Here is a 106,707-nt window from a genome sequence, read left to right as displayed (position 1 = left end):
CACTTTCCGGTAACATATTACTCTGCATTCTAGCTTCCTTTGCAATTTCTCCGTAACTGTAACATAAAGTTTGTTCTACATTCCGTTTACCTCTGCGTGACTTCAGTGTATAGAACGGTCTTCCTGGATGACACGTACCAAAAAAAAAACGCGTTTCACTGGACCTCAGTACATATAACAATAATCAATACCAAATCAAAATAATCCAAGAATTATCCACGATCCCCCATCACCTGGTTCAGGAACAGTTATTACCTTTCAATCAGGCTCCCGAACCAGCGTGGATAACTTCATTCACCTCAGCACTGAACTGATTCTACAACCTTGACTCCCTCCCAACGTCTCCTCAACTCGTGTTCTCACTATTATTTACTACAGTTCGGATTTTTTGTATTTACTTAATTGTCTTCTTTTGCACATCAGCTGATTATCCGTTTGGCGTGTGTGCTGTTTTTCATTGAAACTATCGTGGTTCTTTGTATCTACTATGAATGCCCGTAAAAAATGTCGCATGATGGCATATGGTGACATGAATGTAATTCGCTAATAAATTTAGTTTGAACTTTGAACATATCTACCCTATCCATCTCTATATGACCGCTGGACACGGCATGATACAATACAAGCCCTAGACAGAAGTTAGTGTGGAACAGGCAATCAGGGTCACTAGTGAACTCATGGGCAGGAATCCAAAAAACTCCGACAGTTCACACAATAAACTTTAATTGCAGAATTACTATTTAAATGGACATTAAATCCGTGTAAACCACCTCACTTTTTAAAATATTTATTACTCCTGTTTTTGCACGATTTTTAATCTATTCAATATACATATACCGTAACTTATTTATTATTAGGGTTTTTTCCTATATTACGTATTGCATTGAACTGCTGCTGTCAGGCTAACAAATTTCACGATACGTGCCGATGATAATAAATCTGATTCTGAAATTAACCAACGAAACTAACACGAACTCAGGCAAACCATACACAATATTGAAGAGCTAAAATCTCTCACGATACACTGCAGAACCTGGTCAAAGTCTCACCCCACAATGACTAAGCAAAGAGGGGTTAGCAAGCTCCCGTGAAGTACATCCTGGAATATGTAGGAATTCAGGGTAAATTAGACAGCCCCGGTGTCCAATAACCCCCAAAGACAACAACTACAATACAAGACATTGAAAATCCCGTGCTAATTCAAATACCCTACATTGAACAAAAGTGATCAATACAAAGAGAGTTTAACAATTCCCGTGATCCTAAATGAGACACCTGTAACACAAAGTGAAAACCCAGAGCTGGTACAAAGACAAACAATCAGACTTAAGAGCAATCGTAGGATACCCACGAGGGTTTTCCAAGAGAATAAAATCTTTTTTATTATTTTTCTAAACGACACCTGGTTGTGACACAGACCATGTTAAAGTATGCTTCACTTTGATAAAGTTCGAGGGATATTGATAAATAGACCCTTTGTTTCAACTAATTGTCTTTCGCAAGGTGCTTAAGTAAAATGATAAGTGTCCCAGGACAGATGTTCTGGCTGAAACAAATTTATTATACTACCTGCCTTCTTCATAATTAGATTCGGTATCTATATGAGCAGCGGCGTCAGTGATTACTTACGCTGGTCCCTAAAACAATTATAAATGCGGACAGCAAACAGCAGAATTCAGTGGAAGAGGAGGAATGGAGATACAAGTCTTTGCTTAAAGCGTTGACCAACTTGAGAAACTGGCTATCCCCATGGGGATGAATAAAGTATCTATCTATCTATCTAAGACCACCACTCTGAGCTCTCATGACCGTCCTGCCCTGTTGCTCATTAGTCACGTCATCCCTCTGTTCTGAGTCACGTGTCTGATTTATGTATTGATGTTCTGTTATTTGGGACCAATTCTTCTCCGAGGATCATCATCTTATCATGGTGGAGAGGAATCTGAGTTCAGAATCAGGTTTGCTATCACTGGCATACGTCGTGAAGTTTGTTGTTCTACGGAATAAGAACTGCGAATGACAGCGGTCAACCGTGAGGGTAAATTCGAGGCGGAGGTGTCAGACAAAGAGCAATCTTAATAAGACCTCATCGATGGAGCTGACAGAACACAACGGCAGTAAAGGCCAAGGAAGGCGGCAGCTGTGAAGAGTCGCAAGTCATCTTCCACTCATTGGCACCGGACCCTGACCCCGATCTGTCAAGGACCGTGTGGCAGCTGCCCAAAGTTGATCAATGTCACGCACAGGCGTTCCGCATTAAGCGAATCCACACTAACGAGGTGATCGGCTCGTGGTGAAGGGGTCAGGATTGCCACTCTGCACCAGAGTATGTGGATCCCGGATCAGCCTCTACAGCCACCAGAAAACCCTCCAAGAGACGACACTTGAGGACAGCATCGTACTCAACTCGAGTGTTCGCACTACTGCTACGAGAACTCACTCTACGCCAATAAAAGGCACGGTCCTGGAATTCAAATCAGAATTTTTATCACTGATATTTGACATGAAATTTGTAGTTTTGCAGAAGTACGGTACTGTGCAAAAGTCTTCGACACATGAGTATAGCTAGGGTGCCTACGACTTTGAGCGGAGAGCGAGTTTGTAAATCCGGTGGGAGCAAAGGACAACACACACAAAATGCTGGTGGAACACAGCAGGCCAGGCAACATCTATAGGGAGCAGTGCTGTCAGCTGCAGACACACCCAGCCTTGGAGACACCAGGCAAGAACATTGGATTCCAATCAACTGCTTTATTGATCATTACAGAATGTCTCTCTGATGCTTCCCGCTCCCTCCCCTCACCCTGCCCCCTTCTCACTCTCGGCCCAGGTTATATACATGTGTCTCAGACTTTTGCACGGTACTGTAGTAATTTTATGTATTGCACTAAACTGCCACCGCAAAAAAAGACACATTTCATGACAAATGTGAGTGATGATAAACCTGATTCTGATATATACTGCATAGCTCCAAGACATGAAATCAATACAATACAAAATAAATAACCAGTGTAAAGTAGCCACTGTCATTATCACTTCTATTAAGAGAAAATCAAAATATTAGTTTCCGTTTGACTGTCCCCTTCATTCCCGCTTTCTACAGTAACGTAGGAAATAAAGCAGGCGATTTCCACCATACATGCAGCAAACTCTCTCGAGCATAAAGCATGAATGGGATTTATTGAGGGGAAAATATTGCCCATGACACCTGAAATAATCTGTTATCCTTTAAAAGACCAACTGTGATAGAAGTGGGGGGGAAGGGGGTGATCTCATTTAACCTTTCACCTGTGATTTCTTCCCACGCCTCGTGGCGCGGCGAGCGGAAACTTTGCAGCCTCGTTAGCATTTTGTCTGCTTTGCTGGTTGGACACTCAACCAGCCAGCCGGATTCGAACCCGGCCTCGAACTCCGGTGCTGATGCCACCGGGTCACCGGCTGGCCAACCTCCCACCTAGGAGGGGGCATATCCGACAATCACTTCCACTGCTGTGAAGTGAACTTGGAACGTTCTGTCTCAGTCAGCATGCTGTCCCCCCCGGCCATGGGTGACATTGAAAAACACGACTACACCGTTGCGACATTTTTGGAGGGAAATGCAAATATACAGTAGGTGACCTATTTACATAAATTAAGGAGATAGTCAGACACACATAAATACGCCCGTGGTTTATATCATTCAAATATATCCTCCAGTTCACTTTTACAGTCGCCATTATTCAAACACACCATTACTGGGAGCATTCCGATGGCATTGATGTGGGGAAAAAAATACATGTGCTCTTCATGACATTGTAACACTTCGTCATTTGATTTTTAATTTCGTAACAGCGGAGGAAAAACAGGACTTCTTGACAAAAATCATGTTAGCCATTGAGTTGGAGAATGGGTGGGATAGCGCTGACACCTAATCCGAGTATGTTGTTGTCTGTTGGTGGATCCAGTTCCACATATTCGTGTGCAGTGTGGGCAAGAGTAAACCGTGGTTCAGGTGAGAGAATGGGTGGGGTAAGTGACTCACAGTCATCTATTTAACTAAGCCAATTTGCTCAGCGTCTATAGAAAAGAACATCATGTCCTAATAAAAGATAATTTCTTCACGAAATGCAATGTTTGGTAAGTAGTATGTGCATAAAAACCAATCTCCGTTAAGCTTGATTGACGATGCAATTATGTCAAACACGTTGCAGCGGAACCACTGATTCCATTTCTCACCTGGCCAGAACATTTCTACATGTAGTCAGTAGGAAATAGGCTCTAAAGCAAACTATGGTAGGAGCAAAGTGGTAGTTATCCCCAGGGATAGAGAGAAAACCAGCAAACTAGGTCATCCCCTCTGTCCACAGGTGCAGCCTAATGAGCTGAGTCTTTCCACAGCATTTCTGTTTTAGTAGTCAGAAAACATGAAAAGTTAAAAGATACAGGTTGTCTACGGGTGCAAAAAATACTTATTTATTCAAAGTCAACCAGAACCCACTTGATAAAGTTCCATTCCTGTTTAAAGCAAAGGAATTGAAGAATAATATTAGAGGTACTGTTTACAGCCGCCCGGGAGAAAGGCGTCGAGTCGGAGGTCTCCGCCGGAGTGCCGGGGGCGAAGTGACGCGGTATCTAAGGTGGGGTCAGTGCTGCCCCCTGGTGTCCGCTCTGCAGAAGACAAGCGTATTGCGTTCAACTGCAGACTGCTGCAACATTCATGGACTCAAGATCTTGGACTTTTTGAGTGACAATATTATACAGATATCTCATACAGAATGTGCTCGGTATCATGTACTATATGTGCCTTGTGCTGTGTATAGCTGTTGGTACTGTGTTTTGCACCTTGGCCCTGGTGTAATGCTGTTTCGTTTGGCTGTATTCATGGGTATTCACTTATGGACGAATGACAATTAAACTTGAACTTGAATTAACTAATTAAAATGCAAATAATTATTTAAATAGCCATACTGGAAGAAAGTAATGTCTGATCGTTTTCTACAATGGAGCCTTGAATATTCTCTGCACAGTTTTATGAGGGGTGATTGATAACTTTGTGGTCTAAAGTAGGAGTCAATTTTAGAAAACCAAGCACATTTATTTTTCAACATAGTCTCCTCCTACACTTACACACTTAGTCCAGCGGTCATGGAGCATACGGATCTTGGACCTCCAGCAAGTGTCCACAGCAGGGGTGATTGATAAGTTTGTGGCCTAAGGTGGAAGGAGATGAGTCATACAGCTCTTGCTACATGCACATGCAGTTCAACTCTTCCAGTGATTATGCAGAAAGTTTGAAGTTAATAACTCAGCAGGGGTGATTGATAAGTTCGTGGCCTATGTATCTCCTTCTACCTTAGGCCACGAACTTATCAATCACCCCTCGTATGACCTAGAGTGAATTACAGAGTGACATATGGTTAAGTTTGTGGAAGATACAAGGAACTGAAGACATTGGAATGTGGAACAATGAACAACCTGCTGGAGGAATTTAGTAGATTAAGTAACATCTGTAGAGGTGAAGTTTCATGTCATAACCCTACATTAGAACTGAGAGCACAGAGGGAAGATGTATAAAGGGATGAGGGGAAGGGATTGTGTAATAGGCTGGTAGGTGATAGGAGAAACTGGTGAGGTGGGGAATAAAAGACAGATGGATCTAAATGGGAGAGGTGGAGGGCTAGTTTGTAGGCAGGCGATGGTGGGAAAAGGGCAGGTGGAGGCAGAGGAGAGGGAAGGCAGAGACAGAGATTGTAAGGTGATGGGAGGAACTGGATAAGGGAGTGATTGTAAGCACCTGGAACCAGATGTAGAAGGGGATAGGTAAAAGATGGATAGGTGTGTGGGTGGTGGGCATATGGCAACAGAACGAGAGAGAACTTAAGTGGCACACACAAAATGCTGGTGGAACACAGCAGGCCAGGCAGCATCTATAGGGAGAAGTGCAGTCGACATTTCGGGCCCAGACCCTTCGTCAGGAGGGTCCTGACAAAGGGTCTCAGCCCGAAACGTCAACAGTGCTTCTCCTTATAGATGCTGCCTGGCCTGCTGTGTTCCACCAGCATTTTGTGTGTGTTGTTTGAATTTCCAGCATCTGCAGATTTCCTCGTGAGAACTTAGGTGGACTATGAGCACAGGGGCCCGAAATTGGAACATTCAAGTCCAAGTTCCAAGCTTCTCTAGTCTACGTTCAAGGCCTTTTCCGGGTCTCAAGCCTACAACTCAATGGTTCGTACCATTGGATTGTAGGCTACCCAAGTAGAATATGAGGGGTTGCTCTTCCAGTTTGCATGTGTCCGCACCAAGGTGGAGGTTACATCGGGAATGGGAAGAGGAGTTGAAGTGGCATGACCAGAAGGAAATCAAGTATTCAGAAACAATAACATTGCAGGAAGATTAGGTGGTACAGGAAAGAGACATAATGCAGTTTTGGTCACCAAATTACAGGAAGGATATTAATAAGGTTGAAAGTGTGCAGAGAAGGTTTACAAGGATGTTGCCAGGACTTGAGAAACTGAGTTACAGAGAAGGTCGAATAGGTTAGGACTTTATTCCCTGGAGCGTAGAAGAATGAGGGGATATTTGATAGAGGTATATAAAATTATGATGGGTATAGATAGAGTGAATGCAAGCAGGCTTTTTCCACTGAGGCTAAGGGAGAAAAAAGAAGAGGACATGGGTTAAGGGTGAAGGGGGAAAAGTTTAAAGGGAACATTAGGAGTGCTTCACACAGAGAGTGGTGGGAGTGTGGAATGAGCTGCCAGATTAAGTGGTAAATGCGGGCTCACTTTTAACATTTAAGAAAAACTTGGACAGGTATATGGATGAGAGGTGTATGGAGGGATACGGTCCAGGTGCAGGTCAGTGGGACTAGGCAGAAAAATGGTTCGGCACAGCCAAGAAGGGCCAAAAGGCCTGTTTTTGTGCTGTAATGTTCTATGGTTCTTCCGAGATTCCGAACACCCGATTTACTTGACACCCCGTATATGTGAACAAGCATTCGGGAGACCAGCGGCATGGATGTGGCCGGATTTGCTGGCTGCAGTGGGGCTTCGAAAACTTCTGTCGGGTGGAGATGGGGCAATTCCACGTGTGTTTCCTTCCTTCCTCTCCAACCCTCCCTTGAGCCCAATATTGAGGATCGAGAGGAGGTGAATTGGGAGAGCTGGGAAGTCTGTGTAACCAACTGGCGGCCGCGCCTGCACACTCCCCCCATTACCGTTTTTCTGCCACCCACCCCCACACCCTGTTGTTCACTTCTAGCTTACCAACTGCCCGTGTTTTGAACAGCTTTCGAGAACAGAATCGCCAGAGTAGCTAAAATAGCCCGAATGAGTGAGTCAAACCGTGGCAGGTACATTTCAACACAGTATGAAGACATCCATTCTGGCAATAGGTCAACTGTGATTTCAACTGGAAAAAGATTAGCACAGTAGATCTGCAGAGTTTAGGAACTTTTATATATTGACAGTAAAATACATTTATGCAAACATTGTTATATACTTATACACAGTTTAACATCTACTCTGGATCGTGCTTTCGCATGTTTCATTGCAGAAATAATTTAAAATGATAAGGCACTATTCTTGTTCAAAATACTTTTGTGTATTGGTCCTTCGGACATATTCCTTAAATAATGACCAAAAGTATAATACAGAACCCCGTTTTAAGAGATGTCACGTTTCCTTTGCTCACAATTGTTCTAAAACTCCAGTCAGCCCTGCGTTCTCATTTGGTTGACAGTCCCACACCAGCTGCGGCGCTCTTTCCCATGGCCTGGAGCCGACAATGCACTCCGCCTGCCAGAGCCTCGGCGCCACGCCTCCGTGCTGGGAATTTCTTCCCGAGGAACTGTCCGGGGGTTGACGATCCTGACCCTTCGCAACAGCCCGAGGCCAGCGCACAGGCGCATTTGTATGTGTGCAGAATGGAGGCATATTCTACAACACGCTCGTAAACAGGGCTCGGTGGTTGGGGAAGGAATGAACAGGGAGGGAGACATGCTTTAATTAGAGAGGGTGTGCTTCATAAGCACAAAGGAAGGAAACCTGCGCCCCGCCAATAATATCCTTGGACAGCGTCCAGAATAGTTCTGGACCCTATCCAAGTGTAAGTAATAGATTACATAATTTATGTTGGATCCCTCGAATATGTATTTTAAGTGACTTGTTCGGGGCTATTAAGAATTGACAAGACAAAGAGAAACATTTTCTCTGTACGTGGACAGAACCGTGGGTGACACAGTAGCACAATAGTTAGCATTACCCTTTACCACAGAACACTACAGCACAGTACAGGACCTTCAGCCCTCCATGTTGTGCTGACCCATATAATCCTTTAAAAAAGTATTAAACCCACACTACCCCATAACCCTCTATTTCTCTTTCATCCATGTGCCTGTCCAAGAGGCTCTTAAATACCCCTAATGTTTTAGCCTCCACCACCGTCCATGGCAAGTCATTCCAGGCACTCACAACCCTCTGTGTAAAAACTTACCCCTGATGTCTCCCCTAAATTTCCCTCCCTTAATTTTGTACATATGCCCTCCGGTGTTTGCTATGGGTGCCCTGGGAAACAGGTACTGACTATCCACCCTATCTTTGCCTCTCATAATCTTGTAGACCTCTATCAAGTCCCCTCTCATTCTTCTACCCTCTAAAGAGAAAAGTCCCAGCTCTGCTAACCTTGCTTCATATGACTTGTTCCTGGTAAATCTCCTCTGCACCCTCTCCATAGCTTCCACATCCTTCCTATAATGAGTTGACCAGAATCGAAGACAATTACAGCGACGGCAATCACGGTAAGGGTTCAAATCCCGCTGCTGTCCGTAGGGACTTTGCACAGGTTACCTCCAGGTGATCCTCTCACATTTCAAAAGCCTTAAGTTAGTCAGTTGTGGTTATGCTATGCGCTGTAAATTTAATATTTCTGTAATATTGTAAATACGTTGTTTAATGATTCGTGCTAATATGTAAATATACGTCCACGTATGCGTCATCACGCTGTATGTCATGTGTGCGCGCCTCACTTAAAAGTGGAACTAAAATACGTTATTCCCGGCTCCGAGGTGTTTTGTTTTCCTTTCAATTAGGTAAGTTTTGGAGTTACAAGACAAAACACTCTGCTGTTGCCGAAAGCCCAGCGATACCTGTGGGCACAATCCTTGGACTGTGTTGGCCGGTGAATCAGGTTTCCAATCACTGGTACATGGCACGAAATTTGTTGTTACGCGGCAGCTGTACATAATAAAAACAGTGAATTAGTTAAATAAAAAGTGCAAAAATGTAAATAAAAAGTCATGAGGTGGTGTCCTTTCAGAAATCGAATGGGAGAGGGGAAGAAGCTGTTCCTGATTCATTGAGTGAGTGCCTTCAGGATTCTGTAGTCCCTGATAGCATCAGTGAGAACAAGGCATGGGTGATGGGGGTCTTTGATGATGGTGGCATCACTCCTTGAAGATGTCCTGGATAACTACAGAGGTTACTGTCAATGATTGAGTTGGCCAGTTTACAATCCTGCAGCTTATTTAGATCCTGTGCAGTTGCCCCCCCCCCCCCCAACATTCCAGACAGAATGTAGCCAGTTCAAAGGCTCTGCATAGCACATCTGTAGAAAACTGTTAAGTTTCGCTATTTCAAACGGGAGAAAATCTGCGGTTGCTGGAAATCCCAAGCCACGCGCAGAAAATGCTGGATTAACTCAGCAGGCCAGACAGCATCTATGGATAAGGGTACTGTACTGCCGAATGGTGTCGGCCCGAAACGTCGACTGTAGTCTCTTCCATTGATGCTGCCTGGCCTGCTGAGTTCCTCCAGAATTTTGTGTGTGTTTTGATATTTCGAAGTATTTATGACAAGTATGCCAAGTTTTCTTGTATTCTTTATACAAGACAATCTCAATCTCTGTATCTTTCGCAAAAGTGGAACCAGAATATTTTGGAAAAGTGAGGTAAAAAAAAAATGTTTGCAAGGCAAATATTTAGGAGTTATGGAGAAGGCAGCGAAATGAAGATGGGCAGTAATCTCAGTGAATCACTCCACAGATTTGAACTGAATAGCTTTCTATTGCCCTGTGTTTCCCCAATTCTTTTCTTCCTTTAATTCAATGTTGTTGTTTGTGTCAGGAATATTATTTGCTACTTAGGAGTAGTGCTGCTTTTGCACAAGGGTTGGATCCTGATTTTGGGTACAGACGGTGCAGTTTGCACATTCTCCCTGTCACCACGGTTCCTCCCATCTTCCAAAGCTGTGCTTGTTGGTTGGTAGAAAGGTCCGATTGTAGTTTAGATGGCAGGGTAATCATGGGAGGTACACTTGCTCCTTAATGCAAATTTCTAATCAGCCAATCACGTGGCAGCAACTCAATGCATACAAGCATGCAGACATGGTCAAGAGGTTCAGTTGTTGTTCAGACCAAACATCAAAATGGGGCAGTGTGACCGTTGGTGCCAGACAGGGTAGTTTGAGTATCTCAGAATCTGCTGATCTCCTGGGATTTTTATGCACAAGAGTTAACAAGAGAATGGTGCGGAAAAAAAATAATTTTTAATCCAGTAAGCTGCAGTTTTGTGGGCAAACAATGTGCGAGGTCAGAGAAGAATGGCTAGACTTGTTAAAGCTGATAGAAGGCGCCAGCAACTCAAATAAATAACGTTACAACAGTGGTGTATGGAAATGCATCTCTGAATACACATTTCAAACCTTGAAGTGGATGGGCAGCAGCAGCAAAAGACCACAAACATACTTTATTAGGCAGAGGTGGGGTTACTATTAAAGTGACCACTGAGTGTACTTGGGCAGGTGAGAAGGAATACTTTACAGGGGAAAAAAGTGAGGGAACGGAGAGGAAAGAACATGTAACAGTACAGTACCTTCAGCCCATGATGTTGCACCAAGCTTTTAACCTACTCCAAGTTCAGTCTAACCCTTCCTTCCCACATGGCCCTCCATTGTTTTCATCCATGTGTCCAATTAGTTTTCAGTAACAGGATTCCAGTCTAACAAGCTTGCGCCATCCAATTATACCCTTGTGCCCAATGAACCTACTAACCCATATTTGTTTGGAATATGGAAAAAGAAAGGATCACCCGGAGAACGTACAAACTCCTTACAGGCAGTGGCGGGAATTGAACTTACGATTGCTGGTGCTGTAATGGCACTACACTAACCACTAGGCTCCTGTGCTGCCATTTAAATGTCCCTAATGTATCTGCCTCTAGCACCACCCGAAGGCAGCGTGTTCCACACACATTCCATTCCATACAATACACCCAACTCTTACATCCCCTCATACCTTCCTGCAATCATCTTAAATTTGTTCCCTCTGATATTATGTATTTCCACCCTGGGGAAAAGGCACTGGTTGTCTACTCTATCAATGCCTCTTATTATCTTCTGCATCCCTGATGGGAATGATTGGATCAATCAGACAGCCCAGACACTTGAGTAGCACAACTGTTACCTGCCTCTCATTAGCCTTTGGCTGAACGTTGTCTTCTGTCTTGCTGCAAACAGGAATGGCCTGGTACGTTATCTCAGCAGCTGTAACTGGACTTCTGCCGTCAAAGGGGATCATGGCCACTTCTGACTTTACAATGGAGGACATGTTACTGACGTAACAGCTCGTAAGCCATGAAGATGGCCAGGAGGAACTCTTACGGCAATATTCTGGAGATGATAAAACTAGTCTCAAGCAAGCTCAGCCATCCTCCTTTGAGTTAGATAATACATCAACCCGTGGAGAGTTTCCTCTCAATTCCAGCTGATTTCAATTTTATTGGGTGTCATGGAACACACAGTACAGCATAGGATCATCACCTTGTGGAGAGGCTTGTGAGTTCTGAGATCCTGAGAACGACGTTGTCTGGTGCTCAGCTCCAGGTAGGGTCAACCATTGCAGAAAAGTCGAGGGGGAGGTACCAGACAAAGAGCCATCCAACCAAGGTTCAAAGCTTCATTTGTAATCGCACTCTGAGATTTGTCTTCTCCAAATAGCCACAAAACAAAGAAAAACCATCAGACCCGCCTCCCTCGCACAAAAAACGGCAACACAAAAATGGGGGTGGGGTGGGGCTTGATGCTTTTCCTTGAACGGGTTCCAAGATTCTCTTTGTTTCATGGCAGTCCACGAGGAGGCGAATCTCAGGGTTGTAAACTGCATGAATTCTTTGATAATGTACTTTGAACGTTGCATGTGTCTCTGGATTCTGGTTGCCCTTTCTTTTTGCTGTCTTTGAGCGGAAGATCAACGTGGACAGGGGTGCTTTGGCGAGGAACAGCCCTACAGCCTGCCCTGGGCAGCGCAGTGTAGTGCTGAACGCTGCTGAACTCTGATTAGATGTCTGATATCCTGTGTGTTGTTCACTCGCCTTTTGATATTTATACAATTAGTTCCTTTTTTATGTATTGAGTGTTCAATGTTTTATTGAACATGATGTTTATTTTGAGGCTGCCTGTGGGGGGTGGGGGTGGGGAGAGTCTTACTCTGCATACATACTTTGAAAATGAATGCACTCTGAATATAAAACCTTGGGGTTCATCTTCTTGCAGGGAGCAGCAGAAGAAACACAACGGAACCCACTAAAATCCATCAAACATCCAATGTGCGAAAGAAAAGAACAAATTGTGCAAACAATAAGAAATGAACAAACAATACCCAGAAGGCAAATCACCGAGACCACGAAAGTGAGTCCACAGTCACAGGGACAGCCCACCGCTCAGGTGGGTGCAGCCGGTCAAGACTCCTGCAACTTAGCAGTAGTGAGGGGAAAGGGAGACGGGTCAGATGCAAGCAGACAGGCCTGGCTCAGGTGAGGGGTCCTGGCTGACACAAGAGTAGTGAGCCGAATACCAGTGGTTAATTGGCTTAGCGTCGGTTTGTTCTTCTCTCTCGAGCCCAGGCCCCACCTCCTCATTCTGACCTGAGTTTCAATCCGGCCGGAAGTCTGCTCCGGAATCGGCCGACGCAGCCGTAACTGCATTCTCGAGACTCCAGTCGCCGCATCCTTCAGGATACCCCAAAAGCGCCAGATCCTTCGGACGGTTCAAAAGCACAGCTCCCAAAGGGAAATTACAGGCTGCAGATTGCAGTGATCGTAGTCCAGAAAAAGTATATTTAGCAGAATAGGTTGGTTAGTTGCCCGCAAAATGTTACCGTATATCACCAGCACCAGCTTGGGAGGGACTCACCACTACCAAGACTTCTGTTTAACCCCTCAGTGTTTGTTTGGCTTGAGGTCAATTTTTCTGTTTGATCTGAGCTCCACCAATCTAGGAGATATTGCTATGTTAAAAGTCCAAATTAAATATTTGTTGGTACTATTATAGTGCAGGAAAACTGTTATTACACAATAAGATAACATTTTAATTAGAACCAATCATGATATTTTTGGACTGGACATTAGAAAACAAATTCCGTAGCTTGATTCTCTGAATACATGGCAGGTAATTGAATTTCATCATATCAATACATGATGGGCAACTGAGGTAGCAGCATTCAGCTAAGCTCATTGCAAGCAGCATCAACACTCCTTCCTTAAGTACTTTCCAGTTTTGTGACCTTAAAAAAGAAAATAAATGACATTAGAAATAGCAATTACTGAATATATGATTCATATTAAAATTAATTTCTACAAAAGATCCTGTTTAAAAAGACCTTGGATGTATCAGCAACAAACTTCATTTCTCTTCCATGCTGCAGCTTCAAGTGAAGCAAGATTAAGGAGGAATTTTCTTCAAGTATTGGTGAGTACACCAAATTTAGATGTTTAGGTCTGTAGGTAGTAGGTGCTTTTGTGTAGAGAATGCAAGCACTTTAAAGCAGAGGGTGTCAAAATCTCTAGTGGCTGTGCTCCCAATCTGCATTGTCCCAGATCACCCACCACTCACTGTTACTGATCAACTGAGCGACAACCTCATTTGCAATCCTCATTAAATTTCTCTTTCGTATCAAACCTCCTCATCTCTGTAACTTCCTCTGACTTTTAACAGATCGGCAAGCCTCCAATTCTCATCTCTTGGCCTTCCTTAAAGTTAACCAGTCAACTTGCCTGCGAAGACCCTGAGCTCCAGAACGGCCTCCATAACTCATCCTGCCTCCCACCACCCAGAGACACAAACAGATACAAGTGAGGCAGCAATTCACTTGATTTTCTTTCCGTTTTGTGCATTATATTCAACGTGGTCTCCGCTGTACCAGAGCAGAACAAAACAAATACAGAATGGCGTGCATGTTTCATTTGTGCTAAATTTGTTTTTTTTTTCTCGTGCCTGAGGCTTATGTGAATCCATGCGCCAGTGATGCTGCTGCGAGTTGGCTTTTCAATGCACCTGTCAAACGCGTACTTGCACGCATGAAAATAAACTTGACTTTGACTGTATCTGTTCTGCAGAACACAAGAAAAATAGGAAGAGGCAGCCACTCCGCCTCTCAAGCCTGCCCCGTCATTCAATGTGATCATGGCTAGTCGATGCTGGTCTCAACCGTTCCCCATAACCTTCAATTCCTCAATCTTTCAAATATTCATCAATCTCCACATTAATTATAATCTCATCATCTGGCCTACGCCACCCTCAGCTGAAATTCCTCCGCTCTCAACACAGCCTTAGTTGGTAATGATAATAGAAAATGTCAGAAATACTTTGCAGATAAAGCAGCTTCTGTGGAGTCAGAAACCAAGTCATCAAGTGAAATATTGCTTGTTTGTCTCTTCGCAAATGCTGTCCGACTTGCTGAAGATTTCTGGCATTTTTGTTCTTAATTTTGGTTTTCCGGCATCTGCAGCACTTTGCTTTTGCCTCACCAGTAAACGCAGCAAGCCATATCATTAAAATATTCTCGGAAGAAATTCCCACCTTCCCTCAGTCCAATCACACCCGCCCCCTTCAGTTATGTTACCACTGGTTAATACAAGTCAACTTGAACACCCAAGTAGGCTCCAGGGCCAGCTTTATCCGAAAGCCTTACCTGGTTATCTATACACTTGAACTGCCAAGACCAGCTGCTATTGTACAGGAATGGTCGGAGGTCAAAGCGATTATCATCAGGATTATAGTCTTCGGCATGGTATGAAGGTGTCAGCGTGGTCATTTTGTGCCGGTTAATAGAATACATGCGGAAGAAATGTTTCACCTTCTCAGCCACCTTGAGACAAATTAACATTTCAAATTTACTTCAAAAGCCATGACTCAAATGCTCTTTCATGTTCCAATTTGAAGGTGTGCGTGCGCCCTGAGCTCCTGGTGGAGCCGTCGGGGAGCCGTCATGACAAGCTTTTTGCACCGATTTTTTTGGTGATTGCTCATCGTACGGCGTGTATTGGGCATCTGAAACCCGGCAGAGCCCATCCCTCTCCAGGTTTTTTTTTCCCCACGGGAAAAAACCGTGCTAGCTCGACACTCAACCCTGGCACGGATGGAGAGCGTGTAAGGGAGCCAGCTGGAATCGAACTCGGGAGATCAGGATTCAATCTCGCCCAGAAGTCCAGTGCTGATGCCACTATGCCACCAGCCCGTACAACTTGAAGGTAATAATTGCTAATTTTACATTATGAGATTAGTAAGATCTTAGTTAACCTAAAACAAGAAAAGATATGAATGAAAGGAAGGAATATAACATTAATTACAAACCCACCTTGGTCATTAAGTGACTCAAGAGAGTGAATGCCCTACATCTGTTCCCACGTTCAGCTCAGTAATTTAATTACTGAGCACCTCTCCTCAAGAAATGTGTTTGCTTTGGATCAAGCCCTCTGCTAACACAACTACTTTGGTTCACAATCAACTTTTCTGCACTAAATTACACAGTAGACTGAAGCAAGCCTAAAAAGATACATTTATACATCCCTTTTTGAAAAATTCTGGATATTCTGTGAAAAATAACAACACAAGTTTGGCAAACCTAGTGATTTTAACAGAACTGGGTTTATTATCACTGATGTAAGCTATGAAATTTGTTTTGTGGCAGCAGAGCAGTGCAGACATAAATTATTAAAAGTTACAATTAAAAAAGTATTGCCAAAGAGGAATGGCGATGTGGTGTTCACGGACCATTGAGAAATCTGATGGTAGAGGAGAAGAAGCTGCTCCTAGAACACTGACTGTGGGCCTTCCGTACCTCCTCTCTTTGATGGTAGTAATGAGAAGAACATATACGTATCTTGTATCTAAATCTGAAACTGAATCTAAAGATTGGTCGCCAATGTCTTCTCACACCGTTCAGTTCTAATATTAAACAGTACTAACAAATATATCCTGAAAGTTTTAGTGGAATTTCTTCTCTCAATTTTAAAATAACATTTTCCGTGTACTTACTTGGTACTTGAAACTTTGTAAAATTAGTGCAACGTTAGGCTCACCTGCCGAGGAGTACAGATGGTTTTCCATATGTGTATCAGCTTGCAGAACATGCTGTAAGGGCCACACTTTGCAATTTTCCTTAGTTTCCCGAACACTGAGAGTTCCCCGTACGTCATTCCCATATCGGCCTATGTGGAAGTGATGGATTGAAACATTTACTTTATGTTGGAATGGAAATCCCCGTCAACATAATGACTGTTGACATTGGTTTAAGATGGCACTGGTGAAACACACTGATGACTTACAAGCAGCAAATAAATCTACTACCTACTCTATTAATCACAATTTTTCTCAACAACGATCACTGCAATCAATAGCTTGTAACTTTCCTTTCTGAGATGAGGCTTTGATCCACCAGTAAAACCTGGCATTTTCGTGGTGCGAACGGAAGTCTTGAAGGTGCAGGACAGTAGTGGGGTGGCACGTACGAGCCAAATTGAGGCAGCAGAGCCCTGAACCGAGAGAGTATCGAAGTGGCAGGGCCCAGGTCTGAAATCGAGCAACAAGTGCTGGTCCAGATTGAAAGAGTCATGGCGATGGGCCCAGAGACGAGGAACGGGCTGGTGTTCAGCCTGCTGCTTGGCAAGGTTCACTCATTTCTGCACTGAACTGAGGCTGTGGCCTGCAACTCACAGGCTCCTGGACCAGCTGCAGTAATGACCAAATTTGTGGCTATGGACTTACTTTTGTTCTGAATTACTTGCTTACTTTTTTATTGTTCGTATTTTATTTTTGCACATTGGTTGTTTGACAATCTTTTTAAATGAGTTCGATCGGGTTTCTTTGTTTTGTGGCTGCCTGTAATGGGGAGGAATTTTAAGGTTGTATTTCATGCACAGTATACAGTCGGCCCTCCTTATCCACGGGGGATTGGTTCTGGGACCCCTCGCGGATACCAAAATTCATGAATGCTCAAGTCCCTTATTCAACCTGTCTCAATGCAGTGGACATTAAGACCTGAATCCGAACATGATTGAAAATAAAGTGGAATTAATAAAGCGATCGGAAAGAGGTGAAACACCATCAGTCATTGGAAAAAGCGTTAGGCTACGTCGGTCAACGATCAGAACAATTTTAAAGGAGAAAGTGAGAAAGGATCTGCCCCAATGAAAGCTACAATTATTACTAAGCAATGCAGTGGTTTAATTATTGGATTTTGGGTGTTTGATCCTCCACATCAACCCGACACGGTGGAGAGCGCGCTCGGGGACAATCTGTCCCGAGCCCCGAGAATTTCCATTCTCGAGTTTGGCGCTGAAACATACATTCTTAAGTGTTTTATATGCATAGAAAGGTAAAATATATACTATACACTAAGGCAAATGTTTGACTAACTGACACTAAATAATACCGGATGTACCTGTTCCGACTTACTTAGTAAGAGAAGTTATGATTTTTTTCGATCCTGATCCATGATAACCCACGCACATCTTCCCGTATACTTTAAATCATCTCTAGATTACTTATAATACCTAATACAATGTAAATGCTATGTTAAATGGTTATTATACTGCATTGTTTAGGGAATAATGATAAGAAAAAAAGTCTGTACGTGCTCGAACAACAAGTGCTGGAAGAACACTTCCAGGTTTTCTCGATTCGCGGTTGGTTGAATTCGCGCATGCGGAATCCACGGATAAGGAGGGCCGACTGTACACCGTAAAAAAATGGTCTATACCATCCACCAGGTGGAACTTCACTCTTGCAAACAATAAACACATTACAGTATAGACAATAGGTGCAGGAGTAGGCCATTCGGCCCTTCAAGCCAGCACCACCATTCAATGTGATTGTGGCTGATCATCTACAATCAGTACCCTGTTCCTGCCCTCTCCCCATATCCCTTGACTCCGCTATCTTTAAGAGCTCTATCTAACATGCCAAAGAAAAAAATGTAAAAATATATTCAAAACATGTAACAGTATATGCTGACTGGTGTGATATCGCTGCAGGATGTACTTCACCAGGGTGAAACTCTGGTTAGGCCAACCTGGATTCATTTCTGATCACGTTATAGACATGCAGGCTTTGGCGAGCATGCAGAACGGGTTTACAAGGAATTAGAGGGCATGTCCTATAAGGAGAGGTTGGACAAACTTGGATTGTTTTCTCTGGAGAGGCAGAGGCTAACAGGAGACCTGACAGAAGCTTGCGATTATGGGAAGCACCAATAGAAAAATCTGCTTGTACCCTTTTCCAAGAGTTGAAATGTCTAACATGAGAGGGTATGCATTTTAATAATAGAGGACTCTGCGAGTGAGGGGGATTTGATGTTTTTGTCATTTTTTTTTCTCTGCAAGGGAGGTGCTTTTCAGGGTTTGCGAGTTTTGTTACTTTTCTTTCTCATGCAGGGTGGGGGAGTTATGTCTTTTCTTTCAACAGTTCCTGGAACAAGGGATCACCTTAGTTCGGTATTTAATTACTAGTTTAATTCATTTGCCAAAAGGGGCTGTTCCTGTGCTGCACTGTTCAATGTTTTACGTGTGCGTCACAGGGTGCAGCTGTAGAAACCTGACGTGTCTTCAGAGCTCTCTGCTTTTCCCACGTATAAAACTGCGCACACCGAACATTACACCGCATCAAAGCAGTCGAGTAGTTAAGTGTGATCACTTGTTAAATTTAATGCCCGGGGTGAACCTACACAGAGCATACTGTAAATTCCAGTGTATAAGCCAAGAATTTGCCCTAAATTTTGGTCCTAAAATTAGAGGGTCAGCTTATACAGAGGGTGCCAACCTTGGAAAAACGAATACACGGAAGACAGGTCGTATTTATTGGCTGTTTTTGAGTCAAATTGGTTCCACTGTCGACGCATGAATTCTTTGGTTTGTTTAAACTCACATCTAGTGGCTGGAGCACAGACATCAAACCACCAGGGATGACTACAATGTCCGTATTTTCAGCTTTCAGTGCTGTTTTTGTCTTACCTGACAAGTGCGCTTTGAACACGTCCCAGACAAGTAGCGGCTTTTCCTTCCTGACACCTTCGGGATGTCGACACCACACCTCTTTAACCCAATTCAAGCAACCCGCTTCATCCACCCAGTAGCGTTCTTAAACGTAAGCAGCACCCCGCGGGAATTTTCTGAGCAATCTTTGTTTTTTGTCTCAACACAAGATCACGTCTATTCATAAATCGGGTGCACCGACTTTGCGTAGCTTGGAAATTTTGGCTGACCTCACGGTGTTTTTCGTCCCATTTCAGCGCTTGAACTCGAATCATTTCTCTGGTAACAATGTATCCAGACGATCGTTGGTGATTCACCCACTCTAAAACTTTTTCTTCCAGTTCTGGCCACTGGCATGTTTTCCTGCGGTTTGCACATTTCGTCTTTGGCATTTCCCTCAGCGTGCTCTCTGCCTTTCTCCACTCTCTCTCGTTTACACTAAACTTCTTAGCAGCTGCAGAATTATTTGTTCCTTTAGCAAAATCAACAACCTTCAGCTTGAAGCCAGCATCATATCGCATTTGTTTTAATCTTTTGTACATGGTGGTCGCAAACTCAATACTGAGTACGCACACTGATCCCGCCATCCCATGTTATGTTTTATGTTTTAACGAGATTATGATGGGCGCTAAATGGTTTCATGGGGGTTACATTTCAGAGGATTCTTTTCCATTGGAAACCTAATCCAAAATTTCTCTCCCTGATTTATTTATTAAGAATTCACCTATAACGCTCTACAATGTGTAGGCCTGTTTTCTTAGCAGGTACTGGTTCACAAAATTTCTAGGGTCCGGATCTGGCAAAGCTGAGTACCGGCATGTGGGATCTTGTGATCTTTTCTGGTTAAATCAAAAACCTCTACAAAAGGGGTTGGCTTATACAAAGGCAGCATGAAAAATTCACTTTTTTAACCTTGTAAATAGGGGGTCAGCTTATACTCCGGAATATACGGTATAATGAAGGCTATTATAAAGGTCTACAGAAACCAGGCCAAGATTAATAAAGACGTTAGATAAAAAGCAAGGAAGTTATAACTGAACTCTTACAAAACACTATCTCTGGGCATCACATTTCAGGAAGAATATCTGAATGAAATGGAGGAACACGTTTACCAGAATGATAAAAAGGCAATAAAGATGTCCATAAGATGGAAGTGAGATTTACGAGAAGATCAAATCATTTACTCAAAATTATGTGGTGTTTTGTTAAGTAAAGAAATTGCTTCCAATTCAGTGCAATGACCAATGAATCAGGTGATGAGAATACTGACGTGGAACTTTGAGTACGTGCAAAATTGGGAACCCTTTGAAGAGTTTCCAGGAATCCTTGTATGAAGATAAATAGCAACTGAAACCAGACTGAATACTTGTCTTCAACAGGAAGCTGGCCAAGTATAAATGTTCGTGTTAAAGGCAAGAAGTATAAAGGACACAGGCAAAGAGTAGTTGTATGGCACTTGTAAAAACTTGACCTCCTCAGCTATACCGTTCCATACATCTAAATTTCCATTATGCTTAATAACATCTGGCTCTAATATTTTCAATGCTGAGCCTTCTATTTAAAACGGCAAGTACCAATGCATATTGTAGACAAACAGAAGTTACACTGCATTCAGCAGGTAGGAAATAAGTACCTCGTCCGTCTGTGCTATCTGGCCCTCTGCCAGTGGCTCCAGTTCAGCTGTCGGTGGCGCAGACATAATACTGTAACAGAACAACACCATAAACCTCAACACCAGCAGACAATGAAAGGCTCAAAGTATTCAGATTTATTTGTCATCTGTACATCGAAAATAAAGCAGTGAAATGCATTGCTTGTGTTAACAACCAACACAACTTAGGGATCTGCTGGGGGCAGCCCTAAATATCACACTTTCTGACACCAACATAGTTTGCCCATAATGCTTGGCAGAACACAGAGACAACAAATGACAAAACAACAGGTAAACAAGCCCCGTTCCTCCCTTCTGCCCACCCACACACTGACAGTATCTCCAAGCTTAAGACCATAAAACAAAGGAGCAGAATTAGAATGTTCAGCCCATTGAGATTATTCCACCATTTAATCATGGCTGATTAACCATCTCTCTCAACCCCATTCTCCTGCCTTCTCCCCATAATCTTTGAGGCCCTTATCAATCTCGAACTTATCAATCTCCATGTTAAATATGCTCAATGACTTGACCTGCACAGCTGTTTGTGCCAATGAATTCCACAGATTCACCACCCTCTGGCTAAAGAAATTTCTCCTCATCTTTGTTCTAAAGGGACACCCTTGTATTCCGAGTATGACCTCTAGTCCTAAACTCCCCCACTATAGGAACATCCTCTCCACATCCATTCTACCTAGGCCTTTCAATATTTGACAGGTTTCAATTAGATCCACCCCTCATTCCTCTAAACTACAATGAGTACAGGCCCAGAGCCATCAAAAGCAACTCATACGTTAAACCTTTTCATTCCCAGGATCATTCTCATGAACCTCCTCTGGAACATCTCCAATGCTTTCTCATCCTTTGTTAGATCAGAGGCCCAAAACTGCTCACAATACTCCAGGTGTAGTCTGATCAATGCATTATAAAGCCTTGGCATTACATCCCTGTCCTCTAGTCCTCTCAAAATTACTGTGAACGTTGAATTTCCTTTCTTCACCACCATCCCAACCTAAAAGTTAACCTTCAGGGAATCTTGCAGGAGCGGCCCCATGTTTCTTTGCACTTCTGGCTCCTGAATTTGCTCCCCATTGAACCCAAAGGAAGCTCAAATTGCATTTTGGATACCAAATTAAAATAAAAGATAACACTACACACTTACTTTCGGAGAGCTGTGATCTGGAAGTTTTCAATACAGTACTGGATGAAGTTTCTGAGATCCGTCTTACTAATGCCGCCAATTGGATTGATATCTGCACTGGAGCAGTCGTACTTGGTCAGGTATCCTCTGAGACTGTGAAAGATCAGCGTGGTAAGGCTAGGGAACCAATTACTGTTCAACACCACCCCCCTAATCTTGCACTCCATTTCATATCCATGATTGGCTAATTTCAAGGCTGCACCAAGAAGGCATGTTTTCACATGGACTGGAACACCAATTCCATTCTTTCATTCATTTGTTAATGCCACGTTATTTGACGCAGGTGATCATGCTCTGCTGAAGTGGTTTGCCATTGCCTTCTTCTGGGCAGTGTCTTCACAAGACGGGTGACACAAGCCGTTATCAATACTCTTCAGAGATTGTCTGCCTGGCGTCCGTGATTGCAGGACTTATGATATGCACCGGCTACTCATATGACCATCTACCCCTTGTCCCCCCCCCCCGAATGCTGCAAGAAATGCATCTCTCCTGGAGCGGAACTGGATCGGTCGAAAAGGAAGCATGCATTGTTGCTGCAGCCTTGATACTTAAACCCACGAGCACGATGTGCATTAACCGTCAGGAACAACACAGCAGCATGAGAATAGGACTGCTGGACGGACTCCGTGGGTCAGGAGGAGGAACTGTCAGTGCTCGGAGTCGAAACCCTGCACCAGGACCAAGTTTGGGAGGGCACCCAGTACGGAACTTCTTTTAGTCATTTGGCTCACAGTCAAGCAGTCCAACGAAATACAGTACTTTTCAAACCGGGCAGGGAAAGCTCATCCCTCATCCATTGGGAAAGGTAGAACAAAACACCAGCGAAGCCGAATCTCAGAAACAGAAGCAGAAGATTCAAGAGATTCTCAGCATGTCAGAGGGAGAAACAAAGCGAATGCCTCAGGTTAAAAAAACTCCCATCATATATTTGATTTCACAGCTTCTGCTTGACCCACTGAATATTACGCATTCCATCTTCCACCGGTGTGGCAGAGGGCTGACCTGGTGAGTAGTTAAGGGTTACGGGATAAAGACGGAAGAGTAAGAATGAGCCACGACTGAATGATGGAGCAGACTCGATGAGCTGAATGCTCCTATACTTTACAGTTTATTCCTCCACAGAGGATGCCTGATCAGATGCGGTTTCCATTGGCTCTAATCTCACCTCTCATCCACGTTGGCGGATCCCAGAACCAACAATCCTCCAGGTTTCCCAAGCGTCCATAAGCTCAACTGAGCAAAGAGATAGGCAAGGACCATTCGGATTCTAGCCTTAAATGGACAAAAGGTTATTCTATCATGTTCATACCTTCACAAAAGACTCTTACCAAGTACCGCATCTAGGATTTCAAACCAAAGCAGCAAATTTTGCATTAAGGAATGCTATTAATTATAATGACTGTTTCCTCCTGATAACAGGACTGTGAACAATGTTACAACAATAAAGCTCCCGCAATGGGCATAAAACCATTAGAAACACATTAATCTATCAAACATGTTTCCACTGCCAAGGCAGAAGTTACAGGTATAACTCAAAAGTACAGTACAGTGCAGAAGATTTTCCAAGTCAGTGGCACATTACTATATTTGTCAACATGGAGTGGTGAGCGGGTTTGGAGGAGGAAAGGATGTTGGGAATGGGAAGGGTGGAGCACTGTGGAAGGGGCATAGGACAGGTGGCAGAGAAGGAGTCCCAAGGGCAGGGAGTGGCGTGGGGGCAGACACACACAGCCCTGAGACTCCAGGCAAGATAATCTGATTCCAAACAACTGGTCTATTAATCACTACAGAAAGTCTCTCTGGTGTTTTTCACTAACACCCCCCCCCCCCCCACTTTCCCTTTTCCCAACCATGATTCCCCTCCCCATGACCCCTTCCCACTCTCAACCTGCAGTAGAGACCCAAATCAGAATCAGGGTCTTCACCACCCGCATGTCATGATTTATTTTTCCAGCAGTACAACGCGATACTTAAAATTAATACAGTGCTGTGCTGAGGTCTTGGGCACCTCAGCTATATATGTCTAAAAGTTTTGTACTCTCATATGAGGTTAGTGCACTGAAAAGAAACCACCTTGTGTTTCAGCAGATCAAGAATCTGCACAGAGAAGCACAGAAAAAAGGAACTCATAAAGTAAATTCAAAACATCTGGTCTAAGACCAGGCCCAAGGACTAAGATGTTCTGTGAGTGAATATTGCAATCGAACATGTATCTAAACTTCTGCAAAATAATCACATGCATTTTTAACAAGTTGCTTTGCCGAGAGGATGCCTTGGAAATATTAACTACTTTAAAAAGGCAATCTTGGATGCCTTCTGCTGCATGTATTACGATAGTTCTACAAAACGTCTAAGGTGAGAGGTCACAATCCAGGACAGGCTGCTGAAGAACCAAACAAAAGTTACCAGGTATTCATTAACTTGGGGAAGGTTACTGCCCCAGAGAGCTGTGGAAGCTACTACACTCAATAAATTCAAAACGGAGATAGACATTTTCCTGGATAAAAATGGCATCAGGGGATACGGTGAGCGAGCAGGTAAGTGGACATGAGGTTAGGTTTAGATCAGCCATGTGATCTCCTGGACCAGTTTTCGATAGCCTGGATGGGTCGGAGAGGAATTTTCCAGATTTTTTCTCCTCAATTGACAAATCGGTTTTTTTCCCCCCGGGTGATCACATGGGTTTGGGCGGGATGAATAATAAAATAAAATGGGCGGCATGGTGCCCTGTTGGTTGGCACTGTTGCCTTGTGGGATTCGGTGAAAACTAGAGTTAAGATTGGATCAGCCATGATCTTGTTGAATGGCAGAGCAGGCTTGAGGGGCCGATTGGCCTACTCCTGCTCCTATCTCTTATGTTCTTATGTTCTTATGTATTATCACATGAGGAGTGTTTGATGACTCTAGGCCTATATTCGCTGAAATCTAGATAAATGAAAGGGGGGTATCTCGTTGAAACCTATTGAATATTGAAAGGCTTTTACGTGGAGAAGATGATTCCAATAGCAGAGAGAGTCTAGGACCAGAGGCATGGTCTCAGAATACAAGGACATCTCATTAGAACAGAGATAAGGAGGAATTTGTTCAGATAGAGAGTGGTCAATTTGTGGAATTGATTGCTACAGAGAGTTATGGAGGCCAAGTCAATGAGCATACTTAACATCGAGGTTGACAAGTTCCGTACCTCCTAATATTATTAATGCACTTTAGTTTGTTATTTATGTGCACATGCATTTTATCTCAGTTCATCGATCCTGCACTGCAGGTCGCCCCCACGTGTCCTGTGGCTGACAAGACTGATTAAAAACGTTTAGTCCTACTACACCATTGCTGTTCTTGCTCCGCACACACATAACAGTAACTAGAAACAGGGGTGTATTATGTCCCATCTTCATCTATCGCGTACACCATGCACGTGACATTGGCAAAAAAAACAGTTAGTTATCTGTACCTGCAAATTCTGAAGAGCTATGTTCTCCCGGCGACAGCCACCATGCACAGTAAATTGTGGTAATTTGCCAGTTACCAGCTTGAAAATCATAATCACAGCCTTCACAGCAGGGTCGATGTTCAGGTTTATATGATGACTGCAATAAAACCATAAGAGTACGGGGGTTAAATGCAAACTAACATACACCCAATGGCCACTTTCTTAGATACACCTGCTCATTAATGCAAATATCTAATCAGTCAATCATTTGGCAACAACTCAATGTATAAAAGAATGCAGACATGGTCCAGGAGGTTCAGTTATTGTTCAGATCAAACATAATGGGGAAGAGATGTGACCTAGGTGACTTTGACCATAGAATGATTACTGGTGCCAGATGGGGGTGGTTTGAGTATCTCAGAAACTGCTGATCTCCTGGGATTTCCACAAACAATAGTCTCCAAAGTTTATGGTGCAAAAAACACAGAAAAATCCACTGAGCTGTAGTTCTGCGGGTGAAAATACCTTGTTAATGAGAGAAGTCAGAGCAGAATGGCCAAGACTGGGTGAAACTGAAAGGAAGGAGACAGCAACTCAAATAATTACGCGTTACAATAGAGGTGTGCAGAAGAGCATCTCTGAACACACAACACCTCAAATCTTGGTGTGAATGAGCTACAGTAGCATAAGACCATTATCATACATTCTGTTGTCTCTTTATCAGGTACCAAATACAACGGCCACTGAGTGTAGAGTGGAATTTTACAACAAAGGTCCTCTCAAAGCTACATGTTTATGATCTCCGTTGATACCTATGCTAATGACTGCCATGCAATCTCTTCATATTTTATATTTTCTTACATGTAGGAGCTCATCCAGCCAGCTCAGAGCAACATGTTCAAACCCAGTCTCCCATGTTTCCTGGAAACCAACACTCCCGATTAATAACCCCCCCCCCCCCCGATTCTCCTGTCCCACCCACCCCACGGACAATTAATCAACAACCAACAGCTTATTGGGATGAGAGGGGAAACTAGGGTGCACATCCACAGGGAAAGCATGCCAACTCCACACAGACAGCGCAAGCGGTCAGAGATAAATTTGGGTCATGGGAGCTGTGATACAGCTGTACTACCTACATGGTTACCATGTGCTGTGGTATTTCTACAGGACCTGCTCGCTTCTCGCTACCATCAGAGAGAAAGTACAGGAGCCTGAAGACACACACTCAACATTTTAGAAAAAGCTTCTTCCCCTCTGCCATCAGATTTCTGAATAGACAGTGAACTCATGAACGATATCTCATTATTTCTGCTCTACTTATATATGTTCAGGTGTATGATAGCCTTAAGAAATGCAGATAAGTGTTCCTACTAGATTAAGTAGAACAGAATGTCAAGCTGAAAGACAGAACTTTGCTTTTGAAATGAAAATACTGAAAGGCAGGCCAAAAATCATAGGTAAGTAAGTTCCTTGAAAGATAATGAAAAATGTTTATACAAATTAAAATTAATCAATGTTTTGTCTTCGAAACAGATTCTGCACTGCAGGCAGAACTCAACAAGCCTGAAAAACACCAGCTCATTAGTTTTCAGCATTATAAATCATTGTTCAAGGTTCAGAACGTTGGACAAGTGAGTAAACCAATTCTGCACACTCAGTGTTTTCACTCATGCCTCACCTGCCTATTTGCTCAGCTACCTCTTTGGCCCGGTTACAGGTATCTTGAGACGAGTTCTCGCTGGCCATGTAACAAGTGGTAAAGATGTGTCGACAGAATTCCCGTGGGTCTTTGGGTGTGTAATTAGGATCATTGACAATTCTCCGGGCATCTTCCAGCACCTGCTGATCTGAATGGACATTACAGTAACTTTCAGAGCTAATTCACAGATAATGATTTCTATAGATGTATGGCAGAGAGTATATTGACTGACTGCATCACAGCCTGGTATGGAAACACCAATGTCTTTGAATGGAAAATCCTACAGAGAGTAGTGTATTCAGCCCAGTACCACATGGGTAAAGCCCTCTCGACTATTGAGCCCATCCACGTGAAACACTGTCGTAGGAAAGCAGCATCCATCATCAGAGATGCCCACCACCCAGGTCATAGTCCCTTCTCACTGCTGTCATCAGGTAGATGGTACAAGTTCCTCAGGACCCGCACCACCAGGTTCAAGAACAGTTACTACCCCTCAACCATCAGGCTCTTGAATAAAATGGGCTAACTACACAACTTCACTTGCCCATCATTGAAATGTTCACATAACCAATGATCTCGCTTTCAAGGACTCTTCATCTCATTATCTCATGTTGTCTATTTATTGCTATTTATTAATATTTGCATTTGCAGTTTGTCATCTTCTGTACTCTTACTGATCTTTCATTGATCTTCTCACAGTTACTATTCTATAGATTTGCTGAGCACGTCCAAAGAAAATGAATCTCAGGGTTGTATATGGTAACAAATGGGACTTTGATAGTCTGCAATAAGCAGTATTTTGATCCAAAACCTGGTGAAATTTGTTAAATTGCTTACTCTAAATATTTCCACTTAAAAGCAAAATTGCTGTGTTGCTTATTGTTAATCATCTTGGACTAATAATCTAAACATGATAGTTCAAAGCACACCATGTCAGAAGAGGGATTTACATTTAACAAACTAATTTAAAATATCTAGTGTGTACCCTGAGTAGTGGTAATAATTTCAATTGGTATAGGTTTCAATAGGTACATTTAATGTCAGAGAAATGTATACAATATACATCCTGAAATTCTTTTTCTTTGAAACAGAGGTATGCCCCAAAGAATGAATGATGGTTAGTTAAACGTTAGAACCCCAAAGCCCCCCCCAACTCCCCTTCTCATGCATAAGCAGTAGCAATGACCCCCCTCCCCATCAGCACACCCCACCAAGCACTCAAGTGTGCAGCAAAGCATCATAGTGGCTACGAAAGTAAGTATCTTCATACAAATCCAAGTTGTTCAACAATCCCCTTCTGCAAATCAAAATGGCTGAACGTGTTTCTATTATGTGGATGACATTGAAATGCAGAAAAGCCTTTCATTTCAAGGACTTTAGCCTTCCCGGCAACATCCCACCATTTGTAGTTGTTTTTTTTCCTTTTAATATTTAAAAATAAACTTTGGATACCACAGGAAACTAGGCAGGAAAGACATATAATGTATTGGGTACAACTCCAGTGAGTTCACCTCACACTTTAACCTCGGCAAAAAGGCTCTATCACAGCCTGCCAGCACTAGTCAGCAGATGGATGTTTTATTTATTTGTTTAGAGATTCAGCCCTTCAGCCCAATGAGCCACACTGCCCAGCAACCCAACTATTTAACACCAACCTAATCATAAGACCATTTACAATGACCAATTAACCTACTAACCAGTACATCTTTGGACTGTGGGAGGAAACCGGAGCACCCGGAGGAAACCTATGCAGTCATGGGGAGAACATACAAACTCCTTACAGAGGGCACTGGAATTGAACTCTGAACTCCAGAACACCCCTGGCTGTAATAGCGTCATGCTAATGGCTACGCTACCCATGTCTGAGATTCGGGGCACAAACACAAGAAAATCTGCAGATGCTGGAGATCGAAAGCAACACACACAAAACACTGGAGGGACTCAGCAGGCCGGGCAGCATCTATGGAAAAGAGTGAACGGTTGATGTTTCGGGTCTCGGGCCTTCCTCAGGACTGAAGAAGGGTCTCAGCACGAAACATTGAACGTTTACTCTTTTCCTCAGATGCTGCCCGGCCTGCTGAGTTCCTCCAGCATTTTGTCTGTGTTGCTCTGAGATTTGGGGAATGGCTGGAACAACTCAATTCACTTCCCTCTGTGAGGAGAATGAACTTGGCTACCCATCCAGAGTCCAGTGGGTCCTGATGAAATACATCAGGATCGTGTCAACTCAGCGGATAATCTGATTAAACATTTTGGATTGGTTTTGCCAGGTCACCCCAAACGATCAATGCATGGTGTTTTGGTATCAAGCCAGCCAAATGCCTTTTGCAGATTAATTATTCATGATTAATCAGATGTGGCAACAAAACTGAACCCTGGGGCTCAAGACCAGGTTTATATTGACGATGGTTGGGGTTTGGATCTACCCGAGTAGATCTCTAAATGTTGGGAACCATGAGAATTTACTCAGCATCACTGCCAAGTTAGTTGCAATTTGGTCTGAAACACAAGCTACCCCAATGCAAAACATAAACATGAAAACATCCCATAATGTAACACGAGCTGGCCAGTGGCACAGTGGCATCTGCACCACACTTCGAGGCCAGTGGTCCCAGGTTCAAATCTGGCCGGTTCCCCGCACGCTTTCCATCTGTGCCGTGTTGAGAGTCGAGCTAGCAACTCAGCCTCATAAAGAACAAACAAAATGCTAAAGAACCAGCCCGGTGTGCCACCAGGAACAACAGCATTAATGCAACCACTGGTTGTTACTAAGCAAGGACAGGCACCAAGGGTCAAAGTCTTTGCACACTTGAACCCAAACAGACCAGATTGAATGGGAGAGTCAGGTTCACGCACAGTATCAGCTGCAATATTACTAAATGACGGGGAAGATTTGACAACAGTATGGACAACCTCTACCTCTTTCTTAAGAGAAATGGGATTAGGAGTGTAAATGAGACAAAATGGATCCGCACAGTTACTTACTTCCATTTGACACAGCACAGCACACTTGACAACACATGGAATAGACAATGCAGGCTGAGGCCGAACTATCAATGCCCCCACTGAGAGGTAGAAAAAAGCCAGCCTGTGGACACAGAAAGAACAGGGTGAAATGGCAGGAATGACAAGCAAGGAGCCTGCTAAACCCAGAACATCTCCCACACATTTCCTTCCTGCCGGTTCACCAGTGCAAGGACAGATATATAGTGGAGAGTATCCTGACTGGTTGTATCATGCCTGTTGTGGAAACACCAGTGCCTAAAAGTCTACACAAAGGGGGTGGATTAAGCCCAGTTCATCATGGATAAAGCCCTCCCCACCATCGAGCGCATCTACAAGGCGCACTGCCGCAAGAAAGCAGTGTCCATTATCAAGGACCCTGCCATCCTCTCTTCCAGCTGCTGCTATTGGGAAGGAGATACCAGGGCCCTAGGTCCCACTTCATCAGGTTCAGGAAGTTATACTTCAACCATGAGGCTCCTGAACTGACACGGATAACTTCATTTAGCTGTGCACTGAACTTTCAACGACTCTACAAATTATGTCGTCTGTTATTTCTTTCTTTCTGTTTTTGTATTTGCAGTGTCTTTTGCACATTGGAGGCCATGGGCCGACATGTCAGAATGGGGATGGGAAGTCAAACTGAAATGGGTGGCCACCGGGAAACCTTGTCTTTCATGGGGTCAGAGCAAAGGAGCTCGCCGAAACTGTTCATTAATGAAAAAGTGTAAGGGGATGCAACCACAATCAATGTATCTGTGACAATCTAGAATCTTCCTCAGATGCTGCCCCCCCCCCACCACACTGCTTCTCATTTCTAGCACACACTGTTTTGATTTCATATTTCCATCATCTGCAGCTTTCAATGAGGAAATCTACACAAAGTGGCCACTTTATTTGATACACCTGCTCATTAATGCAATTATCTAATCAGCCAATCATGTGTCAACAATTCAATACATAAAAAACATGTAGACATGGTCAAGAGATTCAGTTGTTGTCCAGACCAAACATCAGAGTGGGGAAGAAATGTGATCTGAGTGACTTTCCACTGTGGAATGATCCAGACGGGGTGGTTTGAGAATCTCAGAGACTGCTGATCTCCTGGGATTTTCACACACAACAATCTCTAGAGTTACAGAGAGTGGTGCAAAAGACAAAAAATCATTCAGTGAGTGACAGTTCTCTGAGTGAGAACACCTTGTTAATGAGAGAGGTCAGAGGAGAATGGCCAGATGGGTTCAAGCTGACAGGAAGGCGAATGCAACTCAGATAATCACTGGTTGAGATTAATATCAGTAAGGCCAAAGAGTTGATTGTGGAAATGGAAGTCGGGGATTCAACAGTGGAAAGGCTGAGCGGTTTCAAGTTCCTGAATGTCAACATCTCTCAGCTCAACATATAGATGCAATTACAAAGAAGGCACAATAGTGGGTATATTTCATTAGGAGTTTGGGGAGACTAGGTTTGTCATCAAAGTCTCTCACAAATTTCTACAAATGTACTATGGAGAGCATTCTAACTGGTTGTACCACCGTCTGGTACGGAGCAGCTTCTGCATAGAATTGGAAAAAGCTGCAGAAAGTTGTAACTCAGCCAGATCTGTCATGGATGCTTGCCTCCCCAGCATCCAGGACACCTCAAAAAATGCGGCATCCATCATTAAGGACACCCATCATCTGGGACGTGCCCTCTTCTCATTGCTACCAACAAGCTGGTGGTACAGGGGCCTGAAGACACACACTCAACAGATTCTTCCCCTCTGACCGGACCATGAACCCATGTACATTACCTCACTATATTTTGCACTGCTTATTGAATTTAATTTTATACATATTTCTTTCTGTAATTTATATTTTTAGTGTTATGCATTGCCATGTACTGCTGCAAAACAACAAATATGTCGTTACATGCCAGTGATATTAAACCTGATTCTGAACTACACTTTACAACAGTGGGGTGTAGAAGAGCATGTCTGAACGCACATGTCACACCCTGAAGTTACAGCAGAAGACCACAAACACACACTCAGTGGCCCCTTTATTAGGCAGCCCCTGTACCTAAAAAAAGTGGCCACTGAGTGTAGAGGGGGGTATTTTACAACAAAGATCCTCGCAGAGAAGCTTCATAAAGTGTATGATGCGCATAAACTAACATTTGAAAATCTCAGGGTGCAGTTAAACACACACAACACAAGGAGGAGCTGTGGTACTAAATATTCATGTACATGGCACCAAGGAATTCAATCACATCAGCTCACACACCCAGTCGTTCTATCCTGACGGAAAAAACAGGAACGCACTCCCAATGGAGGATCAAGATTCAAGATTCAAATTTATTTATCACATCTACAGTACTGTGCAAAAATCTTAGGCACATATATATAGTTAGGGTGCCTAAGACTTTTGCATAGTTCTATATATTATGTCTTTCCAGTTACCAAATAACACTTAATGCTGCTGAGCTAATACAAAGCTCAGAGTCATAGAGAAGTACAGACAGAAATAGGCCCTTCGCCCCATTTAGTCTATGCTGAAACCATTTAAACTGCCTACTCCCATCAACATACCCCTACCATCAACGTACCTATCGAAACTTCTCTTAAACATTGAAATCAAACTTGCATGCACCACTTTTGCTGGCAGCTCATTCCACACTCTCACAACCCTCTAAGTGAAGAACTTCCCCCTCATGTTCCCCTTAAACTTTTCACCTTCCACCCTGAACCCATAACCTCTAACTAGAGTCCCACCCTACCTCAGTGGAAAAAGCTCACTTGCATTTACCCTATCTATACCCTCAGAATTTGGTATACCTCTATCAAATCTCCCCTCAATCTTCTACATTCTATGGAATAACATCTTAACCTATTCAATCTTTCCTTATAACTCAGACCCTCCAGAGAGATTCTTCCAAATGTTCTCTGTTCTCTGTCAACCTTGTTTACATCTTTCCTGTAGACAGGTGACCAAAACTGCACACAATACTCCAAATTAGGCCTCACCATCATCTTATGCAACTTCAACAAAATATCCCATCACCTGTACTATCCCAATACTATCCCATTATTCTGCACCCACTAAAAAGAGCCTAATGTAAATTTATGCTCTCCATTTCTGAAGCTGTTTTATTTGCAAACAGATTTTTATGTTATACATCCTGAACATCAGGAAACATAGAAAACCTACAGCACAATACAGGCCCTTCGGCCCACAATGCTGTGCCAAACACGTATCTACTTTAGAAATTACCTAGGGTTACCCATAGCCCTCTACTTTTCTAAGCTCCATGTTCCTATCCAGAAGTCTCTTAAAAGACACTATCGTATATGCCTCCACCGTCACCGGCAGCCCATTCCACGCACTCATCACTTTCTGCGTTAAAAAAACTTACCCCTGACATCTCCTCTGTACCTGCTTCCAAGCATCTTAAAACTGTGCCCTCTCGTGCTAGCCATTTCAGCCCTGGGGAAAAAACTTCTGACTATCCACACGATCAATGCCTCTCATTATCTTGTACATCTTGATCAGGTCACCTCTCATCCTCCGCCAAGTTCACTCAACCTCTCAACCTATTCTCATAAGGCATGCTCCCCAATCCAGGCAACATCCTTGTAAATCTCCTCCGCACTTCATCTTCACCTTCCGGATCATCCCTCGGGGTCAGGGATGACTTGCATCTGCTCCAGTTCTGAGTGGAGGTAATGGGCGACACTAATGTGGGAAAAGGAATACTTCCACAAAAGGGGCAGGATATACATGAAGGACCAAATGGCTAGATTGTTTGGAAGGTGGTCGTCATCTCATGGTATTTTTGTGGGCCTGTGTGTGATCCAGACATGTGGAATTATCAGGAAGTGATCATGTTGCTCGATGGGGAAACTCGCTGTGCACAGAGGCATCACTGGCTCATATTACAACAGTAATCGGGCACGCATTGGTGCACCAGTGAGTGCCAGTAGCTCTCGGGAGGGTTTAATCGTAACTTCTGCTGCAGTCTATGTGGGGTCTGCACACTTTTCCTGTAACCACACAAGTATTCCTTGAATGCTCTGTTTCCTCCCAAACCCCAAAGGCACACACGGGCTAGTAGGTCAACTGGTTATTCCTCATGCTCTTGGGTGAGGAATTAAGGTCAGACAAATGAGAGAGAGTCGATCAGAATCAGGTTTAATATCACCCACGTGTGTTGTGAAATTTGTTAAGTGGCAGCAGTACATCACAATACATAACCATAAATTACAGTATATATATATTTATAAAGTTAAATTAGTGCAAAAAGAACAAAAAAAAAGTAGTGAGGTAATGTCCACAGGTTCAATGTCCATTCAGAAATCTGATGGCAGAGAAGAAGCTATTCCTGAATCATTGAGTGTACGCCTTCAGGCTCCTGTATCTCTCTCCTGATGGTAGCAATGAGAAGAGGCTATGTCCAGGGTGATGGGCTGAGTGGCCTAAATTGATGGGCTCATTCCTCTCCTATGTCTTTTGGTCTTGTAATGGAGGGTGATAGGTTCTTGATTAGTCAGGGCATCAAAAGTTATAGGGAGAAGACAGGGGAATGGGCCTGAGAGGGAGAATAAATCAGCCATGATGGAATGGTGCAGCAGACTCGACAGGCTGAATGGCCTAATTCTGCTCCTGTCTAATCGAAACAAGTAAATGAGTGATGGGATTAGAGTCAGCATAAATTTGATGGGCCAACATCCCCTATCAATATGAAAAATGATGGGAAACAAAATGATCAGTTGTCATTAAAGCTGACATGTAACTAAAATATTTAAGCTTCTTCAGGGTAGGCATCCCTGGAAGAGACTTTGCAGTGTAGTAGCCCAATCACAAACAAGAGAAAACCTGAAGATGCTGAAAATCCAAACAAGTGCAACACACTTGTTTGGATTTCCAGCATCTGCAGGCCTTGGAATACTTAAAAATCCAACTGGTAACCAAATTTTAAAATTGCCATGCAAGAGAATTAAATCTAATTTCCGTGGTTTCATCTTTGGCAGTAATACCTCAAACTCACTTCAGCCTAAACTCCTCTGAAACACACACACTGAAATAACCTCTCAAAGTAACTCAAAGAGTTAACTCTCCCTCTCCCTCACACAAGGAAATGGCCAGTCAGCCATACCAATGACCACCAGCACAATACAGTCACTCAAATGGGGGATGAGTGCCAAATCACGGCATAATCCAATTTATCATGTTTTTGTCACAGGAAGCTACAAGGAATCCCAAGTTGCCAGTCTTCAGTACATAATGTGACCCTTTTAACAAATCCCTCTTCAACTTACAGAGAGATTAAGTGAGTTGTTCAATGCCAAGTCTCCTGCCAATTTGGTTGAAAATGCCTCCATTCATACCTGACACCTCACCTTGGTTCTTACATTGACTTACCTGTGAGCTACGTCGGAGATAATCCCACAGCCAACAGGCAGGTCCAAGGCTAAAGAAAACAGGAATAAATGTCAAAGAGCAATAGATCACGTGTTTCTTCTTCACAAATAAAAGAACAGATGGAAACAGGGGTGGGCCATTTGTATCTTAAGCCCGCTCTGCTATTCAACAAAATCTTTGCAGATGTTTTCAATCACTGCCACTTTTCAATACTAACCCCATAATTACTGAATGATTATAGCATGAATAAAGGTTATTTGGCTCATCATATGCGCATTGGCTCTATATGGGGACAATCAAGCTAGCTTCTCTCCTCTCAGCAATTCACGTTCTTTCCTTACAGGTATTCATCAACTCCCTCATGAATGCTACCACTGAGCAGTGAATGTGCCTGCCTTCCCACATCGGCAAGGCATTGCACTTCCCAGGCACTGTAAAACGGAAAATCACTTTCCTCTGTCATCACACACACTGCAAATGCTGGATATTCAGAGTAGCACCCACAACATGCTGTAGGAACTCAGCAGGTCAGGCAGAGTCTATGGAGAGAAAGTCAATATTTTGGGCCAAGACCCCTCATCAGGACTTGGGCTACCAATCCAGCTTGGGGGGGGGGGGTGTGTGTGTGTGTGTGTGTAAATAGAGATGCAAAAGATTCATTTAAGATCTCTCCCATCTCTTTTGGCTCCAGGGATAGATTACCACTCTGATCTTCCAGAGGTCCAATTCTGTCCTTTGCTATCCTTTTGCTCTTAAAATATCTATAGAAGCCCTTCTGATTCTCCTTCACCTTGTCTGCTAGAGTAACCTCATGTCTTCTTTTAGCCCTCCTGATTTCCTTCCTCAGTGTTCTCTTGCATTTCTTACACTCCTTAAGTACCTCATTTGCTCCTTCCTGCCTATACCTATTATGCAACTCCTTTTTCTTAAACAGCCTCAATATCTCTCAAAAACCAAGGTTCTCTAAACCTGTTATCCTTCCCTTTTTTTCCCTGCCAGGAACACAGAAACTTTGTACTCTCAAAATTTTCTCTTTTGAAGGCCTCCCACTTACCAAGTACACCTTTGCTAAAAAACAACCTGTCCCAATCCACACTTGCCAGATCCTTTGTGATATCATCAAAATTGGCCTTTCTTCAATTTAGAATCTCAACCAGAGGACCAGACCTATCCTTTTCCGTAATTACCTTGAAACTAATAGCACTGTGATCACGAGATGCAAAGTTTTCCCCTTCACAAACTTCTGTCACCTGCTCTGTCTCATTCCTCAATAGGAGATCGAGTATCCCACTCTCTCTCATTGGGACTTCTACGTACAGATTGAGGAAACTTCCCTGAAGACATTTGACAAACTCTTTCCCATACAGCCCTTTTACCATATGGAAATCCCAGTCAATACGTGTAAAGTTAAAATCACCTATTCTCACAACTCAAGCTGCAGTCGGGAGAGTGGCATCAGAGTTGGCACGCTCCACCAAAGGCAGTGTGGCACACTGTCCCAGCTGAAGTCTGCTGGTCTTCTGCCACTGTTCACTCAGCAGAAGACAAGCCACATCGTGTTCAATTGCAGACTGCTGCAACATTCATAGACTCCAGGTTGTGGGCTATTTTTTCTGTGTGACTGTATTCTACTGATATAAGCACTTGCTATCGTATGTGCTATATGTACCTTGAGCTGTGTGTGACTGTTGGTGCTGTGTTTTGCACCTTGGGACCAGAATAACGCTGTTTCATTTGACTGTATTTATGGGTATTCATGTATGGGTGAATGACAATTAAACTTGAACTTGAGTTTCTTACAATAGTCTGAGATCTCTCTACAAATTTGCTCTTCTAAATCCTGTGGATTTCTTCCTCCTTCTCTAAACAACTCACACATCCAAGGGACCATCTCCAATTCATAAACACAAGAGGTCACAGGAGTAAAGATGTCTTACAGCAATATTTTATTTATTTACTGATTGATTGAGTGAGATACAGTGTGGAATAGGCCCTTTCAGCCCTTCAAGGCACACCAAACAGCGACCCTCCGATTTAATCCCAGCCCAATCACGGGACAATTTACAATGACCAACTAACCTACCAACTGCTTCAGCCTTTGGACTGTGGGAGGGAACTGGAGCACCCGGAGGAAACCCACTTAATCACGGGGTGAACATACAAACTCTTACGGGCAGCATCAGGAAATTAACCCGGATCGCCTGTACCGTAAATCGTCATTCTAACCACTACGCTACCGTGCCCCCCTGGTTGGGAGGAGATGGGTTCATCTGCAATTTTGACAACTTGCCAACGTTTGTGAATTTTTAACCTCTTGAAGTATAGTAACGGCAACAGTCAGAATAGAAATCTAAAACCTTTAATTATGCAAAAGAGTTTATTGAATAGTAGTTCTGCTTTGAAACTTTCAGCCTTTATAATTGGGAGTGTAAAAGGGGATATGGTAAATGGCAAGACAGGTTTGAGAGGCTGCCTCCTTTTCCCATGAATTCTGGACATGTTCTGCACATTACAATTCAAGAAAAGAACCAAATTCTCTCTCATTTCATACTTTGGTTGGGCCCTGTGTTTATATGAAGCCTGAGAAAGATTAGTTATTGCATGCTCCAGAGTCCAAGATGTAGACAAATTTTTTTTAAAAAAATTATTGCCACTTTCACGAAACAGAAATTCCACATCTCTTTATGGAATCAAAGAATCCAACAATCAGATTACTGCGCTTTCCGTATTTCAAAGATTCAGAGTACATCTACTGTCAAAGTATGCATTCAATATACAACCCTGAGGATCGTCCTCGCACACACAGCTAAAAAACAAATACAACCATCGAAACTATTCAAAGAAAAACATCAACACCCCCCTCCCTATGTGCAAAAAAAATCACACAAATGGCAAAAAAAACACAAAAGTGAAAACACGAGGAGATCTGCAGATGCTGGAAATTCAAACATCAACACACACAAAATGCCGGTGGAACGTAGCAGGCCAGGCAGCATCTATAAGGAGAAGCACTGTCGACGTTTCGGGCCGAGACCCTTCGTCAGGGCTTCAAAAGTGAAGGAGTCCAGGCATACTCAGTATTGCTCAGCCCAATCCAATCTGGCGGAGCGTCACCCACTATCTGCAAGATCTCCTCAGTGTCCAACTACCACCCTACCCCAATGCTTTTTCTCCGCAGACCGTAAGACATAGGAGCAGAATTCAGCCAATCGAGTCTGCCTCGCCATTCCAGCATGGCCGATTTCTTACCCCTCTCAACCCACAGCTGTGACCATGAGTATTTCCTTTGAGGAAAATATTAGCTGTACAAGTTACCATAGTTCACCTTTGTGAAGTTGGAAAGCTGAAACACACCTGATTTCTTCCTCAGGAGTATGGTATCGGATCTGAATTGGTTGGACTGAGGGCAGGTAGACATCATCAGCCGAAGACAGTGTGAAGCTGACATTCACTCGAGGATATACTTCATTTGCCTGTTTGGAATACAATTCACAGGACTGGTTTAATTCTGAGATTCAGAAAAACGTACAAGTGAAGATACAAGCAGGACAGCTGCCAGTAAAATGAGACAAAACTCCCATGAGAAGAGCCAGTGATGAGACAGACGGAATTCCTCATTTAACACGCTCAAGAATCAAGCACATTAATTTCAACAAAACTGTGTATCCAGTTGACAAAGAACTCACACGGAGTCTGGGGTTCAACTTCAAAACAAACTTTCCCTTTATTACAAGCTGACATCAACAGGGGAGTCACCCGGCCTGGTCCGAATGCTCCTTGATCCAAAGTTTTCATTATTTCTATATTACATTTCTCAAGTGGCAGCTGCAAAAGGAGAGACTGAACAACCAAAAGACCCAACTTCTTACTCTTGTCCATGTTACAGCAGATTGTGTGGATCCCAGATCGGCTTCCACAGCCACCTGAGACAACCCTCAGAACATCGTGAGTGATCGCACCAACTTTACTATATCTTACTCTAATTTTACCCTCACTATCTTTACCCCACATGCACCGTGTATACACACAGTACAGTTCCCGGGTTCAATTCCTGCCGCTGTCTGTAAAGAGTCTGTCTGTTCTCCCCGTGACTGCGGGGGCTTCCTCTGGGTACTCTGGTTTGCTTCTACAGTACAAAGACATAACAGCTGGTAGATTAATTGGTCATTGTGAATTGTCCTGTAATTGGGCTGGGGTTAAATCAGGGGTCAAGGGGCGGTGTGAATTGTCCTGTGATTAGGCTGGGGTTAAATCAGGGGTCGAGGGGCGGTGTGAATTGTCCTGTGATTAGGCTGGGGTTAAATCGGGGGTCGAGGGGCGGTGTGAATTGTCCTGTAACTGGGCTTGGGTTAAATCGGGGGTCGAGGGGCGGTGCGGCTCAAAGGGCCAGAAGGGCCTCCTCCACACTGTATCTAAATATGTGAATAAATAAACCTATGTTCTACACAAGCTGTTTACAGTTCTGCTGTTACCATACCTGTACAATGGCACACTTCTGTCCTGGAGTCTTATGAAGCTGTTGCTAAGCCAGTCCTCCAGGCACGAATTTACTAGAGCTCACCCATACCTAATTTGTGGCTTAGGATGGCTGAGCCTGTACAGACTTTCACTGCCTGGAACCAACCCTGTAGGAGTCACCTTTATCACACATATTTTCTTTCTTTTTTTTTCCCTCTCCCTCTCCCCCCCCCTCTCTCTGCTGTGCTAACAGAGCCAAGAATTCACTACTCACTTCTATCAATTTACTATTTCTGTTTCCTATTATGAGCTGCCAAACAAATCCAATCTGTTTATATAGTTATCTTGATCCAACATCGCCTACCGTGGAGTCCTGTTAATGTTAAATTATAGAGAAAAGCACTGAAGTCCATCCTTTGTTGCTTAAGCTGAATTCACAATTCAGACAGATACTCATCCAAGGCCATTTCTGGAATTCAGTTCCATTATCCAATGAAATACAATATCAGAAATGAATCTTAGAATTCATACAAAACACCTCTTTACACTTTCAGTTCAATATCTACCTTGTTTCACTCTTCACAAAAAAAATGTGTTTTAGCGAGTCAAATGGTAAAGAGAGGAGATAATCATAATAAATAATGGGCATAAATGGAGAACTGGCTAGACCGGTCAGGAAGGACAGAGATCATACTCGGGCACGAGCAACACTGATAAGGAGAACTGAGGGGTGACCGTTCTAATTCAAACTATGCTAATTCAGCGTCCTTTAAGAGATCAGATCAGTTTGCCTTGGTGATAAAGGCTGATAGTGGAATCAGGGTAAGAAGAGAAGGAGGGTGGGAGGATAGGAGGGGTCGAGGGGGAGATGTGGAGGAGGCAAGGGGGAGGGATACAGGAACAGACCCTTCAACCCACTGTCGGCCCTTACCCATCTGTTTTTGCTAATCTTATGTTAATCCCATGATTTCTACCCTCATATTCTCATTGATTTCCTGCATAACCTACACCCACCTGTACATTTGGTGCAACTTTCAATGGAAAAATTAACCTAGCAAACTGCAGAGCTTCGACATGTGGGAGAAAACTGGGACATCCGGACAAATTCCATGTGGTCACATGGAAAACGAGCAAACTCAACACACAGAGAGGATTGGACCCAGGTCCCTCCCACGAGGACAGTAGCTCTATTAACCTATCAATATCTCTTGTAAACTTCTGTACTCTCCTCTCAGCTGATCTTTACATCATCTTTTGTGACATTTACAAATTTGGCTTCTTCTTTAGTTCGTACCTCCAAGTCACTAATGTTGTAATCATTTGTGATTCCAGCACTTAGCCACATGATCACTAGCTGCTGAATGGAAAATGATTTCCTGCTCCCTACTCGATGCTTCCTGTCAGTTAGTTAGTCCTCTATTTTTGCCAATTATTTATTATTTATTTTTATATTACTTGCCAAATCTGCCTTTCTATTTATTTTCTCTCTTTACCATTACTTCATTTTCCTTTGCTCAATTCTGAATTCACCTGCCTTTAACTAACCTTTGCTTTCTTTTCATATTAAAAGCTGGTCTTCACAAGTCCACAAAAAAAGATTCTGAATTCAATTTCCAAGACCATGAGGTTCATGAGAATTTGTGAGGCACCTTGGTCAAGTGCTTCTGGAAGTCCAAATATAATTTAATTCCATCATGTCCATATTTGTTGAGTCCTTAAAAGAACTCCAATAAATTTGTCTGAAATGGTTTTCCTCTAATGAAGTTAAAGACTTCACTTGATGATGACTTTGCAAGTGTTCTTACATTTTTTTCTACATCAAATCTTACCTAATTGGTCTATAGTTGCCAGCTTTTTGTCTCCTTCCCTTTTTAAATAGGCATATTGCATTGGCACCTTTCCTATTTCTCGTATTTGTCCAGATTCTAAGGATGTTTGTAAGATTGCAATTAATTCATCCACAAAATAATCACTTTGCTTAGGCTCCGAGGACACAAGCTGTCCAGGCCAGGGAATTTATCATCCTTCAGCCCCATTATCTTGTCTAATCGTATTTCTGAAGTGATACCTTGTGCAATTTAATTCCTCCCCAGTGTTATTCAATAATAATGGGATTTTCATGCTATCTTCTACTGTGAAGACTGGAAAATATCTGTTTGACTCCTCCACGATTTTCTTGTGCCCTGTAGCTCTTTCCCCAGCCTCATTCTCTCAGAGGCATTTCAGGGTCTTCTTTCTTTTAATGGATTCTATTGGGTTTCTTTGTTTTGTGGCTGCCTGTAAGGAGACAAATTTCAAGGATAGATAATAAATGTACTGTGAACTTTTGCTGTGTACAGGCTCTTGTAGCAGCCAAAATGACCTCAGCATTTTATTCAATCCAAATGTAGCCAAAGTCATTGACCCTAATGTGTATTGGGACATCCTGAGACAAGCGAGCCTGCTAAAAGGAAACAGTTTTAAAACAATTCAACACAGAAGTAAACTCATTTACAAACCATTTTAAATTTTTGGCTGCTCTTGTCTACGCGATAGGTTCTTACATCTTCCAAGTCCTGAGTGGTTGTTAGAACTTCCTAAAGAAAGAAGAAGAAAAAATTCTGGAGAAAGGTCCATAAGCAACAGGAGCAGAACTGGGTCATTTGACCCATTGAGCCATGGCTGATTTATTTCCCCTCTCAATCCCATTCTCCTGCTTTCTCCCCGTAACCTTTTTCTCCCTAATAATCAAGAATCTATCAACCTCACTACCCAATGACTTAGCCCCTACAGCCACTCTGCAGATTCACCACCCTGTGGCCAAAGAAATTCCTCCTCATTGAGATGGATGGATTCCAACTGATGTCCAATTCTAAAGAAACTAACTTTGTACTTTTTGAATACTCAGAGGTGGTGATAAGAGTCAGCCCCAGGCGTCTTTTCATTATTCATAGCTTACCACATCATCCAATGAAAACTGTGTTCCTTGAGCAACAATATGCCCATTTACACCAATCATAGCACAGCCATCGTAATACAGGCGATCACCGTCACAGCCCTTCTGGTTAGCCAGGAGGTATATTCCACCATTCTGAAGGGATGGAAGAGGAAAATTAGTCAGAACATGGCCTCCTCTGCTGTCACTATGAGGCCACTCTCAGATTAGAGAAGCAACACTTCACGTTCCACCTGGGTAGCATGAACATCGATTTCTCCAACTTCCAGTCATTTCTCTCTCCCCCCCCCCCCCCTTCTCTTCTTCTCCATTCCCATTCTGTCTCCCCCCCCCCACCTTTTCTCTCTTCCTCACCTGCCTATCACCTCCCTCTGGTGCTGCTCCTTCCACCTTTTCTACAATGGTCCACTCTCCTATCAGACTCTTCTTCATTCCTTTACCTTTTCCACCAATCACCTCCCAGCTTCTCGCCTCATCCTCCCTCTCCCACCCACTTATCTTCCCCCTCACCTGGCTTCACCTGGTACTTGCACTCCTTCCCCTCACCCCCATCTTCTTATTCTGACTTCTTCCGTCTTTCCTTTCCAGTCCTTTCTTTTCCAATCTTTTTATTAATATCAAAATAGTAGATATAGTATTGCTACACAATTATTGGGATTACACTGTTAATGATTAACATATATAACTATATATTCAGTTAATACAAAGGTAATAAACCTCCCAAAATTGCTCAAGTACAAATGTAGAATACATAAAGAGAAAGGATTAACATATCCAAAAAGAAAAAAAAACCTCCCAAAAAAAACTGATCTAAATAATACTAACCAAAAAGGAAAAAACATGGGCTGTCTAACATCAAAAAAAAGAAAGGACCATGAGTGTCATCAAGAGACCATGAGCACCATCCAGAGACAGAGAAGCAGTTTCAGCGACAGGTTACTATTGATGCAATGCTCCTCAGACAGGATGAAGAGGTCAATACTCCCCAATGCCATTAGGCTTTACAATTCTACCGCCAGGACTTAAGAACTTTTTAAAAGCTATTATTAATGCTTTTTGAGATAGTGATTTAGATGCATATAATATTTTTTTACTGAGTTAAGTATTGTATGTAATTAGTTATGCTACAACAAGTGTATGGGACATTGGAAAAAAGTTGAATTTCCCCATGGGGATGAATAAAGTATCTATCTATCTATCTATCAACTCTGAACCTCCCTGCATATATTAACACAAGAGAACAGGTTTGGAAAAAGGTCAGATCACATCATATGAAAGTGTTGAATAAAAGGCCTCAGAGTCTTTTCAAATTTAATGGATGGATCATATATAACACTTCTCATTTTTTTCTGAGTTTAAACATGACATAGGTTGAGAGAACCAATGAAATGTGGTGGGAGGATTAATCTCTTTCCAATTCAGCAAAATAGATCTTTTTGCCATTAATGTAAGAAATGCAATCATCTGACGCACCGAAGAGGCTAAGTGGTGTGGTTCTATCATTGGTAAACCAAAAATTGCAGTAATAGGATGAGGTTGTAAATCAATATTCAAAACAGTTGAAATAATGTCAAAGATATCTTCCCAATATTTTTTCAAAGAGGAACATGACCAATACATATGGGTTAAAGAGGCTGTCTCAGAGTGACATCTATCACACACTGGACTTGTATGAGAATAATAGCAAGCTAATTTATCCTTAGACATATGGGCACTGAATGCTTAGCACATATAGAGGATGCGTTAACTAATTGAAGAATTTTTTTCCCATTTTTCGATAGGTAAAGTAAGCTTAAGTTCCCTTTCCCAATCATCATTTAGTCCTTTCCAGTCCTATCGAATGGTTTCAGCCGGAAATGTCAACTCGTTATTCCTCTCCATAGATGCTGCCTGACCTGCAGAGCTCCTTCACCATTTTGTGTGTGTTGCTCAAGCTATAAACTCATCTCCTCTGATATTAAGCCACTCACCAGATCATGACTCCTGTGACATTACAGTTTAGCTATGAACTTTAAATTAAACTATGATGTGGTATGATACCTGGCTAGCAACATGATAAACAAATAAATTTGCTCAGAGCAATCTATTTAAAATATTTCCTTAAGCAATTCTTATAGCACAGCTGAAAGTCCACTGGCATTTGGAAATACCTCTTTACCCACAGTTTTACCTTTGCAGTAGCTGACTTTACAAGATCGGTCCTCAAGTAACTTTTACGAAGAACATGGTGGCTCGCTGAAGAATTGGTAAATATCTCCACCCCATCCATCGCCATGGTAATGTGAGGACTGGGAAGGGAAAAGAACAAGGAAAGCTTCGTAAACTTCTGTTGCAACTGGCAAAGAAGACTTTATTTTTGTTTACATATACAACCATATTTTAGATATCATCCTTTTTTTTTGCCCTTACAGGTAGAAATATTTCACGGCAGTGTAACAAAGGAGCAGGAAAGCTTTCCGTAATGTCCAAGCAAGCACTTACCCTTCATGTACGCTGGTAGGGGTTATTACACAAAACCATCTTAGTAACTGTGCAACCAATTTCAGAATCAGTACCAGGTTTAATATCACCAGCAGAAGTCATGAAATCTGCTGTTATGCAACAGCAGTACGTTGCAATACATAATAAAAACTGTGAACTGCAGTAAGTTACTCAGATATATATATTAAAAAGTTAAAATAACAAAGTAGTGCAAAAGAAGTACTGAGGTACTGTTCACACACAAAATGCCGGAGGAACTCAGCAGGCCAGGCAACATCTAGTAAAAGAATACAGTCAATGTTTTGGGCAAAAATCCTTCAGTGCAATTGAAGGGTTTCGGCCCAGAACGTAGACTGTACCCTTTTCCAAAGATGCCGCCTGGCCTGCTGAGTTCCTCCAGCATTTTGTGTGTGTTGCTTGGGTTTCCAGCTTCTTCAGATTTTCTCTTATTTGTGAGGTAGTGTTCATTGGGCTCAATATGCATTCAGAATTCGGATGGCAGAGGGGAAGAAGCTGTTCCCAAATCAGGATATACTGTGAATCAGGTTTTCAAGTTATACCAAGGCTTGTGAGTTTTCTCTGTACAGAGACACCTTCACCTTGAAAAGAACAAGTCTTGTCAGGAGTGAGCAATAATTTGAAGAATGAGTGAGAGACATTGTTCCAATGCAGGAGCACAGGCAGATGTTCTAAGCAAGGTTCTGTAAGTATTTTTCTCCTCTTTGTCTACATAGCTAGTGCGCAGTTCCAGAGGGAGAAGATAAGATCAGATGTATCAGTGTTATGATGGAGTAAAGGGAACTACAGAGGTACGAGAGAGGAACTGGCCATAGTTCACTGGAAGGGGACACTAGCAAGGATGTTGGCAAAACAGCAATGGCTGGAGTTTCTGGGGGGCAATTCAGAGGGCGCAAGCCAGATACATGCCAGAGATGAATAAGTATTCTAAAAGGAGGATGAGGCAATCATGGCTGACAAGGAAAATCAAAAACAGCATAAAAGCCAAAGAGAGGACATATAATCAAGCAAAAAAAAATTAATGGGAAGTAGAGGATTGGGAAGCTTTTAAAAATCAACAGAAGGCAACTAAAAAAGCATTAAAGAGAGAAAAATGAAATATGAAGGTAAGCTAGCCAATAATATAAAAGAGGATACAAAAGAATTTTTTTTTAGATATACAGAATAAAAGAGAGGCAAGAATGGATGTCGGACTGCTAGAAAATGACACAAGAGAGGCATCCGTCTTCACTGTGGAAGACACTAGCAGTATGACGGGAATTTGAAAGTGCCAGAGAGCAGAAGTGAGTATAGTTGCTATTTCTAAGTTGCTTGGGAAGCTGAAAGGCCGAAGGTAAATAAGTCACATGGACTAGATGGATTACACCCCAGGGTGCTGAAAGAAGTAGTTGAACATATTGTGGAGGCATTAGTAATGACCTTTCAAGAATCACTAGATTCTGGAATGGTTTTGGAGAACTGGAAAATTGGATAGAAGATTGGCTGACTGGCAGGAGACAAAGAGTGGGAATAAAGGGGACCTCTTCTAGTTGGCTGCCAGTGACTAGAGGTGTTCTGCACGAGTTGGTAAACACAAAGTACACTGCAGATGCTGTGGTCAAATCAACACGTACAAAAGCTGGATGAACTCAGCAGGTCGGGCAGCATCCACTGACTGCTGTCCTGACAAAGGGTGTCGGCCCGAAACATTGACTGCTCATTTCAACGGATGCTGCCCGATTTGCTGAGTTCAACTGCACGAGTTGGTGTTGGGACTGTTCCTTTTCATTTTATATGCCAAGGATTTGGATGACAGAATTGATGGCTTTGTAGCCAAGTTGTAGACGATACAAAGATGGGTGGAGGGGCAGGTAGCATTGAGGGAGCAGGGAAATCTACAGAAGGACTTGGCCAGCTTGGGAGAATGGGCAAAGCAGTGGCATATGTAATATAGTGTAGGGTAGTATATGGTCATACACTTTGGGAGTAGAAGGAATAAAGGAGTGGACTACTCTCTAAACGGGGAGAAAATTCAAAAATCTGAGGTACAAAGGAACTTGGAAGTCCTTCTGAAGGATTTCTGAAAGGTTAACTTGCAGGATGAGGCAGTGGTAAGCACTCATTTCAAGAGGACTAGAATACAAGAGAAAGGTTGCGTTGCTAAGGAGTCATAAGGCATTGGTCAGAGCACAAAATAGATGTGCTGGCATTGGAGAGGATCCAGAGGAGGTTCATGAGAATGATTCTGGGAAAGAAAGTGTTAATATATGAGGATTGTTTAATGGCTCTGGGCTTACACTTGATTGAGTTTAGAAGAATGGTGATGGGAGAGGCGAGAAATCTCATTAACCTATTGAATATTGAAAGGCCTAGATAGAGTGGATGTAGAGAGCATGTTTCCTATAACGGGCAAGTATAGGACCAGAGGGCACAGCCTCAGTACAGAGGGACATTTATTTAGAACAGAGGCAAGGAGGAATTCCTTTAGGCAGTGGGAAGTGAATGTAATTCATTGCTACAGACAGCTGCGGAGGACAGTAACAGAATATATTTAAAGCAGAGGTTGACAGGTTCTTGATTAGTCACAGGCTAATAGTCAGAGGCTATTGGAGAAGGCAGGGAAACGGGACTGAGAGAGAAATAAATCAGCCATAATGGAGAGATGACCTGAATGGCCTAATTCTGCTCCTATGTCTTATGGGTATCAAATGTCTGCCCCTTTATGAGGGGTGATTGATAAGTTTGTGGCCTAAGGTAGGAGGAGTCAATTTTAGAAAACCTAGGACATTTATTTTTCCTACATTTACACACTTAGTCCAGCGGTCGTGGAGTATACGGATCCCTTCTTTGTAGAAATCGGTGTCTTGGACCTCCAGAAGTGACCCACAGCAGGGGTGATTTATAAGTTTGTGACCTAAGGTAGAAGGAGATGAGTTATTAACTTCAAATTTTCTGCATTATCACTGAAAGAGTTGAACTGCACATGCATGTAACGAGAGCTGTATAACTCATCTCCTTCCACCTTAGGCCACAAACTTATCAATCACCCCTGCTGTGGACACTTTCTGGAGGTCCAAGATCCGTATGCTCCACGACCGCTGGACTAAGTGTGTAAATGTAGGAGGGGACTATGTTGAAAAATAAATGTGCTAGGTTTTCTAAAATTGACTCCTTCTACCTTAGGCCACGAACTTCTCAATCACCCCTCTACTATCCTTGAATGTCTTGCTTGGCCACTTGGAATGATATTTAAGGTCAGGAGTCAACCCAATTGCTATGGAACCGTAGTGACACATAGCTTGCACAGGCAACTGAATTTCCGTTCCTAAAGAACAGAACCATCTGAGAAATCATTTTAATCCAGTTACTTCGTAATATTTATTACTGATTCTCTTAAAGCTGCATGCAGTGATAAGCAACAGCATTAAAAGGCGGACATCTGGAACTTTCCTCTGTCAATTGGACTTGGTGATCACACTGCCCTGAGCGACTTAAACTGATTCAATATGCATAATACAAAAGCAACTATATTCCCCTTAATGCTTTTCTTCTGCTGCAGCAATGACCATTTTTAGTTGGAGAACTTGTTCTAATTTCCTCACCTCCTTGTGTAGATCATGTTTAGCTGGATAATAAATAATGGAACGGTGTGAGTCATACATTCCGTTCCACCTCATTGGCTGACAGCGATAGAAAGCTGGGAGAGATTTAGTGGTCAAGCTATTTTACTAATTAGCATCGGAACTCATCCCGACAGTGCATTAGATACAACATCCAGAATGGAGGTTATACCCCTGACTCCTCAACGACCATACTGCAAAAGGTATCTCATGGGGTGTACTAAATTTCACTACAGGCAGAGATGCTGAAGGCACAATGTGGCTCAACACGTCTCTCTTTTTATTGTTTATAAGGGTTTACAACCCAAGTCAGACCGTAGAGGTTTCATTCTCACAGACGAGCGCTAAAATAGGAAGCAAACTCCTTTTTCTCTTTCGAGTAATTCAAATATTCAAGTCAAGTATAACAGCAGCAACTCAAAGTAGAGACTCGGGTGAAGCGTATTGCTTTTATGTCGAGCTGCTTCATTGGTTCCAACTAGTTGCATCTTGCCTTGACACAAGCTACCACGTCAGACCGTGAGATGTCAAGAAAGGGGTCAAAGAGCTCACTTTGAACCTGGGGCAATTCTCCACCACGTACACAGGGGAATCCATCCTTATGTAATCTGTATTACAATGATCTCAAGGGTAATCTTGGTTAATTTGCATTTACTTAGGTCCCCAAATTCACATGGCATTTTTTAACAAAATAAGTATTTTAAGCAACAAACACAAAATACCGGAGGAACCCAGGAGGCCAGGCAGAATCCATGGAAATGAATAAACAGTCAACGTTTCAGGCCAAGACCCTTCTTCAGGTCTGAAGGAAGGTCTCTGCCTGAAACATCGACTCTTTATTTCCATAGGCGCTGCTTGAACTGCTGAGTTCCTCTAGCATTTTATGTGTTAGTTTGGATTTCCAGCATCTGCAGAATTTTTCATGTTTAAGTATTTTAAGTGCTTTTTAAAAAAAATAGATCTAATATTTAACTAATATTTAAGTATTTTTATAAGCTTTAATTGCCAGATATAAAAACATTTCCAACTCACTGGGCAGGGCTTGTTCCACCCCCCAGAGGCACATTATGTCCCAGAATGTGTCATTGTTGTCAGAGTTTTCACCACAGGTTTTGGGACAGGTTCTGGCAGATCAGCAGTTAAAGCCAATTCCCTCCAAGCGCATAAATCAGCAGTAAACAGGTACCTTGCAGAAGGACTTATAGACAATAGGTGCAGGAGTAAGCTCGCCATTCACTGTGCTCCTGGCTGATCATCCACAATCAGTACCCCGTTCCTGCCTTCTCCCCATATCCCTTGACTCCGCTATCTTTAAGAGCTCTATCTATCTCTTTCTTGAAAGCATCCAGAGAATTGGCCTCCATGCCTTCCGAGGCAGAGCATTCCACAGATCCACAACTCTCTGGGTGAAAAAGTTCTTCCTCAACTCCGTTCTAAATGGCCTACCCCTTATTGGTAAACTGTGGCCTCTGGTTCTGGACTCCCCCAGCATCGGGAACATGCTCCCTGCCTCTAGCGTGTCCAATCCCTTAATAATCTTATATGTTTCAATCAGATCCCCTCTCATCCTTCTAAATTCCAGTGTATACAAGCCCAGTCATTCCAATCTTTCAACATATGACAATCGGCTGATATTTTTTTTAGAAAGGAGGAGGCTGAAGGAGGACTTCAATAAAGTTTTCCACTGAGGTTGGGTGATACTAGAACTAGAGGTCGTGGGTTATGGTAAAAGGTAAAAGGTTTGAGGGGGATATTCTTCACTGAGTGTGTGGAAACAGATACCAGCAGAAACGGTGGATGCAGGTTTAATTTTAACATTTAAGAGAAATTTAGATAGATACATGGATGGGAGGAGTATGGAGGGCTACGGTCCCGGTGCAGGTTGAGGGGACTAGGCAGAATAATATTTCAGCACAGACTAGATGGGCTGAAGGGCCTGTTTCTCTACTGTCGTGTTCGACATCTCTAAGGCTTATAAAGTTCAGGAGCTTAAGTAAACAGGAAGGACCCATCTCCTCAGCACAGAGTTAAAGGAAGTGACAGAGGAGAGCTGGAATGGCTGCACAGCATCATTTTCTGTGATGCCTCATTGCATTTCCTCAGTTACATAACTTATCCTTGAGCAGATCATGTCAAAGCAGCAAACCTGAACTCCTGCCACACCCAGCACCAAGTCCACAACAGTTCCTCATCTTATTCAGCTTTACAGAATCAGAGTACTAGAGCACAAAGAAAACAGGCCCTTCACTCCATCTAGTCTGTACCAGACTGGTTTCCTGCCTAGTCCCACCTACCTGCACCCAGTCCTCCATACCCGTCCATGCGTATGCGTATCCATGCGTCCATCCAACCGTCTTTTAAATGTTACCGTAAGATACAGGAGCAGATTTAGGCCATTTGGCCCTTCGAGTCTGCTCCGCCAGTTCATCATGAGTTTCCCTCTCAGCCCATAACTCCTGCCTTCCCCCCATGTATCCCTTCACGCCCTGACCAATCAGGAACTTATGAACCTCTGCCTTAAGTGTACAAAAATACTTGGCCTCCACAGCTGCCTGTAGCAACGAATTCCACAGTTACAATTGAATCCACATCTAGCACTTCCACTGGCAGCTCATTCCACACTCGCACCACAACTTGAGTGAGGAAGTCTCCCCTTGAATATTTCACCTTTCACCCTTAACCTATGACCTCTAGTTGTAGTCTGACACAACCGGAGGAGAAAAAACCTGCTTTCATTTACCCTTTCTGTATCCCTCATACCTTTGTATACCTCATTCTCCTGTCCTCTAGGAAATGAAGTCCTAACCAATTCCACATCCCTGTAACTCAGGTCCTCAAGTCCGAGCAACAAAGTTATAAGCCTTCTATTCACTCCTGTTCCAACCACAGTAGGTTTCTCTTCATTTGAATGGGGACCGGTCAATCTCTATTAAAATGTTTAAGATATGTCACAAAAACAGAAAAAAATCAGAAGGACTCAGCAAGACAGAACTCCGCCGTGGACAGTCCCATGCCCAGCTGCAAAAGCAGGAAGTTTGGGGATAGGGCTACTTAACAAAATAAGCGGCCATGGTATTACAGGAAAGATACTAGCATGGACAGAAGATTGGCTAACTGGCAGGAGTCGAGTGGGAATAAAGGGGGCCTTTTCTAGTTGGTTGCCAGTGACTAGTAAGTTAGCAAGCCAGATAATACCCATCAAAGGAAAAGAGGGAAATATTGTTGATATTTCAGGTCAGTGAAAACTTCATCAGATCTGAAGTTAAATGTCTCATCGTTTATTTTAATATTCTGATTAACTTGAGCATACACCTTTTGACAGAAGGGATGTCATGTTGAAGATGTACATGATGTTGCTGAAGCCAAATTTGGAGTATTGTGTGCAGTTCCGGTCACCTACCTATGAGGAAACGTATCAAAAAGATTGAAAGAGTGCAGAGAATATTTACAAGGATGTTGCTGGGACTTGAGGACCTGAGTTATAAGGTTAAAAAGGTTAGGACCTTACTCCCTGGAGCTCAGGAGAATGAGGAGATTTCATATAGGTATACAAAATTATGATGGTTATAGATAGGGTAAATTCAAGTGGGCTTTTTCCACCGAGGTTAGGTGAAAGCTTTGAACTGGGGCAAACACACTGTGCCCAAATCTAAACCAAAACCTCCCACAACCTACTCAACCAGTCAGGAGACCACTTGGCAAAGATTTGTGCAATATTGCATCAAATCTTTGAAAACCCGGGTACGCAATGTCCACTAGATCTGTTACTCACCAACTGAAAATCTGATTTATTTTGACAAACATGTCATGAAATTTGTTGTTTTTGCAGAAGCAGTACGATGCAATACATAAAAATATTATTAAGCTGAAATTTAAAAATACTGCAAAAAAAAGAAAACAAAATAATGAGGGAAAACACACACACAAACTGGACTGGAAAGGAAGGGGGAAGAAGGTGAGGGGAGAGGAAGTAGCACAAGCTGGGAGGTGACAGGTGGAGACCAGGTGGGTGGGGGACTGGGTACAAAGTGAGACAGGTGGAAAAGGTAAAGGACTGAATAAGAATTCTTCCATTGCCCACTCTGGCCCCCCTCTCCCTCACCTGCCTACCACTAAAGCAAGGACAGAACGCAAAGGAGATTCACAAGGACTTTGCCTGTATTGAAGGATTTTAGTTATGAGGAGCTTGGTTAAGATGCTTTTATTTAACCCCTGGAGTGAAGAACACTGAGGGGCAACCTGAAAGAGGTGGATAAAACTTTAAGAGGCACGATAATCAGAATCTTTTCCCATGATAGGGATTAAAAGCAATAGGTTTAAGGTCGCAGATAAGTCTTTCTTCTACACAGAGTGTGACAGTATGTAGAACACACTGCCAGAGGCGGCATTGGAATCAGATACAGTCACTGAGTTAAAGGGACGTGACACAGAAGGACACAATCCTATTGTGGGCCAATGAGATCACTGCAGATGAATAAAAGGGGTCAGCTTAAATGTGGTGGGCTGAAGGGTCGATATCTGTTCTGTACAACTTAGACTCTATGGTCAAGTTATACCTGAAAACAGTTGATCTCCGACTGACCACGCAGTACAGCAATACCAATTCAGTGTTTGAGCTGGTGAGTTGTTTTCCTAGCACGTTCTCTCATATCCAATGCTTCCAGGAGTCATCTCCAACAATTCTGCTCATTACAGCCCAGTCCGAGGGTCACTAGAAAATTTAAATTACTCATAACCATCTAAATATTCCTCTACCTTTAGCTTGCAACAGAATCTCTTATCCCAATAAGTACCTCAACCCAGAGGTGTGCCACAGGTATCAATGATCAACCTTTTGAAAAAGTTCAAAGTTTATGATCAAAGTACAAACAGTGTATGTCACCATATACCACCACGAGATCAATTTTCTAATGGGCATTCACAGTAATTATACTGCAAAACACAACAGAATTAAAAACTGTACACAAACAACCAATGTGCAAAAGGCAGTAATATGAATAAATATATTTTAACTATTGAGAACATGAAGTGGAGAGTCCTTGAAAGTGAGTCCATAAGTTGTGGAATCAGTTTGGTGTTGGGGGTGAATTAAGTTATCCACACTGGTTCAAGAGCCTGATGGTTGAACCTGGTGGTGTGGGACCTAAGGCTCCTGTACCCTCATCCTGATGGAGAAGACAGCAACTGTTATGGATTTACTTCAGCAATACCTCGTAAATCACTACTTTTTACAATCTCAGAACAACTTCAAAGTGCTCACTAACAGAATTACTCCAACTCCTTTCTTCTGCCGATCTGGCCTGTCAGCCTGTTTGCTCCTCGAACTGAAATATTAATAACTTTTAAACCCAATTACATCCATTGAATAATAAATAAGGAAATGCTCCTGCAGTAGTTCAATTTCAAATCCGCTCAATCATAGCTCTTAGCACAAGAATCCTCCTGAACAAACTCCTTCTAAAGCCACTGATATGTACGGTTTTAAAAAAGATACAAAATGGTTAATAGAATTTAAATTTGTCAGAAATTAATTGGGGCTGTTTGCAACACTTCATTTGTCTACACCAATAACAAGGGCACACATCCCATGACAAAAAAAGATTAAAATCAAAATGTTTGTCAGTACACAAAAGGATGTTCTTCATCGAAGGTCATTCACTCCAGAACAGTCAGCAATCCTGGGCATAATGTTTGAATTATTTAAACAGACACCAGCAGTACATTTGGCACACAATGCAATCTGTTAAATCAATATTAATCATTGGAATTCAATGCAGTGAAGCCTGACATGACAGAAAAATTATGTGCATGTTAACCCAAGTGCTGATCCAACATTGTCATAGCCGGGTGGGGTTAGCAGTGATGAGCCCCACTACCTATAAAATGCTCCCAATGGCGTGCATCTCAAATAACCTCTGACAAGTCCAGCTCACGGGTGGCTTAGCTACTAACAGGAGTACCTACTGACAGGAGAAGGGTTCACAGACCAATTACTGAGACCTTAAAACCAGTCGTTCCAGGGAGATTTGGGGGGGGGGGGCATCAACCGTGGTTGGCAGCTCAGCTAGAAGATTAACTCTGATCTCAAACCTCTACCGCCTTGTGCCCATACCCATTCATGGGGACGACTTTGGGAGTAAACACTGAGGAAAAATCCAGAGTTGGAGTCCCTAAAGCAGTCCTACGATGAATTCAATGTTGAACGACAACTCCTGAGAGACCACTGGTGCCAAACGGTATCGGACTCTGCCATTCCTTTGGTTTCATCAGCTGTGTGGAGAGGGGGAGTCCGCTGCATGGGCAACAGCTTATTCTCCATATCATAGTGCCCTGGCCTGCGTATATGTAGACAATTAGAGAAGGATACAACATCTTTGGTTCTGACCAACATATAGGTCAGAATTTGGTTTTGGAATGTCAAGCTCTTTTTTCTTGTAGTGGCATATCCCAGGTCTGCATTTGCTCGAGCATTTAGAATTAAAATTAATTGGATTGGAGGAGTGATAAGGTGATAAATACAAACAGAGAATTCTTTGGCTACCAGGAGATAAAGAGCAGGAATACACGGATTATTTTTCAAATGGCAGGCAGTGAATAATGAGATACAAAGATTAGTGCAGGGACACCAGCTAGTCAGTCAAAACCTGGTTATCCAAGTTACCATAACTCAGATACACTCACTTTATTAGGTACACCTGCTCGTTAATGGAAATATCTAATCAGCCAATCATGCAGCAGCAACTCAATATATAAAAGCATGCAGAGATGGTCAAGAAGTTCAATTGTTATTCAAACCCAAGGTCAGAATGGGGAAGAAATGTGATCCAGGTGACTTTGACCATGGAATGGTGGTTGGTGTCAGATGGGGTGGTTTGAGTATCTCAGAAACTGGTGATCTCCTGGGATTTTCATGCGTAACATTCTCTAGAGTTTACAGAGAACAGTTTAAAAAAAAAAAAAATAAAATAAATCAGTGACCAGCAGTTGTGGGGGGTGAAAACTCCTCATTAATGAGAGGTCAGAGAAGAATGGTCATACTGGTTCAAGCCAATAGGAAAGTGACAGTAACTCAAATAACCATGCATTACAATATTGGTGTGCAGAAGAGCATCTCTGAACACACAACACATCAAACCTTGAAGTGGATGGGCTACAGCAGCATAAGACCACGGACATACAATCAGTGGCCACTTTACTAGGTACAGGAGGTATCTACTAAAATGGCCAGAGTGTATAAATACTTTGAAAATAAATTTCCTTTGACTTTTTCTTCAGGCAGAACGATCAACTCTTGGGGAAAATGCCTACATAGAGTGTTTAAGGCAAGTATACACAGAATATCTACAAGTAATTAGATGCTTCATTGAGGGATCATCAACATTTTTTATGATCCAATAAAGATGGACTGAATAGTTTTAAACATCTATTATTAACTTCCGAACACCTTGGAAGTGTAATCAAAAATATGGATTTAGTTTGTCATTATCCTCAACCAAATTTTCTATTTATTACCCAGTCTACATAAGGAGCTGAGGAAACAGAAACGATCACCTCTTTCTGCAGCAAAAAGCAGAGGGTAAAATCAGAATCAGGTTTATTATCACCGGCATGTGACGTGAAATTTGTTAACTTAGCAGCAGCAGTTCAAAGCAATACATAAAAATTACAATAATAAGTAAATCAATTACAGTAAACGTATATTGAATAAATTAAAAATCGTGCCAAAAAAACAGAAATACAGTATATTAATAAAAGTGAGGTAGTGTCCAAGGGTTCAATGTCCATTTAGGAATCGGATGGCAGAGGGGAAGAAGCTGTTCCTGAATCGCTGAGTGTGTGCCTTCAGGCTTCTGTATCTCCTACCTGATGGTAACAGTGAGAAAAGGGCATGCCCTGGGTGCTGGAGGGTCTTAATAATGGACACTGCCTTTCTGAGACACCGCTCCCTGAAGATGTCCTGGGCACTTCGTAGGCTAGTGCCCAAGATGGAGCTGACTAAATTTACGACCCTCTGCAGCTTCTTTAGGTCCTGTGCAGTAGGCACCCCCCCCCCCCCCATACCAGACAGTGATGCAGCCTGTCAGAATGCTCTCCACAGTACATCTATAGAAGCTTGAATGTATTTGTTGACATGCCAAATCCCTTCAAACTCCTAATTAAGTACAACTGCTGTCTTGCCTTCTTTAGAATTGCATCGATACGTTGGGACCGGGTTACATCCTCAGAGATCTTGACACCTAGGAACTTGAAGCTGCTCACTCTCTCCACTTCTGATCCCTCTATGAGGATTGGTATGTGTTCCTTCATCTTACCCTTCCTGAAGTCCACAATCAGCTCTTTCATCTTACTGACGTTGAGTGCCAGGTTGTTGCTGCGGCACCACTCCACTAGTTGGCGCATCGCACCCCTGTACGCCCTCTCGTCACCAGAATAATAAACATGAGAAATTCCGCAGATACTGGAAATCCAAAGCAACACACTAAAAACGCTGGAGGAATTCAGTCAGCCAGGCAGCTCTGGCATTTTGTGTGCATTACTTTGATTTCCAGCATCTGCAGATTTTGTTTACAATCAGTGGCCACTTTATTAGGTACATCTGCTAATTAATGCAAACATCTAACCAATTAATCATATTGTAGCAACTTAATGCATAAAAGCATGCAGACATGGTCAAGAGGTTCAGTTGTTATTCAGACCAAACATCAGGATGAGGAAGAAATCTGATCTAAGTGTTGGTGCCAGACAAGGTGGCTTAAGTACCCAATAAAATGCCCCCTGAGTGTATATTTCAGTCTGCTATAAAAGATAGAATAGCAGGGAAGTTGGAGGATTGAGAAAAGCCAAAATGGACTCAAAGGAATGTATGCTTGACAAATCCACTGGAACTTTCTTCTTTTCAGGATGCAACTAGGAGAAAAGATTTGGGAGTACCTGTGTAAATGGACTTTTGGGCAGGTTTTGTTTGGGTCCCACTGCTCTACACTCTCTATGCCCACGATAGTGTGGCTAGGCACAGCTCAGACGCCATCAATAAATTTACTGACGACAACTATTGTTGGCAGAATTTCAGATGGTAACGAAGAGGAATCCAGGCGTGAGATTTATCAGCTGTTGGAGTGGTGTCACGACGACAACCTTGCACTCAACATCAGTAAGAGCAAGGAATTGATTGGAGACCTCAGGAAGGGGGAGGCAAGGGAACACACACCAGTCCTCATCGAAGGATCAGCAGCGGATAGGGTGAGCAGTCTCAAGTTCCTGCAATTACAAAGAAGGCATGCCAGTAGCTATATTTCATTAGGGGTTTGAGGAGAAATGGCATGTCACCAAAGACACGCAGAAGTTTCTACAGATAACACTATAGAGAGCACTCCAACTGGTTGCATCACCGTCTGGTATGGGAGTGGGCGGGGTGATTGGAAAAATTTGCAAAGAGTTGCAAACTCAGCCAGCTTCGTTATGGGCACCAGCCTCCCCCAGCGCTGAGGACATCTTCAAAAGGGAATGCCTTCAAAAGGCAGCATCCATCAAGTTGGGCTTCATTAGTTGAGGGATTCAAGAGCCACGAGTTAACGTTGCAGCTCAGTAAAACTGGCTGAATCACACTTGGAATGCTGTGTTCAGTTCTGTTCGTCTCATTATAGGAAGAATGTAGAAGCCAGAATGCTGCCTGGACATGTCTTATGAAGATCAGTTGAGCAAGCTTTTGGGTGTTTCCTCGTTGGAGCAAAAGGAACATGACAGCTGACTTGATAGAGGTGTATAAGATGATAAGACGCATACAGAGAGAGGATAACCATAGACTTTTCTTCCCAAGGTGGATATGGCTAATACAAGACAGAATAATTTTAAGATGATTGGAGGAAAGTATGGAGGAGGGTGTGATGTCAGAGGCAAGTTCTTTACACAGAGTGTAAAGATGGTAGAGGCAGGTATATTAGAGGTATTTAAGGAATTTTTAGATAGGCACATGGCTGATAGAAATATGGGGGGCTATCTGGAAGAGAAGGGTTAGATTGATCTTAGAGTAGGTCAAAAGATCGGCACAACATCGTTGGCAGAATACTGAAACATCAAGTTTTATACCCTCAACATTTTCTGTACTTTAGTCATGTCATACAACACGCTATCTTCATGTGTGTGGACACACAAAGCTGGGTAAGACAGCAAACTTTAAGAAGATGCAGAAAAGTTGATTTGAACAAGCTGACCGAGGGATGAGATGCAGTGTAACAGGATAACTCTGAGATTGTCCCTTTTGGTGGCAGATTAGCAGGAAAGCAGATTAGCTCAGTGATAGATTGGGAAAAGTGGAAGTTCAACAAGACATTGAGGCGTCCTTAATCAGGTGTGACAGATAATTAGGGAAGCAAATTATATGATGGCCTTCATATTAAGAGGTCTCAATTGTCGTGTGTACTGTGGTCCATCTTATGAACAGATAGAGCCAAAGTTCCTTACAAGGTTTCTTACCATTTTCAACACATCAAAGAAGCCTTTCATCAGTCACTACTGTTTAAGAAAATTGATCGCAGCCTCAGGTAAGATATGACAACACTCAGGTTTTCACCAAAGATTAAGAAACAAAGAAATTAACCGCAGTGTTCTTCCAGACTTCTATTTATTCAAACATTTAGAACAGTTTATATGGTAATGATCAGAGTATTGGCTGTAAGGGGAGGTTGAAGGACCTTAAAATGTTTACTTTGGAGCATCAGGGGTTGAGGGGAAACCTTACAGAAGTTTATAAGATTATTTAAAGGTTCAAAGTACATTTATTATCAAAGTATGTATGCAGTATACAACTCTGAGATTTGTCTTCTCAGACAGCTACAAACAAAAAAGAAACACCATGGAAACTGTTCACAGAGCGCATCAAACACCCAATGCACAAAAGAAAAAGAGCAATTTGCACACACACAGCGAGAAAAGAAAACGAGTGGAAAGACACAGATTACAAAACATCAAACCACAAAGTCATTGAGCCAGTCTAGGAATGTTCAGTTTACTTCAGTTCAGTTATGAAATATGTGCATAAGGCAGGTAGTCAGAATCTTTTCCCAAGGGTGGAAATGTTAAGTATTAGTGAGCATCATTTTAAGATGAAAAAAAAGGAAATATTTCAAAGGGATGTGTGGGTCTATATCTTTTTTTCCCTGAGGAGAAGCAAGTGACTGGAACATACTGCGAGGGGTGGTGGTGGAAGCAGAAATCCAAGTAGCTTCAAGATGATTTTAGACAGACATGAATCAGCAGGATATGCAGGACTTCAGTGTGTGTCAGCAGGTGTGTCGTGGGAGACGGAAGATCGGAAGCAGCGAGCTGGCTGTGTGCCCAGAGACCACAGTTCTTTGGGCACAGAGCTCGGGAAAAGCAACGCAACGGACTTTTAACATTGTAAACCCGCGAGTTGTTTGTAACTTCTCCACTCTCGCTGTGAAACAGGGACATCTCTTTTTCCCTTATTAGGGAGAGTGAGAGCCTGTGGTGTGTCGAATACCGGGTGAACGAGTAGTCTTTGTGGTACTGCAAGTCTGTGTCTTTGCTGATGCTTTGCTGCACGCTTGAGAGTGGTTAGGGGAGCAGAGAAGGTTATTGGGGTCTCCCTACCTTCTGTCCAAGACCCCTTTCAGAGTCGATGCCTCCAGAAGACACGGTACATCATTAAAGACCCCTCACACCCTCTCCATGAACTGTTTGTTCTTCTGCCATCAGGCAAACGTTACAGGAGCATCAAAACAAAAACCACAAGGCTACTAAACAGCTTCCTCCCACAGGCAGTCAGACTGCTAAATAGCTGCTCTACCTGACTCTGCTTTGGACTCTTTTAACTTGCACTGGACACTTGATTTTAACCGCCATGTGGCTGTTGTGTTTTACTATTTATTGTTGCGTTTGTTATGTTATGATTGCCCCTGGGAAACACTGTCTCATTCTGCCCTGCAGAGCTGATGTACGGTTGGAATGACAATAAAGTTTTTGAATCTTGAATGCTCGGTGGGGGGTGCCGATGCTTTTCTTTTGCTGGTGGGGGAGGGGAGGTTGTTGCTTTGCTGCCGCTTACACGTGGGAGGGGGGAGCTGGGGGGGGTTGGGGTTCTTACTGTCATTCATTCTTTGGGGGCACTCTGCTTACATGGATGGTTGTGAAGAAAAAGAATTTCAGGATGTATATTGTATACATTCCTCTGACATTAAATGTACATGTAAACCATGGAACATGTGCTGGCAGAAGGGACAAATATAATTTAGCATCATGTTCAGAACAGACATCTTCCCTGTATTTTACTGTTCTCTGTTCTAATATTCTGTGAACACTGCCATTTAATGGGAGATTACTGTGCACCACTTAACTGTTGCATTTCCAAAAACTTTGACTTTGGTGACACTTTAAAAAAGCCCTGCAGGCTACAAAGCAAATGCTGAGATCATGAAAGATACAGAACAAAAGGAGAGGTTTATACCTATCGGCAGCCCAAAGTTCCTCACATATTTCACTTCCAAGACAGGTGTCCTTTGTTGCCAATACAGCATCGCCAAACGGGACCGTTTCCTTAAAGAAGAGGATGAATTTTGTTATTGTCTTCTACTTTCATTTTTCTCTCCAATACACTTAATTCTCAAGAGGTGTATGCATTTGAGAACAAGATATGCTCAGGAATCGAAACCACTTTGTTGCTGGAACTGGTTTCTTTTACTTGCTCAGACTCTGGGGGGGCGGGTGTTGCTAGGAAGGCCAGCACCCAGCGCAGAACACCGCTCCTCGGAAAGGTGGTGCTGATCCATCCTCTTAAACCTCTGGTCATTCCTGTGAACTCCAAACAACTTACAGCTGCCCTGAGAAATAGCAAATAGAGTCCGAGCAGGGAAAACGTTAAGTAATTCACTTTGAAAGGTCAGATTTGAAGGCAGAATACACGGTTCATGGCAGGATTCATCGTAGCATGGAGGAACAGAGAGAGCGAGGAGCCCACGCCCATAGACCCCTCAAAGTTGATGGGGCTGTTAGGAAGGCACCTGTTGCGTTGGCCTTCATTTGTCAGGGTTTAAGTTGCAAGGTAATGTTGCAGTTCTTTAAAACCATGGTTAGCGGGCACTTGGAATATTGTTTTCAATTCTGGTCACTTCATTATAGGAAAGCAATCAAAAGAACAACAACAGAAAAAAAGTAATTCAGGTATTATTTTGAAAAAAAGTGCTAGATTGCAGGAAAAAGTGAATACTATTGCCAAAAGGCATCTCAACAATTGATACAATTTCAAAATTCACTGAAGGAGGAAGAAATCATTGATAATAGAAAGCAGAATACAGAACTGTGAAAAAGTCTTAAGTACATACACAGAGATAGGGCACCTAAGACTTCACAGTACTGTAGTAATTTTATGTCTATGAGATCACATGTAACACTGCAAAAATATATATATAGCTAGGATGCCTGAGACTTTGTATATGTCAAGGTGGAGCGGAGAGTGAGTTTGTAAACCTGGCAGGAGCAAAGGATGTTGGGAATGGCAAGGGTGGATGGGTGTGGGACAGGTGGCAGAGGAGGAGAGCCAGGGGCGGGGATGGTGCGGGTGCAGACACACCCAGTCCTGAGACACCAGGCAAGGTCATTTGATTCCAAGCTATTGGTTTATTTGATCATTACAGAATGTCTCTGATGCTTTCCCACTCCCTCCCCCTTTCCCAACCATGATTCCCCTCTCCCTGTCCCCTTCCCACCTTCAGTCCACAACTGAGACCCATAATCAGAATCAGGTTTATCATCACTCACACGCCATGAAATTAGTGTTTTTGCTGCAGCAGCACAGTGCAACACATAAAATTACTACAGTACTATGCAAAAGTCTTGGGCACCCCAGCGATATATTTGTGCTGAAGATTTTTGCACAAAACTGTACAAGAGCAGGGTAAATGCTTTCAATCCAAGAGGCTCTGTTGAAGATGCAAGCCTTTTCAATTATGGGTTTGCACAAACACCCAGTGGAAGAGATTTTACAAAGTCAAGGGCCAGATATGAGAATAACGAGCAACTGGAATTCAAAACCAATTCCAGGCCATAACAATATGCAAAACAGTAACCAACAGCTGTTCAGCTCACCTGTCCCGTCACAGATTGGATTATTTCTGGAAGATAATACTCTTCTACTACCCTAAGAATAGAAAGGAATAAACACCAAATTATTTATGTTCTTCCACATAGATTTTAAACATTTTAAAGTCACTTATCGTCTGTAGTACAGGCAATCCCCGGGTTACGAATGAATTCCGTTCCTGAGTCCATCTTTAAGTCGGATTTGTACGCAAGTCGGAACAGGTACATCTGGTATTATTTAGCGTCAGTTAGTCAAACGTTTGTCTTAGTATATATTTTACCTTTCTACGCATATAAAACACTTAAGAAATGTATGTATTCCAATAATTAAACCACTGCGTTGCTTAGTAATAATTGTAGTTTTAATCGGGCAGGGCCTTTCATATGCTCCATTATTCTCACTTTATCCTTTACCTGTATCCTTTAAAATTGTTCCGATCATTGACCGACTGTAGCCTAAAGCTTTTCCAATGACCAATGGCATTTCACCTCTTTCCGATCGCTTTATTATTTCTACTTTATTTTCAATCGCAATCGTTTTCCGTCAAGGGAACGGAAAACTGCAGATTCATCAGCAACCGCGGGCAGCAAGTCCTCTGCTCTCCCGGGTCCTAAATTCCACCCGCACTGAGACAGGTTAAATGTGACAAGTAGGGGCGGTGCTGACTGGGAAAGGGTGGGGGAGGGGTCAGGGTGAATCTTGCTAAGAAATATTTAAGCCAAATACAAAGTTACACACTCAACACAGTGTTAACGGCAACGACTTAAATGGCAGACGGCATCGTGATCCAACTTAAAATGGCAGACAGTGTCATGATTCGACTTAAAATGGCGGACAGCATTCTCCTCCCTCCATTTGTAAGTACGAGTTGTTCGTAAGTTGGACGTTTGTAACTCGGGGACTGCCTGTACTGCAGTTTGTCAATCAACATATTTCTTAAAACTATGTTTCAGATTTATGGATCATTGGGATCTCTTCTAGCAAAGGTACAACCCGTACCAAAGAGACAGGTTACACCTGAACCCGAACTGGTTCAATGTCCTTGCAGGCAGATTTGTTCCCGAGGATTTCAACCAATTTGGCAGGGAGATGGGAGCCAGAGTGACAAAGCTGAGGATGGGGTACAGTAGTTGTTTTTACAAACAGGGACAATGTGGTGTAACTCCTATCAAGAAGAGGCTGATGATTGGGCAAAATTGCAGTCAACAGGATTAATTGCAATGTAAAAGGCAGACAAAATTGAAAAGGGGGCATACAGGCAGAAAGTGTTATATCTGAATGTGTGCAGTATATGGAATAACATAGATGAACTTGTAGAGCATAGTTAAAATTGGCATGTACGATGTTGCAGGCATCACTGAATCATGGCTGAAAGAGGATTATAGCTAGGAGCTTAATATCCAGAGACAAACATTGTATCGAAAGTTCAGGCAGGAAGGCAGAGGGGGTGGCATTGCTCTGTTGCTAAAAAAATGAAATGAAATCATTAGAAAGAGATGAGACAGAGTCATATGGTGCTGAATTATTGTGGATAGAGTTAAGGAACTGCAAGGGTAAAAAGACCCTGATGGGAGTTGTATACAGACCCCCAAACAGTAGTAAGGATGTGGTCTACAAATTACAACGGGAGATAGAAAATGCATGCCAAATGGACAATGTTACAATAGTCACGGGGGATTTCAATATGCAGGTAGATTGGGAAAATCAGGTTGGTGCTGGATTACAGGAGGGGGAATTTCTAGAGTGTCTACAAGATGGCTTTTTAGACCAGCTTATGGTGGAGTCCACTAGGGGTTCAGCTATTCTGGAATGGGTGGTGTGCAAAATTGATTAGAGAGCTTAAGGTAAAAGAACTGTTAGGGGCAAGTGATCATAATATGATCAAATTCACCCTGAAATTTGAGAAGAGGAAGCTAAAGTCAGATGTACCAGTATTACAGTGGAGTAAAGGGAATTACAGAGGCCAGAATTGATTGGAAAGGAACACTGGCAGGGATGTTGGCAAAGCAGCAATGGCTGGGATTTCTGGAAGCAACTCGGAAGGCGCAGATTACGTACATCGCAAAGAGGAAGTAGTATTCTAAAGGCAAGATACCACAAATATTTATGACAAAGCCAAAGAAACAATACTGGGATGTGGAAAACTCCACTACAAATGTCTTCAAACTCTAAAGCACGTGCGGACATAATACTTTGCATCCATTTGGTCAAATTCCCCTCAGGGCTTTTCCTCACAGCAAAGAGCCATGCAAAAATTCCAAAGAAGCTGCAAATTCCACTGCCCTTCTTGTTGCTTTTTCTAAAAACACAGTCAAATTGGTTAGACACAACCCAGGCCGTTTTGATTTGATACAAACAACACATTTCACCGTATGTTTCAATCTACATGGGTAATTGAACATAGAACATACAAAAAGTTGGAAAAAGTCCAGATGGAGTGGACGTGCAGAAAATGTTTCCTGTAGTGGGGGGGGAAGGTCTCAGTCCAGAGGGTAGAACCTCAGAATACAAGGATGCCCCTTTAGAACAGAGATGAGGAGGAATTTCTTTAGCCAAAGGGTGGTGAATCTGGAATTCATTGTCACAGGCAGCTGTGGAGGCCAAGTCATTGGGTATATTTAAAACAGAGGTTGATATGATTCTTGATTAGTAAGGGTATCACTTGATGGGCAGAATGGCCTAAGTTTGCTCCTGTCTTATGGACAAATAAAGCTAATCTCTAATCTTTAATATTAGCTAGCTTTTCATGACTAACTGCTGACTGGTTCCTAACTGATGATTAATTGTGTCCCTCAGAACCATTACGATAATTTTCTCAATAGTCTTCACTCTTTAGCAATAATATAACATTACAAGCTCACCAGTCCTCATGTACTTTGCTTAAAACAATGGAGGATTTGGAAGTCAATGGTTAGAGTCTTTGCTATTTCTTCTTCTCCAGAATAGAATTAACTAAAGCAAAGTACTAAACCAGGGGTTTCCAACCTTTCTAAATGGTATTGATCCCTGGCATGAAGAAGGTTGGGTACCCCAGCACTAAACCACCTCACCATCTTAATCCCACTCATCATTTCTGACTTCTCTTCATGATAAAGTCTGCATTGTCCTCCTCAAGAGGAGAATGGCAAGACTGGTTCATGTATTAAGAACCTTGTCCACCCAACCATAAAGTGTTTGGTCTATATAGACTCTTTCTTGATCTTAATCAAACATTTTTCCACATTTTTTCACTCTCATCCCTTTATAGACTTTCATCTCTCATGCACTTGGGAAGATAGTGAAACAACTATGGATTGCAAGACAAGTTTAATGTTTGACTTGACATGCCAAAGGTAATACCCGATTGTAGGTTGACTTATTCCTCCAAACAGGTAAAATGGTTGGGCAGAGTTTATCAATGATTGGTATTTGCTAGAAGTTTGAACACATGGTATTTTCCTACTGGAATAGTGAATAAATATCATTCAGAATACCTGTCACCCACCCACAGATCCTGACGTGCACACAGTGGCCACATTATTAGTCATCTCCTGCACCTAATAAAGTGGCCATTAAGTGCACGTTCGTGGTCTGCTGCTGTAGCCCACCCATTTCAAGGTTCAACATGTTATACATTCAGAGATGCTCTTTTGCACATCACCGTTGTAACGCATGGTTACTTGAAATACTGTTGCTTTCCTGTCAGCTTGAAGCAAGCCTTGCCTTTCTCCTCTGACCTCTCTCGTTAACAAGGCACTTTCATCTGCAGAACTACCGCTCAGTGGATGTTTTGAGTTTTTCCATTATTCCTTGTACTCTTGAGACTGTCGTGCGTGAAAATCCTAGGAGCTCAGCAGTTCCTGAGATACTCAAACCACCCCATCTGGCACCAACAATCGTTCCACAGTCAAAGTCACTTAGATCACATTTCTTCCAAATTCTGATAACTGGTCTGGACAACAAATGAATCTCTTGAACACGTCTGCATGTATCGAGCTGCTGCCACATGATTGGCTGATTAGGTATTTGCATCAATGATTTGGTGGGTCTTTCTCCAGTGGCCAAATAAACTAGAGAAAATGACAGCATAAAAGGTTCAAGAAATAAAAAGTTACATGTTACGACATTGTGGCTGGTGGGAGAAAACGGCATGTGATCCCCTGGATAATGCACCGAAATACAGATCTCCAATTTAGAAGACTTTTAGGTAGAAGGATTAAAGTAAGTGAGCTTGCTTATCCAGACACTTTGTCTTGCACTGCTTTGAAAGTTCCATATTCATTACGTCAAAAACTGAGCACAAGTGGCTGAGTTATAAAGTGTCGGTCAAGATTGACAGCCACTCACACATTGCATGCCATCCATATAAACTGTTTAATCATTGATCAGAAAAACATCAGCTTTTCTTTTTTCAGTTATTCATTGATAGTAACATTGACATCACGGGCTAAACTCACAGACCCTGCTCAATCCTAGATGTCCTCAAACAAAAGTCTAATAGGCTAGAGTTTCAGTAAGGAAGCCAGTCATTGGTGCTTCTGGAATCTGAAACACCAGATCTAGTAAGGGGTGACAACAATTTCCTTCCCTGAAATACACAATTGACCAAATGTTTTTCTAATGACAATTGAGTGGGTTCATGGTAACATTACCAAGACATTATTCATTACAGATCCTCCCCCACCTTATTACTGCTCATGGGTGCCTGATTTATAAATAGCCTGTACAGATGAAAAAGCATTTTGGAAGACTGGTGATACGGATTTGTCAGTTACCGCATTGTTGCGGGCATCTACTAACATACGGGGACATGACTTGTGGCTATCTTTCCCACTTGCAAACTATCCAGGTTACGAACAGTTCACAAGAGTGGAACACTTGACGTAACCAGGTTGCCATGGAGAGATCTGAACTTGTGTCTCCTGCAAAACACTCCAGGCCTCCGATTACTGGTTTCGGAACAAGTCAGTGCATCAAATCTTTGCCTTACCTTGGTTTGTTCCACGGCAAGAACCAGCGTAATTCCCTGTAGTTCCCTCCATTTGCCATCAGCAGCTTTGGTCTAATTAACAATACTTTTCTGTAATATCAAAGCACAAAATTTTTTTTACAGATTTTCTTTACGATTAGGGAAAAAAAGCACATAAACTCACCAGTAAAAGCATTCCCAACAACAGACCTTGAGTATTTTACACCCAAGACACAAATATTCTAAATATCATGCAAGTTCCCAGAATAAACAAGATTAACCAGAATTCAAGAAACCATGTACTGTCTAAATGTACGATGTCACATCTTCAGTCCTCCCTCCCAACTCTGATGCCATTTCACTATCGAGATACACTGCAAAAAAGGCCTTTCCGGCCCTTCAAGCCGTGCCACCCAGCAATCTCCCGATTTAACCCTAGCCTAATCACGGGACAATTTACAATGGTCACCAACTACCAAGTGGTATGTCACTGGAGGAAACCCACATGGTCACAGGGAGAATGCACAAACTCCTTACAAACAGTGACGGGCCACCTGTACTGTAAAGCATCGTGCTAACCACTTCTCTACCACGCTGACAAGCTCACATCTGCACCCTCGGCCTGATCTCAGAGAAGATTCATTCCAGATCCATTTTAATATAAAGATTCAAAGAAACTTTGTCACCTGTACATCAAAACATAGCATGAAATGCACAGTTTGCATCGAATCATCGAGGACTGTGCTGGGTAGCCGCCACACTTCTGGTGCCAACATAGCAAGCTCACAGTAACCCAAACCATACGTTTTTGGAATGAGGGAGGAAACCAGAGCATCAGGAGGAAATCCACGCGGCCACGAGGATAATGTACAAACTCATTACAGACAGCAGCGGGAATCCAACTCTTATCAGTGATCACTGGGTCTTAAAGTAATTGCACTAACCACTATGCTACAGGTCTGGCATAACTAAAGCCACAACCAAAGCTTTCCTTATTAAATGTTGAAACCTGGATATCGTTAGCAAAGCTATATTGACCAACCATCCTGAATTATCTTGAAATTGGCAGTACTAGTAATGATACAGAAACAGCAATATACTTCCAAGCTCAGTGCTGAGAGAGGTGACGAAGAACATTAAATCAATACCATTCATGCACACCTTGTGCCCCTGATCTTCAAAGTGGCGTTGATCACAGATTTGGGTATTGCGGCAAGTAAATTATACTGCATCCGATCGATTCTGAGAGTGTGGTGAGGTCTCTTACCCACAGGACAGACTCTCTTCTGGGCACGGGCTTTCAAGTGCGCATTTTTTTTTGTCTCAGTGGGCCTAGTTCGTCACTCCCACACTGTACCATTACAAACAAAGTGTGTAAAAACGTTTGATCAAACGACTCCTGTCATTCCTGCTCCATGCAAACATAATATTCTGGCAAAGAGGGTCAAAACAAAGAATGGCCACTCTTCACCTGTGAGTCGGCTGGTGTGGTATACTGTGTCCGGTGTTCCCAGTGTGGCCTTCTGTATATTGGTGAGACCTGACGCAGACTGGGAGACCGTTTTGCTGAACACCTATGCTCTGTCTGCCAGAGAAAGCAGGATCTCCCAGTGGCCACACATTTTAATTCCACATCCCATTCCCATTCTGATATGTCAGTCCATGGCCTCCTCTACTGTCAAGATGAAGCCACACTCAGGTTGGAGGAACAACACCTTATATTCAGTCTAGGTAGCCTCCAACCTGATGGCATGAACATTGATTTCTCTAACTTGTGTTAATGCTCCTCCTCCCCTTCTTACCCCATCCCTTATTTATTATTTCCACCCTTTTTTTTTCTTTTCTCTCCTTCTTCTCTCTCTGCCCCTCTCACAATCACTCCTTGCCTGCTTTCCATCTCCCTCTGGTGCTCCCCGCCCCCTCTCTTTCTCCCTAGGCCTCTTGTCCCATGATCCTCTCACTCTCCAGCTCTGTATCACTTTCGCCAATCAACTTTCCAGCTCTTAGCTTCACCCCTCCCCCTCCTGTCTTCTCCTATCATTTCAGATCTCCCCCTCCCACTTTCCAATCTCTTACTATCTCTTCTTTCAGTTAGCCTTGACGAAGGGTCTCGGCCCAAAATGTCGACTGTACTTCTCCCTACAGATGCTGCCCGGACTGCTGCGTTCCACCAGCATTTTGTGTGTGTTGCTTGAATTTCCAGCATCTGTAGATGTCCTCTTGTTTGTCACTCTACTCCAAGCGTTCTTAGGTGGCAAGAGCTGACCACCAGAACCTGGCTGCAATGGAAGACAACACACTCTTACCAATTTTAACACCAGCAGCAAAGCTGGCGAAACAATTTAACTCAAGCCGCTTGGGAATAAATACTTCAATGCTCTGCACCTTTTAGCCAATTTGAACTGACAGACGTGTGTGAGGCTTTGGACAAAGTTTGAGGGACGCAGCACTATGTCTTTATGGCACGCTTCAGGTTCTCACAGCTACAGCAGATCCCCGATGAGAATGAAGATGATCAACTGGAGAAGACAAGACTGACCCTACCAGTGCTGGAATGCAAGTACAAAGATATTCCCCCCAGCAAATTTGAAGCAGCAATGCTTACCCACACTTTGATTGTTGGAGCCCAAGGTCGGAGGACACAAGAGAGCCTCCTGTCTATAAAGCATAATTCATCCTGGGACAAAACATGCTCCACAGATCGCCACCAGGAGGCAGTCAAGAGAGGTTTTTCCGTCCCCTCCTGAAAGAGTCAATATTCACCAGCAGATACCACCTGCAGCCTGCAGTCTCCACAGAGATTACATAAGCCTCCACAAAGATAACATTGCTGTGGGGAAAATCATGACCAATGCTCCAACTGTAAACATCAAAAGACAGTCTGCTGGTTCTGTCGGAAGGCAGGCTACCCCGAGAAGGTGCCCTTTGCTAAACAACTCATCATGAGAAAACAGCACAATTCAACCATCAAATCTGTGCAATGTCAGAGCGAAGAAGAGGGCGTTATTTTCCAAACTCATGATATGAGCCACCTTATTTGGTTACACTCACAGTAAACAACCAGCCCGTGAAGTTTGAGCTGGACACGAGTTCATCCTCAGAACTGATTCCAAATTATGACAGCCAAATTCAGTGTTCTGCAGCTACACTGCAGATAGTGAGGATAGCTTTTTTCCCCTCATTATTTCTGGTTTTTGCACTACTATTTTTAAATTTAACTATTTAATATGCATATACTTTATATAATTCATTTATTTATTTTTTTCTATATTTGTCATGTATTGCATTATAGTGCAGCTGCTAAGTTAACAAATTTAACGACGTATGTTGGTGATATTAAACCTGATTCTGATACTGACATGTGTGTTGTCTTTGTGGCAGAAGTCGTTCACCAGGGGGACCTGTTTCACTTAACCATGCATATGGTTAACTGTCTAATTTGCCGAGCAGAAATTGGATCAAGATGACGACTTTGGTGATGTCCTGCATCAATGGTATTGGGTGGAACCCTCATCTATTACAAAAGCACCAGTGGGTTTTCCAAGCTGACAACTCGGGTCAATACCATGGTCCAGCAGCCAAGTTCAAGTTTAAGGAGAACTGTCAGCTGTCCTTTTACAAGGCCTGCCCAGTGTCGTATGCGTTGGGCCCAAAGGCAGAGAACTTGATTGCCTACAGAGAGCAAATCTCCTGCAGCCAGCCGTTTGGGAGCTATGAAACCAAAATATGATGTGCACAGCAGGTGAATGTTTGCTGCTAGGGACAAAGTATACACACACATCTCGCAGGAAGAAAACTGGCTACTGGCTGTTGGCAGACATCATCCCGGTCATATTACACAGCTGAGCTCACAGACGGACAAATTGTTAGGCAACATTTAGATGATACAAGTCAGCGACCTTACGGGAGACTCAGGGAAACTGTAGGGCATCTTCTGCTGAAGAGGCCAGCGTCCCAGCAGATGAACCAATGGATGATTCATCAAGAGGAGAATCAGAGCCTAATACCCTCAATGTCAGCTGACCAGGAAGGCACAGAGAGAGAAGCTCTCCCCTCCAGAGGCCCACAAGGGTGCACCAACAAGTTGACTGGTGCCAAGATAGATATTTCATGACTTTTCTCGGTTAACCTCGCTTATCCGGGCCCTCTGCAGTTCCCATCGATAGGAGGGGAGGAATGTACTGTATCAGATCGAATGTGAGAATGTGGTGAGTGCGCATACAGCCGTCTGATCATATGGTGAATCGACTGGGCCTCCTGCTCTTTTGGGCACGGGCTTTCCAGTCCTCTTGTTTTTGTGTTAGTGGGCCCGGTTCGTCACTCCCACACAGCAAGTTACCCAGCATGCACTGTTACTTACACGACTCAGTAAAAACATTTAATCAAACTGACTCCAATGTAGCTCCTGCTCTGCACATACATACCACAGCCTACTGAAATGACCTGCAGAAGTTCAGACTGCAGATGTTTAGGAAACTAGGGGGTGAAAAACAAAAGGTATTCCAATGGGATATGATAAAGGAAACCATGCATCTAACAGTACATTGACATCAATCAGGTCCCAGTATGATGTTAAATAAGCTTCTCAAGTACTAGTAGTTTGGACTGTTTCATCCTTTTTCCAAGAGTTTTCCCACACACTGCCAACTCGAAATGAAAGTCGTGCTCAGCAAAACAACATGTCTGGATAAGTAAGTCTAAATCACAACTCATTGATTTGCATAAAGTGTCAACTTTCTAAAAATAGTCATGACATAAAAACTGATGGAATTGTCCCTTTTTATATGAACATATTTGGTTGAGTATGATAAACACAGCAGAGCTCCACATTGTAGTCAACTGAATCACGACCTGTGAAGATGTGCAATAGACAGAGAGCATGCTCTAAGCAGAGCTGGTGTTACAGCTCGAGACATTTTGTACGATGCTCACAAGCTCACCAAAAGCATTAGAAGACCTAACTCAAACACTCAGCAGAAAGAATAGCACAGATCAAACTTACCTGTTGAGAAAGATCACCCTGCAATTGAAGAGAGCATTTTTATGCATCACTGGCCTGAAATAAAAGACAAATATGGAGAGATAAAGGCAATTATGAAAGAATCTTGGCTTATTCAACCAATCTTTTAGCTAATTATTTGTTTTTAAATCACTTAGAGGGAAGGCAGTAAGGTGCCCAAGTTTAGGGTCTAGCACACAGAGGCAAGGCTTTGAAACCCACAATTCGGAGCTAGGATCAGTAACCCTAACTAACCATGAAACAACTGAACTGTCTGAAAGTTAGAACAAGAGATTCTTGACCCAAACCATTAACTTTGTTTTTATAGATGCTGCCTATGGATATTTCCAGAATTTTCTTTTATTTTTATTCCATTATCATTGAAAGTGTATTTTAATATTGATAGACGGATAATTCAATCCTTGACTTCCCAATCCACGTGACGGAGTTATTACATTCACTATCCTTACAGAGTCTACCTGTTGCATTTACTAAGGAAAAAGAATGATAACATTGCTGTTAAAACAGAGAATTATTGCTTCTTTCCACAAAGGCTATGCATCTCCCTGTGCGAAGAAACATCTCCAAGTTCATCTCACTGACCTGAGTCAACGTACCCTCTCTTTTTCACATGACATTCCAAGATCACACAATTCCTGCTCAAATGTCTGAACAACTCAATTTCCTTCTCTTTCAGGCTAAATCCAAGCACCAAATCCTGTTCCGACAACCAAATTACACTCCAAACCACCTACTGCCATCAAATCTGACATCTATATACTAAGTCTCATGTTCTACTTCAGCTCTTTAATGATCCAATTCTTCCCTTCATTGCTGGTAGAACCCTCCCCACTGCACCTGTGAACTCTGGAACGCTCTTCTCTAACTTTGCTATTCAGGTGTTTTTTAATTGAATTGTCGTAAAAATTTACCTCATGGACTGAAGTATCAGTCGTAGCCCTAAATTCAGCCCCCACTCATTGTACAAGCTACCCTTCTCATTTTGAACAATATCTTCAGGAATTTCACAAATTTGAAGACCTTTTGGGTTTTCTTTCAGTTAAAAGATCTTTTACCTCCTGTATCTAATAAAGTGGTCACTGAGCTTACGCTCGTGGCCTTCTGCTGCTGTAGCCCATCCACTTCAAGGTTCAAGATGTTATGCATTCAGAGATGCTCTTCAGCAAACCACTGTTGTGACTTGTGGCTATTTGAATTATTTTCGCCTTTCAGCTTAAACCAGTCTGGTCATTCCTCCGACCACTCCCATTAACAAGGCATTTTCTCCCACAGAACCACCTCTCACTGGATTTTTTTCCCCCGCACGATTCTCTGTAAATTCTAAAGACAGATGTGTGCGGAAATCCCGAAGAATCAGCAGTGTCTGAGATGCACAAGCCACCCTGTCTGGCACCAACATTAATTCCACAGCTTAAAACACTTCAAATCACATTTCTTCCCCATTCTGATGTTTGGTTTGAACAATAATTGAACCTCCTGACCATGCCTGCATGCTTTTATACATTCAGTTGCTGCCACATGATTGGCTGAGTTTCCACTAATGAGCAGTAATGCACTAAGTGGCCACTGAGTGTTAGCTAATGTATTGTATACAAAAGACTTCAAATCAGCAAACCAAATATCAACATTACTTTTAAGTTTCGCCTGCTATCTGCACCTTGGAGTAGGATTTACACCCTACCGTCATAAGTTTGGTGATTTTATCATGGAGGCTCAACAAGTCAAAGTCCACCAAGTTGTTCCCCCTTGCACTGGTCATAGTTAGCCTTTTTATTTAAAAAAAAGGTATTTTAGTGAAGACTATGTGTTTATTTATAAATTCTATTTTGTGCTGTTTCAGTATAGGCATTAATCTAATTGTGTTATAGTGCCTGTGTAACAATAACCTTAAATGTTTGGTACAGGTAACTACTTCAGTCATCTAAAGTATCACTTGTAAAATAATACGATTAATTTAAATTAAAAATTCAAATTCAAATTTCGGCATTTCATCTACTTACATGCCTACATCGCATATAATGTCTTCAGTAACTGGAGAAACCAAGAGCTTTGCCAGCATCTGGAAGGAATGCAGCACAGTATCTGACTCCAGATAGTGATCGCCACAGCCATATCCACTGAAGAGAAGACGACATAGAATGACTCATTACAAAAATGATACAGACACAAGATCTACTAAATAAGAGCCATCAATCTATCTTTTACAGCTATTCTAAAGGCATTGTTTTCACAGCTGCCATTTAACTTTACGATTCAAAGTACATTTTATTTTCAAAGTACGTGTGCAGTATAAAAGCCTGAGATTCGTCTAAGGGCCGAATGGCCTACTCCTGCACCTACTGTCTATTGTCTAAACCCCTCCCCACACGCAAGAAAACACGAATCGCACCAATGGCAAAAAGAGGAAAAAAAATCGTCATGCAACAAAGACAGAACATAAAACAAACAAAAACAATTAGTCAAAAGAGTCCAGGAGCATTCAGTTCAGTTCAATCTAGCGCTGTGTCGTTCATTGTCTGCAGGCTACACTGTTCAAAATCGCCAAAACAGCAACAAATAAACGTGACCAGAAACGAGAAACTCGCCATGAGATTCCCTCCTATATATTCGCAATGCAAGAGACATGATGAAAGGGCAAACTGTAGGGATATTTTCAGAGTCAGGGTCATATCTTACAGTGGCCCCACAACCCTCTAAGTGCCAATCATCAAGAACCCATTTATAATAATCCCATTTGGATTTACCAAACATGCCCATTCACATACACTCAGTTATAGGAAAGTACAGCATAAAACAGCCCCTTCAGCCCATCTAGTCCACGCCAAACCATTTAAACTGCCTAATCACATCGCCCTGCACCTAGACCATATTCCCCCCATATCCCTCCCATCCGTGTTGAAATCGAGCGTGCATGCATCACTCCTTCTGGCAGCTCATTCCACCCTCCGACAATCCATGAGTGAAGTTTCCCCTCATGTTCCCCTTAAACTTTTCACCTTTCACCCCTAACCTCTATTTGTAGTCCCACTCAACCTCAGTGGAAAAAGTCTGCTCGCATTTACCCCACCCATACCCCTCAGTTTTGTATACCTCTATCAAATCTCCACTTAATCTTGTGCGCAACTCGTACACAAAAGGGACAATTTGCCTGTAGGTTGTTTAAACTTCCAACCTGCACACCTTTGGGACACGGGGGAAACCGGACTCTCCAGGAACCACTCACAATCACGGGAAGACCATGCAAACACCACACAGGCAGCACCAAAGGTCAGTTCTGAACCAGTGTTGCTGGATTGTGAGATAGCAGCTCTCCCAGCTGTACCACTGCACCCGTTCTTCAACCAGACAGAAAAGAGCGTAATGCACATTCACTTATCTTGAATGTTCACCTAGATCTTCCGGCAATACCAATCAATCAGCTCTTATACACAGTCAGTGTTCAGTCACCATGCACAATGGTCTAAATATGGGATTCAGAACTGGCTTCAATGGACATTTTAGTCAGAATGAATGAGATGGGCCAAAAGGCCTATTTCCATGCTGTACTACACAAACTATCGAAATCCAAGGTCAGTTACAAGGACACCAGCAGGTTCTTTTGTCCTTGCCAAGTAATCCACCAGGTTTTTACTATAATCTTAATAATTGCTTCTCCTCAGAAGACCTCTCTGTCCGAAAGCCTTTTGTATGGTCCCGAGGTAGTAAAAGGAGTCACATCATTCCCTCCTTTCAGTCTCTTTCGGACATCACCTACCAGATTTCCAGCTCCGGTCCAAGTCGGTATCTTGCTCCTTTTGATTTTGCTATTTCAATACCTGTTGACATTTAAAATGAAGTATTGGAGAATTCAAAATAAGTATTACAGAATTTTAAATATACAAGGTATCAAACACACAAACCTGGGCAAGTTACGAAAAACAAGGATGGGGGATAACTGTGATGAGGACAATCAGACTCAAATGGATTGTCTACACAAGAAAACCAAGAAAAGTCTGGCTTTACACCCATACCATAAAATTTGAATTCGCCTCTCCAAACTTGTAAAAAAAATCAAAACTTAGAGAAAGTGGGAAAATTCCGATGAGCACCTTGCCACAAAAGGGGAAAATGAGAACAAAGAATCAGAATCAGGCGTGAGACGTGAAATTTGTTAACTTAGCAGCAGCAGTTCAATGCAATACATAATACAGAAGAGAAAATTATAATAAATAAATCTCATTCAATATACTTTATACAGTATACGAATATTGAATAGAGTAAAAATCGTGCAAAAAAACAGATTAAAAAAGTGAGGTAATGTCCAAGGGTTCAATGGCCATTTAGAAATCGGATGGTAGAGGGGAAGAAGTTGTTCCTGAATTGCTGAGTGTGTGTCTTCAGGCGTCTGTTGGTAACAGTTGGTAACAGTAAGAAAAGGGCATGCCCTGGTGCTGGAGAACCTTAACAATGGACTCTGCCTTTCTGAGACACCGTTCCTTGAAGATGTCCTGGGTACTTTGTAGGCTAGTACCCAAGATGGAGCTGTCTAAATTTACAACCCTCTGTAGCTTCTTTCGGTCCTGTGCAGCAGCAACCCTTCCCCACCGCCCATACCAGACAGTGATGCAGCCTGTCAGAATGCTCTCCACAGTACATCTATATAAGTTTTTGAGTGTATTTGTTGACATACCAAATCTCTTCAAACTTCTAAGAAAGTATAGCCGCTGTCTTCAGATTCAGATTATTGTCATTTAGAAACCACAAATGCAATGCAGTTAAAAAAATGAGACAACGTTCCTCCAGAATGATATCACAAAAGCATATGACAAAACAAACTACACCAGAAAATCCACATAACGTTTGGCAATCCCCAATCCAGAGTCCGGAGAGGCTGCTGCGTATTAATATCACGCTACCGTCTTAGCGCGTTCCCCGGAAAGGAGCTCCAAATCCACCAAACAGAACCAAAAACTAAAGCTACAAGACCTGCACAAAACCACATAGTTACAACATATAGTTACAACAGTGCAAACAATAGCATAATTGATTAAAAAAAACAGACCATGGGCACAGTAAAAATAGTCCAAAGATGTTAAAGGACTATAAGTTTAAAAGAAATCACCACACAGTTTCCACAAGACCCCAGGGTCCCGACAGACTCGCCATCCCCCGCTATGGACTTCCACGGCACCGCCCGACTCAGCCTCGCAGACGCAGCACACAACGAAAGCGACCTGATCGCAGCGGACTCCGAGTCCGTCGAACCTCCGAGCCAACGACCATCCCCTCCGGCACAGCTTGCCTTCTCTATAACTGCATCAATATGTTGGGACCAGGTTAGATCCTCAGAGATCTTGATACCCAGGAATTTGAAGCTGCTCGCTCTCTCCACTTGTGATCCCTCAATGAAGATTGATATGTGCTCCTTCATCTTACCCTTCCTGAAGTCCACAATCAGCTCTTTCGTCTTACTGACATTGAGTGCCAGGTTGTTGCTGCGGCACCATTCCATTAGTTGGCATGTTGTTGTTGTTCGTCCTTCGGAGTCAAAGACGACCACGACTTCTGTCAGGTGGAGGGTTTGTGACTGTCGGTCTGGAGGTGGCTGGTGAGGCCAATCCGGGCCCTGAAAGCTCGCCCACATGTGGGACACATGAGGGTAGGTGCTGCAGTGGAAGTGGAGGTAGCTCGAGCCTTGCGTGCGGCGCGTTTCCTCTGAGCCTCTGATTTCTGCTGCATACGCTCCTTTAGCGGTCCTGCTCCACCAGGTTGGGCGGTACAGAGCAAGCGATTCCCAGCTACTGGGATTGATGTTGAGGTCTTTGAGGGACACTTTGAGGCAGGCTTTGAAACGTTTCTTCTGCCCTCCAACTGAGCGCTTGCCCTGGCTCAGCTCTCCATACAGCAGCTGTTTTGGTGGTCGACTGTCAGACATCCTGACGACATGGCCAGCCCATCTGGCTTGGGCTTTCTACAGGAGGGTGTAGATGCTGTGGGTGCTAGCCCGCTCCAGGACCTCCGTGTCTGGGACTTTGTCCTGCCATCATACGTGGAGAAGTCTGCGGAGGCAGCTCAAGTGGAAGTGGTTGAGCTGTTTAGCGTGTCTGCTGTAGACAGTCCAGGTCTCGCTGGCATAGAGGAGGGCGGTGAGAACCACTGCTCGGTAGACCTTCAGCTTGGTGGTAAGGCTGAGTCCTCTCCGCCCCCATACATTCTCACAGAGTCTCCCAAAGGCGGCACTGGCTTTGGCAAATCTGTTGCTGATCTCTGCATCTATGTTCACCGCTCTTGATAGAGTACTGCCCAGATAAGTAAAGCTGTCGACTGCCAGTAGCTTCTGCCCCTTTACTGTGATGTGTGGTTCCTGGTAGGGCTTTCCGGGTGCAGGCTGGTACATAACCTCGGTCTTTTTGGTGCTGATTGTAAGTCCGAAGTTGTCACAGGCTCATGAGAAACAGTCCATTTCTCGCTGCATCTTCTGCTCTGTGCTGGCGTTGAGGGTGCAATCATCAGCGAATAAGAGGTCTCTGACGACGGTCTCCTTTATCTTTGTAACAGCCTGTAGACGCCGGAGGTTGAACAGCCCACCGCCAGTCCTGTATCTGATGTGTATACCATCCTGACAATCGCGGAAGGCATCATTCAGCATAGCAGAGAAGGCCATGCTAAAGAGTGTAGGGGCGAGAATGCATCCTTGCTTCACACCGTTCGTCACTGGGAAGGCTTCTGACTCATCACCATCATCCAAAACTTTCACCATCATGCCATCGTGGAACTGCCGAACAATTGTGATGAACCTGCTAGGGCAGCCAAACTTCTCCATTATCTTCCATAAGCCATCTCTGCTGACCATATCAAATGCCTTGGTCAGATCGACGAAGGTCATAAAGAGGTCGCTGTGCTGCTCGACATTTTTCCTGAAGTTGTTGTGCAGCAAATATCATGTCGACAGTTCCACGCTCTGCACGGAAGCCACACTGGCTTTCTGGGAGGAGACCTTGCTCAAGGTGTTAGAGAAGGTGATTAAGCAGGACGCGAGCCAAGATCTTCCCAGCTATGGACAGGAGGGAGATGCCTCGGTGATTGTCACAAGACTGGCGGTTGCCTTTCCTCTTGTAGATGTGGACTATGCTGGCATCTTTCAACTGTTGCGGGACCTTTTCTTCGTTCCACATAGACTGGAAGAGCTCAGTCAGCTTCTGCATAGTGAATGGGCCTCCTGCTTTGTAGACTTCAGCAGGGATTGCATCTGATCCTGGTGCTTTGCTACAAGAAAGTTGCCTGATGGCTTTTCTGACTTCTTCTTCTGTGGGGAGGTTGTCGAGGTCCAGGTTGATCTCCACCTGAGGTAGGCGAGCAATGGCCTCAGCATTGATTTCGGCAGGGTGGTTGAGGACCTGGTTGAAGTGTTCAGCCCATCTCTCCAAAATCTGCTTTTTCTCTGTCAGCAGCCGAGTCCCATCTGCACTGAGGAGGGGGGAGGAGCCAGAGGACTGAGGTCCATACATAGACTTCAAAGCGTCGTAGAAAATGTCGCTTGGTGTCGCGACTGTCTGCGTAGCCCTGGATCTCATCGGCCTTATTGCTGAACCAGACGTCCTGCATCTCACGGAGTTTCTTCTGCACTTTCCGTCTTGCACTGGCGAAGGCATCTATCTGCTTGTGATGTGGGATCATTCTGGTGCGCTCTGAACAGTTGGTGTTTCTCTGACAACAGTGCCTGTATCTCCTCGTTGTTCTCATCGAACCAGTCTTGATGTCTACGGATTGTTGGTCCGAGGTGTTCGAGAGCGGTAGAGTAGACCGCATCTCTGAAAGCCGTCCACTGCTCTTCAATGCTGGTGCGGTCATCCTGGGGTGTGTCAAGCAGCCTGCTATCTAGGTCTTCACAAAATTCTTCTGCAACTATGCTGCTCTTCAGCTTGGAGACATTGAGCCTCTTTGCAGTCTTCTGAACTTGGGGTCTTCTCACAGGCAGGATGCGAAGTTTAAACTTGGACACTATGAGTCGATGATCCGTCCAGCAGTTGGCACCACACATGGCCTTTGTCACTCTCACATCCACTATTTGGCATATCTCACTCCTGTATGCCCTCTCGACACTACCTGAGATCCTACCAACAATGGTTGTATTGTCAGCAAATTTATAGGTGGTATTTGAGCTATGCCTAGCCACACAGTCATGAGTATATAGAGAGTAGAGCAGTGGGCTAAGCACACACCCCTGAAGTGCACCATTGTTGATCGCCAGCGAGGAGATGTTATCACCAATCCACACAGATTGTAGTCTTCCGGTGAGAAAGTTGAGGATCCAATTATAGAGGGATGTACAGATGCCCAGGTTCTGCAACTTCTCAATCAGGATTATGGGAATGATGGCATTAAATGCTGAGTTTATAGTCGATGAACTACATTCTGACATAGGTTGTCCAGGTGGTCTAAAGCCACGTGGAGAGCCACTGAGATTGCATCTGCTGTTGACCTATTGTGGCAATAGGCAAATTGCAATGGGTCCAGGTCCTTGCTGAGGCAGGAGTTCAGTCTAATCATAAGCCAACCCCTCAAAGCATTTCATCACTGTAGATGTGAGTGCTACTGGGCAATAGCCATTAAGGCAGCTCACATTATTCTTCTTAGGCACTGGTATAATTGTTGCCTTTTGAAGCAAGTGGGAACTTCTGCCCGTAGCAGTGAGAGGTTGAAAATGTCCTTAAATCTTCTCACTAGTTGGTTGGCACAGGTTTTCAGAGCATTACCGTGTACTCCATCGGGACATTCCACCTTGCAAGGGTTCACTCTCTTTAAAGACAGCCTAACATTGACCTCTGAGACAAGAGATCACAGGGTCATCAGGTACAGCAGGGATCTTCACAGCTGTGCAAGCAACTCTGCAAGCAAATGTTCTTAAAAAATATTTCTTCTTCTATTCCCTCAAACCTCTAAAACAATGGTTAGACATTGCTGGAACACGATTTGACTTTGATGTTGACCGACCTCTCCACCGTATCAACCTGGTTGACAAAGATACTTCACCAGCCTTACCACTGTACTCCAGATAAGAGCACACCTTTCCCAACCCCCCAACCATGAAGTCCACACTGACATGCTTTAGTCATGCACAGTTTTCGTTAGACATTTTTGATATGTTAATTCAACATATGTCGTATTCAAGAAACATAGGAAGCTCAATTTGTTAACTAAACGATCTGAAGGAACCTTCCAGCCATCCTTCGAATTCAAGGGAAATTAAAGGAACAGATCAGGTTTAGCCAGTGGAGCACGAGGAGCTTTGAATGTAACACAGACCATCTAAGCTAAATTTGCCCCTTATCTAAGAAAAAATATGTTGGCAATGGAGAGTATCCAGAGGAACTTCACAAGAATGATCCTGGGAATACCTGTACTTACTGGAGCTTAGAAGAATGGGGGGGGGGGGGGGGGGGAGGAATCTCATTGAAACCTATCGAACGTTGAAAGCAAAGATAAAAAGATAACATGGAAGTTGAGGGGATGATTCCAATAGTGGGGGAGTCTCGGGCCAGAAGGCACACCCTTGAATACAAGAATGTCTCTTTAGAACAGAGATAAGGAGGAATTTCTTTAGTCAGAGGGTGGTGAATCTGAGGAATTTATTACCACTGACAGTTATGGAGACAAAGTCATTGGGTACATTTAAAGCGGAGGTTAATAGGTTCTTGATTGGTGAGAACATCAAATGAGAAGATAAGAGAATGAGTTCAGAGGGATAATAAATCAGCCATGATCACATGGCAGAGCAGACTATGGGCCAAATAGCCTAATTCTACTTCATGTCTTACGATCTCATACAGCTTTATGCAAACTATGTTCCAGAAAATAGCTTTTAATTTAGAATTCTGATATTTACAGAGTTGTTTCATGACCCTCTCTGAAAAGAAAAGAAATTATCAGCGCTGCTCATCCCCTCAACTTCCATGTTATCTTTTTATCTTTGCTTTCAACGTTCGATAGGTTTCAATGAGATTCCCCCCGCCCCCCTCCCCATTCTTCTAAGCTCCAGTAAGTACAGGTATTCCCAGGATCATTCTTGTGAAGTTCCTCTGGATACGCTCCATTGCCAACATATTTTTTCTTAGAAAAGGGGCAAATTTAGCTTAGATGGTCTGTGTTACATTCAAAGCTCCTCGTGCTCCACTGGCTAAACCTGATCTGTTCCTTTAATCTCCCTTGAATTCGAAGGATGGCTGGAAGGTTCCTTCAGATCGTTTAGTTAACAAATTGAGCTTCCTATGCAAGTTATGTGCAAGTCTTGTTAATCAGATCAAAGACAAACACCCAATCTAAATGCATTGAGTTCAGATGTCAGTTCATTCCATTTTCCTGTTGAAGAGAGCACTCTCTGTACAGGATACCCCACTACCTCTCTGCTTCCATAAGGTCCTAAACCATTTTGAAAATGAGAAAATTGTGCTTGCGATACTTACTTCTACTGTCTGCCCTGAACGTGACGTTGAGGTGATGTCAAAAGAAAGCATATCACACTAATAATTAGGCAGAAAAATGAAATTCTACATAAATTAAGAATACCCCCAGTATGTAAATGAAGGAAGTAATACTGGTAGCCACAAGATAAACTAGAATCAGGTTTATTATCACTAACACATGTTGTGAAATTTGCCGTTTTGCGACAGCAAAGATATAAAAATTAATTTACAAGAAAACAGCGCAAAAGAGAATTAAGAAAGTAGTGTTCGTGGCTGTTCAGAAACCTGATGGCAATTTGTAAAAGAAGTTGTTCCCAAAACACGGAATGTGGATTTGCCATCTATTTGCTGACGATACAACCACTGTTGGTAGAAACTCGGATAGAGAATAGACAATAGGTGCAGAAGTAGACCACTTGGCCCTTCGAGCCTGCACCGCCATTTTGAGATCATGGCTGATCAATTCCTAACAATACCCGGTTCCTGCCTTGTCCCCATATCCTTTGATTCCCCTATCCATAAGATACCTATCTAGCTCCTTCTTGAAAGCATCCAGAGAATTGGCCTCCACTACCTTCCGAGGCAGTGCATTCCAGACCCCCACAACTCTCTGGGAGAAGAAGTTTTTCCTTAACTCTGTCCTAAATGACCTACCCCTTATTCTCAAACCATGCCCTCTGGTACTGGACTCTCCCAGCATCTGGAACATATTTCCTGCCTCTATCTTGTCCAATCCCTTAATAATCTTATATGTTTCAATCAGATCCCCTCTCAATCTCCTTAATTCCAGCGTGTACAAGCCCAGTCTCTCTAACCTCTCTGTGTAAGACAGTCCAGACATCCCAGGAATTAACCTCGTGAATCTAGGCTGCACTTCCTCTACAGCCAGGATGTCCTTCCTTAACCCTGGAGTCCAAAACTGTACACAATACTCCAGGTGTGGTCTCACCAGGGCTCTGTACAAATGCAAGAGGATTTCCTTGCTCTTGTACTCAATTCCCTTTGTAATAAAGGCCAACATTCCATTAGCCTTCTTCACTGCCTGCTGCACTTGCTCATTCACCTTCAGTGACTGATGAACAAGGACTCCGAGATCTCTTTGTATTACTCCCTTACCCAACTCTACCGTTCAGATAATAATCTGCCTTCTTGTTCTTACTCCCAAAGTGGATAACCTCACACTTATTCACATTAAACGCCATCTGCCAAGTATCTGCCCCCTCACCCAGCCTATCCAAGTCACCCTGAATTCTCCTAACATCCTCATCACATGTCACACTGCCACCCAGTTTAGTATCATCAGCCAATTTGCTGATGTTATTCTCTATGCCTTCATCCAAATCGTTAACGTAAATGGTAAACAGCTGAGGTCCCAATACCGAGCCCTGTGGCACCCCACTAGTCACCACTTGCCATTCCGAAAAACACCCATTCACCGCTACCCTTTGCTTTCTATCTGCCAACCAGTTTTCTATCCATGTTAATGCCTTCCCCCCGATGCCCTGAGCTTTGATTTTACCCACCAATCTTCTATGTGGGACCTTATCAAATGCCTTCTGAAAATCGAGGTACACTACATCCACTGGATCTCCCCCGTCTAACTTCCTGTTACATCCTCGAAAAACTCCAACAGATTAGTCAAGCATGATTTACCCTTGGTAAATCCATGCTGGCTCGGCCCAATCCTATCACTGCTATTTCGATATGCCACTATTTCATCCTTAATAATGGACTCTAGCATCTTTCCCACCACCGATGTCAGGCTGACAGGTCGATAGTTCTCTGTTTTCTCCCTCCCTCCTTTCTTAAAAAGTGGGATAACATTAGCCATTCTCCAATCTTCAGGAACTGATCCTGAATCTATGGTGACAAAAAGGACACACAGGAGCAAGATATACCAGCTAGTTAACTGATGTCCTAGCAACAAGCTTGCACACCACGTTTGTAAGACCAAAAAGCGGATTGTGGACCAGAAAGAGTAGAATGAGGGAATACAAACCAATCCTCAGATAGATCATAAATGGAGAGAGTAAGCTATTTCAAGTTGTAGGGTGTTAATTTCTCTCAGGACATAATCTGGTTACAACACATTGATGCAGCTATAGAGAAGGCAAGGCAGTGGCTCTATTTCATTAAGAGTTTGAGATTTGGTTCAACACCCAAACTTCTACAGATGTACCATGGAAAGCATTCTGACTGGCTGCATCACCGCCCAGTATGGGGGCAACTACACAGGATCAAAGCAAGTTGCAGAACATTGTATAATTAATCAGTTCCATCACGGGTACTAGCCTCCATAGTATCCAAGGCATCTTCAAGGAGCAGTGCCTCAGGAAGGCCACATTTTTTATTAAGGACCTCCTTCACCCAAGACATACCCTCTTCTCATTGTTACCATTGAGAAGGAGGTGCAGAAGCCCGAAGGCACACACTCAGCAATTCAAGAACAGCTTCTTCCCCTCTGCCATCCGATTTCTGAATGGACTTTGGAACCCATGAACACCATCTCACCATTTATTTATTTGTTTTTGCACAACTTATTTTAACTATTTAATATGCATATATACTTACTCCAATTCAGTTTTTTTCTATATTATAATCTATTGCATTGAACTGCTGCTGCAAAGTTAACAAATTTCACGACACTTCCTGGTGATATTAAACCTGATTCCGATTCCTTTTCCTCGTCTCTAATTATAACAACACAAAGAGGGCACATCCCTGGATAGTGGGGGTCTTTAATGATGGATTTACAAGCATATGAGTGAGGAAGAGTAGATCATTTTGCCCTCAGCCACCAATCTCCACCATTTAATAAGATCGTAGTTGTGCCGATTCTAACCTCAACGCAGCATTCACAGCTACACACGTCCACTGAATTACTTGCAAATGTATATCTATCTCTGCCTTAAAAATATTCGAAGGGGCTGGCTCAACCATCCTTATGAGGAAAAGAACTGCAAAGCCCTCAGAAATGAAATACCTCAGTGCCATAAAGCCAAGGCCCCTTATTTTTAAACAGTTACTCCTGCATGCAGATTCGCCCACAAAAAGCAATGTATGCAAATTCAGGTCCCCTTGAGATGTACACACTTACCAATCTGACCACCTGCATTACAATCCAAATACAGACAAAATTGCCAGGATTTGGCCTGTTACAGATTTCCAGTCAGAAAAAGGGCCCATCCTTCATGACCTGCTGCCTCCTTAGTACCAAGACAATTTTGGATCTTGCTTGCCAATACACCTTAGGCCTCCTGTACCTTTCGGACCTACCTATCTCCAAGGCCTTGTTCAAATGTGTTCCAACCAAAGAATAAACTGCTGGAGGAACTCAGAGGGTCAGGCAACATCTATGGAGGGAAATAGACCATCTTCATTCGGTAAATTGGTTTATTATCGTCACGTCTATGGAGGCACAGTGGAAAAGCTTGTTTTACACACTGCCTAATCAGATCGATTCATTGAGGTCGTATTTACGCAAACTTCTATCAAGTAGGGGTGCTACTGTGATTTCTTTGCACATTTAATTGCATTTACGTGCTGGGCCCAGAACAATGGAAGGAGAAGGACCAGGAGAAAGCCGTTGAAATTCCGGGAATTGATTTTTTAAAAATATCGATATTCCTCCAATAAATGTTGCTATTCCTACACAATAGAACTACCATAATTCAAAAAGCTAAAGTGTCAATTTGTGAATTCTGCGAGGGCGTGGTTGCTAATCTGGGGGCAGTGAGAATAAATTATAATCCTAAACAACCAACATAAACTGAAAAAAAAATAAATGTTTTGAGTTTAGAGAGTAAAAGGGTTCCGATGGAAACAACACGCAATTCCGAAGTGTTTACTTACAATGCTATCGATATTCTTCCAGTAAAACTTACTTTTCAAAATTCTTTGGAGATTTCCTTCAAAATCTAAAGCCCACTGGTTCAGTGCGCAAGTCGCCAATGTCACTTTACGGCCCAGCATTGTACAAAGAGAGCACTTACAGTAAATGCCGGTGATGTTGTTGTTGGGATGGATAACAGGAGTTAAGTCTGATTCCTATCTAACACTCCACGCTGCAAAAGATACTACAGTGTTGCCGCAGTTCCCTTCCGGGTCAGTTTCCCCTTGCGCAGCGGAGGACGGTGCATTTCAGCCGCGAACTGTCATTTCCAAACAGAACCGCTGGACAATGACTCTTTTATTAAGTATGCTCCCTTGCCCCGGGTTTGCATGGCCATCAGAGTGCGGATAGTGTGGAATTGATGATATTCGTTCAAAAGCCAGCTGCTACTTTGCGCATCTACCCCTACCCCCGGACGATGGTTGCGTTCAAATGCACGTCGGTCAGGAATTTTTCAAACTGAAGCCGCCTTTTCGGAAAATACCCCAGAAATAAAGGAAGCCCATTCATGTGGGAGGGAAGTATTAGATTATTTTTAATACACGAGTTTAATAGTTACAGACGAACTAATAATTTCGACTGACTCTTGCATATCAGCCAATCAGATAGAAGTGGATTTTCTTTGCTTTCCAATTGGTCTCAGAATACACGGGGATATGTGATTGGATATCTAATTTGTCCATTCACATATAGGGGGAGGAACAGACGTCATGTGACAAACACCTTACATCATCAGCCCGCTATTGGCTGAGACAGCTGTAATCAAATAAGAGTGATTTAAATTATATAATTGCTGATTATCTGTAAGCAAATTTTGTTAAAGTTCATACTCGTTCATAGCACAGTTTGGTTCACAGTGAGAACTGTGATCAAAATGAACCACAACTGGAGACAGAGACTATCACCCACAGCATTTCTGGAGGAGGACAGATACTGGGATGCCAGTGAATAAACGTGAATTTTCACCACCGGCTCCAATAGATTCCGGCTGGATTAAGATATAGCTCTGTTTTCTTAATTCGTTTCTCAATAATGTATTTTTTTCTGAAACACTTCCTGCATTCCCGAAACTCTTGCAATTTGATTTCCAAATGGACTTGTTTCCTGAGTAACAAACACAAAATGTTGGACAGACTCAGAAGGTCAGGCAACTTCTACGGAGAGGAATAAACAAAGGATATTTTGGGCCAAACCTCTTCTGCAAAGGAAGGGGTCAGAAAAGGGCAAAATAAGAAGAGTTGAGAGGAGGGAGAAGGAGTACAAGCTGGCAAGTGATAGGAGAAATCAGATGAGGGGGAGGGTAGGTGGGTGGTGGAGGGTTGGATGAAATGGGAAGCTGAGAGGAGATGGATAGAAGAGGTAACATGCCTGAAGAAGAAGGAATTTGATAGGTGAGGAAGCACCGGAGGAAGTGATCGGCGGGTGAGGAGGGGAAGGGATGAGAGTGTGATCAGAATGAGAGAGAAAAGGGAGGAGAGAGAAGTAACAGGAAGCTTGAGAAATAATGCTCATGCCATTAGGTTGAAAAGGCTATCTCTAAACAGAATATGAGGTGTTGCTCCTCCAACCTGAGAGTAGCCCCATTGTGGTAGTAGAAAAGGCCATGGATCGACAGGTAGGAGTGGGAATGGTAAGTAAAATTAGAATTGGTGGCGTCCAGGAAGGCCTGCCTTTTGTGGCAGACAAGAGCAACGGCCCTCTTTCCTGACCTTTTTTTAGTTTTCTCTCATTCTCACCCTCGCTTTGTGTTGATCTTTACCTCCATGACAGGTTTTTGGGCAGAAATGTTCCCATTCTACTTTCATGCTTCTTCACATCTGACTCATTAATTTTTCAATAACTTTAATCAAAAAAATTAACGATATAATATGTTAAAATAGAGCAGACGGTAAAATAGCCTGCACAGCAAGATTAACACAAATAACTTCAGCATGAGCCTTACTGGGGACTGATATCTACCCAGTGTCATAAAGAGACATTGCCTCTAACTTAACAGGCATCCAACAGCGGTCCGCCTCCAACTCCCCCTTCTCCTCCCTCTCCTCCTTCCTCTCCAACTCCTCCTTCCCCTCCAACTCCTCCCTCTCCTCCTTCCTCTCCAACTCCTCCTTCCCCTCCAACTCCCCCTTCCCCTCCAACTCCCATTTCCCTTCCCTCTCCCCATTCTCCTCCCTCTCCCCTTCCCCTCCCTCTCCTCCTTCCTCTCCAACTCCCCCTTCCCCTCCAACTCCCCCTTCCCTTCCCTCTCCCCCTTCCCCTCCAACTCCCCTTTCCCTTCCCTCACCCCATTCTCCTCCCTCTCCCCTTCCCCTCCCTCTCCACTGCATTAACCATTTCACACTATGTTGTTAATTAGCGGTACGTCTGACACCAGCTTCTCAGTACAAGCCCACCACATGTTTCTACAGCTTGTTTTATTTACAAAATAAACTTTGCTCATAATAAAAATTCATTTACAAGAACAAACTGTTCAATGCCTTTTCATGTTTTGCTAACAGGATCAATGCTTTCAGTCCTGTTCTATTACATTCATACAGATCAGTAACACTGCTGACAATCATGTGGCTCTCTGGGGAGATGTACTAACTACTACAATAAATGAGGGGCTTCCTCCCACAACCTACCCCTCCCTCTGCTGTAGGAGAAGAATCCTACACTGTGGTCCTTCCCCATTGAGCACCTGTGGAGGCTGTGCCAAGCCTCAGTACGTCAGTCAGCACGTACTCCTGCAGCCTCGATCCTGCCAGTCAGCAACACTCCTCCACTGACGTGTCGATGAGCTGGTAGGCTAACAAGATTCAGGCAGAGCAAAGAGCGTCTTTCACCAGGTTGGTGATCTGTCAGCAGTGCCCGAGTTTTATCTCCGTGTGTGTCTCTGGAAACAGCCCGAAGGTCAGAGAGTCCTCTGTCACACAGCTGAAAGGTTCATTTATTATCAAAGTATACAACTCTGAAATTCTTCAGTCCTCTGGGTAGCCATGAAACCAGGAAAGGCAACCCAAACCTCACCTCCCTGCAAAAAATTAAACAGGCACATCGAACTCCCCCCCCCCAAATCACTCCTCCCACACAAAAAAAATTACCAGGCACATCAACCACGCCCCCCAAATCCCTCCTCCTGCACTAAAAAACAAACAGAACAGATCAGGCACATTGACCCCAAATCCCTCCTCCTGCACTAAAAAACAAACAGAACAGATCAGGCACATCGACCCCAAATCCCTCCTCCTGCACTAAAAAACAAACAGAACAAATCAGGCACATTGACCCCAAATCCCTCCTCCTGCACTAAAAAACAAACAAAATAGATCAGGCACATCAGCCCCCTAAACCTCCCTCCCACACAAAAAAATGAGAAGATTGGGCGAAAAAACACAGAATATACAGTAAAAGCTATAAGATTGAGAAAAAAGAGTCTGTACCCTTAAGTCCACATCCAAAATGCAGAAAATCCTGGGCAACGTTCTCCAGGTGCGGTGACGGGCTCTCCAGTACAGTGTAACTGATCAGAAGGCAAGCAGCCGGCACTCACACTCTGCACTCGCTTCGATGCATCAGTCTCCCTCATCACTTTAATTGGTAAACTATGGAAGCTACAACCGGCGCAATGAAGCCAAACACCAGCTTGCACCCCGTCTTACAGTCTGCCTGCTACGAGGTTTGTGCACGCGCCCTCTGCCTCTCAGAATCTTCTCAAAGACCACAGAGTGCCGGAACACCCAAACGATCTCCAAACTTCACCACTCACCTTGATCTTTCAATCACCCTCACAGCTTTAATCGGTGAACAATGGAAGCTATAATCAGCAAAATGGGATGAAATATTGGCTCGTGTGCCGTCCTGCAGTCTTCTCACTATGAGGTTCACTCACACTGCCTCTGCCTACTCCCGGAATCCTCTCAGAGACTGCAGGGCGCTGAAGCACCCAAACAGCAAAACACAGGTTCCAGCAGTCCCAGAATCTCATTCAAGACTAGAAACAAACATAAAAGACATAAAAGAAGTGATAAAGATGGTTTCATGATCTATCCAGAAGAGATCGATCAAAGGAGCGTTGTATGCAGGCGCCATCTTGAGCGGAAGCTGCTCAGGATGAACTGCAACACAGGCCTTTCATCTTTCTCCACAACCATCTTTGCAAGTTCACAGCCCACAAAGAGGTCTCTTTCCCACCACAGTCATCCCGCAGGCAGTGGGCTGTGGGAATGAAGCCCTGGGCATTGAAGAAGAATCTGACGGGGAGGTTTGCTCTCACTGCCAGCCAGGCAAGGTCTTGCTGCCTGTTCGTGAGGCCTGTCAATGGGTCATTTGGCCACATGGCCTGCTCAGGAAACTACCCCACTGTTTCCATCGGGTCCTTTTCCTGGAGTGTTTGTAGCAAGTTCAGTGCTGGCCTCTGTCTGATAGATATGTGGTCATGGATAGTGGTCCACGAAGGACAGGCAGAGCAACAATGTCCTGCTGACTGGGATGTTGTGTGGCAACGGGGCCGAATCCATCCTTCACAACCCCAGGGGCAGATAGAACCTCAGCACATAGTGGTACAGCCTGATAGAGCCACACACAAAGGTGGTCATCAGGGTGAGGGCAACATTGGGTACATTTTTGTGACCTGTCTGACCCGCTCCATCTTTCCACGAAGGACAGGTAGTGCAACAATGTCCTGCTGATTCCCTCTCCAAACCCGTTTTTGGGCAGTATGTCCATCACATATGTGTGTGATATCCTTGTGGTGAACTACATAAACCTGTCCGGACACGCCCCCCCCCCCCCCCCCCACTGACTGCTCCTGTGGCTCCTCCCACTGACCCCGGTCTAAAGGCGATTGGGGCCTGAGCCCTGCCCTCGGTCTCCAGGATGTAGTATGGTGGTCAATTGCTGCTTGTTCTTTCTTCCAGTCAATAAAAGCCTATATCTCGCCTCACGTCTCAGAGAGTTATTGATGGTGCATCAATCCTGTCAATGGCTATCTCCTGGTCCAAGCTGACCAGGCAGGCATCCAGCCCCTGTCCTACCTGTAGGTGATAGTATCCCTCAGTAACACAAGGTTGTCAAAGGTCTTCAGGCCAGGTACAACACAGTTTTGGTTCAGGTGGATCACCTATCCTAGATCAGACTTGACCCTGTTGGTGTTGGCCTTGGATTAGATTTATAGTCTACGTTCAACAGTGAAGTGGGTCTCCAATTCCAGATGTAATTCCTTACCCCCTTATATTTGTAGATGAGCTTAATGGTGCCCTTCCTCATGGAGTCCAATATGCTGTCAGCTGGAAACGTAGCGCTGTTCAGGTCCACCCAGTTTCACGGAGCCAGTTACGACTCAGCTGGTAAGCTGTCACTTCCAGGAGAAAAGATGGAGCCAGTCAACTCCTTCAGGATCAGTGACTGGTCCAGACTCCCCTGCTTGTTGTCTCACACCTCCGTAATAGACAACAGGAAGTTCTCGGAGGCTCTGGAGTCTGTCACCTTTCGGTTATATAGGCTGGCATAGAAGTATCAGCAGATCCTCAAAATGTCCGTCTGTGAGGATGCCACTGAGCCGACATCTTCTTTAAGGTTGTGGATCACAGAGCTTGTGAACCTTTTGGAAGAAGAAACGTGAGTACATCTCTTCCTGTGAGTACAGCGCAGACCTTGGATCAGAGGAGATCTTGGAGAACTCAGTAGCAAAGTGTTCTGTTTGCCAGCCTTTCACTCATGTAACTCCTCCTTCACATCGACCCCTTTGACTGCAGAAGCAGTTGGTGCAACCTTGTCTCTGACCCTGCCTTACTTTCTGAACCCCTTTCTGGGTGAAAAATCTCGTGTTTCCTCTCCTGCTACCAATCTCACTTTTGCACACTCAAACATCCCCAGATGCACCACAGATGTCTTTGAATGGTAGCATCCTTCAGCTATCATAAGACAAGGACACATTTTCTGAGAGATTTCAATGAATCATTTATTTTTAACCCCTCTTCTATGAAGGATTCTTCAAAATTTGCAAGTTTGAAATATTAACAATATCATTTATCTCAAAATTTACATTTGTAATGTGAATATATGCCTCTGACCTGGATCTTTAATTTTCCCAGAAAATGGGGGCAAGATAAACAAATCGTGCCAATTCAATCTGAGATGCTAAATGGGATGACAGAAAGTCTTTGCACGAGTTTCAGCTCTGCTCTATTCAGCTCCCCTGAGCACTTGTTCCAAATTTGCTAATACAAATGCAAAATTTGAAGGGGATTGCAGAAAAGAATGAGGGGAATGCCGGAGTTAAGTATCTTTTCCAGAGAGTGTGGGTGCATGGAATGCCCTGCCAGAGGTGGCTGAAGAGGAAGATACGTTCAGGACATTTCAGAAACTCTTAGATAGACACATGGATGATAGAGAATTATGTAGGAGGAAAGGTTTAGATTGATCTTCAGTAGATAAAAAGGTTGGCCCAACATCATGGACCAAAGGGCCTGTACAGTGCTGTAATATTTTAAATGTCTAAAAATATATCAATCTAATAAGTTAATATGGAATTTGTCTTTCTTCAAAGGGTAGTAACAGTCTTCTCATTAGATCCCAGCCATGCTCCTCTTCTAAGTTGTCCCCTGGTTCCCAATTAAAAACATGAACTCAAACCTTTCCTTTAAGCTCCTTTGCTCAGTCACTGTTCCTAGTCTGTGTCATATTTCAGATAACCAACCATTCCTGTTTGGTATAATCAGATCTCCTGACCATAACTATCGTGTGTGTCCTATCTACTCTCATTTGAGTAAGCCATTGATGTTTATTCACATTGGGACAGGTTATGTGGTACTAGTCCATATACCCCATTCCACAATCGCTTGGGAAAAGTTTCTGGATATTTATTTGGTCCTTCTTCTCTGTTGTACACTGATGCTGACAGAATGGTCATCTGCAGGTAGTCTGGGGTTCCATCATACCTGTGATGTCCCACAGGCAGTATTGAGAAAAGTACAGAGTCTACACTTCAATCCATGCGGTGGTTGTTATAGATTCATGTGCAAAGGTGGTGATTGGATCCACCACAACATTATACATAGAATGTAGAACCATACAGGCCTTTCAGCCCAGGATGTTGTGCCAACCTTTTAACCTACTGTAAGATCAATCTAACCCTTTCCTCCCACATAGCCCTCCATTTTAATTTCATCCATGTACTTATCTAAGGGTCTCGTTCTTTTTAGGCCCATCACCTCTACTGGGACATAAGCCACCAGCAGCAGCTCCCGAGAGTATTCTGTCCTGGACCAGTCTTTCAAGTTGACCCCAGACGTATCCCATCTTATGTTTTCTATGTGAAGATCCTTTCTCTCCCAGGGATGAGGTCTTTGGAACTTCTGTTGGCATTTCTGTAGCCCTGGGTTTTATGGGATGGGGTTACTAGCCCCATGCCCAAACCTCCTCCTTTTGCAGTAGGGATCGGGATCGCCCATGGAAGAGTTAAGGGTCTCTTAAATGTCCCTAATTTTTCTGCCTCTACCACCACCCTGGTAGCATGTTCCACGCACTCACCACTCTGTGTAAAAAAAATTGCCTCTGATACCCCCCTCTATCTTTCTTCCAAACGCCATAAAGATATGCCCCCTCACTTTAGCTAACTCTGCCCTGGGAAAATGTCTCTGGCTATCCATTCTATCTATGCCTCTTATTATCTTGTACACCTCTACTAAGCCACCTCTCTTCCTCCTTCTCTCCAAAGAGAAAAGCCCTAGCTTGCTCAACCTGTCCTCATAAGATATGCTTTCAGATCCAGGCAGCATCCTGGTAAATCTCCTCTGCACCCTCTCTAAAGCTTCCGCATCCTTTCTATAGTTAGATGTTTCCCTTTATATGCCAGCTAAGTGGGTTATAATATAAGGCATGAATAAGGCAGAGACCTCAGCATTGCCAAATACCCTTCTCATCCATCCCATAACCTCCTTGATCACCTGCCATCAGGCAGAAGGTAGGGCAGTATACGAACAAGGACCCCAGGCTGAGAAACTTCTGAACACCCAGTACTGTACACACTATGACAGCACCAGTAGAACTGTACTATTGTATATTTAACCCTGTCTGTAGTGGTGGCGCAGTGACTTCAGATTGAGAGGTCCTGGGTTCAAATCCGGCCGGCTCCTCGTATGAGTTTCACCTGTGCTGGGTTGAGCATTGAGCTAGCAACTCGGCCTCGTAAAACAGACAAATGCTAAAGGAATAGCAAGGGTCTTGCCCAATGCACCACATGGTGCAGGGAGGATCTTTTTACTTTATATTTAACTATATGTAGTATATGCACTTTTATATCAACTTGTACAGCACATCTGCAGATGTTTTTCTGTTATATGTTAATACTATTCTATGTGTTGCATGTGATACAGGTACTGTGTTTTGCACCTTGGTCCCAGGGGAACATTGTTCCGTTTATCTCAAAGGGTTATTTATTATCAAAGCCTGAATCCAGCCAGCGTTAGTTATAAGGTTTATTGGGGTGTGTAACGAAGGGCTTGTAGGGGTATGTGCACCATTATAAGGTTTAGGGTTAGCGGAAGGGTTGTGGTGTAATTATGTGGACAGTGGGAAAATTATCTTTATTGTGCTTCTTGATCTCATTGCCGGATTCACTTGCACTTGATCCTCCTATTTCAATCTCGCCCATGACTTTCATCAACACCACTTGGCTTAATTAACCTGTTGTGCACTGGGACACTTCATCAGTAAGGTAACCTGGGGCCTTCGGGTGTTTTGGGTCTTTAAACACTAGACGCCTCACCCAGGCCATCCAGCCAGGGTTGATCAAGCCCAGCTCATATTTTCCCCATGGACTATGATATTGAAAGCCATGTCATTTCGAGGGTTAAGGTACTTTAGACTTATTTCATTTTATTTTGACCATTTGGGGAATAGAATGTTTTGAGGCTGAGTTAGAAACAAAAACATAGAAATATAGAAAATCTACACCACATTACAGACCCTTCGGCCCACAATGTTGTGCCAACTATGTAACCTACTCTAGAAGCTGCCTAAAATTTCCCTACCACATGGCCTTCTATTTTTTTAAGCTCCATGTACCTATCTAAGAGAATCTTAAAATACCCTATTGTATCAACCTCTACACCTTCGCTGGCATTTATTAGGCTTCATCTCACAGTAAGATGTAACTTCCTTACTTTAAGGGTACACTGATCTTTACTTTGCATCTGGGTGTGTGGGGACCCCATGGGTTAAATTAACAGGATTTACTGGAGATTCAGTGTCACTCAACCCTTTGAACTTAGCGGTGAGTTGTTTTCTGTGATCCCCGCTTGGACTTCACTTTCTGGTTCCTTTTTGCCTTCTTGACTTTTTTTTATTGGCACTTCGTGGACTGGGAAAATGAAAAGCATGTCACTGTTTTGTTCATGCGAGCGGTGGGAAAATCATTAGATTAGATTCAACTTTATTGTCATTGTGCCGATTACAGATACAAAGCCAAATAAAATGCAGTTAGCATCTAACCAGAAATGCAGAGAATAATGTTATTTATAAAATAACTGCGAATAAAAAGTAAGTGCTACAGCACGCAAATATAAAAGTACTGAGACAGTACAATATGGGTGCAATACTGCTTAGCACTGTGATGTGAGGTTCAGCAGGGTCACAGCCTCAGGGAAGAAGCTCTTCCTGTGCCTGCTGGTGCAGGAGCAGAGGCTCCTGTAGCGCCTACCGGATGGGAGGAGAGTAAAAAGTCCATGGTTAGGGTGAGATGCATCCTTGATAATGCTTTTCACCCTGCCCAGGCATCCATCTTGTGCTTTTTGATCTCGTCATGTGACATTCTGTGTCACGCAACCCTACCACTTATATCTGGCCCAAACCTTCATTAACCAGGTCCAATACTTGGCTTTATTGGGATCTTCCTCCTCCGTAAGCAAATTTTAAGATTTATGGTTATGAATATGCTAAGATAATGGGATTATATGGATACCTGCTTTGATAATAAATGAACCTTTGAATCTTTATCTGTAGACGTGTTGCAGTTGAATGATTATAAACTTGTACTTGATATAAAGATCTGTCTAAATTGGGGTTTGTCAGCTCAGGTTGTTAATATAGGGCAAGCATGAAGCAAGTGTTTCCCTTGCAGTTTCAGGAGTGGCTCACACATCATAACCTTCATAATGGTATACATGAGTTTCATCAACTAAATCTTCTCAATTATTCTGCCAGTTCTCATCTTGCTCAATATTTCAGCCCCTAGAGACATGATTATGTCTCCTTGGGCTGAAAACTGTGTATGTGATTTAATTATTTCCAGTTGACATATAGCATGATCAGCTGAACAATAATCTCAGTCAGTGAGGGTACTTTACAAAGGAGACAGGGCGGCCGGCAGATTAAAACACAGCTACTCTGATTTCATAAGGTGATACTTGGCCTTTTGCAGGCCGTTCCCTCAGGCTCACTGAGGCTGCACTTATCTTGTACACTTAAGTTCCGAAACTTACATATACATCTAGGGAAGTGTATGATTGTGCACTTTGGTAGAAGGAATAAATTGTAAATTAGTTTCTAAGTGGGGAGCAAATTCAGAAATCGGAGTTTCAAAGGGACTTGGGAGTCCTCATGTAGGATTCCCGAAAGATGAATCTGCAGGTTGAGTTGGTAGTAAGGAAGGCAAATATAATGTTAGCATTAACTTCCAAATGGCTAGAATATAAAAGAAGGATGTAATGCTAAGGTTTTATTAGGCATTGGTTAGATTGCATTTGGCGTACTATGTGCAGGTATTGGGGCCTATATCTAAAGAAGAATGCGATGGAAGAGAATCCAGAGGAGGTTCATGAGAATGATCTCAGAAATGATAATGTCTGAAGAGAATTTGATTGGCTTTGAGCATGTACTTGTTGGAATTTAAAAGAATGAGGGTGGGTTGTAGGTCTCATTGAAACTTACCAAATATTGAAGGAACAACACACACAAAATGCTGGTAGAACACAGCAGGCCAGGCAGCATCGATAGGGAGAAGCACTGTCGACGTTTCGGGCCGAGACCCTTCGTCAGGACTAACCGAAAGGAAAGATAGTAAGAGATTTGAAAGTAGTGGGGGAAGGGGGAAGGGGGAAATGCGAAATGATAGGAGAAGACCGGAGGGGGTGGGATGAAGCTAAGAGCTGGAAAGGTGATTGGCGAAAGTGATACAGAGCTGGAGAAGGGAAAGGATCATGGGATGGGAGGCTTCAGGAGAAAGAAGTGGGGGGGGGAGCACCAGAGGGAGATGGAGAACAGGCAAACAACTAAATATGTCAGGGATGGGGTAAGAAGGGGAGGAGGGGCATTAACGGAAGTTAGAGAAGTCAATGTTCAAATATTGAAGGGTCTTGATAGAGAGTCTAGGACAAGTGAACACAACTCACAACAGAAGGGCATCCTTCAGGACAGACCTGAAGAAGAACTTCTTTACCCAGAGGATGGTGAGTCTGAGGAATTGATTGCCACAGATGGTTGTGGAGGCAAAGTTATTGGGTGTATTTAAAGCAGAAGTCAATAAATTCTTGATTAGTAAGGAGCGCGAAGTGCAGAAACAAATATCACTGTGATGATTGTACACTCTAGTATCAAGTTTTTGGTGACAATAAAGTATTTGTATTTGTATGTAAAAAGTTACAGGGAGAAGGCAGGAGAATGCTTTTAGAGAGAAAATAAATCAGTCATGATCAAATGGAGGAGCAGACTTGATGGACAAATGGCCTCATTCTTGTTTGTTACGGTCTTATGGAACATCTGAACAGCGTTGAGCATCTCACCATTTTGCACTCTCTTACCATCGATTCCAGAAGTCAAAAAGTCAAAGATACCCACTCACTGAGTCCAGAGGGAATTTCAAGCACCCATTGTTATACTAATCCTATCCTAACCCATTGGCTTCTGCCCACAATCCCACCGACTCCCATCCCACCTCAGGTTCCGCCAGTCACCTACACACTAAGGACAAATTACGCAGGACAATTAGCTACTGATTTGGGATGTGGAAAACAGCCAGAGGCAAAAACACAGCGGAGACCATGCAAGGTTCCCACAGACGGCCATGCAGGCCTGATGGGGGATGGAGAGGCAGTTCTTCCTCCGGGTCTTCCAGTTTCCGCCAACGTGCTGGGGTGGGAGAGGCCCCTGCAGACCAGCTCTCCTTTTGGAACTGCTCTCTAGTGTTCAGCCCCTGGACAACAAGCTGGACTGCGATCGCCTGCAGCTGCAAGAGATATTGCTGCATGTTTGTTGCAGAAACGTGAGTCCAGAACATCCCGTGCAACATCAATGTTCAGGCCATGTCACACAGGGATTTGTGCTAATATTTTTTGTGACTGTAGTTTTTCTTAAACAAAATCAGCTTTATTCATAATGTAAACAAGAATAAACTATTCAAAGCCTTTTCATTTTTTACATACATCCTTGTTCAATGCTTTCCAGACTGTTCTATTACAATCATGCACACTCATGTGGCACTCTGGGGTGGTATACTAACTACTACAATAATTGAGGGGCTTCCTCCTCCCACCCCCCGCAACTTACCCCTCCCTCTCCAGTAGGAGAAGAACCTTACACTGTTGTCCTTCCCCACTGAGCCCTTGCCATGACTGCGCCAAGCTCCAGTGCGTCCCTCAGCACGTACTCCTCCAGCCTGGGATGTGCCAGTCGGCAGCGTTCCACCGTCTCAATGTGCTGGCGGACCAACAAGTTGCCGGCGGACCAAAGGGCGTCTTTCACCGAGTTGCTGATCCGCCAGCGGCACTTAATGTTTGCCTCTGTGTGTGTCCCTGGGAACAGACTGTGGATCAGTGAGTCCTCTGCCACGTAGCTGCTCAGGATGAAACGTGACACAGGCCCTTTCAATTTGTTGCAGACCCTCTCTGCAAACCCACAGAGTGCAAAGAGGTGAGCTACCATCATTCACACTTCAGTCATCCCACGGGTAGCAGACTGTGGGAGTAATGTTCCGGGCATGCAGGAATGATCTGACTGGTGAGGTCTTGGGACATTGTGTAGCAATGGGGCCAGACCCATCTTTTGTAATACCAGTAGGTGTCAACATGCCTGTTCTGTTTTTGTTTGGTTTTTTTTATGCAGAGGGAGGGATTTGGGTGCCTATTCTCTTTCTGACTGGTATTTTTGTGCAGGAAGGGGGAAGTTGGGGGATGATTGCTGCCTTTCTTTTCTTTCTCAGTTTCATGGCTACCCAGAGAAGAAGAATTTCAGGGTTGTATACTTCGATGATAAATGAAATGAATGAATGAATAAATGAGGTGGAACCTCAGCACATAGTAGTACTTGGCACTCACATATTTTAGGTTTCACACGCAACCTGATAAAGCCACACACAAAAGCAGTCATCAGGGTGAAGGTGACATTGGGTACATTTTTGCCCCTATTTTCTAGGGACTTTTGCAGAGTGACCCATCTGACCTGCTCCATCCTGGATCCCCCGGTGAAGCCGAAGAAAGCTTGGGTGATTCCCAAGCTGGAGGAGCGGTGGGGGGGTGGGGGGCCCACCACCGCACCAAGTATGGTCTTATGGTGTAAGTACAGCAGCCCTGAGAACACTCACAGGTTGATGACAAGGCCCTTCCCAGCTGTCAAAAGGGAGCGCCCCCCCCCCCCCCCCAGAGTCTCAATTTCTGTTTTACCTTCCCATTCCATTCCAGCCAATTCTTTTTACATGCCTCGGCCCCTTCGAATTAAATTCCCACCACTTTCATGTCATCGGACCTGATGGTGAAGGGGACACCGGATCAACTGGGCCATTTGGCAAAAGACCGTCAGATGAAGTGAGAGACTAAAGTCAATGTAAGATGTGTTCATCCAGGTTTAACGATATCAGGAGCTGTCAGTCCCATACCCCTCTACACCTGAGGGGCAGTTTAGGGCTGATAACTATGCATCAGTGAAATAGTAAATGAAAAGTGATGCACTGGCAGCCAGTAGTCCAACCGCAGTAAGACAAAGATGGACAAAATAGGTTAGACCTGAAGAAGGCAACCAAGTTCAAGTTTAATTGTCATTTATCTATATGTACTTCTACTGTAATTCACAGTTTTTATTATCATGTATTGCAATGTATTGTTGCCCTGTAACAACAAATTTCATGACGTAGGCCAGTGATATTAAAATAGATTCTGGTTCTGTTTCTGATCAATGAAAGGACACACCAACTTGGGTGTTCAATCAATGTGCAAAAGACAACAGAGAGTGTAAATACAGAAAGAAAGAAGAAGAATAAATAAATGATCAATAGATATTGAGAATATGAAATGAAGAGATCTTGAACGTGAGTCAATTGGTTGTAGGAACTTTTCAATAATAAGGCAAGCTGAGTGAAGTTATCCACTTTGGCTCAAGAGCCTGATGGCTGAGGGTTCGTAACTGTTCCTGAACCTCATGACGTGTGTTCTGAGGCTCCAGGATCTTCTTCCTGAAGGCAGCAGTGAGAAGAGAGCATGAACTGGGTGGTGGGGGTCCCTGACGATGGATGCTGCTTTCCTACAACAGATTTTGTGTAAATGTCCATCATGGTGGAGAGGGGTTTACCTGTGATGGACTGGGTTGTATCCTCTACCTTCTGCAGGATTTTCCATTCAAGGGCATTGCTGTTCCCATACCAGGCTGTGATGCAGCGGGTTAATATTCTCTCCCCTACTTATAGAGGTTTGTCAAAGTTTTAAATGTCATGCCAATTCTTAGCGAACTTCAAAGGAAGTGAAGGCACTGCAGTGGTTTGTTCATAATTGCACTCACATACTGGGCCCAGGACAGGCCCTTTGAAATAATAATACTGAAAAATCTGAAGTTGCAAACCCTCTCCACCTCTGATCCTTCAATGAGGACTGGCTCATGGACTTCTGGTTTCCTTCTCCTGAAGTCAATGACCAGCTCCTTGGACTTTCCGACATTGAGTAGGAGGTTGTTGTTAAGGCATCACTCAGCCAAATTTTCAATCTCCCTCCTATATGCTGATTCATAACCACCTTTGATTCAGCCTATGACAGTGGTGTCATCAGCAAACTTGAATATCAAGTCAAGTCAAGTCAAGTTGCTTTTTATTGTCATTTCAACCATAAACTGCTGGTACAGTACACAGTAAAAACGAAACAACGTTCCTCCAGGACCATGGTGCTACATGAAACAACACAAAACTACACTAGACTACAGACCTACACAGGACTACATAAAGTGCAGAAAACAGTGCAGGGCGGTACATCAATTAATTAATAATAAATAAGACAATAGGCACCACTCAAACAGCCCTCACTGGATCTGTGCTTAGCCACACAGTCATAATTGTAAAGTGGGTGGAGCAGGGGGCTAAGCACACAACCTGTGCACCTGTGCTGATGGAGATCGTGGAGGAAATGTTACCAAGAAGAACTGATTGGGCTTTGCAAGTGAGGTAGTCAAGGATCCAATTGGACAAGAGGTATTGAGGTCAAGGTCTTGGAGCTTATTGATTAGTTTTGAGGGGATGATGGTATTAAATGCTGAGTTGTCGTCCTCTGGGCAGCCTTCATTTGGTTAGCCTTCCAACTCGATGGCATGAACATCGATTTACCTAATCTTCTCTTCTCTCTGTTTACATTCCCCTTCCTGTTACCCTCTCACCCCTTCTCTTCTCCTCACTTGTCATCACTTCTGTCTGGTTCCTTTACTTCCATGATCCACTCTGCTCTTCAATGTTCTCTCTGAGGTGTACATGTGTGTGTACATACTCATCTTTTGCTACTAGCACACAAAGGAATTTAAACTGCACACAAAAGGTTGTCACCCTCTACCTCGTTGTCATGCTAAGTATATTTCACGATCATACACAACGACATTTCCTTTTCCGGTTTCTGATGTGGACGCTGTTGATAACATGGAGTTTGCAATGATTTGTCTGCAGATTTTAGAACTGGCTTATTTATACTGTTTTTATTGAAGAAATTATTGATTCACTGTGTCGAATTCCGAAGAAGCAAAGGGTATGAAGTGCAAAAGAACTGTTAGTTTATTTAAAGTGGAATGGATTAATGAAACAGTTAGAAATTGCTACACCAAAAGCTCATGAGATCAGAAAAATGAAGGTACTGGATTTGGTAGTGTATTATCCTTAGAATAGCTTCAGGTTTACTTCCACTTAAAAATTCAGTGCGCACATGTCGTCACTGGGCATAAAAATTACACAGTACAGATTTTTTGCACACACTGGTCATTACAAATTAGAAGGAACATTGCCGCTCTCCTATATGATTCCTTCCTCTTCAGCCTTTTACCTTTTCTACCTATACCCTTCCAACCTCTTATTTCATTCCCCCTCCCCATCTTGTATTCCTTCCCCCCCCCCCACCTTCTTATTCGGGCTTCTTCCCTCTTCCTTTTCAGTCCTGATGAAGGGTCTCAGCTCAAAACACGGACTGTTTATTCCCCTCCGTAGATGCTGCCTGACTTGCATTTTGTGTGTTTTGCTCAAGATTTTGAGCATCTGCAGAATCTTGTGTTTATGAATTACAATCTCATTATTCATTATTTTCTACTATTTATTTATTTTTTATTTATAGTCATTTTAATTACAGTGTCTGTGCACTGTACCGCCACCACAAAACAATAAACCTCACTCACGTAAGACAGTGATAATAAACCTGATTTTGATTCTGATTCCGTTCTGAGATGATTGATGAAGACAAGGTGGGATTGGCTGACTTGACCACAGGAAGGGCAGGAGTTGCCTGACAGAAGAAGAGAATGGAAAGTTTGTGAGGGGTGAAACCCTTCTGCCATTTATGCTGGACCTCTGTGTCATCTCAATGACTTCCTGAATAGTTCACTATGAGTTACCATGGATCAGGGTTTTCTAGAAGTCATTGAGAATATTTCATTTCATTAAGGAGGCTTTGAGTTTATTCATGAATCTACAAATTTAAATAAACAAGTATATATTATTCTTGGTTCTATCCACAATGCAAGTCTCAACTCAAGATACTTTGACTGTAATTACTTTATGCTGTAACATTCCTGTAATCATTATCTTACTTGTAAATCTTCTTCTTGGAAACACACCAATGCTCATACGTAAAAAGGTCTATAGAAATTGGTGGATACAGTCCAGTCCATAACAGGCAAAGCCTTTCAATCATTGAGCACATTTGCAAGGAGCTCTCCCACAGGAAAACAGCATCAATCATCAAGGACGTCCACCATCCAGGCCAGGGTCTCCTCTCACCACGGCAGGAGATCCCACACCAGCTGATTCAGGAGCAGTTATTACTCTACAACCATCTTGAAATGATGTGGATAACTTCACTTACCTCAACTATGAATTGATTTCACAACCTACAGAGTCACTTTCAAGGGCTCTTTACAACTCATGTTCTCAGTTCTTTTTTAAAAAAAATTTGCACAATTTGTCTTCTTTTGCACATCAGTTGTTTATCAGTCTTTGTTTCTGTGTAGCTTTTCATAAGTTCTATTGCGTTTCCTTATTTTCCTGTAAGTATCTTGTTACGTACCCCGTAACTGGGTGTCTAACCAGCAGAGAAAGAAGAATTCGTTGGAGTCTGGTGGTACTATACTAAAGGTGTTTATTAATAAAAATAAGCAAAACCATATCAATAATGCAAATATACATATAAAACCAGTAGTAATAAACCTAAAAGTGTAGGAATAATAATAATCAATAATAAACAAGCTCTATCGATGTCTAGGGGTAAATAAATTGTCATAGAAAAGTATAAAGTTCAGTTCAGTTCATGAGTGCTGATGTAGATATAGTTGTTGTATTGTAGTCATTGGAGAGAGAGAGAGAGAGAGAGAGAGAGAGAGAGAGAGAGAGAGAGAGAGAGAGAGAGAACAGTAACAGCTATTGACTTGCCAACTTTCCTTTACGATCTTGATCCATCGATGTGTTATTGCTGTGGCTATTCAAGTATGACCCCTCCGTCCTTTAGCTAGACCGTTCTTCCGTGGTGGACTCGTCACCCAGGCAAGGGTGGACACACACACAAGCCCCCACCAGCCTCGCTATAAAACACTGTGAGTTAAAATTTACCGACCCTTCGTTCGGTCTCCGGCCTCCCACCCTGTCTTATGGGTTTCTGATGCTCACTAGCGTTTCTCCTGGTGCGTCTGAGGGGTGTTACCCCAGACCTCACTTTTATCCCCACCCACGGGGTCTCAGGTGTCAATCAGGTTGGGATGATGTAACCCATCAAACCAGCCCACTCTGGTTGCCCCCGAGGGGTTTCAATGAATAGAACAGTACCAAGTACACAATCCTTCTCCAAAAGACAATAGCAGTAATCAATGGTTCCGCTCTCCTTTTGTTAGCTGTGTCTCTCTCATTAACTTTCATGAGCTGTTATCAGTAACAACTGCCCTGGCAGATTTCCTTTTGTCTCTCTTACTTCCTTGATAATAGCATCGAAATAGTAGCGATTTGCGATTCTCCAAAAGGGAGGGGGCATGGGCGATTCTGCACCCTTCTGCCCATCAGAGTTGTTCATCCTTCGTAACATCCCTACTCACGGGGACTCAGCTAACCATCACTCCTGAATGACTGTGTCCATCAAATAAGGCCACTCCTTCAGTCCACTGAGGAATGTTTATGAGCAAACTATTGTCCTTGCAGCGAAACAGTAAATAATTCAAAAAGGAGTCACAATACGGTTAATCAGCAATTTCCTCCTCTCTCATATCTGTCGCCGATGTTCTTGCTTGTTTTTCCATCTCTCTTTCTCATGGTCAGCATAGCAACAGTAATAGTTCGTGTTTCTCAGGAGGGGAATGGTTAACTCTGTACCCCATTGTCCATCAAGTCTATTCATCACTCATAACAATCTGCAGGAAAATGAATCTCAAGGTGACGTACACACAGTGGCCATTTTATTAGGCACACCTGTAAACCTGCTTGTTAATGCAAAGATCTAATCAACCAATCATGTGCCAGCAACCCAGCGCATTAAAGAATGCAGGTTTCGTCAAGAAGTTCAGTTGTTGTACAGACCAAACATCAGAAATGTAATCCAAGTGACTTTGACTGTGGAATGATTGTTGATGCCAGACAAGGTGGTTTAAGTATCTCAGAAACTGCCGATCTCCTGGAATTTTTGTGCACAACAGTCTCTAGAGTTTACAGAGAATGGTCCTAAAAAGAAAAAAAAATCCATTGAGCAGCA

At 43.2% G+C, this 106,707-nt stretch overlaps 1 protein-coding gene across 3 annotated transcripts; it reads right to left on the bottom strand.

The window, feature by feature from the left end:
• Positions 1-13,314: 13,314 nt before the first annotated feature.
• Positions 13,315-90,289, bottom strand: LOC140729696 (glutamine-dependent NAD(+) synthetase-like). Of its 3 annotated transcripts, none has more exons than XM_073049775.1 (21): positions 90,178-90,289; positions 76,974-77,034; positions 75,220-75,336; positions 73,202-73,255; positions 68,221-68,310; positions 63,257-63,308; positions 61,620-61,708; positions 45,229-45,346; positions 43,062-43,193; positions 42,622-42,699; positions 39,020-39,138; positions 35,666-35,714; positions 30,249-30,351; positions 27,243-27,411; positions 25,583-25,718; positions 23,297-23,403; positions 22,093-22,224; positions 20,913-20,982; positions 16,331-16,459; positions 14,941-15,117; positions 13,315-13,533 (listed from the first exon to the last, which is right to left on the bottom strand). In XM_073049775.1, exons 1-21 carry the CDS (start codon positions 90,224-90,226, stop codon positions 13,510-13,512), a joined length of 2,055 nt encoding a protein of 684 aa, XP_072905876.1. In that variant the 5' UTR covers positions 90,227-90,289; the 3' UTR covers positions 13,315-13,509. The 3 variants fall into 3 exon arrangements, with proteins under 3 accessions (XP_072905876.1, XP_072905875.1, XP_072905877.1); XM_073049774.1 differs by lacking the exon at positions 90,178-90,289 and adding an exon at positions 87,546-87,983; XM_073049776.1 differs by lacking the exon at positions 90,178-90,289 and adding an exon at positions 87,654-87,982.
• Between the last annotated feature and the right edge of the window lie 16,418 nt (positions 90,290-106,707).

This window comes from Hemitrygon akajei, chromosome 6, assembly GCF_048418815.1.
Source record: "Hemitrygon akajei chromosome 6, sHemAka1.3, whole genome shotgun sequence".
Classification (NCBI taxonomy): Eukaryota; Metazoa; Chordata; class Chondrichthyes; order Myliobatiformes; family Dasyatidae; genus Hemitrygon; species Hemitrygon akajei.
The sequence above is the reverse complement of the archived record's forward strand: the minus strand, read 5'-3'. Positions and strand labels throughout refer to the sequence as shown.

Bases quoted from the DNA above. Each gene is read 5' to 3' on its own strand.
- LOC140729696 (XM_073049774.1), bottom strand. From the start codon at position 87,633: ATGCTGGGCCGTAAAGTGACATTGGCGACTTGCGCACTGAACCAGTGG. The intron at 45,347-61,619 runs GTATAAACCTCT...TTCCCTTCCCAG, and splicing joins GAACTTTGGGCTGCCGATAG to TCCTCACATTACCATGGCGA. The intron at 30,352-35,665 runs GTAAGTCAATGT...CTGTGTCCACAG, and splicing joins ATCTCCGACGTAGCTCACAG to GCTGGCTTTTTTCTACCTCT.